The sequence below is a fragment of the Lycium barbarum genome, chromosome 3 (assembly GCF_019175385.1).
Source record: "Lycium barbarum isolate Lr01 chromosome 3, ASM1917538v2, whole genome shotgun sequence".
In the NCBI taxonomy this organism is placed as follows: Eukaryota; Viridiplantae; Streptophyta; class Magnoliopsida; order Solanales; family Solanaceae; genus Lycium; species Lycium barbarum.
Genome location: NC_083339.1, coordinates 112,075,179 through 112,219,357, shown reverse-complemented (window position 1 = coordinate 112,219,357; position 144,179 = coordinate 112,075,179). Strand labels below are relative to the sequence as shown.

General features: G+C 38.5%; 1 protein-coding gene and 3 long non-coding RNA genes across 32 annotated transcripts; 2 read left to right on the top strand and 2 right to left on the bottom strand.

Moving 5' to 3' along the window:
* Window positions 1-20,907: 20,907 nt before the first annotated feature.
* Window positions 20,908-24,862, bottom strand: LOC132631833 (uncharacterized). Of its 24 annotated transcripts, none has more exons than XR_009579095.1 (5): window positions 23,740-24,854; window positions 23,184-23,359; window positions 22,599-22,627; window positions 21,419-21,575; window positions 20,908-21,326 (listed from the first exon to the last, which is right to left on the bottom strand). XR_009579095.1 is itself a non-coding variant. In XM_060347529.1 (4 exons), the coding sequence occupies exons 2-4, from the start codon at window positions 23,745-23,747 to the stop codon at window positions 21,454-21,456; spliced, it is 306 nt and encodes a 101-aa protein (XP_060203512.1). In that variant the 5' UTR covers window positions 23,748-23,866; window positions 24,577-24,859; the 3' UTR covers window positions 20,908-21,453. The 24 variants fall into 24 exon arrangements, 4 of the variants coding, with proteins under 4 accessions (XP_060203512.1, XP_060203513.1, XP_060203511.1 ...); XR_009579096.1 differs by having other exon boundaries at window positions 20,908-21,193; XR_009579110.1 differs by adding an exon at window positions 22,902-22,985 and having other exon boundaries at window positions 20,908-21,575; window positions 23,184-24,852.
* A 52,647-nt stretch (window positions 24,863-77,509) lies between these two features.
* On the bottom strand, window positions 77,510-124,974 carry LOC132631831 (uncharacterized). Of its 5 annotated transcripts, XR_009579093.1 has the most exons (6): window positions 124,801-124,974; window positions 124,312-124,380; window positions 104,393-104,445; window positions 82,084-82,135; window positions 80,653-80,737; window positions 77,510-77,784 (listed from the first exon to the last, which is right to left on the bottom strand). It is a non-coding gene; the product is annotated as an uncharacterized LOC132631831 (long non-coding RNA). The 5 variants fall into 5 exon arrangements; XR_009579092.1 differs by lacking the exon at window positions 77,510-77,784 and having other exon boundaries at window positions 77,795-80,737; XR_009579090.1 differs by lacking the exons at window positions 80,653-80,737; window positions 82,084-82,135.
* On the top strand, window positions 86,205-92,457 carry LOC132631830 (uncharacterized). The gene is made up of 5 exons (XR_009579089.1): window positions 86,205-86,588; window positions 86,999-87,047; window positions 88,078-90,634; window positions 91,045-91,093; window positions 92,124-92,457. It is a non-coding gene; the product is annotated as an uncharacterized LOC132631830 (long non-coding RNA).
* Window positions 124,975-129,074: 4,100 nt separating the features above from the next.
* LOC132631829 (uncharacterized) lies at window positions 129,075-135,816 on the top strand. 2 transcript variants are annotated; one of them, XR_009579088.1, is made up of 5 exons: window positions 129,075-129,215; window positions 129,291-129,398; window positions 131,387-131,675; window positions 132,824-133,093; window positions 135,546-135,816. It is a non-coding gene; the product is annotated as an uncharacterized LOC132631829 (long non-coding RNA). The 2 variants fall into 2 exon arrangements; XR_009579087.1 differs by lacking the exon at window positions 132,824-133,093.
* Window positions 135,817-144,179: the final 8,363 nt, after the last annotated feature.

The following is a 144,179-nucleotide window of genomic DNA, read 5'->3' as shown; positions in this document are numbered from 1 at the left end:
TTGTTGTTCAAATGGTTGCTGTGAATTCAGTTCCTCCTCGTGTGCCGGACTGTCCATCATGTCTTGCAACAGTTCTACTTGATGTTGAGGATTAGTTCCAACCTCATTCTCATCGTCACTTTGCTCATCGTCACTTTCCTCCGCATTAGGTATTTCCTCACTATCGCTAGATGATGTCACTATATAATTCGGATAATCCGGACCATCCATAGTAGGCCTTTGCCTATAATTTGGTGCAACCACCACATTCTCCCTACATAAGAAATTAGGGTGTTTTAACTACTACACATCAAATAACACTATTGATGTTAAAAAAATAGACATACCGATAGTAATCAACTGCACCGAAACTTGAGGAAGGACCATCGCTTTGAGTTGTTGGATAGGCTGAGGATGTTCCAACCTGATTCCTCCATCCCGATTGAGGAGACCGTCCGATATGATCCATATCAGGTGTATAACCCCTAAATAATATAATCAACATCATTAGTAGCATTCAAGTGTCACTACACATAATAATAATAATAATAATAATAATAATAATAATAATAATAATAATAATAATAATAATAATGTAAAAAATGAATATTTACCACTGCCCGTCAAATTGCTGACTTAAACTATCCAGAGGAATTTGGCTAGTCAAAATGCTTTCATAGGTACTCATGTCAGGGTAATTGTGTTGATAAGTAGGTCCCGCTTAAGTGACTTCGGCCTGAATTATAAACGGGGCTTCCCGACGAGGTCTATTTCGGGCTTCCTAAGGAGCCCTAGCCATGAATTCAAGTCAATTAATGAGCACTTTTTCTCTATATACATTTCAAGGACGTTTAAGGTTATGCATTGCCTATAATCATAAGGCGCCTTCAAATAATCAGTCAAAGAATCATCGTCTTGAATGTACCACTGTCCATAACTAGTTACACCTTGCGGCGTAAATGACATTGGATATTTTCCAATTATATTTAGATCAAAATCACTTCTACTAACTTGTAGTCTATTATACAAGGCTTGGAGTAGTTTTGAGAATTTTAAGTAAAGTGGAAACTTAACATGGTATTTTGGGGGAGAATCATAGCGCAAATTATTTTCCTCGAATATAATTTGTCCGTCCCAGAATAAAGAAACTCTAATTCTTGGAACATCTGCCATATTTTGAATAATTGAGGAGGAATACAAAATGCTAAAACTAGTTGAAACTTAGAATTTTATGCTTTTTTTTGCCTTATACGAACTCGGTATTAATAGGATTTGAAGTTTGAATATAGAACCAACGCATGCATGCAATTACAGTGTCTTGCAGTGTTACATCAAATCAAATTAAGTTTGGAGTGTTGCATAACGCATGAAATAATTGCGTTATGTCAGAATAGCGCAGTAAATTACTGCGTTATTCTGTCACAACGCCTCACAACGCAGTAAAATAATGCGTTATGTCAGAATAACACACTAATTTAATGCGTTATACCGGTATAACGCAGTATTTTACTGCGCTATGCCGCTGCATCCTATTGTCACCTCAACTATCAAACAAAAAAACGTCATGATTCGAATCAAACTTTATATAACGTAATTTGACGAATAACTGTTACCAACACAACATTCCACACAAAATTGAGTTACGATGTCATTTTTTGACCAATTTAGAGATATTAATCGTGTTATATTGTTCACTCCAGCAAACATCTTTGAAGCAATGGTAGGACCTGGGAACTAGGTGATGATAATTTTCATTACTCAAATAACCCTAACGACAGATTCAATCGAGAATACAATAATAAAATGAGAGAGGAGTGGGATTGGCGTATTAGGGAAGCTGAAGCACTGGAGCACAAGTTAGCGTCAGTAGGGCTTAAACGCCCAAAAAAACGTGCTATGTCAATGCCTCGCGGAACTCCACAAGAGTTTAATTTGGCTCTTAATCGTTTTCACGAAGAGAACAATCGGATGCAAATACGTTACCATAGGGTAGAATGGTATACATGATAGCACAAGATTTAGATCCAAGTGGGATTCGGACTGTGAAATGTCCGATGAAGATTAATATTTTTCTTACAAGGTAAGTAGGTAGGGTCATAAAGACCCTCCCCCCCCCCCCCCCCCCCGAGGGTACTTGGGGGTTTGCAACTATATAAGTAGCCCTTTATTTTGTTATTAGACTACACCATATTCAATGTCGAGTAGTAGAAACTCAACTTGGTCTTTACTCCTTCCAAAAGAACCAAATAGCAGTGATGATGAGAGTTCAAATCATAGCAGTTTTTCAAGCGATACCAGTGATTTCAAACTAGATGAGCTAAATCCCCACCTTCTTATAGAGCGTAATGATGATTTCTGCAATGTGAAATATTCAGATCCGCGGGAATATTATTGCGGTTTACGCCAAGAATGGTCACATCGGCTTGCCGAATCAGAACGTCTTGTTCGTGACTTGGAAAATCTCAACGCTCCAATCCCAACAAGGTACTCCTTAACCATGCCTCAAGTAGGTCCAGAAACTTGCGAGCCTCCCGTGCAAAGGATTAGAAAAGAAAACAACAGAATGCTAGCAAGACGATGTAGATTTTACATGCTAAAGTTGGCCGAAGAACAAGCATCATCAACCGGTAGAGAACTAACTGCTACTGAAAAAAGATGTGTCTTAAGAAACCGCCAATATTTTTCTGAGGACGATATTGAGGACTTGTACTCTGATGATGATTAAGAATGTTGTGATTTTAGTTTTAAGTTTAATTTATGATTATGCTGTTATTTTGAAGAATATTAGTATGTTAAGTATTTTCATCTACTCAAGGTTATGAATGAATGATGCAATTTAATTAAGTTTTTTTTTTTTGTATGAATGCTGTCATTTTGACTAACTTTTGATTAATTATTAATGAACAAGTTTAAGTATTCGTAAAGAACTTCAAGCTAATGTCACCGAGCCTTCAAACGAAAATAGCGTTCGAGCACTTTTCAACCACTAAAACGGCCATCCGAACGTTTGTGTGTCCTTGATGTATTGATCCTACCTTATTAATCGCATAAAAATAAGTAGGGTTCTATATAAAATATTGAAGTTTCGGGGTCCCGAAGCATGATTAATCTATGGTCAAAGTACGTTAAAAAGTGTAATGGAAGAAGAGTTAATCAAAAGGGCCGAAAAAAAAGGGAGGGACTATAGCGCAGTTATTTACTGCGCTATAGCAGTTAACGGAGTCGTCCCCGTTAACTGCTTTAGCGCAGTAAATTACTGTGTTAAAGGCATTTTGGTAACATTTTTTTTTGTTGGGATATTTTGGTTCAAAATGTTTTTTTGGGGGCATTTTGGTTCCGGACCCTTTCACTCCGCACTATCTTTCATGATGCTTTTATTTATTTTCTTGAAAGCTAAACAAGTTGCTAATTGCTATTACTTAAACATATCATATTTTAGAGGTATCTTTTCAGTAGCATATAAATATTTTATGTCCAAAAGAAAAGTTATTAGTCATTTATTTTAAGTAAATACAGTTTAATACATGAAAAAAAATATTGTCGGGTACATATGTTCAGACAATATTACTAGTTATAATAAGGGGGAATTTAAAGATTTTGTAATCACTTAGATAGATTCTAACTAATGATTAGGCTTTCCTTTTGACTTTCTTAGCCTATTCTCATTTTCCACTCTATTTTCTTGGCCATTTCTATGTGAATCCCTAAAATTGGTGTATATTAATATTTATAGTATTTTTTGTGAATCTTTTTTATATGGTACTTTTAGCTTTTATATTTAGTCCAAATAAATATTCTTTATATATAATTAAGAAGATATTAATAGTTTTATATATCAAATTTATCATTATTTAGATAAGTGAATTTTTATACAACCAAAAAATCATATTAAATGGGCACTCTTTAATTAAGGTGATTTAGTAAAAATGCTTCTTACTTTCTAAGGATAAGTGATTTCTTAAGGGGTGCGCTCAAGTTAATATGGACCGAGTCGACTATTAGATTACCCTTTATATTATTTGTCATTGTACATTTTGACAAATTTTAAGCAACTTTGGAAAGTGCATGCATTTGTTTGAAAATAAAAAGGAAGTCTAGATATACTCTAAGAAAAATATTGTTTTCTAACTTACAAAAACTTCTATATGATTCAATATATTATAAACATTGAGAAAGTGTCGAACTACTTTTACAACTAATATAATGTTACAAAAACAAAATAAGGGCAAGAGTAGCCCAAAAATAATAAAAAAAAAAACACAAAAAAAGGTTGTAAATATAAATTTTAATGTAGTTTAGCCCGGGCCAAATAACACTAGTACTTTTTATATGTGAACATGATTTATTTTTTATTCTTAAGTCCAAAAACTTTATCAAACTAAAAATATATTGTTTCATGTTAGATGGAAGAAGTAATTTTACAAAGTACATTTCTGAACACATGTAGCATTTTCTATCCAGAAAAGAGACTTACGCATGGATTTATACTTATAATTAATTTGAAATATAATTTATTATTTTCATAGGTTGCTTCGTCTTGTGAATCCAAATTAAGGCTTAAAATCAAACATGGTATTAGAAACTTAGAATGAAGTTTTCGCTTCAATTTACGTGATACATTTCGCTTCTCGATAATTAAACAGTATGAACTTTGACCAACATTTTAAGATTTTTTTTCACCAAATTGATATGACAAAAGTTGTAACTTATAGCAGTTTTCATGTAGTTTTCAAATATAGAAATTTTTCGTTTAGTACTTCAGGTGCTTATGTTGATTAATCTTAAAATATTGATTTAATATAATACAATTTAACTTCAAAGTTTAGTCAAACTGACTCTAAAAAACCGAAAAGTATCATATAAATTGGAACGAAAGATATTTGTTTTCTAATTAGTTTCTAAGTATTATTATAATTCTAACTCATGATATGTTTTTTGGGCAATGGAGTGATAGTAATGCTGTTATCTTTTTTCATGGTGCTCATGACATGCAGCATATTTTTTCATTTTATGTGGTTCGGTAGAATTATAGCAATTCTTTGACAGGTGTGTAATTCAATAAACATGTTCTTTTGCCATGGTAGTGTGTGTTTGATTCAAATGCTTATCATCAGGGCCGTCTCAACAAGATTGGGGGCCTCAGGCCAAACTTCATAGAGAGGCTCTAATTTTCTTTAAGAAAAATAAAAGAAAGATCGTCATATATATTTTTATTTAAAGTCTACTTTTCTAGCTTTTTTAGATGCAAACTCATTAATTATTGTTTTATAATCTATTTGTTCTAACAATTCTTTTTCAATTGATAATATAGCTAATCCATTCAATCTCTCTTTTTGCATAACCAGATTCATATTTTCTAGATGACATATTTAAATTGAATAAGTTCTAATAATAACTAAAACAAAAATATTTACTTATGAAATAAGAATATCAACAATGACAAATTTTCAATGAAATATAAGATAAAGTTAGAACAATAAAATCTCGTTCAAGAATTTGATAAGTTGATATAATGATATCGAAATAGTGTTGCGCTGCTTCAATATAATGATTGCTTGTTGCAATGCTTGATAATTTAAAGAAGACGACAAAAAGTAAATCTTGATCTTTCGTGAGCACTAAGTTTTGCAGCAGAATGTTTAAGTGTTTAGCAGAACTGAGAATTTTCAATAATAATAAGAGCACAAGATTGATGAAAGGAAGAAGAAAATAGGTAAATATAAACAATAAAATACTTACCCAAATAAATAAGGATACTACAAATATACAATTACCAAGAAGAAGTTACCATTCTCTCCCCAAAAAAATTTCCAGTGCCTCCCCCCCCCCCCCCCCCCCCCCCACACACACAATAAAAGGAAGAAATAACTGTTGTATTTCTTCCCAATATTTCTTAAAACTTCCAATTTAACGTACACTTGTTTTTTTTTTTTAAAGTAGTAAATATATCCATATAGGGTGTTAAAAAAAAAGTGCCCCCCCCCCCCAAATGTGGGGCCCTGGGCCATTGCCTTACCTACCTACCCTTTCAGCCGCCACTGCTTATCATATTTGTCAATTTCATTTATCTCAACTGAAAACCGAATCGATAGTCTAATAAAAAAAGTTACAAAATCGTTTAAAAATCATTAACCTAATAATCCAATGCAGATACACCAATTACCAATAGCATTTTTTTCCGGTTCGATTTATAGGTTAAATCGAAACACGCACATCCCTAGTTGAATATGTAGTGGCTTAATAAAAAGTATAGTTTGATTCCTTTGTCGCTTTTTAACCGGGTTTAAAATCGGGTATAAGACATGAGTTAAGTTGGGTTGGATTAAATTGGTCTGATGAGTTAAATAAGTTTATTATTTAAAAAAAAAATAGAGTTTTAATGTTACATAGCATGCCAACTAGGGGGGAGAGAGACTTGTGGTGTTAGTTATTTTTTTTTTGAAAAAAATAGTGATAGCTGGATGACTTTATAGTCCTAAAAGAAATAAAAGTGATTTTAATTGACAATTCTCAAAACATGAATAACCATTCGGGAATTAACTCTAGCTCATCTTCCTCATAAGGATGAAAAGACTTGGCCAAGATACTTTATCAATGTATTGGCCTTATCTAACTTCAAAACCACATTTTCTCTGTCATTTGGTTTTGCAATGCTCTTAGTAATTCTCTGGGCAAGAAAAATATTTTTTTTGTATAAATCTTCCTTTAATAAAGTCATTTTTAATTCCCACTTATCAAGTTAGGAAGGTTTTTGGTCAGTCTTGAGTTGAGATTAACAAAAATTTTGATAATCACATTTAGGGGTGTACATGGATCGGGTTGGTTCGAATTTTTCAAATATCAAATTAAATCATTTGTATCGGGTTTTTAAATCTATAAACCAAACCAATAAAAATTGGGGTTTTCAACCTCAGGTTTTCTCGATTTTTTCGGTTTTCTGGGTTTTTCGGGGGTTTTTTCTGGAAAAGTCTTCATACCCAAACAAATAATTTTTACTTCAAATATTTTTTAGTCCTATTAAGATACAAATATATAATTAATTGGTTAAAATAACACAAAATGTGAGATGAGTGATGACATTATAATAAAATATTCTACAAAAAGATAATGAAATTGGTTAAAATAAATATTGCTAATTCACAAGCCATAATGTAGAAATACTAAATCATGCTAAAATAAGTATGACTAATAAGCATTAATTACATGACAAAGAGGAAAATAAAACTAAGTTATGAATTTTCACTCTCTAAATCAATGCAAAACTAAATAATATATATCCAACATTATTACTATTCCTAGTATTAGAAATGAATTTCTTTTGTTAGCATTAGTGTTGAGTTTGTTTTGGTTTGGACTTTATTTGAGTTACTAACATTTATGGGATATAAAACTTATTGAACCATTCAAAATTATAAGTCCAAACTTGAAATAATGTGTTAAAGACAAAAACTAGGAAAAATTTAAGAATATTTATAATTACATTACAAATAATTATGTTATGTATAAAATATTTTTAAAAATTATATATATGTAATAGTTCGGTTTGATTTTTTTTAGTTAAAACCAAACCAAACTAATTGTGGTCAGGATTTTTTTCTCAATACCAAACTAGTCAAACCAAACCACTAGTCAAGTGTTTTTTTCAGTTTGACTCGGATTATTGATTTGATGCGATTTGTCGGTTTTCTTTGTACACCCCTAATCACATTACATAGGTTAATTGGTGTTATATCCATAAACTGTTAAGGGACGGAAATTTTAGGAACCATTACTACACAAGTGTAAATGAAACATTTAAGTAAACTAACACTACAGAAAAAACTCTCATAGCCAGAATAACATCTTGCCAATATATTATGGTCGCTCCTCAATGCTCCATTTTCCAAGTGATATAGTGATTGCTCCTTAATGCACAATTTGCTTGAAAGTTGTTGTAGATAATAATGGAGGTCAATTGTCAAATTGCCGTGCGGTCACATTTTTCATACGGGTGTAGTGCTATGATATATTTTGTATACTTCATTCTTGTATGGATTAATAGATTCGTGTTTGATTACTGGGATGAAATTCAAAATCAACAGAAGTCAAGCAAAATCATTTTTAATTAATGTGACCTTGAAACACTTCTTTTTTCTCAGATCAGAACGACACTTCCAAAATCAACTATTAAAACATGGATTGGAGTACTTTTTCTAAAGAAAATTTTCCCAAAAAAATCTTTCAAACTTGAAAAGGGCTAAATCTTAAAGATTTGAGAGAAAGAGAGAGAGATTTCATAAGTTCAAATTTTTTCCTCATAAGTACAGTTCATAAAAAAAAAAAATAGGCGAACAAATACCTAAAATAGTTCATAACACCACCAGTATTAACAAGTCTAAAAAAGTGATGAACTTGGATATTTTTTTAAAAAAGAAAATCTTTAAAATAGCAGCAGGTCTAGTAGCCTATACATGAAGAAATATACAAAATATGTCCAAGCTACTATATATCTGATAAAATTAAAATTTGTATTACATACCCATAGGGAAAATTGACCACACTGAAATTTGAAATTGACCTTCTTCCATAGTTATCTAAAACAACTTTCAAACAAATTGAGATTAATGAGTAGTCATGAAGTCACTTGGGAAAGAATTATTGAATACACACATTGAAGGTTGAGAATCATCATCATGGTGACTTAAGAGTTTACAAGCTCAGTTAAACAAACTAACCCTTATAAATTAAAAAAAAATGTAAAAGAATAGTCAAGACCGAGGCGAGGTATGCAGGGGCTAATCACAAACCCTTATATAGGAAAATTTTAGCCACATCCTTTTGTAGAGAATGCACATATTGGATCACCTATAGCAGAAAATTTGTTATATTAAATTATGATAATTTAATGAGGTGTTGTGATTTTGTTCTTATCTCGTTCCTAACTAAACTCATAATAGGTAATCTGAAATTGATTGACGTTAAGTGCTTAATCTTGTGGTATTAAAATTTTGTCACGTAATATTAAGGCCAAATAGCCTAAAAGACGCCTCTACTTGTCCCATTTGACGTCCCGCTGCTCCAACTTCACGGGATTTCTTTCAAACACCTCAAACCGTATAGATTTAATATTTTAGATGCCTTTACCATTGACCAAGCACATGTAGCACTTGACTATCGAGCTAGAATAAACTGGGTATATTTCATACATATAATTAAATAAGAATCACAAGCGGAGTAGACTATGTATTTTTCAAAGTCAAAAGAATTTTACATAATTACTTCGGTGACATTTTACCATTTCATTTGACAAAATATCATCAAGTATATCATATGCATATTTTTCACATAAATTATAATTTTAAAACATATTTATCAGAATTTAAATTCAAAATAGTGAAAATAATTATTTAACTAATTGTTTAAACTAAGTTGTGATTAATTGATAAACATTTTGCTCCGTTAAATCAAGAAATTTAATTAATTAAATAGATAATAAATTGCATCTCAACTTTGATTACAACTATTTGTAAAATCAGTTACAATTGGAATGTTTTAATTAAACTTTCGCATAATTAAGGTTACAATTGAAACAATTTTGACTATGTTTTTAATTTAATTTGTAGCCACCTTTGTAGAATTGACCAATTTCCTTTAAAATCTTTAATGTCTTCGAAGTTGGGCCAAAGACCTATTTTATTTAGCCGAGCCCGATCCATTGGACAGGACCCGGTTAGAGCTAGAAAAGTCTCAAGGTCGCGAGTCGGGTTAAAATAGACAATCGGGTAATTTTAATTGAAATCGGTAATTTAATAGGATTTGGGGGTTTCCATCCAAATAGGGTATGGGTGTAAAGTTTGAAGACGGCAGGGGTTTATTTATGGGAAATCTACATGACATAACTAACTCTAGTACATATTAGATTTAGTAGTTATAGTTTAGATTAATTACATCCTATAGCTAAGAGTAATATGTTAATACAATTAATAGGTATATATATATATATATATATATATATATATATATATATATATATATATATATATATATATATATATATATATATATATATATATATATATTTTAAAGTAGAATACTTAATTATTATTGCCATCATCACTGCCAACCCAACCACCATCGCCACTGCCCTCCCATCTCTCTCTCTCTCCCCTCTTCTCCCCACTGCTTCGGCGAGGAGCTCTAGCTCAGGTGAACTGGAGCAGTCGTGCCCACGATGACCCAAACCACGAACACCACCACTGAACAACCCCCACGAACTCCACACCACCGCCACTGCCAACCCCTTCCCCTTTTCCCTTTCTTCTCCGGCGTCTTCTTCTCAAGTGTCTGCTTCTCAGGTCTGAGTATTTGTCATCTTCTCCGGCGTCTTCTCCGTTTTGCTATTCATCATTGACACTATAGTGCTCGTCCTTTTGTTATTTGCTTTCTCGACCAAGTGTATTTTCCAGATCTGACCGAAAAATACACAGATCTGATCGGAAGTGTATTTTTCAGATCTTGCCAGAAAATACACTGTATTTTCCATATTTGATTGGAAAATACATTGTATTTGTTGTATACATACAGTGTATACAATGTTTTTCGCCTTTATTTCGAAGAATAACGTTTTGTATACAAATGAATACAGTGAATTTGAAGTGTATACAAATGCATACAGTGAATTTTATTTCTTGTATTCAGTATTTGAGTGTATCTATTAATTTTTTTAGTGCAAAATTCAGTGTTTGGGGGGTGTATTTTGAAGGATATGTTTTTGTATACAACCGATTTTAAATATAATAAAGTGTAAAAGTAGCTACAAATGAATACAGTTGAGTTGAATACATTTGACTTGAATACAACTTAGTTGAATACAGCGAAATCTGACTCAGCCAAATTTTGAATACAATCTACTGTAGCGCGTAAATACAATCTACTGTAGCTACGAAATGTAATTAGCTAAAGTGTAGCTATGCCTAAAAAAACCCTCAAAATGTAGTCATTTATGGAAGTTGCCATATATTTATGGAAAATTTACCTGCCATAACTATCTCTAAAATTTATTTATGAATAATAATTATCTTATTTTTTATTTAATTTTTGTAGCTTTATTTTTTCAAAATTACATTTCATAACTGATTCAGTAACTTTTGAAATTCATGTACCTCTCTATTCTCCCTCACTACACATTTAAGATTTATCATCTTCTTCAAACCCTAAAAAAAATTCTCTCTCCTCTCTCCCCTTTCCCTCACGTACGCCTCTCTCCCTCCCTTTCTCTATCTCCAGCCTCTCTTCTCCTTCTCCTCACGCACCCCTCCCTCCTTTCTCTATCTACACCACCCACGCCGCTGTCAACACCACCACCACTATACTACCATCTCCATCTCCAAACTCGAAAAAAAGCTTAAGCTTCTAGTTCTTCAGATTTGAACTCCGACGCAGATAATATATCAGATTTATACAACAAAATTGCTGAATCTTAGAAGTATTTTAATTGTGGAAAAAGAGGAAGCAGTGGGTTTCACCGGAGCCGCCACCACCACCATCACTATTACTATCATCTCCATCTCCAAACTCGAAAAAAAACCTTAAGGTTCTAGCTCTTCAGATCTGAACTCCATATACTTCATGTATTAATGGTTTTTGGTGGTGGTTTAGTATTGTTTTTGGAGTGAAGGAGGATAGTGGTGGATCGAAGAAAGGCGGTGGAGGAAGGAGGAGGTTTTTTTCAATTTGTTGTGGTGGTTCGGTAGGTTTTTTGGAGTGAAGCAGAATGGTGGATCGGAAGAAAGGCGGCGGAGGAAGGAGGAGGGGTTTTCCAATTATTGTGGGGGTTCGGTAGAGTTTGTGGTTGTGGTGTTTCAGTATATTTCTGTATATTTCAGTATATTTCGCTATATTTCAATGTACTGTTTTAGTATATTTCAGTGTACTGTTTCAGTTTATTTCGCTATATTTCAATGTATTTCTAATTTACGACACACTTTCTGATACATTTCATTGTATTCCATTGTATATACGCATACTACAATTTTATATTTCTTAAACAATCAACCATATTTCATTGTATTCGAGTGTATATTTTTCTGTATTTGGAAGTACTTCTAAAAGTTTGGAATTGAGCAATTTGGAGAGAGAAACGTGAGTTGTTATGGAACTTCAACCGTTGCGTGATACATGATTGATTTAATTTGACTTACCATTTAAAATGAAAGAAGATAATATGTTCCATAAATACAGCCTATGTTTACTCTGCCAAATTTTGTATTTTCGTGTATTTCAAAAACACGAAATACAACCGAATGCAACAAAAACCAGCAAAAAACTTTTGAATAGAGTGATTTTTGATAGAGAGACGTTAGCTGTAATGAAACCTCATGGGGTTTGCATGAATCATGGAACCATTAATACAAATTACCATATAATTTAAAAAAGATTTTTATTGCCATAAATATAGCCTTTTTTTATTCAACAGTCACGCTGTATTGCATGAATCATGGAACCATTAATACAAATTACCATATAATTTGAAAAATATTTTTATTGCCATAAATATAGCCTTTTTTTATTCAACAGTCACACTGTATTTCACCGTATTTCGCTATATTTCACTGTATTTCAAAAACGCGAGATACAACTGACATACAGCCAAAAGCAGCTACGAATTGTAAATCTTCAACTTATAGCTATAGCTTGTTAGAAGCTGTTAAAAGGTAGTTATTTGTGTAAGTTTTACTATATTTATCCACAATCACTAGCGGAGGTTAAAGTTAGCTAATAAAACAAAGTAGAGGGGTATATTTGTCTTTTTCCCTTTATTTATTTTCTTGAAAACTAAACAACTTGCTAATTGCTACTACTTAAACATATTAAATTTTTGAGTTATTTTTCCAGGTATATAGTAATATTTTAAGTCTAAAGAAATACTAGTGTTTTATTAAAACTAAATATAGTTTAATATGGAAAAAATAAAATAGTGTCTGGTACATATGTTCAAACCATATAATTTTTATATTTGAACATTATTTAGTTTTTATTCTTAAGTCCAAAAACTTTATCAAACTAAAAATATAAATAATTTCCTGTTAGATGGAAAAAGTAAATTTTATATTTATATAAATATTTATAGGGCAAATACAAAAGTACATTTTTTTAACACAAGTATCATTTTCTATCCAGAAAAGAGATTTACCCACCGGTTTATCATTTCTTGCTTCTTTTTTTTTTTTTTTTTGTTTTTGTTTTTTTTTGAGATTTTGAAATATAATAATTTAATTTTTTTCATTGGCTGATTCGTTTTGTGAATCCAACTTAAAGCTTAAAAAAAAATCAAACATCGTATTAGAAACTTGAGTGAAGTATTGCTCGAGTTACTCGTCTCATAGGAGTATTAAATAATTATATTAATGCCACCAAAAGGGTTTTTGAAATGTTGTTGACAGATTACTATTTAAATAAGTTTGGTTACGAAAAATTCAAAATAGGGTAGGTGAATGTAATATTTGAAATCACTAGGAAAACAAGTGTTATAAGACTAAACTTGGGGGGAGGTCTCTAAAATTATCCCTTAGAAATATGAAAAGAGGGACATCGTCATGTAGTTTTATTAATAATAGATTTATAAGAAGAAGGATTAAATTCATTATCACCCGGGTTATAAAGATTTATCTTTCGAGAAGGAGTTGTATTCCCTTTTTTTCCTCAGACAAAAAGATTATTTTCTTTTTAGCGCTAATGGTCGAAAGATTTTTCAGACAGTACTACGTGAAAAGTTTAGATATTGAGCATGTGCCCTATATACGCAAAACTCATAAATGATGAATGTAGAAACTACAAAGTGTGTTTTAAAAAATACTCCAATTGATTTGTGTTATAATAGAACGGTTAATAACAATTTGCAATTGAAAAGGTGAAAACAAATTCAGGCTTACAGCTCGTCTGACCAAGTTTCTAGAAAGTTAATGCATATTTTAGGGATATTTACAGAAACTACCAAAACATAATATATTTTTGGTCACGCCTATCCATAGAATACCATATATCATTTTTTGGCCAACAAATATTACCAAAGGTATACACCAAAAGACCTATGGAAAAAAAATCTAGCGGGTGTGGTTGAAATTCAATGAAAATACATGAAGAGTCTATATAAATAATTTGAGGAATACTGGAGGTAATTTGAACTGGTTTGGAGTCAAAATTTGTAGCTGAAATCGAGTTGGAAAATGTCTTGTGACACATGTATACATGGATAGACACAAATATACATGGGATACACGTGTATACATAGATATACACGGAAGATATATGTAGTTATATATGAGACAAACTTTATCTTCTTCCCTCGAACCTACATCAAAATTTCAACTCAAACCATCTCAAGTCTCCACCAAATAGTCCAAAAATAGAGATTCAAACTGGTTAGCATGTATCCAGCATAATTTAGTAACACCCAATTGAAACACTTCACAATTACGCAGAACCAAAATTTCTAACCCGAAATCTGAATTTCTTTGATGGCTTGCAATAAGGTTTTAGCTCATCTTCTTCACTTTCCAAACAATCAAATAATGTATGATGCGCGAAAGTAACTTTAGAAAGCAATAACATTTCAGATTCCATATGAATCAACAACATTACTCCACAATTATCACAAATTTTCAATTCAAATTTTTTCTTAAACGAAATTGGAAGCTTAGATCTCTGATTGAGCTCGGTGAAGAAAGTTTGATCACTTTTACCGCCAAAAAAAAGGCCGGTCAAAAGCCTAATCTCTGGTAAGATGAGCAGAGAGAGAGAGAAAGAGAACCCAAAAAATATAGAGGACAAAACTCTTTAGGATATGGAGCGAAATTGTTGATTTATCATGACCTGATGATATAGTGTATATAAATTGAACTCATCTGAATTATAGTCTATGCTAATATAACACAAAGGACTAATCAACGTGGTCAACCGCCGGTCAACATTTTCACCAATTGTGAGTCTTGTCATCAAATTGAAGATGGAGACAAAAAGGAAACTCATAGATGCCTAAAAAGCATATTACTACTATATCGACTGTGAAAAAGAGAATTCAAGTTCGACGTGTGTGCTTTTGGAGTCTGTTTGGATGGACTTAAAAAAAGTCAAAAAAATAAATAAAATTGGGGTACCCAATTTTTTTGTTTGTTTTGTATTAGCTAATATATTTATTTAACATGTAATTATACGTGGCTTTCATGCTAACAACCGGCACATATACATCATGTAGATTTCCTCCATCTACTTTTCCGATTATATTCCTAAAAAAGATGTACTCTTATATTGGTTGGCTCTTTTGCTGATATACAGATATTATTTATTAAACTCATGAAATTCTGTTAAGGAACTTGTTGATCATATCTGAGAAGATCAATATATTTTTCCTCCCTACATATAAAGGTCACCAAAAGTATTTCATAAGAAGCTCTTTGTGTTCATGATGCTTGTAACGACCCGGTCGGTCTTTTTGAGAGCCGGTGCTCTAGTTTACGTGTCGTCTATTCCAGAAGCTCCGTTATAATTATTTTCATTTGCTAGCCAAATTTGAAGTCAAACGGATATCATTTGGTTCACTTTGGGAGAAGGTTTCACTTTTTAAATTCCGGCATTCAATTATTTGGATAAGTTATTTATTGTGGGAAAACGTGCTCTGATTGGCCATCTGAAGATTCCGTTAGATTTGGAATATAATTTATGACCTTTAAAAATTGACGTGAGCTAATTTTAGAGTTTTTTGATTGGTTTTTGACAATTAAGTCGGTTTTAATATTTAATATGCATATTTATGGTGAAAAGATGGTCACGGGAAGAAATAAGACCTAGATCCAAGATTTGTTGTTTCTGTTAACTTCGTTTGATGTTTGTGGCTTCTGGGGCTGGGTGGCTCCATTCCCGAGGTGATCGGATGAGAATCGGAGAAGAAAATCTAAGTTTTGAAATTTTGAAGGCTTAAGTTTGACCAAAAGTTGACTTTTGGATAAACGTGCCCGTAATCGAATTCCGATGGTTTTTTAGGTCTGGAATGTGATTTATGACTTAGTTGAGTCGTTGGTTCGATTCCTGAGAGGTTCAGGTGTGATTTAGGTGGTTGGTTGAGAAACTAGCTTTTGAGATGATTTAGAGTTGGCCACGATCAAAATCGGGTCAAGACGGTCCCGTTTGGATGTTTTGAGAGTTCGAGCAAGTTCATATGATGATTTTGGACTTGTCCAGCAATTTTGGTTAGATTCCAATGAGTTTCGGATGTGTTTGGGTTGGATGATGTTTGTTTTTTGTTTCGATGTCGTTTTGAGCAAAAAGGGTATCATAATGAGCAAACGACCTTTGTTTTGTGTTTCGATTGAACCGTTAGATCCATATCGTAATTTCGGAACTATAGCAACAAGACTCGTCGTGTTTCTCCATCGTATGAGGCAGATATGACCATTTTACTAAAAAAATTAACTTGGCGGTTTTCTAGTGTAATTTTGCCCCAAAGTTCGCCCTTAAAAATTCTGTATTCTTTCCAAAACTTGAAAACAACATATGTATCTCATTTTAAGGCTAAATTGGGTCATTCAAAAGGCTATCTTGGGTGGAATTTTGCTAGGATTTTATTGGACTAGTCGAAAGTGAGCTTCATGATCAATTAGCACCTGATTTGGACCAAAACAGCTGCTGCGTTTTCTTTTCTCCACTTGTTCGGGATTTAGTTATTTTTCTTACAAGTTTGGGAGCTTAGATTGAGGTGATTTTTGCGGTGTTGTTGTCGTCTCAACGAAGAAGTAAGTATCTAAACTTTATTTTGGCGTTTTCCCATGATTATTTTCGTTGGTTATCGATTTTATCCGAGTTTGATTGGGAAAAATTGGGTTTTTGAGCCCAAAAGTTGAAAAGTGAAAAATCATGGTTTTGAAGATCAAGATGATGGCTTTTTTGAATGTGTTTTTTGGATCTTAATAATTAATCTATGGGTAAACTAATTTTGAAATAATTTTTTCAGTTTTGCCCTTGCAGGATCGGGGTTACCTTTTGGGTTCGTTTTGGGGTTTCGAATTAAAGTATAGCAATATGGGTATCGTTTGACTCTTTTAGACTCGTAGGGTACTATTTGGACTACATTGAACCCTTTTTTTTATTTATTAAAATTACAGTTTTTCCCTTGTGGCTAGGGTTTGACTATTTTGGGTCCATTTTTGGATTTTGGGTAAAACTATGGCAATATGGGTATCCTTAGATTCGTATTCTAACGTAGAATTCATATTTGATAGACGTTAATCGTTCCGAGGCTCTCTGAAGAGGAAAGGCAAGGCTCAACTGGATTTGTTTGTGGCTCCAGCTCGGTAGCGAGGTAGGTTATGGCTTACCTTTCGGTTAGACTCTAATTAGTGAAGCATATGTGGGAGTTAGATATTGACAGGGAAAGCATGCTAGGCCTTCGGGTATGGAGTTGGGATGGAATTCGATTAGGTTAGTTGTTGCTGATTGTGGCTTGTTGCCCTGTTATTGTGATTAGGCTTGTTGCTTTAATTACTGTGTTGTGATGCGTGTTGCTCTCATTTCTCTCTTGTTGTGTCGTTTATCATCCGATAAAGGAAGGATAATGAGATTAGGCCTGAATGGTGTTGTATAATTATGATAATACACGATTGAAATCTTTTTTTGATTTATTATTGATAATGGTATCATGCATGACATACATTCTTATTTCACATGTATATTGATATCGAATTATGACTTGGTACAGATGATGATAAATGAGAAAATGGAGCACCTTGGTGACACAAGACTTAGTTGTGAGGTGTACTTGCTATATTTGGAGGTAAAGGGTGTCATAGACTCTCGATGCTGATTGAACTGATTCGTTGATTTATTCCATGGTTGAGTATTATATATATATATAACAAGGGGTGAGGATGCGGCCTATCTTGTGATATGTATAAGGCATATTTGACAGGGGGTGAGGATGTGGCCTATTTGTGAACTCGTGATTCGAGGTCTTTTCTGGAGCGAGTGGACTCTTGATCCGAGGCTATCATAGAGCGAGTGATACATGGAAACCATGGGTCCCCCGCGGGTCATGCCTATCGTACGAGGCCTTTAGCATGTGTGTACAAGTTTGAGATATTTGACCAGTGCAATGCATTGTATCTCATTGCACATCATTACATTTCATCCTGCATCATCATATGACTCTTTATTTTTGATTTGGTATGGGTTGTTTGTACCATTGTTGTGGCATAGATCGAACTTCGAACTGGAGCAGATTGCAGCTTAGTAACTCTGCCTAGGTTCAGAACTTAAATTCGTGATTATCGATTTGAGATTATTGAGACTCGACAGACTTGTGGTTTAGAAGCTTCACCTAGGCTTATGACTTGGAAAGTGAGTATCTGTATGACGTATGTGCCGATGGAAGTCCTTGATTATTATGATAATGTGATTTGCGAGTATGCTTGATTGCCTAACTGCCTACTTGTTGCTTTCTTTCTTTATATATGTGAACTAATTGTTGTCGACCTATGATACTTACCAGTACTTGTTGTTTGTACTGATGCTACTCTTGCTGTACTCTTCCTTTCGGTGCAGAGTCTGTCACTAGTTCCAGTTCCCGTCCTCGAGGGTGATCGGGGTCTACTTGACAGAGATTCCAGGGTGAGCTTTTGGGCTAGATCCGCAATCCGGAGACTCTTTTTTGTATTTAACTGTCTACTTTGTATTCCTGAGACGGTATTGATAGTTGAGATTTTTACTTTCTATCATACTTGTATCTATGTAATAGTGACTCTTGCACTAGTTCAGATCAGATTTTGGGGTTATTATTACTTCCGCACTTATTATTTATACAATTTGAATCTGTTAGCTAAATCATTGTTTATTTCCCCACAGTTATTATAAATGACTAAAATGATTTGGTAATGGTTCCCCTACCTGGGGGACAGTGTAGGTGCCATCACGATTCGCGAATTGGGTCGTGACAATGCTTCTCACTTTTCATTTCATTTGTTTGTGCATTGTAGGTGTTTGTTGACTTTCTTACATGGTAACTTCTCATATTCTTCAAGAGTCTTCATTAGCATTCCAAAGAGTTTCTGCAACCACTAGAGGATAAAATAATATCATCAACGAAATTAAGGTGATTAATTTAAAGGTTCCCCATTACTCATATGAAACCCAGTGAATTCTTCCATATTTATTAGATATATGTCATTAAATTTTGAGAGGTATTCATCACTTAGAACAATGGGGGGGGGGGGGGGGAGAGATATGGGGTCCCTTATCTTAAGTCCTTTTCAAACTTCAAAAAGGTTATCTAGTACCATTAACTAGAAGAAAATATCAACTACTAGATACATGTCAATATATCATGTCAATTCATATCTACTGACCCATCTTCCTCATAAGGACGCAAAGACATGACCAAGATACTTTATCAACGTCTTGGTCATATCTAACTTCAAAATCATATTTCCGCTATCATTTGATTTTGCAATGTCCTTAATAATTTTCTGGGCAAGCAGAATATTTTTTATATAAATCTTCCTTTAATAAAGTCACTTTGATTCCCACTAATCAAGTTAGGAAGAATTTTGGTCAGTCTTGAGTTGAGAATTTAACAAAGATTTTGCTAATCACATTGTATAGGCCAATTGGTGTTATATTAATAAACTGTTAAGGGAAGAAAACTTTAGCAATCATTACTATACAAGTATAAATGAAACATTTAGGTAGACTAGCAGTACAGGAAGAAACTCTTATAGACGGAGTAACATCTGACCAACATATCATGATTGCTTCTCAATGCTCCATTTTCCAAGTGATATCATGATTGCTCCTTAATATGCAATTTGTCTGAAAGACGTTGTAGTAGATAACAATGGAGGTCAATTGTCAAATTACAGTGTGGCCACATTTTTCATATGGGTATGTAACTTGAATTTTAATTTTTGCTGATATCTAGTAGTTATGATATATTTTGTACACTTCATTCTTGTATAGATTTCTAGATTCGTGTTTGATCTACTGTGATGAAATCCAAGACCAAAAATACGTCAAGCAAAATCTCTTTTAATTAACGCGACCTTCAAATAGTCTTTTTCTTCTTCTGAGATCAGAACTACACTTCCAAAATCAACTATTAAAACATGGATCAGAGCACTTTTTCTAAAGAATTTTTTTATAAACTTGAAAGGGGCTAAATCTAAAAGAATTGAGAAAGACAGAAAGAGAGATTTCATAAGTTTAATTTTTTCCTCATAACTACAACTCATAAAAATACAAAAGAAGAAGAAGAAGAAGAAAAAACTGGGCGAACAAATACCTAAAATAGCTTATAACACCACCAACTCCGCCTGTGTGAGCTTGATCACATTGCCGGTCCCAAACCCGGATAAAGGAGGAGGGTTGCCGAGGGTCAATCGGAAACAGCCTCCCTACCCAGGTAGGGGTAAGGCTGCGTACATCTTACCCTTCCCAGACCCCACTATTGTGGGATTACACTGGGTAGTGACCAGGACCAGCTTATAACACCACCAATATTAACAAGTCCAAAAAGTGATTAACTTGGAATTTTTTTTAATAATAAAACAATAGACACTACAAGAAAATAGGCTTTTAGCGAAGGGAAATTTGGTCGTTGAAAGTGTTTTTCCGGTCGCTATTACTCATTTACGACGGGAAAAAATCCAGTCGCCGCCGGTCACTAAAAGCTCCGTCGTTAAAAGTGGACGACCGGATTTGTAACCCTGTCGTAAATATCCTTTAGTGACGGCAACAAATCCAGTCGTTAATAACCTTTCCTAACGACAGGTACTCCGGTCGTTGCAACACTTTTTAGCAACAAAATATACTCTTTCAACGACAATTAAAGATCTGGTCATTACTAGCTTCATTTTGTGACTAGAATTTCCTTTCCTCTACAACAACATAAATATACAAGCCAACATGTAATCCGAAAATAATCAATTATTATATAGAATTTCATAGTTAATTACAAAAGAAATAAAGTGTCCCAATGCTAAAAAACATATATCTTCCGATTATGTGAAATTATTTCTTCGGCTACTAACTCCACTGTAGCATTTACAAATTTGAACTTCAAACAGCTCCTAAAAAGAACGAGCAAGATGAACATGCATTTGCCTGTAGCTTTACACTAACTTCAATCGCCTCCATTTTAGCAGGCAAGTGACAAACAAGCTACACCCAGTAACTGCATCTTCCATGCTTCTCCCTTTTATCAAAACAAGAACATATGCAGCTATGTGAGTAAATGAAACTAAAAACATAGTATTACCAAAAGCAATGATCAAAGAACTTACAGGTAAATCCTATGTAGATAGGCAGTGGCGGAACCAGAATTTTCACTAAGTGGTGTCAAAATATAAAGAAGTAAATTCACGAAAAAGCCAAGAAGTGTCAATATGTAATATATATACATAAAAATAATTTTTTTTACCTAGCTACACAGTGTAATTTTCCGACAAAGCTCAATTATATCCGCCAGTGTAGATAGGAACCATAAAGGTAATTGACAGTCAAATATGCATACATTAGTCCAATCACAAACAGTAGCGCAAACTCCAGGAACACATAGAGGGTGTGCTTATAAGATCCTACAGAAAAAAATAGAACATTAATAGAAAGTGAGGAAAATATATTCAACCAACCCCAATCCTTTTACCCATTAACATCTTAGAAGATTTCACAAAACCTTTATCACTTAGTTTTCGACTTTTCGGGAATAGAAAGTGAATCAAGAGACACGAGGAGCAAATGATTACTATAATTTAGACAAAGCTAGATCGAATTTAGCTTTTAACAGTTTTAAGTTGTATAGGGAAATGGAATAGTAAAAAGTTAATTATGTTGTATTTCACATCATTGACACCAAGAAGATGCTAACAGAAAAGAGTCGGGACCTAAATGATCTCTTAATTCCTCACATTATACTTTTAACCTATATGTTTGGAAAAAATAAAGCAAGGAATTCCTCAAGCTAAAGGACATGATAAACAAACTAATACAGGTATTATTTGCAAGTTTAACAATGAATACAAATGATAGAAAATCTCAACGAATCTCTTGAAGTTTAGAAACTCAGAAACTGATGGTAAATTGGTGTTGGAGAAATGGACTTTTCTACTAGCTTTTTCAAGGTAGGATTAATTCATTATCAGCTAGTCTCTGCATTGTTTGACTAGTCTAAAACTAATGTTAGGCAAATAAAATTGTTTGCTTAGACAAACAAAAAGAAACAGGTCCTAAACAAGGCTAAGCTTCCAGCAGCCCCAAGTACAATAGAACCAAACCACAACAAATGTTTCAGTTTTGAAAAAATATAAATGATTGCTCTGTTATTTAAGAGGTGCTGCCCAAAACTGACTGCTTTTAGCAAGGAGACTGACTTAAAAAAAGGTACATTTAATTGTGGCAAGGAGACTGACTTAATAATGGGCCATTAAGCTAGTTTAGCACCAATGTGAATGAAGAATGAGCTATTCCAGTTTTGCTTTTGATAAAGCTTGATTTAAGAAAGATTATACTAAGTCATTTGACAGTTTTTTCTTACTTGATAGGTTATGTGGGAGACAAGTACCATTGTCATTTAGTTACATATTCTTCACATAATTGAATACCTTGTATATGCCAAACCCCCTCTCCAAAACTGCAGAAAGAATAAATAAATAATTAAATAACTGTCCCTCTAAACCCAAATCTAAGCCAACTAGCAAGATATTTCGGAGATCAAGAAATACAGAAGTTGAATCCTAAGAAATTCACGGTAAACGCAAAGCAAAAAAACTCCACTAAAATTTCTTGATGTTCATTATTAGCTTTTAATTCAGCTAAATGTCATTGGAAAAATAGAGAATTAACATGATATACAACCAGAAAGTATATATCCAAGAGCATAAAGACTTTGTGAAGAAGTAACTCACAGGAGTGGTGTTAGCTTCCTCAAGTTCATCGTCAAAATTATCAATGTCAACAACGTGGGACTCTGAGTCATAAGGTGAGAGCGACTAGATGTACCAAAAGAAAACAGAAAAGCACGACATGAACCCGCTTTTGGTTAGAATAAACCCAAACACTAGAATCTCACAAAACATTTTAGAAATGGAAATTCCAATACTCTAAGATGAGCCATTACCGAAGCAACAGACCTCAGAAAAGGTCCTGCATAGACAAGAATAATAAGATCCATTCTCAGCAAAAAGTACCTTTGGTTGACAAACTTGATCTCCCCTCTTTGTCATGAATCCTGTCCAATATTGAAATGCAGACCTTCAAGAGAATCCTGTTGCTCGTAGGTGGCAAGATTTTCTGAATGCTACCACCAACTGATAAAACGTGTCGGCGCCCAATCAAAGTTAACATTTTCCACGTATAAGCATTTCTATGTTAACAAATGATGATATCTTAGTGTACTGCATATATAGTGAAAATTGAAAATGCCTTATTTTACCACGATAAGGGAATAGCAAACTTGAGTATTGTCTAATTGAAAAGAAAATGCACCAAACCATTGTTATCCAAAAACTTAAAGAAAACTCTTCAAAGTAAAAACGTATGGTTCCACCATTAGATTATAAATTGACGTAGACAACTCTGATATTAATAGAAATAAAGGAGGTGCATTTGTGGGGATTAAACATTTTTACATTTTCGTGGATCATCTGAACCACAATTCTAGTGTCAAAAATTAAATGGCGAGCACAGATGAAAAACAATTAGGAGTTCAATCACGGAAGATAAACCACATTAACACTCACATACCTGTTCATACTTTATCAATCAAAGGATTTTCCTTTACAGCAAGGTTGACTGATTACCTAGCGAAGGTGCTATGACTTTCCAGAATGCAACTTGCTGACGAGGCCAGCAAAACATCTTAATCGATTACCTGCAATTGGGGATTTGGCAAAGGGAAGGGACTTTTTGGCATTAAATATAAGAGATCAAATTTCGCAATTAAAGTTGGATCGTAGCTTCTCCTTTTCTATCTAATAATCCTTTCATCTTTTACCAAGTAGGGATCACATACCTCTCCTTTCAGATACCTCCATCAGTACAACTATTTATTGGGCACATAATAGCCACCTTGCTAATAACATTAAGTATCAAGAGACACACCTTAAAAGTCACAGATATTTAAGCAAATTTATATTATACTGAGTAGCGTCTTTACTAACAATATGAACCTCTATGTATTAGGAAGGTGTTAGTATCCCCAAACTCCATAACGATTTGTCCCATTTAAGGGATAAATATAGTGAAATTATTAGTGAAACTGCGAGCAAAAACATCTTTGGTAAACCCCAATTATTAAGTTTAATTAACTAAAAATATTAATCAAATAATACCATTAACTCTTTCCATAGTTATATCATCAAAAAAGGCGCACAATAAGTCAGAGGAAAAAAATAAGCGACTGCTGCACATTAATCGTAATGCTCTAAAAAGCTGGATGTAATTATATAAGCAAATATGCAATTCTAAGAAAAAAACCAATATATTTGATAAATACCAAGAGAAATAACTGGAACAATAAAGGAATTCTCAATTCTACAACAGTTACAACTAGAAGTTTAGATACTTGGCAGAAAACTTAACTTGATGAGAAGGAGAACGAAACCATAAGACCACTTCAATGGAAACGGAAGATTAGTCGCAGTGAGGATTCCAGAATCGTTTGCGGTTCTTCGTGGAGTTGCTCCGTGCTCAGTAACTGTAAATTTTGTATAGAAAATAAGGGTGTTTCTTTCTTTTATTTGAGGGTTGCGGATGGTCGGTTGGGGAAAGCACAACAGAGATAACATGAGGGATTTTGCTTTTATTTGCGGTTGGGGTTGGGGGTGTGGGTGGTCTTAGTGGAGTGTTGGGAAAAACTAAGAGGGAAAGGTTAGCGCCCTTTTTCTTATTAATTAAGTGTTAACGACCGGATGTTATGCTTTTAATGGCCAAATATTATTCCCTCGTTAATATTGAAATAAAAATTGACTTTAACGATCGGAAAAAAAGTATGTCGTTATAAATATGCTTCTAATGACCGGATTCGTATCCCTCCGTTAAGAACTGGTCATTAAAAGTCTATTTTCTTGTAGTGAGATCTAATAACCTATAGACGAATAAAGTATATGAAATATGTTCAAGCTACTATAGATCTAGTAAAATTAATGTTATATTACATATCCATATGAAAAAGTGACCACACTGAAGTTTGACATTGACCTTCATCCATTGTTATCTAAAACAACTTTCAAACAAATTGAGATTGATGAGTAGTCATGAGATCATTTGGGAAAGGATTATTGAATACACACATTGAAGGGTAAGAAGAATCACCACGGTGAATTAAGAGTTTACAAGCTTGATGAATGCCGAATTTAACAAACTAAGCCTTGTAAATTAAAAAAAAGCAAAAGAATCGTTAAGACCGAGATGAGATATACAACAGAGTCGTTAAGACCGAGGTGAGATATAGCAGAAAATCTATTATATTATATTATGATAATTTAATGACTTGTCGTGATTTCCTTCTTATCTCGTTCCTAACTAGACTCATAAGTCAAGTTATAGGTAATATGAGATTTATTGACCTTAAGTCTTAATCTCGTGGTAGATTCTCTATTTTAATTTTTTCCCACAAGTTTCTTCATCAAGATTAAAATTTCATCGCATAATATTAAGGCCGAATAGCCTAATAGACACCTCTACTTGTCCTTTTTTGACATCCCGCCGCTCCAACTTCATGGAGTTTCTTTCGAACACCTCAACTCATTTAGAATTAATATTTTGGAGGCCTTTCACCGTTGACCAAGCGCATGTAGCACTTGACTACCAAGCTAGACAAAACGAATATATTTCACACGCATAACGAGTATGGATATAATATTTAGAACAATAAATAATTAAATAACAATAAAAAATAGAAAGATCAAATAAAAAAAGATATGTCAATTTCTCATCCTTCCTCATATCGCATACCTCATTGCTCTTTCTCTTTCTCCCTATTCCCTCTTCACGTTCTTCCCACATCAACACTCCCATAACTTTTCCTCACCCCTGGCCATGGTAAAGAAACAGGGTTTTCCACCTGTTGCCTTTGCGCCTTGAACATCCTATGCACCCTGCTTAGCTGCCCCACGACCTCCCTGACACACTGTTTTAACTGAGGCTGCCATCGTTGGGGGGGCCACAATACACGTGCTAAGATGCTAGTTTCCTTATGCCTGCTACCCTGGGACATGACCTAGCATAGTGACCCTGCTCTTCACAAGTGAAACAACTCGTAGTACCACTTCTTCCATGATGAAGAGATAAGGAAGAACCACCACACTTTTTCAGAAACTGTTGTTGCCCTTGACGGGTTGGCTGAGAACCAAGGGTGTACTGTTCTGCTACGGCGGGGATGACTGAGGCGACCTCGATGACCCCTTTCCCTGAACATTCTTACTCCTTAATGGAGCTGCACCAAATAACCCTATCAAACGAGACTTCTTTGCTCTCTTGCTCAACCCTGTCCTTTAAATGGTATGTCTCTCGGTGCATAACAATATCGAGGATATCAGAATAAGAAGATCTTCGCACCTTAGTAGCTAGTTCCATATGGTGAGATGCTATTAAACCATACATAAGCCTCATGACTCTTTCTTCATCAGTGGAGAGTATCTTTACTCCATAACAGTGATGGTCTAGTAAACTCAACATCATATTGTGCCACGGTCATGTCTCCCTAGTGGAGCTGCTCTAATTACCGGTGCATAGCATCACGTTGGGTAGGAGGATAACCTAATCCAGGAATAGTGTCACAAATTATAGGTGAATCTACCCATTGTAAGTGCTCCACCAAAACTCTGCAAACCCTAAAAGCTGGAAAACTGTGAACTCAATCCCATAAGTATGAAACAAACCCTGAGTAGTCAGAATCTTATCGCACTATGAATGAACTTCTGTGGAACCAGAGAAGTTGGAGTAGCATCAAAATCTAGTGGCCCGAAACTCAAGAAGGCCTTAAGTTCCTTAGTTTCACTTGCTCTCCTACTTGTAGCTTGAACTGCACCCACTGGCTGTACTATGGGCTGGGATATGTTACTGAGCTAATACCAGTGGTGGTGGTATTTAAAGGCTGGGTGCGACTTGATGCACTAGTTTATGGGTCACTGGAGGTTGAGCACCCACCGTCTCTTTTGTCTGAAAAGTAGCTGGAGGTATCATCCCGTCCAAACGAGGAACAATAGCCTCTAACATAGATACCATCCTTACTAATAGCCCTGGCAGTACTTCAACCGTGACTCTCCTAGCTAGGGTTGTTTCTCATTTTCCCTAAACCCCTCTCTCTCTCTCTCTCTCTCTCTCTTTTGATCAGCAGCTTGGGTAGGTCTGTCTAGCGGCTGGGTCAACCTACAGCCCTGGCGGCTGGTCATGTTGAATATCATCCTTGTGACCTAGCTCTCCCCCTCGTTTTGGCTCTAAAACCTTTTGTCTGGAAACATTTACATGATTCAGATTTTAAAATTAAATATCTAATAAAAACCATAAATCATCTAAATTGGCTTATGACTTTAATTTTTCTATGAAGCCTCTGATGAATTCAACATACTTCTTGGGACATAGTTTCTCGATTAAGCCTTAACTAAAAGTAAATACAATGCAAAAGACTGAAAACAAGGAAAAACTAATGAATTCTATCGTCCGAAACAGAGCTCACCAAAATCAGTTGGAACGGGAGAAGATCCTAATTCAGTCTGCTTGTCTATATAAGATATGTCTATATTGATATAAATCAATGTAGGTCCTAGGGAATTGTGGATGATGTGTTGGTTAGTATTGGGAAGTTTATCTTTCCCACAAACCTTGTGATTCTGGATTGTGTTGTAGATAGGGAGGTCCCTATCATTCTCGGTAGGCCATTTTTAGCGACTAATAGAGTCTCCGTGTGATGTTGAAGTCGGGGAATTGACATTCTGGCTTGGTGATGAATAAGAAACATTCAATGTGTGCAACTTGATGAAGAGATCCCCTAATAATTGAGAGTGTCACTATCTCAATATGATAGATGTAATTCTGGATGATGAAGTGATCAAGGGGCCAGATGCTGAAAAGTTGGTAGAGGTATAGGTGCAAGTATGGGAAATGCAATCCCATGCTGAGTCATGTCGCGCCGTTAAATCAGGTGCCACTTGGAGGCAACCCATGATTTGTATGTATTATTTTAGTTATCTTTTAGTTTTTCTTTTTAGGACTAACGTTTTTGCAGGTGTTTGAGAACGAAACTTTGGAAGAATAATGTTACACCTTCCGTTTTGTTGCAAGGAGATTTTGGCTTATTGGCGGTGTGTACCTCTGGTTCGATAACCCGCACCAAAGTTTTGGACATGAGATATTTTACCTTGTATGTGTACAGGAGTATAAGTATTCATTCTTGACATTACAAGGGAATTAGAAGTGAAACGAATCGAATCGGAGCAAAATGGAGCAGTTCAGAAAAATTGCTGAAAGCAGTACGCGTCGACGGCCCAAAGAACGATCATCGACGAGCCGTCGACAGGGTTCTGTAATCAGGCTTCTCAGGCAGCAGTTCGACGGGGCATGTCGACGGACCGTCGACACGTCGACGACCGTCGACCCTGCTCGTCGACCCGCGGATCTGGAATTTTCCAGCCCTGATTATAAATATAAGATCCCACGTTTTATTCCATTATTCTCCCAAACAGATCCTACATCTTTCTAGAACACTCCAAAACCCTCCCTTTATTTCTACAACAAATCTATACCAAAAAACTAAGATAAAAAACAAAGATTAAGAGATTCATGTACTAGGAAGCCTATTAGGGTTTGTGAAGAGTAAGAATTTCTTTGGTATTCAAGTGGGGGATTTCATTCTAATGGAGTAGATTGACTCAAGGCTTGTTCCTAAATGATCAAGGTGGGTTTTATGTTTATTTCATGTTATTGAGAATATTGAGGGGTTAAAAGACTTGGATTATGGAAGAAAGTGGAATATGAGCTTAAATATGGAAATAATGGCATGTTGGGTAGTAAGTTAGTGTGACTCATGATTCTTAGTATGAGATGAATATAATCTCTTTATAGATGATGCTAATGACGCTGAGGAAATGTTATGTGAGGAATAAATATGATGTTGTATTATAATTATGGTTATGGATATCCTTGAAGGGGAATTGTGAGAATGGAATAATGCTTAGCTTAAAGAGGTTATTGATTAGGATATTGTGGGTGTTATCGTTGATGGTTGGGCGTTTTTCATTATATGGAAGAAGTTGTTGAAACCAAGAAAATGTCGCCAAATATTCACTAGCTCTTAGTTGTTTTAGCTTAAGCTCAAGTATGTTTCCGGTTGTCTAATTTAGTACAAATTCTCGTGAAGGTAGCATCGTGAGCTCGAAAGGCAAGCAAGTAGGTGATAGAGTTAAAAAGATATAAAGGTATGTGAGGCTAGTCTCTTCTTTTTCTAAGGCATGACTCCTATAATATGGTATTCCTAAAAAGCTAATGATTCCCTGATGTTATTCATTATTACTAGCCTCACCTCATAATGCTAGTTCCTTCAAGGTGAGACATAATGATCGTGACTACTCTATTGTCACACCCCAACCTTACTAGGGTGTGATGGGCACCCGACCCTTACTTAGGGCCGAGCGAACCCTCAGACTCTTGCTGCACATAAAATCACATCAAACTTTTTAAATCAAATAAGATAAAATACATAGTAAATTTTGTTTTTGAAATATTCTTTCTCGTAGCTTCCAAGCCGAACAAATCTATGATCATACAAAATCCAGTACATAACACAAACCGACATATCGGCTGACGGAGCCGCTTACAGACTGACAACCAATACCCACGACGCTGTCTGCAAAGTCTCTAACATAAGTCCAGAAAGCATAACATACAAACTCTGACTCGGCAGCACTCCGGGAGGAAATGGAGCTCGCCATCTGCACTGAAACATCTTCTATACTGTCTTCGACTCACCTCTGAGTACCCGCGCGGCATGAAACGCAGCCCCCGAAGAAGAGGGGGTCAGTACGGAAAATGTACTGAGTATGTAAAGCGGAAATATAACGAATATAATCATAGTCCGAACCAGAAGTACAGAGGTATAGCGAGCAGAATCACCATACGGATCGGGGCACAGAATATGGCTGACATAATCGTAATCAGAGTCAGAGGTACAGAAGCATAACAGGCTGAATCATAGTCTGAATCAGACATACGGGGGTGAGGCAGACAGGATCATTATCCGAATCAGACTTCCAGAAGTGTAACAGACAGAGTTATAATCCAGATCAGACATACAGAAGCGTAACAGAAAGAATCTTGTATGCAGAGTCATAAGCATATACAGATACAGATATCATATATATCAGATCCCGGACAACAAATACGGCAATCAGAATGCCAAACTGCTTTACCTTTGTTTTTTTGAAAAACATTCCCGTCTCATACACATAGAAAATCAAACACACAATTGCCGCGGCCAAAAGTCCAGCGGTCACTATCACACATACCGCGACCAAGTATACGGCGGTTAACATCCCAAACCCGACATACCGCGGTCAGGGGTCCAGCGGTCACTGTCGCAGATACCGCGGTCAGGAGTCCAGCGGTCAATATCACAAATGCGGCATACCACGGTCAAGAATCCAGCGGTCAATGTCGCACACACCGCGGTCAAGAATCCAGCGGTCAATATCACAAATGCGGCATACCGCGGTCAAGAATCCAGCGGTCAATGTCGCACACACCGCGGTCAAGAATCCAGCGGTCAATATCACAAATGCGACATACCGCGGTCAAGAATCCAGCGGTTAATGTCGCACACACCGCGGTCAAGAATCCAGCGGTCAATATCACAAATACGGCATACCGCGGTCAAGAATCCAGCGGTCAATGTCGCACACACCGCGGTCAAGAATCCAGCGGTCAATATCACACAGTGCGCACAATACTATAACCGGCTCGGGACTTGGCAAAGGAGGTAATAACAGAATGCCAAATTTATTACTTTCCGAACATAAATCACACATGCCAGGATCATGCATCACACAAGATTCATGTATGCCAAAATCGTATATTCGAAAAATACAGAAGGTACTTAACTTATCCAGAATATCAGAATAAGATTTCCAAAAACGTTCCAGATGTCAAAAATATTTTATAAGACTCATAAAGGTAGTCATAACACTTATCGCATAGTAAACAGAATAATAACCAAAAGCTACCCGTGAATTCCGGACAGAATTGAGTTAGCTAAAGCCATACAGAAAGTATCAGGATTTGTGGGTCCACCTTGGGCCGAACCGAGGTGCGTACGTAAATTTATGGATCATAGGTCATATGGAGTCATCCGTGAGAGTTTTAGGGCATTCTGACTTCATTTGTGAAGGCTGCATACATATAGGTCATTTTGCCGACGAAATATTAAGAGACCAATTCAATCTCATTGAATGAAATGGAGCCAATTTCAATCTCGGATTTCTAGGAATAGGGTCGTGTCTAAGGCTCGCGGCCGAGCCTATTATGTTTAGAACATGCCAAAGAATGAAGGGCAAGACTTTACATACCTTAGTTGCGCATTACGCTCGTCCAGATTCAATTCCCGTTTCGCCCAAAATCTACAATTGGTCATAGTTGCCAAATGTAAGTTTCAAGCTTAAATTCATATTGTCTACCGAAATTTCGGCAGCATTTCCCCTGTAAATTCAACGTCCCCGAGAATTATCTCGGCCCAAAATATCAACAACAACAACCCAACATTACCAACAATCATGATTCCAACTCCAACAATTAATTCGAAATGCATTCTAATATTAGTAGCTCTTTCCTACATAATTTGACAACATTCCCCTTTTCATTCAAATCAACCTCATACGATCAAGCTAGCACCAATGCTCACACATTTAGGTAATAATCCAAACTCACTCAAACAAGACTTAAAAACATTTCGTACAATCCACACAATGTTCAAAATAGCCCACTAATATACCATTCCACCCAAAATCTTCCCAACTCCATAAGAATAACAATAACAATACCAACATCAATAAAATCATTTCCCATATCAAATTATTCCATAAAATATCCCACATGGTGTTTGTTCCATACTTCCACCAACGGACTTAATTTTCACAATTTACAGCAGCTTTTCCATAAATAAACCAATATTAACGTTAATGGCAAGAGATTCATACCTTTATCTTGATAATAATACTATATCTTCACTCCTTCACCTTGAATCCAAGCCAATTCCGCCGCAAGACAATACTACAATCGCCACCACACGTTGCTTGGACCTCGATTAATACTCCGTAGCTTTAATTTAACTCAAAATCCTCACTTTTGGTGATATGAGAACCCTTTTTCCTTTGCTGAAATTTCTGGAAGGTTTGGGAGTTTTTCTATGCTGAAAAATGGGATTTTAATCCCTTTTATAAGTGGCCAAGTCGGCATCACTGTAGCTACAGTACTGTAGCAGTGCTGTTTCTGCGCGACAGTTCAGTTTGTAACGTCTATAATTCTCTACTCCGACTTCCTATCGATGAGCGGTTTGTTGCATTACAAACTAGACTCGACGAACTTCATTTTAGGCTTTTGAAACACCTTAAAAATCCACATATACTATGAGATATACGCCTCCAAAGTTGACTAAAAATTTGCCAAGCATTTCTCAAATTTTCGTTGAACTAATTTTCTTCAATTTGCTCGATCTCGAAATATTCCGAAACTCTCCATACATGATATTTATCACTTATTATACTAATAATGACCATGTTCTCGTGTTTCAAAATACTCTTTCCCGATTACGACTTACGAGATCGTAATTCACCCTTTTTCTTCGTTGTTACGTACTTTCCATGGCTTGTGCCTTCCAAAATATCATGGGACGTCTCTGACACTCCATTACTACGGTGAGGTACGTGTCATGATCATGCTCTGAAAATACGGGGTGTAACATCTATAATGGAATCGGGGGTTCTCGACCTTACATCGCCCCGATAGAGTTATAGTTTGTACTTGAGTTGTAATGCATACTTTACGATGAGTATATGATAATAAGATTACACCGTGCCTAGATGGCCGGACATGACACCGCTAAGGCGGGCTGTTTTTGACTACACCGTGCCTAGATGGCCGGATATGACACCGCTAAGACGGGCTGCTTATGATTATACCGTGCCTAGAGGGCCGGACATGACACCACTAGTTGGCGGCGTGTGATGGTAACCCAGGCGCGGGTTAATGATGAGGTATATTTGATATGCATAACATGCGTTTTCCATTAAAAGCTAAGCAGGTTATATCTTCGCCTCATGTTTCATTATTTCTTTACTATGTTAGTATTATTCATGCCTTACATACTCAGTACACTTTTTGTATTGACGCCCTTTTCTTTTGGACGCTGTGTTCATGCCCACAGGTAGACAGGGAGACGGTGCAGACCCGTAGGAGCTTATCTTATCAGCGGATTTATAGGAGCACTCCACTACTCCGGAGGTGCTACTTCTAGTCATATTATTTTGGGTATATATTTGGGTATGACGGGGTCCTTTCCCGTCCTTATGTCATCGTACTCTAGTAGAGGCTCGTAGATACGAATACGTGGGTTGTTGATGTCTTATGGACATATCAGTGTATATTTGGTATATCATTTTGGTAGCCATGAGGGCTTATATATATATATATATATATATATATATATATGCATATGTTGTCTTCGAGATTGTGTATGTTCAGGTTGGGTATGACGACTAGCCTAATGAGTGGTGCTCGGTAGTCAGCTTCGGGTACCCGTCATGGCTCCCTAGTCGGGTCGTGACAAAAATGGTGTCAGAGCAGTTCCATCCTAGGGTGTGTCTATGAGCCGTGTCTAGCAGAGTCTCGTTTATGGGTGTGAAGCGCGCCACACTTATAAACGAGAGGCTACGGGGCATTTAGGAAAAATAACCATTCTTTTTCTTATTAGATCGTGCCATGGAGCCTTGTTATAAGATTTTCTCTTCCCTATTTGTGCGCTACGATTTCAGCGATGCCGGTAACGAGAAAAGCCACAGCCGCCCAGAAGGGCAGGGCTACGACAGAGGGGCGGATGGAAAGGGAGCCACCAACGAATGTAGAAGAAGGTAAATCTTATAATGAGGCTCCATCCAATACCTCCCCCACCCCGCCTATTCTAGAAGAACAAGAGAAGGCTTCAGTTCCGGCTCCTATGCCTCCAATTCCTCCACCAGGTACTTCGGGTCAACAAATGACCGAAGCTATTCAGTTATTGACGCAGCTAGTTGCCGCTCAGGCTCACAGTGGCAGAGTACGGATCCAAATAACAGGGAGATTAGTGCTAGAGCCTGTGATTTCATGAGTTTAAATTCCCCATAATTTTTTGGGTCAAAACCGGATGAAGAGCCGCAAGGTTTTATTAATGATATGCTGATAACGTTGAGGATCATCCATGCCTCCGATACTGAATCTGTGGAGTTGACGTCTTATAGACTCCAGGATGTGGCGGTTCTTTGGTATAATAACTGGATATCCTCAAGAAAGGAAAATGCACCTCCCCCAGTTTGGCAAGAATTTGTAGATGCTTTCATCCGCCACTATTTGCCACCCGAGGTTCGAAGGGCCTGAGCTGACAGGCTTCTGAATCTAAAGCGTGGGAATGTGAGTGCTCGAGAGTATAGTCTCCGTTTCAATTCGTTGGCCCAATATGCTCCCATTATGGTAGTCGATATGGCAGATAGAGTACACAGATTTGTGAGTGGCTTAGGATCACATTTGTTCAAAGATTGTTTGACAACTTCACTCCAGGAGGGAATGGACATTTCCCGTATTCAGGCCCATGCCCAGAATTTAGAAGAGCAGCAACATCTGCAAAAGGGTGAGCGCAATATTGATAGAGGGTAGAGTAAGAGAGCCTGATCTGTTAGTAATGAGTATAGAGGGGGTCAGCAACAGTACTGCAGGTATTCGGGCCAGTCCGTGACTAGTGCACCTCCTCGGTTAGCGGGTAGGAGATTTGACCGTCTCATTCATTCAGGACAGGGTCAGAGCTCGAAAGCTTCGGGTTCCCAGTTTGGAGGCGATTATAGTCAGAGGAGACCACCGATCCCACAATCTAGTTAGTGTAGAAAGTTACATTCGGGCCCGTGTCACTAAGGTTCAGATGCTTGTTATGTTTGTGGACAGACTGGGCATGTGATGCGTGATTATCCCTCGAGGTACGGTAGAGGTGGGGTTCAACCCACAGGATCCGCAGCCGGTTCTTCCTCGTCTGTGCGTCCGATAGGGCAGACTCCCCAGATTTTCACAGGCCGCGGTAGGGGCAGAGGGGGAGCGTCCAGTTCAGTTGTCACCCAGCCTCGTATTTATGTTTTAGCCAGACGTCAGGATCTTGAGTCCTCCCCAGATATGGTTACAGCTATACTATCCATATTCTCTCATGACGTTTATGCATTGATAGATTCGAATTCTACGTTTTCTTATATTACTCCCTATATTGCTGACCGTATTGGGGTGAAACCCGAGCCAATTAAACCTTTCAAAGTATCTACTCCGGTTGGTGATCCCGTAGTAGCTAGGCAAGCGTATAAAAATTGTGTGCTTGTGGTATGTGATCGCCAGACTACAGTTGATTTGATTGAATTAGAAATGTTAGATTTTGATGTGATTATAGGCATGAATTGGTTGGCCTCTTGTTATGCTAATGTGGATTGTAGAACGAAGATAGTCCGATTCCAATTCTCGGGAGAACCCGTACTTGAATGGAAAGGTAATACAGCGTCTCCCAGAGGTAGGTTTATTTCCTACCTTAAGGCGAGGAAGATGATAGCAAAAGGCTATATTTATCACCTAGTCCGAGTTCATGACACCGAAACAAAGCCGCCGACTTTTCGATCCGTCCCGGTAGTGAATGAATTTCTGGATCTATTTTCGGATGAACTCCGAGGCCTTCCTCCGGAAAGAGAGATTGATTTTGCTATTGATGTGTTACTGGACACCAAGCCTATATCTATTCCTCCTTACCGAGTGGCTCCTGCAGAGTTGAAAGAGCTGAAGGCGCAATTGAAAGATTTGCTTGAGAAAGGATTTATCAGGCCCAGTTCATCATCGTGGGGAGCACCCGTCCTATTTATGAGAAAGAAAGATGATTCCCTACGAATGTGCATTGATTATATACAACTAAATAAGGTGACGATAAAGAATAAATATCCGCTTCCAAGAATCGATGATTTGTTCGACCAATTACAGGGTGCCAAATGGTTTTCCAAAATTGATCTAAGATTGGGGTATCACCAAGTGAGAGTTAGAGAAGAGGATATTCCCAAAACGGCTTTCAGAACAAGATACAACCATTATGAGTTTCGGGTGATGTCATTTGGGTTGACTAATGCTCCGGCGGTGTTTATGAACCTGATGAATAATGTATTCAGGCCTCTCTTAGATCTGTTCGTGAGCGTGTTCATTGATGATATTCTAGTATACTCTCGGGCAGAAGCAGAGCATGCAGACCATTTGCGTATTGTCTTTGGGATTCTTCGGGCTGGTGAGTTGTATGCTAAATTTTAAAAATGTGAGTTCTGGTTGAAATCTGTAACTTTTCTGGGCCATATCATTTCAGATGACGGCATTCGAGGCGATACTCAGAAAATAGAGGCTGTGAAGACTTGGCCGAGGCCTACAACACCCACAGAGGTTCGAAGCTTTCTAGGATTAGCGGGTTATTGTATAAGGTTTGTGGAAGGATTTTCTTCCATTTCAGCATCATTAACTAAGCTAACACATAAATCAGCAAAATTCTAGTGGGCCGATGCTTGTGAACGCAGTTTCTAGGAATTGAAGGATAGATTAACTTTAGCCCCAGTCCTGACACTCCCACAAGGACCCTATGGTTATGTTGTGTATTGTGACGCCTCTGGTGTTAGGTTAGGATGCGTGTTGATACAACACGATAAAGTCAATGCCTATGCTTCCGGCAGTTGTGGAAACATGAAATGAACTATCCGACCCATAATCTTGAATTGTCCGCGGTTATTCATGCGTTGACAATGTGGAGGGTACGGCGTACATGTTGATATTTATATAGATCACAAGAGTCTTCAATATATTTTCAAGTAGAAGGACTTAAATCTACGACAGAGGCGATAGTTAGAATTATTAAAGGATTCCGATGTGAGTATCTTGTACCATCCCGGAAAGGCGAATGTAGTAGCTGATGCACTTAGCCGCAAATCAATGGGTAGTCTATGTGATGTCTCTCCGGAGAGGAAAGAATTAATCCGTGAGCTTCACTAGCTAGCTAGTCTCGGAGTTCGTCTAGTTGATTCAGGCGATGCGAGATTGGTATTCATAACCCGGATATTTCGTCCTTAGATGTGGAGGTGAAAGAGCGCCAATATGAAGACCCTCAGTTGAGTTACTATAGAGATACACTTCTTGAAAAAGAGAAGTCGCCATTTGAAATTTCTGCAGATGGAGTTCTTAGATATCGAAATAGGCTATGTGTTCCAAATGTTGCAGGACTACGTCGTCGGATTTTAGAAGAAGCTTATCATTCTCAGTATTCTATTCACCCAGGGGCGACAAAGATGTATCACGATCTCAAGTTAATGTACTGGTGGGATGGGATAAAGAAAGACATAGCAGAATTTGTAGCTCAATGTCCAAATTGCCAACAAGTGAAAATTGAGCATTAAAAGCCAGGAGGATTATTGCAAGCGATGGAAATTCCATCCTGAAAATGGGAAGTGATTAACATAGATTTCATTGTGGGTTTACCTCGTTCTCGGCGAAAATATTACTCCATATGGGTGATCGTGGACAGACTGACGAAACCAGCTCATTTTGTTCTAGTCAGAGCCACATATTTGGCAGAAGATTATGCAAGGTTGTCTTTTAAAGAGATAGTGCGACTTAATGGTGTTCCAGTGTCTATTATCACAGATAGAGGAGCGCAATTTACTGCTAAATTCTGGAAGTCCTTTCAAGAAGGTTTGGGAACTCAAGTGAGGTTCAGCACGACATTTCATCAACAGACTGATGGACAGGCTGAACGCAATATTCAGACTTTGGAAGATATGTTGCGGACATGTATACTAGATTTCGGGGGTAGTTGGGATGATCATTTACCGCTTGTCGAATTCTCTTATAATAACAGTTATCATTCCAACATCCAAATGGATCCATATGAAGCTCTCTATGGAAGAAAGTGTAGATCCCTAATTGGATGGTTTGAAGTAGGAGAGGTACAGCTAATAGGTCCGGAGCTGATTCAACAAGAGTTGGAAAAGATTAAAGTTATCCGAGATCGATTATTGACAGCCCAAAGTCGCCAGAAATCTTATGCGGACAACCATCGGCGAGACTTGAAATTTTAAGTTAATGATTGGGTATTTCGAAAGGTGTCACCGATGAAAGTTGTGATGAGATTTGGCAAGAAGGACAATTTAATCCCCGGTACATTGGGCCTTATAAAATTATACATAAGGTGGGCAAGTAGCTTATGAACTGGATTTACCTCCAGTGCTTGAATCAATCCACCAGTCTTTCATGTGTCAATGCTCCGTAAATGTGTTTGAGATCTAGCTAGAATCGTGCCAGTTAATGATATTCAAGTTACAGAAAAGTTGGCTTATGAAGAGGTGCCTATAGCCGCATTAGATCAGCAAGTACGAAAGCTTAGAAATAAAGAGGTAGCCTCAGTTAAGGTCTTGTGGAGAAACAGTAATCTAGAGGAAATGACTTGGGAAACAGAAGAAAAGATGAAATTCAAATATCCACAACTATTTCCACCTCCGGAAGAAGTTCAAGATAAGACGGCGTTATTGTAAGGTATGTAATGCTTCTTTTAATGTTTTTGGTCGTGTGTGGCCCTATTTTCTTACCATTGTGGTGTAGCCCTGTGAGGCGTTGTTATTGTGGGTTGTTTCGACAGGATGGTAGTGCCATATTACACAGGAAACTCTGGCGAAAATTTTGTAGAACCCCCGAGAATTTAACATTCGGGGACGATTGTCCATAAGGGGGAAAGAATGTTACACCTTCCATTTTGTTGCAAGGTGATTTTGGCTTATTGGCGGTGTGTACCTCTGGTTCGGGAATCTGCACCAGAGTTTTAGACATGAGATATTTTACCTTGTAAGTGTACATGAATATAAGTATGCATTCTTGACATTACGATGGAATTAGAAGTGAAACGAATCGAATCGGAGGAAAACAGAGCAGTTCAGAAAAACTGCTGAAACCAGTCAGCGTCGACGGGCCAAAGGATGACCGTTGCCACGTCGACGAGCCGTCGGCAGGGTTTTGCAATCAGGCATCTCAAGCGGCAGTTCGACAGGGCATGTCGACGGACCGTCGACACGTCGACGACCGTCGACCCGCGGATCTGGAATTTTCCAGCCCTGATTATAAATATAAGGTCCCACGTTTTTATTCCATTATTCTCCCAAAAACAGATCCTACATCTCTCTATAACTCTCCAAAACCTTCCCTTTATTTCTACAACAAATCTATACCAATAAACTAAGATCAAAAACAAAGATTAGGAGATTCATGTACTAGGAAGCCTATTAGGGTTTGTGAAGAGTAAGAATTTCTTTGGTGTTCAAGTGGGGGATTTCATTATAATGGAGTAGATTGACTCAAGGCTTGTTCCTAAGTGATCAAGGTGAGTTTTATATTTATTTCATGTTATTGAGAATATTGAGGGGTTAAAAGACTTGGATTATGGAAGAAAGTGGAATATGAGCTTAAATATCGAAATAATGGGATGTTGGGTAGTAAGTTAGTGTGAATCATGATTCTTGGTATGAGATGAATATAGTCTCATTATAGATGATGCTAATGACGTTGAGGAAATGTTATGTGAGGAATAAATATGATGTTGTATTATACTTATGGTTATGGATATCCTTGAAGGGGAATTGTGAGAATGGAATAATGCTTAGCTTAAAGAGGTTATTGATTAGGATATTGTGGGTGTTATTGTTGATGGTTGGGAGTTGTTCATTATATGGAAGAAGTTGTTGAAACAAAGAAAATGTCGCCAAATATTCATTAGCTCTTAGTTGTTTTAGTGTAAGATCAAGTATGTCTCCGGTTGTCTAATTTAGTACAAATTCTAGTGAAGGTAGCATCGTGAGCTCGAAAGGCAAGCAAGTAGGTGATAGAGTTAAAAAGATATAAAGGTATGTGAGGCTAGTCTCTTCTTTTTCTAAGGCATGACTCCTATAATATGGTATTCCTAAAAAGCTAATGATTCCCTGATGTTATTCATTATTACTAGCCTCACCTCATAATGCTAGTTCCTTCAAGGTGAGACATAATGATCGTGACTACTCTATAATGGAATCGGGGGTTCTCGACCTTACGTCGCCCCGATAGAATTATAGTTTGTACTTGAGTTCTAATGCATGCTTTACGATGAGTATATGATAATGAGATTACACCGTGCCTAGATGGATGGACATGACACCGCTAAGGCGAGCTGCTTATGATTACACCGTGCCTAGAGGGCCGGACATGACACCACTAGTGGGCGGCGTGTGATTGTAACCCGGACGCGGGTTAACGATGAGGATATATATGATATGCATAACATGTGTTTTCCATTAAAAGCTAAGCAGGTTATATCTTCGCCTCATGTTTCATCATTTCTTTACTATGTTAGTATTATTCATGCCTTACATACTCAGTACACTTTTCGTTCTGACGCCCTTTTCTTTTGGACGCTATGTTCATGCCCACAGGTAGACAGGGAGACGGTGCAGACCCGTAGGAGCTTATCTTATCAGCTGATTTACAGGAGCACTCCACTACTCCGGAGGTGCTACTTCTAGTCATATTATTTTGTGTATATGTTTGGGTATGACGGGGTCCTGTCCTGTCCTTATGTCACAGTCTCTAGTAGAGGCTCGTAGATACGGATACGTAGGTAGTTGATGTCTTATGGACATATCGGTGTATATTTGGTATATCATTTTTGTAGTCATGAGGGCTTATATATATATATGCATATGTTGTCTTCGAGATTGTGTATGTTCAAGTTGGGTATGACGACTAGCATAATGAGTGGTGCTCGGTAGTCAGCTCCGGATACCCGTCATTTCCCCTTAGTCGGGTTGTGACAAATAAAAGGTCCAGGCCTTAGTCCAGACAATAAATTGAAGGCAAAATTTTCTGCATTGGTTGCAGGAATTTCTGTGGCTTGCAGTTTGACCAGTGTCATTTCGCAAATGACCTCATTCCATCCAGGGAGCCCCTTTAAGACTATTTTTTATGCACTGGGGACAATATATGTGCTTAAGCTGGGGGGGGGGGGGTGAGGAAAATACTTGGCAGCATTCTATCTTTCTTTTTAGTTTATTTAGTGCTTTTTAGGCTGTAATAAGCCTGGGGTTTTGTTGTCATAGTCCTTTCCCGAGGTATTGTTTTTTGGATTTTTTTGTAATTGACTTGTTTGGGCCTAACATATTTAGTATCATGCATAGAAAGTTAACATGATTTGTGTGATGAGGGCTAGCCCATACTATGAACCATAAGCTCAATTTTAACCTTCTTGTGCGTTGAATGTTAGATGAGTCTTACTTGCTTGTCTCTATGCCAGTGGGGTGAGTTAGTGATTGATTCATGTCTACTATGTAATCTAGAACCTGGCCAGTATGTCAGTTTTGAAATCATATGACTGCACTGTTTAGCCGACGATGAATACGTTTTCTTTGACCCATTTGTTTTGTCTTTCAAGCCTACCGAATGACATTATCCCTAGTTATCCCCTATTGAGCCTTATAGCCTGTTTTGTTAAAATAATCACATCATAGACCGATACATTTTAGGTGCTTAATTGTACTAAACCGCTCTTTGACCTACATCCTTGTGTACTTACTAGTCGAGATGAAGCTAAAAGCCTAAGTTGGGGTGGTGGGAGAAGTATTGGTATATGTTGGGGAAAATTTTGAAGAATAGTGCATGAAAACTGCAAAAAAAAAAAAAAAAAAAAGCATTGCGAATAAAAAAAGTTAAGTTTAGAAGGAAAAGCTGCAATTATTATTGAATAAATGGGGATACAAAGGGGAAAAAGCATTGGAAGGTGAAAAGGTGATGAAATTGATGAAGTTGGATTATAAATCAAGAAGTGTAGTTCTCAAGGAGGGCACTTACACTCTAAATGAATATCCTATCCGTTCTTAGGCCTACATTACAACATGAGATAAAGTCCTAATTTGATCTTAGAAGTTGTAGTCTTGTGTGAGTAAATGCTGAAATTATGACCAAGCCTATGATACTGCACATGTCAGTCATGAATATCATTCTGAGTGAGAGTGCTTGAATCTTGTGATTGTATGTCCTGCATTTTAGCTCCTTGATGTATGATTTGGATATTTTTCCTTTCTTGTGAGGGAATTAGAAACATGATGGATTAGATTAGTCAAGGATCATTATAAAGCGTATTGAGTTAGGTGAGCCTTGAGGTTATTGGAGTTACATCTCGATTAGTGTTAGCTTATGGATTGATCTTGTCACGACCCCAAACCGATGGGCCATGACTAGTGCCCGGACTAGACACTCGTATAGGAACCTGCTAAATATAATCAGACCGAAACTGGAAACAGTATGACAATCTGTAAAAGCACGCTGTAAACTCATCATGTCATACAACAAAAATAACCTGTCTCTTGAGAAGCCACAGCTAACCAAACATAACAAAAGACGCAAGCTGACAAGGCTGCCACTATACACGGGAATATCCAAAACGAACTACATCGATATAGCTGACCAAAACATGAATACACAACCCACATATGTCTACAGACCTCTAGAGTATAACAAAGCCTCTACCAAAGGGTCTGCACCAAATGACTCAAGCTCCAAAACAATGGAGCTCCCCAAGCAGCTGAGTAGCAGTCCTAAGCTGAAGGATCACCGAACTGAGTATCTGTACCTGCGGGCATGAAACGTAGCCCCCGAAGAAAGGGGGTCAGTACGGAAAATGTACTGAGTATGTAAAGCATGAAGTACAATAAAAAAGATCATGGCTGAGCAAAAAGTCGATAGGACACGAGTATGATAATCAAATATACCAATGCATCTGCCTTATAAGATGAGTCATGCATACATATATAATATATCGTACCCGATCCTCTAGTGAGTGACTCGGTGAAAGAATCATACATATACCGTACCCGACCCTCTAGTGAGGGACTTGGTGAAATATAATGCGTACCCGGCCCTCTAGTGATGGACTCAGTGAAATGTAATACGTACCCGACCCTCTAGTAAGGGACTCGGTGAAATGTAATACGTACCCGGCCCTCTAGTGAGGGACTCAGTGAAATGTAATACGTACCCGGCCCTCTAGTGAGGGATTCGGTGAAACATATAATTTACATACTCGTCCCTCTAGTGAGGGACTCGGTGAACAATGCAACGAAACTGTGCACGATTTCGTACCCGACCCGGGACTCAGTGAATGATATATTAACGGTATGCACGAGTAGAATATCATGAGAAACCATATGCAAGCTAAATCATCATCTGAGACTTAATAGAATAATTAGAATAAACCAACACTGGAGAATCAAAGACAGTTATCATGTCAAGTACCACTGAGAATTAGAGTTCATTGGAGTCATGTATGTTCGTCGTTCGCTCACTTTACGTAGTTCATGCCAAAAAGAAAGAAGGGGTAACTTTACATACACCTTGGAGCCTTTAGAGGTAGAGTCATCATCAATGAATAAAATTGAGAACATCTAGAAGTAGCTCCACATTTTCATATTCGCTTTGAAATCATAAACACAAAAATCATCATTATCGTTGTCACCATCATAAAATCATTCTTATCCTAGATATCATGAGAAGCTTTAAGAACTATGGACTTTTGTCTTTTGAAGACAAGAAGGTTACAGAAACATTTATGAAATCATACCATAGGAATCATGCCTTTGAAAGAAAGGGACGAGCCTTAACATACCTTCCGGTAGCCTTATGTTACACCTCGGAAATTTTTTCCGTACTTGTGTGATGAGTAGAACAATGAAGGACTTGTGTGTATGGTGTTTTACTGAGTCGGGAATGGCTAATTTTGCATTTTTGGAAATAATAAAGTTGCAGAAAAAATTTCACCCAGTGGTCGTATATGGCACTATACGGCCCGTAAAGTGATTTACGGACCGTATAGTGCAATCGTCTTTCATTTCGTCAAAAAATCTCAAGTTTTTGTTAAGTGTTGAAATGGTTAAAAACGACCCAGAATACGGCCCGTAAACTGGTTTACGGACCGTAAACCAGGTCGTAAACCACCAGGTCCCTCAGCCAAGACTTTCTGTAAATGTTGAATATGGTTAAATACGACCCAGTTTACGGACCGTAAACCAGGTCGTAAACTGCCATGTCCACCAGCCAAATTCTCTGTTTTTGGAATGCTTAAATACGACCACAGTGGACGACCCGTAAATCAAAATACGGTCCGTAAACTGCAGTTTACGACCACTGTTCATCCCGACAAAAATTCATGAAACATCAGCTTTTGAGTTATTAAAAAGGAACTTAGGCCTCATTTTATTTCATTCTTCATTCATACAACTCAAGAACACTCTAGAACTCTCCAAATACTTCCTCCATAAGAATCCAAGAGAATCAAGGGAAAGCTAAAGATCAACAACACAAAACCTATGAAATCAAGTGCAAGAACACATCAAGGGATCATCTAAGTCAAGTAATTCCCAAGAAGGTGAAACTAGGGTTTTGTCCAAAGTGAAGTATTGCAACACAAGACTTGTTCAACCAACATCCAAGGTAAGTTCCATGATATATTCATGTTGTTCAAGGCATTGAAAGGCTTAGACACTTGAAATGTAGAAGAACATAGAAATAGGTCATTATTGAATGAATAGTGACATAAATGAATGATAGTGGAATTGAACTATGATATTGAAGTGTTGTGAGTACTAACACGTTATAAATGATGTTTACATCATGAAACAAGCATTGAATGCATGAAAACGCAAAGATGAGCTAGAAGTACAAATAATAGAAAATTGGAGGAAAATGGTGGATTTTGCCAAATGTACGCAAACGACGATTGTTGATTGCGATATTGTGAGTAATGCTATGAATGTTGGGAGTTAACATAAAACATGGGAAAAATAGTATAAACAAGAGAAGTGCTGCCCAATTCTTCCTAAACTTGACGACGCGTTCTTGCGGTTAGTTTACTAATGTAGACCCGAATTTTCTTATGAAGGTAACGACGTGTCATTGAACAAGAGCAAGCGAGCGATAGCCTAACTAAGCGGCCAAGGTATGTGAGGCTAGTCCCTTCTTTCTGATGGCATGAATCTTGTGGCACGAAATTCCTATTCTCTTCATGAGTTCCTATAGTTCGAAAGGCTAAGAGTCTAACTCCTTAATGTCTATATAAGATGAGGAATACGATATGATGATGCTAGTATAATGATGACGTTAATTATCGCTTATACTCACCTTATGTACTAGTTCCTTCAAGGTGAGGCAGAGTATCAATAGTTGTTCCATAATGGAATCGGGGGATCACGACCTTACGTCACCCCGATAGAGTAAAATTGATCTTGAGCCCTATGCATGTATTACAATGAGATAAGTATTTCATGGTGAGTATATTATTATTATGAGAATTTTATGATAAGCATGACATGAGCATTTCACACCGTGCCTAGTTGGCCGGGCAGTCGCCGCCAAGGCGGGCAGCTATACGGATACACCATGACCTTCGGGCATGGGCAGACACCACTAGTGGGCGGCATGAGATGGTACCCCGGACGCGGGAGGCCTGGACGCGGGCTAATATTATTGATTATCACACCGTTCCGACATGGACGGGCAGCTTGCATATGATGCATATATGTTATGAGGATGAGTATGAGTAAGATGGCACGCATGATTTCCTTTATGATTATCAGACAGATCCAGATATTTCATGTTGATGTTATCACTATATTGTTGAAGTTTTCTTTCATTGTTTATGCTTCTCATACTCAGTACAACATTCGTACTGACGTCCTTTCTTCGGACGCTGTGTTCATGCCCACAGGTAGACAGAGAGGAGAGCTTGGCCCAGATCCTCAGTAGCAGTCAGCTGGTTGAAAGCACTCCATCGTCCGGAGGTGCTTAGGATTATCCTTTTGGTATATATGCATATTTTGGGCACGACGGAGTCTTGTTCCGTCCATGTATATACAGTATGTTAGTAGAGGCTCGTAGATACGCAGTGTGGATTAGATGGTCTCACAAGACGTTTTCATATGCGTGTATATTATTTTGATGGCCGAAAGGCAATTGTATATAAAGTATTTATGTTTGTTAAATTATGATTTTCCTACAACTGGTATGTAAATTGATAAAAGAATATTAAATGAGCAAGATAAGTAGTAGAGTGAGCGGTGCTCGGTAACTAGCTCCGGGTACCCGTCGCGGCCCCTAGCTGGGTCGTGACAGAAGTGGTATCAGAGCAGTTCGTCCTAGGAAGTGTCTGCGAGCCGTGTCTAGTAGAGTCTTGTTTATGGTGTGTTGCGCGCCGCGCTAATAAAGAAGAGGCTACAGGGCATTTAGGAAAATGACCATCCTTCTTCTCATGAAATCGTGCGATAGAGCCATGCTTTGGATTATGTTATTCCTAAAAGTGCGTTATGGTTTCAGAAAATGCCGCCAAAAGGAAAAGCTACAGCTGCCCAGTGGGGCAAAGCTACGACAAAGAGGCACGCGGAAAGAGAGACTCCGGTAAATGTAGAGGAAAGCGAATCGCAAAGTGAGGCCGCGCCCAATGTAGAAGAGCAGGGAGGAGCCTCAGCTCCGATTCCTCCACCGGGTGCTTCAGGTCAACAAATGTCCGAGGCCATCCATTTATTGACACAATTGGTTGCCGCTCAGGCACAACGCCAGGATGCGGGTCCAAGGGATCGTTCAGCTAGTACGAGAGCCCGTGACTTTATGGCCTTAAATCCTCCGGAATTCTTTGGGTCAAAGCCAGATGAAGATCCGCAAAATTTTATTGATGAGATGTTGAGGACTTTAGAGATTATCCATGCTTGCGAGACCGAATCCGTGGAGTTGGCTTCTTATAGACTCCGCGATGTGGTGGTGTTATGGTATAAGAATTGGGTGATAACAAGAGGAGAAAATGTTCCACCTCCCGTGTGGCAAGAGTTTGTAGATGCCTTTATTCGTCACTACTTGCCACCCGAAGTCCGCCGAGCTAGAGCGGACAAGTTCCTGAATTTAAAGCAAAGGGGTATGAGTGCCCGAGAGTATAGCATGCAATTCAACTCATTGGCCTGATATGCTCCGACTATGGTGGCCGACATGGGAGACAGAATCTATAGATTTGTGAGTGGTTTGGGGCCACATTTGTACAGAGATTGTTTTACGGCCTCCTTGCAAGACGGGATGGATATTTCCCGGATACAGGCCCATGCTCAGAATCTCGAGGAACGACAACGACAGCAAAGAAGTGATCGTGATGGTGACAGAAGACAAGGTAAGAGGGCTAGATCTATGGGAGAGAGCAGTGAGTATAGAGAGGGACCGAGACAGACACATCCCAGGCACTCAGGTCAGTCCGCGACTAGTGCGCCTCCCAGATTCTCAGACAAGAGGTTCGATCGATCTTTCCAGTCAGGGCAGGGTCAGAGTTTGAGGGCCCCAAGTTCTCAGTATCAGGGAGATTTTAGTCAAAGGAGACCTCCAGTACCGCGGTGTAGCTAGTGTGGAAAATTACATTCCGGGCGGTGTCGTCAGGGTTCGGATGCTTGTTATGCTTGCGGCCAAGTTGGTCACATGATGAGAGATTGCCCCTCAGCGAGAGATAGAGCTGGGACTCAGCCTACAGGTTCAGTAGCGGGTTCTTCTTCAGCACGCCCGACAACACAGACTCCTCAGACTACAGCAGGTAGAGGCAGAGGTAGAGGGGGAGCATCTACTTCAGGTGCTGTTCAGCCCCGTGTGTATGCTTTAGCTGGGCGACAGGATCTAGAGTCTTCCCCAGATGTTGTCACAGGTACCCTGACTATATTTTCCCGTGACGTATATGCTCTGATTGATCCAGGTTCTACCTTCTCATATTTTACTCCGTATATCGCTGATTGTGTTGGGGTGAGACCCGAGCCAATTAAACCTTTCGAAGTATTCACTCCGGTTGGTGATCCTGTAATAGCGAGGCAAGTATATAGGAACTGTGTAGACAAAGGCTGATTTGATTGAACTTGAGATGATAGATTTTGACGTAATTATGGGTATGGACTGGTTGGCGTCATGCTATGCTAATGTTTGTTGCCGGACAAAGGTAGTTCGATTCAAATTTCCGGGAGAGCCCATACTCGAGTGGAAGGGTAATACAGTTTCCCCAAAGGGTAGGTTTATTTCCTACCTTAAGGCGAGAAAGATGATAGCCAAGGGTTATATTTGTCATCTAGTTCGGGTTCATGACACGGAAGTGGAAGTGCCAACTTTCCAGTCTGTTCCGGTAGTGAATGAATTCCCAGATGTGTTTCCCGACAAGTTACCAGGCCTTCCACCAGAAAGGGAAATCGATTTTGCTATTGATGTAGTACCCAACACCGAGCCTATTTCTATTCCTCCCTATCGAATGGCTCCAGCAGAGTTGAAAGAGCTAAAGGCACAGCTGAAAGACTTACTCGAGAAGGGTTTTATTAGACCCAGTTCATCACCATGGGGAGCACCGGTCTTGTTCGTGCGAAAGAAAGATGGGTCGCTACGAATGTGTATCGATTATAGACAGTTGAACAGGGTGACTGTGAAGAACAGATATCCCCTTCCCAGAATCGATGACTTGTTCGACCAATTACAAGGTGCTAAGTGGTTTTCTAAGATAGACCTAAGATCGGGTTATCATCAAGTGAGGATCAGAGAGGAAGACATTCCCAAGACAGCCTTCAGAACGAGGTACGGCCATTACGAGTTCCGAGTGATGTCGTTTGGGTTGACAAACGCCCCGGCGGTGTTCATGAATTTAATGAATAATGTGTTCAGGCCGTTCTTGGATCTTTTTGTGATAGTGTTTATCGACGATATACTGGTATATTCTCGCACAAAGTCAGAACATGCAGATCATCTAAGAATTGTTCTTGGCGTTCTTCGAGATCGGGAATTGTATGCAAAGTTTTCGAAGTGCGCGTTTTTGCTAAAATCCGTGGCATTTCTAGGTCATGTTATTTCAGATGATGGTATCCGAGTCGACACTCAGAAAATAGAAGCTGTGAAGACTTGGCCAAGGCCTACGACACCTACGGAAGTTCGTAGTTTTCTTGGGTTAGCAGGATATTACAGGAGATTTGTAGAGGGCTTCTCATCTATTTCAGCCCCATTGACGAAGTTAACTCAGAAGTTGGCTAAATTCCAGTGGGATGATGCCTGTGAGCGTAGTTTCCAAGAGTTGAAAAACAGGTTGACCTCAGCGCCAGTGCTAACACTTCCAGAAGGGTCCGATGGCTATGTCGTATATTGTGATGCCTCCGGTGTGGGAATAGGATGCGTATTGATGCAGCATGGGAGAGTCATTGCATATGCCTCGAGACAGTTGCGAAGGCATGAACAGAATTATCCGACTCATGATCTCGAATTGGCCGCGGTTATCCATGCCTTAAAAATATGGAGGCACTACCTGTATGGTGTACGTGTTGACATCTATACGGATCACAAAAGCCTCCAATATATTTTCAAACAGAAGGAGTTGAACCTGCGGCAAAGGCGATGGTTAGAATTACTAAAGGATTACGATGTGAACATTCTATATCATCCAGGGAAGGCGAATGTAGTGGCAGATGCACTTAGCCGCCGATCGATGGGTAGTTTATGTGGAGTTCCTTCGGAAAAGAAGGAAATGGTTCGTGAGCTCCATCAACTAGCAAGTCTCGGCGTACGTGCGGCTGATTCAGGAGATGCAAGTATTAGCATCAATGACCCTACAGTTTCATCATTGAATCTAGAAGTGAGGGAACGACAATATGAGGATTCCCAGCTAAGCCATTATCGAGATCTAGCTCACAAAAAAGAAAAGTCTCCATAGAAGGGGTCCTTAGATATCGGGGCAGGTTATGTGTACCGGATGTGGCAAACTTGCGCCAACGGATTTTAGAGGAAGCACATTATTCCCGGTATTCTATTCATCCAGGTGCAACCAAGAAGTACCACGACCTTAAGTTGCTATATTGGTGGGATGGAATGAAGCGAGACATAGCAGGGTTTGTAGCCCAATGTACAAATTGTCAGCAAGTGAAAGCCGAACATCAAAAGCCAGGAGGTTTATTGCAAGCAATGGAAATTCCTACGTGGAAATGGGAAGAAATTAATATGGATTTTGTGGTAGGATTACCCCGTACGCGAGGGAAGTATGATTCTATATGGGCAATCGTGGACAGGCTCACAAAAGCAGCTCATTTTCTCCCCGTCAGGACTACATATTCAGCGGAGGATTATGCTAAATTGTATCTCAAGGAGATTGTACGACTTCATGGTATTCCTTGGGCCATTATCACGGATAGAGGGGCGCAGTTCACAGCCAAGTTCTGGAAGTCCTTTGAAGAAGGTCTAGGTACTCAAGTTAAGCTCAGCACGGCGTTCCACCCACAGACCAACGGGCAAGTCGAGCGCACTATTCAGACCTTAGAAGATATGCTACGAGCATGTGTGCTGGACTTCGGTGGTAGTTGGGATGAGCATTTGCCTCTTATTGAATTTGCCTATAATAACAGCTATCATTCCAGTATCCAAATGGCTCCATATAAAGCTTTGTACGGAAGAAAATGTAGATCTCCAGTTGGATGGTTCGAGAAGGGAGAAGCACAGTTGATAGGTCCCGACTTGGTTCAACAGGCAGTTGAAAAGGTTAAAGTGATTCGAGACCGACTGTTAACAGCTCAAAGTCGCCAAAAGTCTTATGCGGACAACCGCTGACGGGACTTGGAATTTCAAGCTAACGATTGGGTATTCCTGAATGTTTCACCAATGAAGGGAGTAATGAGGTTCGGCAAAAAGGGGAAATTGAGTCCAAGATACATTGGACCTTATAAAATTATCCGCAAGGTGGGTCGAGCAGCCTACGAATTGGACTTGCCTTCAGAGCTCGAATCTGTACACCCAGTATTCCATGTTTCGATGCTCCGCAAGTGTATGGGAGACCCAACAAGAATAGTTCCGGTTGATGATGTGCAAGTGACAGAGAAGTTGACATACGAAGAAGTGCCCATTGCTATTGTGGATAGACAAGTGCGAAAGCTTCGGAATAAAAAGGTTGCTTCAGTCAAAGTGCTATGGCGGAACAATAATCGGGAAGAAATGACTTGGGAAGCGGAGAGGTCATAGTATTTATCATTTGGTAACGAAATCGAGATCAAAGGTTCCCTTTGGATTCACTTCAAGTAAGTCAAGCAAGACTGTAAGGAAATATCCGAGAGTAGCGGGCCCACCTAGGGCCGGATGAGGTAGCGTATACGATTTACGTATGTTACGTGTCATAGCGTTACTTGTGAGGGTCTTAGGGTAATCGGGTCCCATTTATACAAGTTCTAAGGGTGTAGGAGGTTTTTCCAACAATTGGCACACTTTCTAGTTCAATTCTATTGAACAAAAAGTGGAAAACTTTAGGTGCGGATTCCGGGGAACCGAGTTGTCCCCGAGGCTCGTACCCAACTTATTTCAACTAAGACATGCCATAGAAAGAAGGGTGAAAGCCTTACATACCTCTTTCCGCTTCTTTTTCTATTCCGAATTCACGTTGCAATCTCGTCAAAATCTGCAAATTGGTCACATTTACCCAAACTTTCATTAGGGTACTTAGAGTTAGAATCTTAAGGAACCACTTGGCTACCGAAATTTCGGCAGCACTTCCTCTGTAAATATACCATCCTCAACATTCAACATAGCCAAATTCTCATCAATCACAATCCGGGAATTCAAACCCGGCCAACCTATTAACATAATTCAACAATCACACTAAAAATTCACATATTCCATTCAAGGTGCATTCCAACACTTCAATTAACATTCTACCTCCTTCAATACTCTCCAATTCCAATGAAACAACAATAACCTTATAATACATATATTCCAAAAACATCATAGTAATACCATTACATGTCTTCCATACAAAAACATTATTTTCAATTTACACAAACTTCCAATTGCCAATACTTCACCAAACTTGTCAAGTCTTTATTTGCGATATAACATCTACAACACAACGATTAAGATATTAATTACAACTCGCTCATTATTCTTTCACAACTCACCAATATACACGACTATACATCAAGTATACACGGCCACATATACCATGCACACTCACACGGCTCCAACATGTATACACCACTACAATCTCTCCAAACTCATTCAACTTCCATTTTCCACATATCATTCACAACAATAACAACTAAACACTAATTAAAATAATTGAAGCATGACTCCCACACACATATATATATACACGGCCATATAATATATTTCTCTCCTTGATGAATTTCATCCATTTTAGCATACTACAACACATATAAACCATATATAACACATAAAACAAGATCAAAACTCACCTTTCTTCTTCAACTTCTCACTTGACTACAACTTGACAACTTGTATGATTTTGAATTTTTCTTGCTCCAACAACAACTCCACCTTGTTAATCACCCTTTACTTGGTAGAAAATGATTTTTGGCGAATTTTTGCAAATTTTTCTTATGAAAATTGCTCTTGGCCGAAATGGCCTTAAGTTTTTCTCCTCTCTCTTGTTCTTGCTTTTCTTGAAATTTCTAGAACTTTATGTGGAATAAGATGACTTAGTCATCTTATTTATTGACCAAAGTTTATTTAATATGGGCTTGGGCCATAACCATGGCCGGTTGGGCCTCACAAATTTGGGCCTTATTATTTGTTTTGATTTTTTTGGGCCAACTCGGTTTGGTCCCGAGTTGGGCCTAGCCCACTGACCTTTCGACCTTAAAACGTTCATATCTCCTTGTACCGACGTCACCTGGGCACCCACGACCTATGGTTGGAAAGCTAATTCCATTATCTACAACTTCTAGTTCTTGGTACTTTTCCAAATTCCAAACCTATAATACCGTTTTTTCCCCTTGAAGTCAGATCACCCGAAAACGTTTTCTTAAAATATTCGTTTGGAGGACTTCCACTTTGATTTGGCCCAAGGGTCCTTCTTGAGTTGTGTTTAACTTCTCATATGTGATTCATATGAGTTTTCAGATGTCCTAAAAAAAAATCTCGATGTGTGGGTCCCATCTCAGCAAATAATCTGACATTCAAAAATACGGGATACAACATTCTCCCCCCCCCCCCCCCCCCCCCTTTAGAACATTCGTCCTCGAATGTTAAACTGGCCTCATAGTGTATCATAATACTTCGGGGAGGTCTCCTTCGTAGACATCTCACATGTCGCTTAGGTCGCTTTTATGTCGTAAGTCCATTGAGTAAGCTCTGAACGTTGGCCCTACGTTAATAAGTCCCCTTTCTGTCACGCTTTCTTCTCTTCCGTTAGTCTTGTCCGTCTCAGCCTACATGACTTTTATAGGGTTTGTAACCACTCCACACACTCTAATTTACATTGGACTACCTAGCTTCACATTCGTCTCTTGTTCCCACATTTGTGAAAATTTCAGCATATTTCCCAGGGGGTCACCCATCATGAAATTACTCTCACCCTAGCACGCTTAACCTTGAAACTTTAGTGCATTTCAGCGTCTTAGCGTTAGTATTTTCGCCCGCACTCCCTCGCACTACTTATATCACATATTATGGAACGAGTTGGGGTCTTAGCAGTTTTCGAAACGCCGCGTAACACATCTCTTCTTTTATTTACGGTTCTAACCTCCGCAATCTCTAGTATTCGTCTTTTTACCTGTGCGTATGGCTACCTTTCGTCCTAATTTCTGAATTCTTAATATGATCAGCAATATAAAGGCAACGTAGGATAGGATAGAATCCGAATCAATTAACATACACATCATAGAAGGTGCCGAAAAAGTACCTGTGGCCGCGTCTGCGGAAGGCTCAGGGTCCTGTCGTCCTGTCAATGCATATAGGTGGTGCGGAGGACCAGCTGAACTAGGTGTCCCTCCTCTACCTCGGCCGCGGCCCGCTGGAGCTTGGGAGGTCTGTCCAAGAGGGCGTACGGTCGACGATGAACCAACCGCGGACCCGACGGGCTGGGCTTGGTCTCCCTCATACCTCAGTGGGCAATCACGCATCAAATGGCCAACCCGCCCACAAGTATAACATGCACCTGTACCTGCGCGACACTCTCCAGAATATGGTCTACCACATCGCGCACACCGTGGCGGGGGTGGCATCATCCTGCTAGAATCAGCTCTATACTGGGATCCTGACGCCTTAGTACCCTGATCTGGTCGTGAGTGAGTAGAACGGTCAAGTCCCCTATCCGTAAATCGAGGCGGTGCACTGGCCGCCGGTTGTTCTGAATGCCTGAATAGCTCTTGTGCCTGTCCCCCTCTGTACTCGCTTCTAGTCCTGGAAAACCTGCCCCTTTTTCTGGAACCCTTATCTGGGTAACGCTCCTCTCGCCGTGGCTGATATTGTTCCTCCAGATTTTGGGCGTGGGCCTGGATTCGAGTAATAGTCATCCCGTCCTAGAGTGAAGCTGTCAAACATTCCTTAACCAAATGTGGCCCTAGCCCACTCACAAATCGGTGTACATGATCTCCCTTATCCGCTATCATGGCTGGGGCATACCTGGCAAATGAATTAAAACGGAGGTTGTATTCTCGAACGATCATATTTCCCTGTCTCAGGTTCAAGAACATATCGGCTCGAGCCCGTCGAACCTCTGGCGGTAGGAAATGTCGCAGGAACGCCTCAGTGAACTCCTGCCAAACCGGAGGGGGGTGTATTTGCTCCCCTCGATGATATCCAGCTACTGTACCACAGAACTGCCACATCCCGCAGCCTGTATGAAGCCAACTCTACGGACTCCGTATCCGAAGCATGTATGATCCCCAGAGTCCTCAGCATCTCATCTATAAAACTCTGTGGGTCCTCCTCTGGTTTTGATCCATAAAACTCTGGAGGCTTCAGGGTGATAAAGTCGCGGGCCCTTGCACTTACCGCTCTGCCTCCCAGGTCTACATCTTGCCGCTGAGCCTGTGCGGCAACGAGCTGGGTTAATAACTGGATGGCCTCTACCATCTGCTGGCCCGGAACTGCTGGCGGTGGAACTGGAGGTGCGGGGGCTGGAGCTGGAACTCTTTCCTGCTCTGCTGGTGCAGGGGGAGCAGGAACAGTCTGAGGGGGAGCCTCATTATGAGATTCTTCTTCTTCTAGCTCCCGTTCAACTCTGCTGGCCGCCACCCCCTTGGCTTTCTCGGCCATCGTAGCCTTTTTCTTCGGCGGCATTACTGAAACCATAACACAGGTTTAGGAAAAGGAATATGGAAGCCTGGCAACTTAGCTCTATCGCACGATTTCAGAATGCAAAGAAGGTCACATTTCCTAAATGCCCTGTAGCCTCCTGTTTATAAGTGTGGCGCGCTACACACCCATAAACAAGACTCTACTGGACACGGCTCGTAGACAAACCCCTAGGACCGAACTGCTCTGATACCACTTCTGTCACGACCCGTCTAGGGGCCGTGGCGAGTACCCGATACTTGTACCGAGCACCCCTTATCTATCGTTTTACCTTTACCTCTTAGCAAGCCATGTAAACAGAGCCATTTGTTTTTTTGAACATTAACATTAGCGGCGTCATTCTGAACATAGACTAATAAACTTCGTTATCACTTATACATCAACATTAGCATGCCAAAACACCATATACCTAACTATACTTAACTGACTGTACATATCTGTCTACGAGCCTCTAGACGTAGTACACTTATACATAGAAAGGGCTGAGTACTGCCATGCCCGAATATATATACACAAAATAGTACCAAGGAAGTGAGGCTCCGGAATAACTGGAGCACTGTCAACACTGCTGGTAGAGCTTCTAAGGATCAAATCCGCCTGTCTGCTGACCTGCGCGGCATGAAACGCAGCGTCCAGAAGAAGGGACGTCAGTACGAATAGTGTACCGAGTATGTAAGGCATGAATAGTAATATACAGAAAATATGAATCATGTATAATGACATAAGAGAGTTGCAACACATGTCCTGGGATAGAAACATAACCTGTATATATATATACCCTTGGCAGGTGCTATGCGTACTTAGCTTTCCTTTAAGAATCTTTCCTTGTTCAAATACATATACATATAAAATAGGACATCTCATATTGCCGAGGCGTCGGCAGCCGATCCATTTAACCATAAATATACACATCCCGCGTCCGGGCATCCCGCGTCCGGGACGATATCATATCATGTAATGCCAACTGATCAGGTGGATATGCGTTCATAACGCTCTGCCCTTACCTCCATTTTCCCCGTATACACATGCATATATCATGTACATATATCAGCGTCTATAGCGCTCTAGCTCTTTTATCATATACATATACGTGTGTCGTGTAGGTACATCAGCGTCTATAGCGCTCTAGCTCTTTCGTCATGTGCATGTTTTAAAAAAATATATACACATATCTTACATACATTTACATGTCTTATATGCATTTACGTATCCTATATACATATGTCTCATAGGCACGCAGGAAAGCCCAAAGAAGAATCATGTAGTCATCGGAGTGACGTAAGGTCGGTGACCTCCAATTATATTATAGAATACTCGTGATCGCTTTGTCTCACCTTGAAGGAACGAGTATTTTAAGGTGAGACTACCAACGGGGAATAATATTAAAGTAAACGTAGAATGAAATCGGGGCATCATAGATGAAAGTTCATAGACTTTGAAATCTTTTAGAAAATAAAGTCATAGCTAGGAAATATAAATAAGATTCAAAAATTAGTTTATCATTTTCATGTTTACATAAGATACTTAGCTTAGTCATCTTAGTCATAGAGTCGTTCCGGTAGTACGTATCATAGGCATATTCTCTTATCTAACATCATTGTTATCATTATCGTCATGGAAGTTCCCTCGTTAGAGGGGTCATAGTATTTATCATTTGGTAACGAAATCGGGATCAAAGGTTCCCTTTGGATTCACTTCAAGTAAGTCAAGCAAGACTGTAAGGAAAAATCCGAGAGTAGCGGGCCCACCTCGGGCCGGATGAGGTAGCGTATACGATTTACGTATGTTACGTGTCATAGCGTTACTTGTGAGGGTCTTAGGGTAATCGGGTCCCATTTATACAAGTTCTAAGGGTGTAGGAGGTTTTTCCAACAATTGCCACACTTTCTAGTTCAATTCTATTGAACAAAAAGTGGAAAACTTTAGGTGAGGATTCCGGGGAACCGAGTTGTCCCCGAGGCTCGTACCCAACTTATTTCAACTAAGACATGCCATAGAAAGAAGGGTGAAGCCTTACATACCTCTTTCCGCTTCTTTTTCTATTCCGAATTCACGTTGCAATCTCGTCAAAATCTGCAAATTGGTCACATTTACTCAAACTTTCATTAGGGTACTTAGAGTTAGAATCTTAAGGAACCACTTGGCTACCGAAATTTCGGCAGCACTTCCTCTGTAAATATACCATCCTCAACATTCAACATAGCCAAATTCTCATCAATCACAATCCGGGAATTCAAACCCGGCCAAACTATTAACATAATTCAACAATCACACTAAAAATTCACATATTTCATTCAAGGTGCATTCCAACACTTCAATTAACATTCTACCTCCTTCAATACTCTCCAATTCCAATGAAACAACAATAACCTTATAATACATATATTCCAACAACATCATAGTAATACCATTACATGTCTTCCATACAAAAACATTATTTTCAATTTACACAAACTTCCAATTGCCAATACTTCACCAAACTTGTCAAGTCTTTATTTGCGATATAACATCTACAACACAACGATTAAGATATTAATTACAACTCGCTCATTATTCTTTCACAACTCACCAATATACACGACTATACATCAAGTATACACGGCCACATATACCATGCACACTCACACGGCTCCAACATGTATACACCACTACAATCTCTCCAAACTCATTCAACTTCCATTTTCCACATATCATTCACAACAATAACAACTAAACACTAATTAAAATAATTGAAGCATGACTCCCACACACATATATATATACACGGCCATATAATATATTTCTCTCCTTGATGAATTTCATCCATTTTAGCATACTACAACACATATAAACCATATATAACACATAAAACAAGATCAAAACTCACCTTTCTTCTTCAACTTCTCACTTGACTACAACTTGACAACTTGTATGATTTTGAATTTTTCTTGCTCCAACAACAACTCCACCTTGTTAATCACCCTTTACTTGGTAGAAAATGATTTTTGGCGAATTTTTGCAAATTTTTCTTGTGAAAATTGCTCTTGGCCGAAATGGCTTTAAGTTTTTCTCCTCTCTCTTGTTCTTGCTTTTCTTGAAATTTCTAGAACATTATGTGGAATAAGATGACTTAGTCATCTTATTTATTGACCAAATTTTATTTAATATGGGCTTGGGCCATAACCATGGCCGGTTGGGCCTCACAAATTTGGGCCTTATTATTTGTTTTTATTTTTTTGGGCCAACTCGGTTTGGTCCCGAGTTGGGCCTAGCCCACTGACCTTTCGACCTTAAAACGTTCATATCTCCTTGTACCGACGTCACCTGGGCACCCACGACCTATGGTTGGAAAGCTAATTCAATTATCTACAACTTCTAGTTCTTGGTACTTTTCCAAATTCCAAACTTATAATACCGTATTTGCCCCTTGAAGTCAGATCACCCGAAAACGTTTTCTTAAAATATTCGTTTGGAGGACTTCCACTTTGATTTGGCCCAAGGGTCCTTCTTGAGTTGTGTTTAACTTCTCATATGTGATTCATATGAGTTTTCAGATGTCCCAAAAAAAAATCTCGATGTGTGGGTCCCATCTCAGCAAATAATCTGACGTTCAAAAATACGGGATACAACAAAAGAGAAGGTTGGAAACGTTAAAAAAAAAAAGGTTTTTGGAGATAAAGTTTGAGTTTCAAAGTCAAAAAATTTAAAAGAGTTTTTCAGAGGTTAGAAAGTTGGAGAAATTAAAAGAAAGGCTAAAAAACTTCGAATTTTAAGCCTCTATTAGTGAAATTTTAGTGAAGTCTTTCTGAGTCTAAAATTATTTATTCTTGTCTTTTGTTTGAGTCTGTGTGGTTGAGTAGTGGGTTTTGGAAGCACTTAAGGCTTTCAAATCCATTTTTGGCTAGGGCTGCACCATAAAAGGTAATATTCTATCCTATTTATTCCTTTTTATTTACTGCTTAGTAGTTAATCTGTATGATGATAGTTTTTGGCTAGGGCTGCACCATAAAAACGCCTTTTCCAGTTGAGTTTCAGTCTTTTCAAAAGTCCAACTTTTAGACCAGGCGAAAAAATTTTCAAAACTGTGTGAATAATATGCTTTATGTGAATATGTTGGCCCTGTGAGGCATTGTTGGTATTTCCTGCGTGCAGGTTCTGGCATAGTAAGAAGTACAGAGGAAACTCTGCCCAAATTTTCCCAGAAATAAGAAAAAGGGAGAGAATGAGACATAAGTCCATAATATGTTTTGAAGGTTGATACCGACAAGGTAAATTTATTATGTTGGACTAAAGCTTTAAGAAATACCCCTACGTCATCTATAAGAGGCATCATTCTTGTTTGGGAGACCTCGTTCTGAAGAAGCGTATATGAGCAGCAGAATTTGGAATTCAATTGAATGGACGAAAATACCTCCCAGCCACAGCAATTAAGTTTCACTTTATTGGAAGAGTACAAAGCGTATAACAAGTAGTTTGTGGACTAAATGGTTCGCTCACGACCCCAGGACAAATATGGAGGTAAATTATGCGAATCAAGCACTAAGAAGTCCTGTGGTTCTAGTTTTCTTCTGCTGGTGGTTGGAGAATGTTTCATAGTAACCTTTTATTAGTTCATTAATCAACTAATTGGAGATGGAATCTGTGGAAGGAAAACTTATACTTGTGGGCTGTGTAGGACCATGTATTTTATATGTTGTTGGTAAAATGCTAGGGTGATTAGGAAGGGCTTGTGATACTAAGGGATGATTTAGAAAAAGGTGGCAACTCGTAACAGAACATTTTATTCAGGTATCGAGTGAACCATTAAGTAGGGGTAGATTACGACGAGTTTACAGTTAAAGGAGTAGTAGTATGATTGAGACAAAAGTACAGAGGAGGAAAAGTTATAACAAATTATAAAGGTATTGACAAGACCGCTTGTGAGATACTAAGGATAAGACTGATCAGAAAGGGTGACGGGTTAAGTACGCTTAGTCCATAGAGTGTAATTAAAACAGAGTAAGAATCGTGAATGAGGTTAAGAAGTGTTACATTATAGGATAGATTACGAACAGGATGTAATGTGAATACTATAAGGATTGCTATAGAAATGAGTAGAGCCTAGAAAGGAAGTAACTAAAGGATATGATGCGATTGGTGTGAAACGGAAAAGCAAATGTAGAACGAACAAGAAAGACTTACAAAGTTCAATAGGGAAAGTTCAGAATAAAAGTCAAGTGGTAACAAAAGTGAAAGCGAGCAGAGGAAGATAAGAAGGAAGCAAGTGGGATTAAAGTATAGCGATACGTTCTGACATATATAGCTTGGACAATGAGTAATACCGGTGACAGAACTATGAAAGACCAACCTAAGGGAAGGTGAGAAAAAAGACAAAATGAATGCCAAAAATGACTGGTATGATAAGAACAAATAGGGACGAACAGAATATGTTCTAAAAACGAGAAAGGGGTTATGCAGAAGTAGTGCTTTCTGAAGGATACAGGAGTAGCATGAGATTCCTCGTGCACAAAGTAAAAGATGGGCACAGATTGGTGAAATGAAAGGAATACTAAAGGAAGCACTCAAGACAGATGTAATTAATTGAGTATGAGTATGGGACGAAAAGGAAATGTATAGCTACAAACTTAAGGTGTAGTACGACGAAAAGGTGATAAGACAAGACCATTATTAAGATGAATTTGATATGATTTTGAGTAAGTTAGAAGTTAGCGTTTGGTATACAACAAGGATGAAAGAGTATGAGGCATAAAGAAGTACTACGTGTATGGGACCTCACCTCGGAAATAGTGAAATCCTTAAAGGACAAGGATTGTGAATTTGCAAAACAACTGATGTATTGTATCCGTTGGGGTAAAAAAATGGTGTTAAAGAAAAGTTTGGGACACTTATCATCAGAATATAAGTGCTACCGAATGGAGAATTTGAAACGACTATAAGCACTAGCTAATCACTGATCGGAATAAATGGAATGTGGCTTCGGATAAATTGCTACATTAATTACATTACTCGAGTACCAACTATCAGATAAGATCTTGTACTATATATCGAGAGTTCTCATCGCCTCGTAATTGTATTGGGATTTCATACATGGGTAATCTAAGTTATAGATGATATAAAGGGAGACATGGATATGGTGCAGTATACCAAATGTATTGGAAAAAGAATCATAGGAATTAGAAAATTTGAAGTGGGGACATAGAGTAGAATATAAATAGATAGTGATGTGGGTACACCCTAAAGGGGGGAAGCGGATGAGAGGAATGCAACTATAAGATGAAATCAACTGATATGCAACATGTTTAATGTGAATACTTAAACTTTAAGTGAGACCCCTTGCTGAAACAAGTTAGTAAGATTTGAAAGCCAGCAATAAACGGGTAGACTCCAAGATGGTATTTGAGACAGTGCTGAGAATTATTGGTGAAGATCTTGGATAATATGACATCAGAAGGTGGATGCTTATAAAAGGGAAGAATACGACAAGAGAATGATAACGAATAACTTAAGAGATGTTATGAAGTATAGCAATGTATACTGGATTAGAGGTTAAGATGTCGGCAATGGGGTTGCTTACTAATGACACTACAACCTAGAAGTATTATAGGAAAAGGCCAGGAAATCTCCTATAGTAGGATATGAGGAAATCAAATGGTGAATAAAGGAAAGGAAAGAAGCATGACAAGATATACCGCAACTGAGTTTTAGTACAATGAGATATGTAGAGCAGAATAAGCTAGGAGAAGGAAAGACTATGACTAAGATTGGATATACCTTGTACAAACTGTACAAGAATAGCTATGCAACCTACGAATAATTGTATGTTAAGGATAAGACCAAGTGAGTACTTGATAAGGAGAATAAGGATTCAGTACTAACAACGTGATTGTGATATTTTGGATACATTAAAGGAAGGTGTAAGGTGGTTTGAGGCAAAACTACGGAGATATAATTAGCACTGAGGGCAAAAGCCATAGTTGAGCTTTGATATCAACTAAAAGAGATAAGAGAAGAATATAGGATCTGCATAAAGACAAGAAAGGCAACGCTAAGGTATTTACCAGGCTGATTTGAGCACCTACAGATACCCGTGTAAAGATTGCAATAAGATGCGTGATAGGAGGACTAAGAGAAAATTAGAGTAAAGGGGCAATAACAAAGTTTGAGTAAAAAATAGAGAAAAGACACGAGATAATACGCCTAAAGTATTGCCAATTAGGGTAAAAGGAATTACGAAATTATTTAACTGAGACAATCAGAATAAGCGGGTTACTGGTTACTAGATGACAGTAAGTTGTAATATGAGGGAACCCTAGCGCTATTTGATAGCCAACCCTAAAGATCGAGATCAAGAAGTAAAAGCAAGTAATAGTTAGAGACCTTTAAAAGAAAGTCAGAAAGTGACCTATGATGCTGAAGATTTTAGAATACGGACAGTCACAGCGGAGTAAAGCAAGGATAATGGGATACAAAAATGTTACCCTCTGGGAAATTTCGTTTTACTCGTAGAACCTGCGAAGGGTCCATAGGATACCAGAGATATGCGATACTCCAGGGATGTTAAAGTCTAACGAATCAATGGAGGATGTCCGCCCGTCACGAAATCTTATTTAAATATAAGAAGTTTAAGTGGAGTGAACGATACGTTATCTTAAGGGGATAACAATAGAAGAAGAAAGAGTCGAATCATGACTACATGCACCATGAGTACAAGTCCGAGTCAATCAATGACGGTACAACTGAGCAGCATACAGATAAGAAAGACAGTAACACTTCAGCAGAACAGCTCGAAATACAGCTGATAACCAACTACAAAATAACGGGAAAAATAAAGATAAAGGCATGGACTTACTACCTCGGGAAGCAGCAGGAAGAGGGAATATTATAGGAATGATTACGTAAGGACCTGGAGTGCATTATAATGGATTAAAGCAAGTCAACAAACAGAGGAAGTATGTCAAGGACATAATTAACTAAGAGGACATTGAGGAAGTATTGGAAGTTCAGAAATAGTTCAACATTCGAGGACGAATGTTCTAAAGGGGGTATAAATTGAAGATAATTTAGACTTGTAAAACTTGATAAATATGTGTCGGATATAGAAGATTATGTATGTAGATGTTGGGGTATAAATTGAGCCGTGCAATGAGGCTATTTTGATTAAAGGTGGTGAGTTGATTTTTAAGTAACAATATGGTTGTTGTTATCATGAACGATATGGCAAAAAAGTGAAGGAATGAGATAGTTGAAATTAAAGTAGTGTTGTTTCATGGACATGTTGTCATTCTTGTTGAATTGAAAAGATTGAAAATATAATTGTATCCATATGTTGTCGTTGGTATTTCTGTGTCAACAGGAGAGAAATTGGAAATTTGGGATAGGTGAACATATAGGGGAAGTGCTGCCAAATTTTCGCTAAATTTTTAGATAATAGAAAACACTAAACGAGAATATATAAGCTGAAATATAGGTTCTATAAGAAATGGGCTATAGATTTGTGAACTAGAAAATATAGTTACTAACAATAACGTTACTCTTATATTAAATGGGCTAAAAGAGTGACGAGGCGAACGGATTTACGAATAGTCGCTAACAGGTATGTAAAGCCTACCCCTTCTTTCTTTTGGCATGTCCTAGATGTAAGTAAGATATGATATGAGCTTTGGGGTAATTCCATTCACAAGTTCCGAGTATGATTTATGATTCTTATTCACTTCTTGGTGTTAGAACTCTCAGGATAGTCGAGCTATTTCCCTCGAGTCTTTTATATGATTGAATAGTAAATGATGCATAAAAATTCCTATTCCTAAAGGATTCTATAATGAATAATGTCCTTAACTTTCATAAGTTGTCTCGTATTGATTTGATACATGTCTATGATCCATGAGACTTTCCTTTATATAGTTCGTAATGACATTTAGAGAGAACTTAAGATGGCTATCATCCTGACACTCGGGAATTAATTAGTCTACTTATCTATTGAGTCTCAAAAGATGATTTGGGTGCATATGGTTATTTACTACTCTGCTCGTGCATACTGTTACATCTTTCACTGAGTCCCGGGCCAGGACATGTCTTCGTGCACAGATCCACTGCATTATTCACTGAGTCCCTCACTAGAAGGCCGGGACACGTTATATGTATATGTATATGATGATATGATGATATGGAGATGGCGGCCAGGATGGCATATGATGACTTTGTTCACCGAGTCCCTCACTAGAGGGCCGGGAGACGTTATATGTACACGTATATGATGATTTTATTTACCGAGTCCCTCACTAGAGGGCCGGGACACGTTATATATGCATATGTACAGGATGACTATCTAGTTATGTCACTAAGTCCTATAACGGGCTGGGTATGATATTGACACGTATGATTTATGTTCAAAGGTAAGCCTTGTGATTTTCTAGTTATTGTACTAGTTTTCTACACTCCTTGTTTCAGTATGATCCTATTTACTATATTTCATGCTTCACATGCTCAGTACATATTTCGTACTGACCCCCTTTCCTCGGGGGGCTGCGTTTCATGCCCGCAGGTATAGACGCTCGTTTTGGTGATCCACCAGCTTAGGATATCTATTCAACTATCTTGGAGTGCTCCCTCGTTCCAGAGCCTAGATCTTTGGTACAGATCCTTTTGTTGCATATATGTATTTTGTCCAGGGGTACGGCGTGGCCCTGTCCCGTCATATGTTACTGTTGTTACCCTTAGAGGTCTGTAGACATGTATGTGGGTTGTATTCAGATGTGATCAGTATGTGTGTTTTATCATTGTAGCAGCCTTGCCGGCTTGCATATATATTGTCGTGTTGTGGTAGCAGCCTTGTCGGCTCGCTTGTGTTATCATTTCGTAGAGTAGCCTTGTCGGCTTGCGTATATATATAGTTGGGACGTTCCCACATGTTATGACAGCCTTGTCGGCTTATGTACTGTGTTATTTGGTTGATAGTTGTGACTCCTCGGGAGACAGGTTGTTGGACATATATATATACCTTATGCGACAACTCCGAGACTATGTTTTGGTCTTTATAACTCCATGTTATATTTTGTTGTGGATTGATTATATAGCTAACAGGTGTGTATACGAGTGTCCAGCTCGGGCACTAGTCACGACCTATGGGGTTAGGTCGTGACACATATCATATGAGTCATGCCTTAGAAAGAAAGGACTAGCCTTACATACCTCTTTCGTTTAACAATTCCATCGCTTGATTGTTCTCCTTCAATGCTCACGTTTACACCTTCAAGAGAATTCACATTCACATTAGCTAATCGATCACATGAACGTGCTTACTAAAGCTAGAGAAAATTGGGTAGCATTTCCTTTGTTTGTACAACCTTCCCCATATTGTATATCAACTCCCAAACATTCATAATAATGTTCACAATATCATAACCAACAATCTTCATTCATCTACATTACCCTCATTTCACAATTCCACTTCAATTCATCCATCATCATGGTCATAGTATACTAGTACGTTTTCTTGCATATAATACCTATCCCATGTTCTCAATATCATTTATAAGATACTTATAATCACAACATATCAATATTCACAACTCATTCCAAACTACTACTCAAAATCTCATTATTCTCATGTTTATGACCTATTTCCTATATCCTTCTACAATCCAAGTGTTTCAACTTGAAAATACCTTAAACAACATGGAGATACCATAAATCTTACCTTAGATGGTGTAGGAATGAACCTTGGGTGCAAACACTTCACTTGAGCAAAACCCTAGTTTCACCTTCTCTTGGATTCTTTGCCTTGGATGAACTTTAATGGGTTTCTTACACTTGATTTCCTTGGTTTGATGTAGTTGATCACAAATATCCCTTGAATTCTTATGGTAGAAGTGTAGGGAGATGTTTTAGAGAGAAGGGGAGTGAAGGGAAAATGAAATGAAATGAACTTGGATCTCTTATTAATACACAAAATCTGACCCATCACGGATATACGGACCAACATACGGTCCGTATCTTTTATACGGGCCGTATGTCTGGCCGTATGTTTGGTCCAGCGAGGGTTTCCCATCTTGGCTAAATATACGGCCTAACATACGGCCAGTATAATTTATACAGCTAGTATGTTGGGTCGTATAATGCCAGCTGTTCCGATTTCGTTCTCGTCGACTCATTTGATCTCCAATCCTTATGGAACCTTCTTAACACTTGTTTATCACTTCATTAACAATCTAAGGGACGTTATAACTCTTCTCCAAAGCATCATTTAATCATCATACATTGTTACTCGTGAATCCTTTCCGATACATCTCGTATGTCTTGCCTCCTCTTGGCAAACTCTCTTCTCTTACTTCAAATGTCTTTGAAATCTCATTTAGAATCATCAAATGCTATTTCTTACTTATCAAAACATTGAATACGTCGCGCCCTTCGTCAGTCTATTCACTGTGCATGAACGGAAAAATTTCCAAGGTGTAACATGTTGTACCTATTTGCATATTCTGTTAATTTTATGAACGGATGCATGATACTAATCTTAGTCGGCCTATGATACCTACCACTACTTAGTATTTGTACTGATACTACCCTGCTGCACCCTTTTGAGTGCAGATTGTATGCCGGAGGCATCTTCTGGGCCTTATATCTCTTCCAGACCTTATATCTAGCGTGAGGCCGATTCTCGATCAGATCCGAGGGTGAGTTCCTATCCATGCCATGCCGTCTGAAGATATTTTTTTTATTTGGAAGTCTACTTTCATTCCAGACATTTCTGATTATGTTGGACATTTAATTCATTCATTAGAAAACTTTATGTTTTAGAGTCCTTGTACGATGACCTTCGGATCTTTGGGGTTGTAATAGTTAGGACTTCCGCAGTTATTTTATTTATGGCAATGATTTAGACTTATTCATTATTTATTTCTGGTCATTATTTTATAATTGTTCAAATGATTAAGTAAAAGGGATAAAGGGATAGTTTGCCTGCAAAGGAATTGTGTGGGTGCCACTCATGGCTACTTGGGTCATGATAAAGTTGGTATCATAGCCCTAATTTCATCCATTTCATTGTATAAGGACATGTCTAATACAGTCTTGCGGGTCGGTAAGGAGATGTCTGTACTTATCTTCAAGAGGCTATGGGACACTAGAAAAATTCAACTTCTTTATATATTTCATGCTACTTGATTCCAATTAGTATCTAGATTATTCCAATTGGTATCTAACTTTTCTTTCTATTCTCTCACAGATGGTGAGAACTCGTGCAGCAGCAGTAGCAGCAAATGGGTACCTGCGCTGGCCGTTGCGGCCACAGCTCACCGTGGAGGGCAGGCCGCTGGGGCCGCAGTTCGTGGTGGAGGCCGGGCCAGGGGCTGTAGCCATGGAAAAGGTAAGGAAGCGGTATCACCAGCCAGGGGTGGGGCTCCTACGACTGGTCAGGCTCGCACTGAGTCCCTCACGCCTCAGGTAGTTCCAGATAAGGCAGCAGAGTTCACAGCAGTGCCAGAGCAACCAGATATTATAACTCCTCCAGTGCTGTCAGACATCATAGTTTGAGTACTGAACCTACTGAACGGGTTGGCAGAGGCAGGTGTGTTACCCGCTGCTCCAGGTGCTCAGGGTGTAAGAGTAGGTAATACGGCTTCGGGTGAAGTTCGCACTCTGGGGTTACAGCATGCTGCAGTTATGGCTCCTCATTTAGATGAGGCTCCAGGACCAGAGGTATTTCCTAGACCAATGGGAGGTCCGGGGATGAGCATGATTTGTTTTTGAGGCTCGTTAAGATGAAGCCTCCTGAGTTCTATGGCACTGAGGTTGAGGATGCTTATGAGTTCATCATGGACTGTCATGAGAGGCTCCATAAGATGGGGGGCAGTGGAGAAATCTGGTGTTCAGTTTGTGACCTTTCAGCTCTTAGGTGATGCCAAGTTATGGCGAAAGACTTTTGTGGAGTGCAGGCCAGCAGGATTGCCTCCGTTGACATGGACTCTGTTTTATCAGGTGTTCTTAGACAAGTATGTTCCTCATACTTTGAGGGACCGGAGACATGATTATTTTAGTAATATTGAGTAGGGTAATTTTTCGTTAGCTGCTTATGAGGCTCGGTTCCATTTGTTGTCTCGCTATGCTCTCCAGTTTGTGCCTACTGAGGAGGAAAGAATTGGGTGATTTGTTAAAGGGTTGAACACTGCTCTTCAGCTTGTAGACATACGTGCTTCCTTCCAGGAAGTGGAAGATCATGTCCGGACTGTTGAGGGTGTTAAACAGGATGGGTATGTTAAGTATGCAGAGACGAAGGCCCGAAAGGGTGGTAATTTCAGTGGCTCTTTCTCTAAGGGCCAGAGTTCTTAGGTTTATTCAGGACGTCCGATTCAGTCAGCGATGCAGGTTTCTGCTGGAGGTCCATCCGGGGCCAGTCATTACTCTTTCGGGCAGCCAGGGGGTGCACCGCCCAGATTTTCAGACTATGGGGTTATTCTGCTTCATCTGTTTATGTTCAGCGACCTATGCTGGACCGTGGGTGTTTTAAGTATGGTGAGCAGAGGGGATTTCAAGAGAAACTATCCCAGACTTAGGCAAGGTGGCTAGGGTGCTCAGGTTTAGGCTCTCAGAGCTCCAATTGTCACGACCCAACCCCGTAGGCCGAGACAAGTGTCCGAGATGGACACTCGTACGTATTTACCGACCCAAAGTCTATTTGCGTTTAGCTTATTAATGACTTTCATACACACAGGACAATACACCATTTAAATCGTTACTTATAATATCGCACACAAACCGGTTAGGCTATCGTAGTGTAGGAGAATGCCACACGCAAAGCATATTACATAACCGGACAATAACGACCCATGACCCACATATATGTCTACAGGCCTCTAAGAGCAACAACAGAATCACATGGCGGGACAGGGCCCCACCGTACCCTAATTAGACATATATACATACATACATATTCACAACAGAAGGATCTGTACCAAAAGTATAGGCTCCGGAACAAGGGAGCACTACAAAACAGCAGAATGGATGTCCTAGGTTGGCGGGTCACCGCAACGAACGTCTGTACCTGCGGGCATGAAACACAGCCCCCGAAGGAAAGGGGGGTCAGTACGGAATATGTATTGAGTATGTAAGGCATGGAGTACAACAAACAGAACCATAATCGGAACAGAAATACAGAGAGTAAGTACATTATCCAAAATGTCAAAATGCTTACTTTTAAAAACACAAATCGTGCATGTCACATCATATATCATATATGCATATAACAGATCCCGGCCCTCTAGTGAGGGACGCGGTGAACAGAATCATCATATGCCATCCTGGCTGCCACCCCCGTATCATCATATCATCATATACATATATACATATAACAAATCCCGGCCCTCTAATGTGGGACGCGGTGAACAATGCAGTGGAAGGCTCACGATGACAGATCCTGGCCCGGGACGCAGTGAAGGACATATTGAGGCATGCACGAGCAGAGTAGTGAGAAACCATATGCACATAAATAAATTTTTAAGACTCGACGGTTAAGTACATAACCCGACACTTGAAGGATCGTAAACACGTTTCGAGTCAATCCGAGTTTGCATAAGAAAGTTATGGCCATCATTTACTACAGAACTTTCTACGAACGTTTTAAAGCAATCTGAGGCCGTCTATAAAAGTTAGGGACATCGGTACTTACAGAACTCTTTATACTTTTCTTGCTATTCCATCATGCAATAAGCTCGACTATGCTAAGTATACTTATATCAAGAAGTGAATAAGAATCATTAACAAGCTCGGAATCCAGAATAGAGTTACCCCAAGATACATATCATACCTTACTTAGCTCTAGGACATGCCAAAAGAAAGAAAGGATAAGCCTTACATACCTTGCCCGCTTCCTATGCTAATCCAACTTAAATCTAGGCTTTCGCAAGATCTACAACAACGTTAGGAGATACCAAACATTAGCTATGGATACTTAAGAGTTCAATTCTAAACTAACACTTCATCTACAGAAATTTCGGCAGCATTTCCCCTGTAAATACAACCAACCCCGAGAATTCAACTCAGCCAAATCATCAACAACAATCCCAACAATCATGCCAACAACATCAACAATCAATTCAAAACGCATTCTAACGTTAGTAACTCTTTTCTACATAACTCGACAACTTCCCATTTTCATTCAAATCGACCATATACAGTCAAGCTAACACCAATGATCTCACATTCAAGTGCTAATCCAAAATCATTCTAACATGATTCAAGAACACTTCAAACAATTCACACAATATTCAAAACAACCCAACCAACATACCACTTCACCCGAAACCTTCCAAATTCAACAAGAACAATAACAACACATTTCCTTCTTTCAAATTCATGAACTACACCAACAATTCACACACTAACAACATTATCTTCCATAAATACAAGAAGACTACATTCAAATCACATTGGCTTCTAAAACATCCCACAACAATTTCAACTTCAATTTGAATCATTACACTCTCATTTTCATCATAGAATCCATGACGACAACAACCAAAATACTAGATAAAATTAGTTCATTCTTGCCATACAAAGTAGCCCATATTCGGCCACCACCCCAACACACAAATTTCATGGTTTTCATCCATTTCCACATACTACAACATGTACAAAACATTCATAACATATGAAGAAGAGGATTAAACCTTACCTTTCTTCACTACACTTCTCAACTTGGCTAGGGTGGTAAAGTGCACAAATAAGTGTTTTTCTTGCCCCAACAACTACTTCACATTAAAGAGGACCTTCCAATTGGTTGAATTGCTAGAAGAAAATAATTTTTTGATCAATCTTTCAAGGGGTCAATTTTGGCTTGCCATGGCCGAATAGCCTTCTTCTATTTCTTTCTCCAAGTCTCTCCAAGCTTCTAAGGTGAAGGATGATAAATATGACTAATTGGTCATCCTCAAGGTAAATATATTAAGCTTCCATGTGGGCCTTGGCCCACACCACCTTGGACGGCCACTTGGCCCTTTTACTTCATGAATATAAGTTTCCATAAATCACTTTTAACCCCAAATTTTCCTTAATATTTCCATGAGCCCCCTTGTGAATTTCCCTTTTTACCCCTAGCCTTTCTTAATATTTCCAGATCAATAATTTTCATAAACAACTTGTGTATTAAACAAGATAAAAAATATAGCCTTGCCCTTAACTTATCGTAATTATCTTGAAGTATCTGAATGTACAAGATACGGGATATAACACCAGCATCAGGTAGGAGAGGAGAATCTTATTGTGGAAATCGTGCTCAGACTGGGCGTGGAGGTCGCACAGCGAGTAGAGGTGGCACCCAGCCTAACAGAGGCGGGTTTTAGTCAGGCAGAGGTGGGCATCATCCCATCAGGGGCAGAGCTCAGGCAGGATAGGTTAATCGTAGTGGTCCGTAGGCTACTGGTGGACGGGTTTGTTGTTATGCCTTTCCTGATAGATCAGAGGCTGAGGGTTCAGATGCTATCATTACAGGTAACATCTCAGTGTGTCACCGGATGGCTTTTGTACTGTTTGATCCGGGTTCTACATTCTCTTATGTATCTGCATATTACTCTATAGGTTTTGATACGGTCTGTGATTTGCTTGACGCTCCTATTCATGTATCTACTCCAGTTGGAGACTTTGTAGTTGTAGGTAGAGTTTATCGATCTTGTACTATCACATTTATGGGGCATGGCACCTGGGTTGACGTAGTGATTCTAGACATGGTAGATTTTAATGTAATTCTGGGTATGAGCTGGCTAGCTTCTTACCATGTGATTCTAGACTGTCATGCCAAGACAGTCACCTTAGCTATGCCTGGGCTCTCTAGACTTAAGTGGAAGGGTAACCTTAGTCCCTCACCAAAGAAAATTATTTCCTTTATTCATGCCAAGAAACTAGTGGAAAGGGGGGTGTTTGGCTTATCTGGAACATATTCGTAATACTAGTGTAGAGGGTCCATCTATTGAGTCAGTCCCAGTGGTGTGCGAGTTTACAGAGAAGTTTCCCGTTGACTTGCCAGGCATGCCTCCAGATCGTGAAATCGATTTTTGCATTTACTTAGAGCCAGGGACCGGCCATATCAGATGGCGCCTGCTGAGTTGAGAGAATTGAAAGAACAGATTCAGGATCTTAATAAGGGTTTTATTCGTCCGAATGTCTCCTCGTGGGGCGCTCCTGTGCTTTTCGTGAAAAATAAAAGTGGGACCATGCGGATGTGCATTGATTACTACCAGTTGAATAAAGTCACCATCCTAAATAAATACCCCATCCCTCTTATTGATGATTTGTTTGATCAGCTTCAGGGGGCTTCTGTGTTTTGGAAAATCGATTTGAGATCGGGTTATCATCAGTTGAAAATTCGGACAGAGGATATTCCTAAGACAGCTTTCCGAACTAGGAATGGGCATTATGAATTTCTTGTTATGTCTTTTAGGCTTACTAATGCCCCAGATGCTTTCATGGATTTGATGAACCATATTTTTAAGCCATACTTAGATTCCTTTGTGATTGTGTTCATTGATGGTAATCATAAAGAAGATCATGAAAAACACTTGAGGATTGTTCTAGGGTGTCTGAGAGATAGGCAATTTTATACTAAGTTCTTTAAGTGTGAGTTTTGGCTTGTGTATGTGTCCTTCTTGGGGCATGTGGTTTCGAAAGAGGGGATTATGGTGGATCCGAAGAAAGATTAACGCAGTGAGAGATTGGGCCAGGCCAACTTTCGTGACAGAGATCTGCAGTTTCTTGGGTTTGGCTAGTTACTACCGTCAGTTCGGGAAAGAGTTTGCTTCTATTGCCCATTTGACTCAGAAAGAGGTAGCCTTTCAGTGGTCTGACGAGTCTGAGGAGAGATTCCAAAATCTTAAGACGTTATTGACTGGAACTCCTATTCTATCTTTTCCTGTGGAGGGCAAGGACTTTGTGGTTTGTTGTGATGTTTCTCATTCTGGTTTGGGTGCGGTTTTGATGTAGGAAAAGAAGGTGATTGCTTATGCTTCTAGATAGTTGAAGGTTCATGAAAAAAAATATCTTACTCATCACTTGGAGTTGGCAACTTGGATTTTACGTTAAAGATTTGGAGGCATTATCTCTATGGTGCCCGTTGTGAGGTATTTACTGATCATCACAATCTTCAGCATGTCTTTACTCAGATGGATCTTAATTCTAGGAAGCGGAGATGGGTAGAGTTGCTTAAGGATTATGATATTACTATCTTGTATCATCCTGGAAAGGAAAATGTAGTAGCAGATGCCTTGAGCAGGAAATCAGCTAGTATGGGTAGTTTGGCTCGTTTGATTGCATCAGAGCGTCCGTTGGTCAGGGAGGTTTAGACTCTGGCTAACAGTTTCATGAGGCTTGATGTGTCTAATTCACGAAGAGTGTTGGCTTGTTTTGAGGTGGGATCATAATTTCTGGAGCAGATTAAGGCAAGGCAATTTAAGGACGCGAACTTAGGCAAGATTCGTGACAAGGTTTTGAGTGGTGAGGCCAAGGAGGCCATAATTGACAGCGAGGGCATTTTAAGGATTAAGGGGCGCGTCTATGTCTCTCGTGTTGATGACTTGATTCGGACAATTTTAGAAGAGGCTCACAGTTCTAGATACTTTATTCATCCTGGTGCTACCAAGATGTATCGTGACTTGAGGCAACACTATTTATGGGCTAGGATGAGGCGTGATATTATTGAGTTTTTTCGCAGTGTCTAAACTGCTAACAGGTTAAGTATGAGCATCAGAGACCCGGGGGTACGCTCCAAAGGATGCTCATTCCCGAGTGGAAGTGGGAGAGGATAGCTATGGACTTTGTTATTGGTCTTCCGAAGACCTTGGGCAAGTTTAATTCGATTTGGGTCATTGTTGATAGATTGACTAAGTCTGCCCATTTCATTTCAGTTCAGATCACCTATACCGCTCACAAGATAGCCCAAATTTATATCCGGGAGATTGTGCGATTGCATGGGGTCCCTATTTCCATAATTTCTGATAGAGGCACGCAGTTTACGTCCCGATTTTGGAGGACTTTGCAGTCTGAGTTGGGCACTAGATTGGACCTTAGTATAGCTTTCTACCTCAGATAGATAGTCAGTCTGAGCGGACGATTTAGGTCCTAGGGGATATACTCCGAGCCTGTGTGATTGATTTTGGTGGTCATTGGGACTAGTTCTTACCATTGGCAGAGTTTTCCTATAATAATAGTTACCACTCGAGCATTGATATGGCCCCGTTTGAGGATCTTTATGGGAGGAGATGTAGATCTCCTATTGGGTGGTTTGATACATTTTAGGTAAGGCCATGGGTACTGACCTTTTGATAGAGTCCTTAGATAAAGTTAAGGTGATTTAGGAAAAGCTCTTAGCGGCTCAAAGTAGACAGAAGGAATATACGTATCGAAAGGTCCGAGATCTTGAGTTCACGGTTGTGGAGAAATTTTTGTTGAAAGTCTCACCCATCAAGGGTGTGATGAGGTTTGGGAAGAAAGATAAGCTTAGTCCTAGATTCATTAGTCCGTTTGAGATCCTCAATCAAGTAGGGGAAGTAGCCTATGAGTTGGCTTTACCTCCAGGTTTGTCTGGCGTTCATCCGGTGTTTCATGTCTCTATGTTGAAGAGATATCATGGTGATGGTTCTTTTATCATTCGTTGGGATTCAGTCCCGTTGGATGAAAATCTGTCTTATGAGGAAGAGCCGATTGCAATTCCAAATAGGGAGGTTCGCAAGTTGAGGTTGAAAGAGATAGCGCCCGTGAAGGTTCAGTGGAAGAATCGTCTCATTGAGGAAGCTACTTGGGAGACGGAATCCGATATGGGTAATAAGTAACCCCAGCTTTTCGTTGAGTCGGGTACCTTTCCCCTTGTTTCTTTCTCTCTGTCCGTTCGGGGATGAATGGTTGTTTAATTGGTATCTGATGTAACAACCCGATAGGTCGTTATGGGGGCTTTGACCATTTTTACCCTTGCTAGTACCCACCTGAGAATAGAAATGAGCTTAATGTGAACTCAAGGAGTTAGAAGTCTGAAAAGCTTAAACTTGTGTTATTTGTTGTTATGCATTGTCTGAAACTTATCTTCATTTTCGTTGAGGGGATGACTTAGTAAATTTGTCCTCCATTGGGAATTTCGAGGCCTCGGGGTGAGCCGTAACACATTTTTACATTAATCTGCATGTTTAGTTTGTGTTTGTAGGGTCTCAGATTGATATTGGGGTGTTGGGTGAAAATCTGGTGAAAACACCGGAGCTCACAGGTTGATTTGGACCGCTGCAGCGGTGGTAATACCACTCTAGCGTGTCCGCCATAGCGGTGCGTGGTTCGCCGTTGCGGGAAATGGGGAATTAAATGAGGTCAGCCATAGCAGGACGAATCCCGCTATAGCGAGACCGCCGTAGCGAACCTCGACAGCTGCAGCAGTTAACGGGAGGCAGAAACTATGTTTTATATTTCATATTTTGAACTCATTCACCACGTAACACCAAAAACAGTTCCCAAGAAATATTGAGGCAATTATTCTAAGTCTAAGGCACCACTCTTCATCAAAGTAAGTCTCAACCTTGATCTTCATACATTCCATAATCGTCTTAAGTTCCTACATCCGCTAATGGTTCTTTAATGGTGAATTGAAAGGTTAGAACCCTAGAACTTATGAAACCCTTAAGTAATGAATGGATTATTGATTTTATTGTTGCTTTATTATCTAGGAGTGTAGAATATCACTTCCTAGAATGAGATTTCGACTATTAATGGTGGAATTGATTAATTGAGACTTAGGGTTCAAGTAAAAATGGAAGCGTTAGCCTGAAAACTGATTGAAAGGGGTTGAATTGATTAGAAAACCCATGAATTGGTATAATATTCTTGTTGGGATTGATTTTAGGATGAATTCACACCTAATGATAGTTCACCCTTTGAAAAAGGGTAGAAGTAGTGGGGTTTTCTTCCCCAAATTGTTGTTGTTGAGTAAATGATTCCTTACTCACTTAGAGTTACTATTTCTAGTCTTTGAACGTTCCGAAGCTTTAAGAAAGGGGAAAGTTGTTGCAAAATAATTGCATTGACCCAGTTCGGCTTTGAGGTACGTTATGGTTTACTTGAGTTAGACTTTGATTAGTTGATTGTATGTGTAGTAAAATTAAAGGAAGAAAGTATGTGTAGGTTTTCAGACATGGCGTTTGGAGGGACACTACTTAGGTTGGTAGTATCTCTTATTATGTGGGCTCGTCGCCATTGTTGTTATATACCGAAACCTGAGTGGAATTTGTCATGCTACGTTATGTTATTTGAAGGAAGGAGTTCATATATACTTTTCTTGTGATTGAGATGATTTCATATTCATGTTGTTGATGAGTTGAATTGATTGAGTCTTGATATGACTTTTGGCATTATGTCTTGTGTTCTTGATATTCATTTTGTTGACTGATCATACACCACATTTACTGATGAACTGGAAATACGTTGAGAAACACATCGTGACGAGAAACAAAATGTTTATATATATATATATATAAAGACATATTTGACAGGGGGCGAGGATGTGGCCTAGTTATGGGCTCGTGATCCGAGATCAGTTCCGGAGCGAGTGGTACATGGACATCATGGGTCCCCTGCAGGTCATGGATATTTGGGGAAATAATACCATTTAGCATGTGTGTACACGATTGAAATTCTGTCATTATTACATTGCATTGCATTAGACTTACTTTATTCTTGTGGTTGGTTGATGACTGAACTTGTGATGGCTGAACTTATTTGATTTTCGAGACTGATTGATGACTGGACTTATCATATGCCTGTGTTGGCTGAATTTTGTTATGACAATATTTGTTTATGTGTTGTTGTGCCTATCTGCCTATTTTGTTAATTTTATGAACGTATGCTTGATACTATTCTTAGTCCACCTATGATACCTACTAGTACTTAGTGTTTGTACTGATACTATTTTGCTGCATCCTTTTGAGTGCAGATTGTGTGCCGGAGACATCTTTCAGACCTCATATGTAGCTGAGGCCAGTTCCCTGTCAAGCCCCAGCTCGGGGAACGTGCGGGCACCTACTATTTCCTACCTCAGTAGGCGAACTCGTCCTTTATGCAACCAATCATCAGTAAATAATAAATGAATAAATGAATGAAAACCCAAGAATAATACAATAAGTCTGACATAATATAGAAATACTAAGTGCGAAAGATAAACCAATCCCAATCGTGGTCTGATCAGTACAAGAGCTACTAAATACTACTACAAGTCTGAATAGTCAAATACATCATCTGAAATACATATTGTCTCGAAATAGAAATGGGACAATAAAGCAGATAGAGTCTCAATCTACATGGATCATCAGTAGCTCACCCTTAGCACTCTCGAAGCGCCGCCTCGGGATCAGTTGTGAGGTGTGGAAGTCTCCCTAACAACAAACTCTGCACTCATAAAAAGAGTACAGCAAGGTAGCATCAGTGCAAAACACGGTACTGAGTAAGCATCATAGGCTGACATCAGTTAGACCACCCATGCAAACAAGGAAACAGGAAGATAATCATGCTCACAGACACATACAAGTCAACAAGTACAAATAGTGTAATAAATTACCAAACCATGTCTCAAATATTTCACAAGTCCAAACATAACCAAATACTCAACCAGTAACTCAAATATAACCAAAGATCAATATCAATCCAAATGACAATAAGAACATATACTATGAATGCATATAAAATGCAATTCAATGATATATACATGCTCCGGGGGGACGATGTCCACCTCTCGACAGTCATGACCCATGGGGAACCGCTAAGTCCATGTACCGTCATTCCATATCACACAGCCTAGAATGACTTCGCCATCCAAATCGTTGCTAACCACTCTGTATCACATAGCATAGAGATGGCTCCGCAAATATAGCATGTCGCTTGAATCATACTTACCTCCGTCATCACAATTTTCCAATATCAAGACCAAGACAGATGTATTATGGATATGGGAAAGTATATCATGCAATGAGAATATCAAAAATAACAGATGGATTCCAGTCAATTCATATAAGTACAACCATCATAGTACATCACATAAATCCGTTCCTTCCAACCAGTCTTCCATAATACATAGAAACCACCAATTCTCATAAAAAGGCTAAGCATAAACCTAAGGATTCTACGACCGACGTGCCCGAACACACAAGTCACACAACAGTACCAACCTAAGAATTCCATCCAAAACTTCATATCCAACGGTTCACATGATGTCTCCAACAATTCCCAAGTACTACATACGAGTCGCTAACCGAAGTCTAACCAAAAGGTAAGCCATAACCTACCTAGAATGCCGAACAGAAATCCCAAACAATCATGCGAGCGCGTTGCCCTTCCTCAATGACTCCAAATACTCAGGATCTATTTATAACGTAATCTAGATTAGAAATAATGAAGAACAGTACCCATATTTCTAGGCTTCTAATTTGGTCAACTTAAGCCTATGGGATTTGGGGAAACGGGAAATTCGAAAGTGAAACATGCAATTCAAGTCTAAGTGATCAAAACCCACTAATCAATTCTAAAAAAAAACTCAATATTAAGCTAAATTCGTATTTATAGAGAAACCCCCAATTTGGGTATGAACCCTAATTCTCAAATTCACAAATTGGTTACTAATAATGAAGGAATCATGTTTACAAAGCTATTATCCATCAATTCCATACTAGTATAAGCTTATTCCATCAAAAAATAAAGGTTTGATAACCAAAAAATCATTTAAGAAAGAAACCCCAAGAACCCTCTTTATTCCATAAGTTATTGGAAGACTCCAGCATGAATCAGGGAGTTTCTAAGGTGGATTATGAATTATAAATGATGAATAGGGTTAGATGAACTTACCCCAATGAAGAATTTCCTTAGGATCTCTTGTTTTGCTCCCAAAGTCGCACTAAAACCGAGAGTAATGAATGAGGAGTGATAGGGTTTGAAAGATGATTTTACGTCATTTAACTCCCCGTCGACCGCTACAGCGGTCTGTAGTCTGCTACAGCGGTGCCGCTGCAGCGGTGACTTGGCCGCCCTAGTGGTCAATCACAATTTCTATAGGCCGAAATAGCGGCAGGGCCATCACAGTAGGGATACTGCTGCCGCGGTCTTGGTGTCGCCGTGGCGATGCACCAGACACTAGAATTTCCCAAAATTCCACAAGTCTCAACCTGAAATTCGACTATCACCCGAGTCCCCACAGATACAACATAAATATGCAAACACACATGAAAACGCGCTACGAACTTACTTGTGGCCTTGGATTTCCCAACGGGAGGCTCGTTGACCAAGTCATCCCCCCAATACTCCAAAAACCAACTTTCTAATCCAAGTCCCAAAACGCATTCTAATGCATTGGGAACCGAACCGCACATACCCACAAGTCACAAACGACCATCCGGACCTCTCGGAATTGACGAATTTTTGAAAAAGGTCTGTTTACCCCAAAGTCAACTCTGGGTCAAACATCTTTCGCTTTAAGGCTTATTATCATAAAAACCAATCTCATATTCATCCGATGACCTCGAAAATCGTACTATCCATTCCCGCAAGTCTAATATAAGCTAATGAAACTCGAAAAGGGTCAACAAGGTCAAAAGTACCGTAACGGCCAAACGGGTCGTTACATTCTCGATCAGATCTGAGGGTGAGCTCCTATCCATGCCATGCCGCCTGAAGATCTTTCCTTATTTGGATGTCTACTTTCATTCCAGATATTTATGATTATGTTAGATATTTAATTCATTCATTAGACAACTTTATGTTTTAGAGTCCTTATACGATGACTTTCGGATCTTTGGGGTTGTAATAGTTAGGACTTCCGTAGTTATTTTATTTATGGCAATAATTAGATTTATTTATGATTTATTTCTGGTCATGATTTTATAATTGTTGAAATGATTAAGTAAAAGGGATAAGGGGATGGTTCGCCCACTAGGGGATTGTGTGTGTCACGACCCGTCTAGGGGCCGTGACGAGTACCCGATACTTGTACCGAGCACCCCTTGTCTATCGTTTTACCTTTACCTCTTAGCAAGCCATGTAAACAGAGCCATTTTTTTTTTGAACATTAACATTAGCGGCATCATTCTGAACATAGACTAATAAACTTCGTTATCACTTATACATCAACATTAGCATGCCAAAACACCATATACCTAACTATACTTAACTGACTGTACATATCTGTCTACGAGCCTCTAGACATAGTACGTTTATACATAGAAAGGGCTGAGTACTGCCGTGCCCGAATATATATACACAAAATAGTACCAAGGAAGTGAGGCTCCGGAATAACTGGAGCACTGTCAACACTGCTGGTAGAGCTTCTAAGGATCAAATCCGCCTGTCTGCTGACCTGCGCGGCATGAAAGGCAGCGTCCACAAGAAGGGACGTCAGTACGAATAGTGTACTGAGTATGTAAGGCATGAATAGTACCATACGGAAAGTATAAAACGGAAATAACGACATAAGAGATTAATAGCACATGTCCTGAGGTAGAAACATAACCTGTATATATATACCCTTGGCAGGTGCTATGCGTACTTAGCTTTCCTTTAAGAATCTTTCCTTATTCATATACATATACATATAAAATAGGACATCTCATATTGCCGAGGCGTCAGCAGCCGATCCATTTAACCATAAATATACACATCCCGCGTCCGGGCATCCCGCGTCCGGGACGATATCATATCATGTAATGCCAACTGATCAGGTGGATATGCGTTCATAACACTCTGCCCTTACCTCCATTTTCCCCGTATACACATGCATATATCATGTACATATATCAGCGTCTATAGCGCTCTAGCTCTTTCGTCATGTGCATGTTTTAAAAATATATACACATATCTTACATACATTTACATGTCTTATATGCATTTACGTATCCTATATACATATGTCTCATAGGCACGCAGGAAAGCCCAAAGAAGAATCATGTAGTCATCGGAGTGACGTAAGGTCGGTGACCTCCAATTATATTATAGAATACTCGTGATCGCTTTGTCTCACCTTGAAGGAACGAGTATTTTAAGGTGAGACTACCAACGGGGAATAATATTAAAGTAAACGTAGAATGAAATCGGGGCATCATAGATGACAGTTCATAGACTTTGAAATCTTTTAGAAAATAAAGTCATAGCTAGGAAATATAAATAAGATTCAAAAATTAGTTTATCATTTTCATGTTTACATAAGATACTTAGCTTAGTCATCTTAGTCATAGAGTCGTTCCGGTAGTACGTATCATAGGCATATTCTCTTATCTAACATCATTGTTATCATTATCGTCATGGAAGTGCCCTCGTTAGAGGAGTCATAGTATTTATCATTTGGTAACGAAATCGGGATCAAAGGTTCCCTTTGGATTCACTTCAAGTAAGTCAAGCAAGACTGTAAGGACAAATCCGAGAGTAGCGGGCCCACCTCGGGCCGGATGGGGTGACGTATATGATTTACATATATTACGTGTCATGTCATTACTTGTGAGGGTCCTAGGGTAATCGGGTCCCACTTATGCAAGTTCTAGGGGTTTAAGAGGCCTTTCCATCATTTGCACACTTTCTAGTTCAATTCTATTGAACAAAAAGTGGAAAACTTTGGATGCGGATTCCGGGGAAGAGAGTTGTCCCCGAGGCGCGTACCCAACTTATTCCGTCTAAGACATGCCATAGAAAGAAGGGTGAAGCCTTACATACCTCTTTCCGCTTCTTTTGCTATTCCGAATTGACGTTGCAATCTCGTCAAAATCTGCAAATTGGTCATGTTTACCAAAACTCTTATTAGGATACTTAGAGTTGAATTCTTAAGGAAACATTTGGCTACCGAAATTTCGGCAGCACTTCCCCTATAAATACTCCATCCCACCAAGTTCAACTTGGCTAATTTCAATCAACAACAATCCCGGGAATTCAAACCCGGCCAAAATATCAACCACAATTCCAACAACAACAATACTAACAACTTCCATATTCAATCAACTTACTACTTCTTCCAAATACATTATAACTTTAATGAAAACAATCACAACCTCATGATCTATATTCCAACAACATCATACTAACCACATTACCTTCCATGCATGCAAGAACATTACATTCAATTCACATAACTTCTAAAACAAACCTCCACCTACTTCAACTTCACAAGATTATTATGCATTCATTACCAATCTAGCATCCACAATTCAACAATAACCAAAACATTAAATAGAATTGACTCCTTTTCTTCCATATTACTCTACAACTACACGGCCAACATCAAGCATACACACTACAACCTCTCCAAATTTATTCAACTTCCATTTTCCACATATCATTCACAACAATAACAACCAAACACTAGATAAATTAATTAAAACACAATTTCTACACACATATACATGTTCCATACCTCACGGCCACACCCCTATTTTTATCTCTTTCATGAATTTCATCCATTTTAACATACTACAACACATATAAACCATTCATAACACATAAAGAAAGATCAAAACTCACCTTTCTTCTTCAACTTCTCACTAGACTACAACTTGGCAACTTGTATGATTTTGAATCTTTCTTGCTCCAACAACAACTCCACCTTGTTAAGCACCCTTTACTTGGTAGGGATTGATTTTTGAAGAATTTTTATCAATTTTTCTCATGGACTTTCTCTATGGCCGAAATGGCCTTAAGCTTTTCTCTCTTCTTTCTCTTTTTCTTCTTTTCTTGAAACCTCTAGAACTTATTGTGATAAGGATGACTTAGTCATCCTTTTATTGACCAAAGTTTATTTAATATTGGCTTGGGCCATAACCATGGCCTGTTGGGCCTCACAAATTTGGGCCTTATTATTTTTTTTTGATATTTTTGGGCCAACTCGGTTTAGTCCCGAGTTGGGCCTAGCTCACTGACCTTTCGACCTTAAAACGTTCATATCTCCTTATACTGACGTCACCTGGGGACCCACGACCTATGGTTGGAAAGCTAATTCAATTATCTACAACTTCTATTGCTTGGTACTTTTCCAAATTCCAAACTTATAATACCGTTTTTGCCCCTTGAAGTCAGATCACCCAAAAACGTTTTCTTAAAAATATTAGTTTGGAAGACTTCGACTTTGATTTGGCCCAAGGGTCCTTCTTGAGTCGTGTTTAACTTCTCATATGTGATTCATATGAATTTTTAGATGTCCCAAAAAAAAATCTCGATGTGTGGGTCCCACCTCAGCAAATAATCTGACGTTCAAAAATACGGGATATAACAGTGTGGGTGCCACTCATGGCTACTTGGGTCGTGACAACACTACAACACAGCGTATCTATGGCTACAAAATCTAAGCTATGATTTTAAAATCATAGCTATTACTTAATAATAGCCACAAAAATTTGAATTCCATAGCTATCTATAAATTCGTAAAATTTCTTAGCCACGAAAATCAAACTGACAAAGCTAATTCTTTATTTTTGTATAATTGTAAACAATCGTGGCGATAATTACCTAAATAGCTACAACTTTATTGCTACTATAAAATTTTGTAGCTGATCGTAAGTTTTTGCCACCCGGTAGAAGTTACTGCAGCTATAGTAACCTTTTAGCCACAATAAATTTTATGAAATAAAATGTTGTAGCTAAATAAATATTTTTGCTTCAAGCTATAAAAAATTGTAGCAACAGTTAAATGATATGCTCACATGTTTTTTGCTACAACAAAATTTCATAGCTAATAATTAATTTTTTCCACAAGTTGACACTTACCATAGCAATAGTAACCTTTTAGTTACAATAAATCATTTGAAACAAAATACTGTAGCTAAATGAATATTTTTGCTTCGAGTACTAAAAATCGTGGCAATAGTTTCCTTAATAGCTACAAATTATTTATCATGATGAAATGATATAACCACAGATTTATTGTTGTGCTAAAATTTTGTAGCTAATCATTATGTTTTACCATGGTTGAAATTTGTTGTCGTAAATTATTTGATACAGTAGCTAAATGAATATTTCTGAATCAAGTAATACATTTGGGAAAAAGTGAAAATAGTTTGCTTAATAAGTATAATTATATGTCATGACAAAATAAATAACTAGTAAATTAGAGAACAACAAATTTCCATAGTTAACTATAATTTTTGTTATATAGTAGCATTTAACCACAATAAATTAACTATAAGAAAATGAATATTATTTCATCGATTATGAAAATCGTGATAAGAGTTGGTCTAACAAGTTAAGTTATGAAATCAAATTAAATATAAAAAAAAAAGCCATATATCTCCTAAAAGATAGAAAAATAATTATTGTATGTAAATTAAAGAATTAGTTCACATTCAAACAAAAGGAATAAAATCAAAAAGTAATCTTCAACACTAGATCATTTGTATACTCACTCTCAAAACAAATCAAGCTCATCATTTGTTTATTGCAACTTGTTATTTTTGAATGTTAATTATATAATTAGTGTGTAAAATCAAATATTTATCGATGGTTGTAACGATATTTGTATGTCTAATGCTTTATTATTTTCAAACAAGTTCTCAGAGTAATTTCTTGTAATCACCTATTTTTTTAAAAAAAAATATTCATATTGATGACTTAAATGGTTGTAGAGATATTATGTTTTTGGTCCTTAATTATTTCTAATAAGTACATAAAAGTATTTCATATGTCTAAGAATTTAATTTTAAATAATGCTCATATTAAAATTTTGTGGTGCTATTGGTGTATTTAGTTTTCATAAATTAATAATAATAATTTTTAATGATCTTTCATAGCTACATAGCCACAGAATAATGATATATTTATGACTGCAACACTAAATAAATAGAGAAAAGGAAATTTTAAAATTATGACGAATTTGTATTGGTAGAAATGTGTCGGAAACAATCATTTGCCATGTGGAAAGAGGAATAAAGACACGCTTTGATATTCACTCGTCGGAAACAATAATTTGCCACGTGGAAAGAGGGATATAGACACGCTTTGATATTCACTCGCCTGCTGATCGAAGTCTCGGAAACAAACTGGAGATCATCATTAGGTGTCGCTCTCCGCACCCGAACCTTTGCATGCCAATATGCGGTGTTTGGGAATATTTGAGAAAAGATAGATGTGTGTAGCAATGATACTCCGAGATTCAAGGATCACGCTATATCCTATCAAGGATGTTAGATCCCATATTCTCATGCGTTGGAAAGTGTGCGAATTAAATGATATTAGTAATGGACACGAGGTTATCCCCCAAGCTTATAGGTGGTTAAAGTAATGGTACACATGTATCGTAAGGAATTGAAGTTAAACTAATCGAAGAAAATAAATTTTGTCGAGTTTCAACATTTATTTGAGTGAAATACGGTCCAAGCTATAATACCCCGTATTTTTGGACTAGAACATTTAATCGTCCAACATGAGTAAATTTACCGAACCCGGAGAATTCGATCATACTCAAGGATGAAAATCGAGAGCTCGGTCTACAAAGAGTTTGAGGTCCCGAAATAATTTAGAGCTTAACAAGTGTGATCACGGTGATTGAGAATAACATTTTATGTGTACCAAAAGGGACTATGGACTAGTGCTATATCACATAATCATGGCAATGAGTATATGAAGTGTATTAAAAATAATTGCTATTAAAGTGAATTGAAATCAAGAAATTAATTATGTGTATAATTGATTAGATGTTGGATTTTAAGTGGAGGTATAAAATTAAAAAAAAATGAACAAATGCCACCTCTCCAATACGTGGCAGTAGCTAAACAATATGATAGCACTACGTTCTTATAGTGTGATGAGTCAAGTGCACTTGAAAGTGCATAGTGCCACGTGGAAACAAGGAGACAAATGAGTTAAATGAGGATTTGTAGATAATTGCAAGGTGACAAGAATGTCCCCACGTGGCTTTACAGCAAGGAGCAGCAAGTGGGTAGTACAAATTGTCATGTTGGTGGCATCTTTATAGCCGATTTCTTAGTGATAAAGTCATGCCTTTAATTGTGTGGAGCCATGGCCATAAATAGAGAAATTCTTCACTTAAGCTCTCATTTTTAGTGATATGGAATTTAATAAAATAGGCCTGCTCTCTGCGGAGCCATGACAAACAAAAACGAACAGAAGATTGGTCATGACTTTGGTCTCGTTGGTCCATTTTCATCACGACAAATATACATTCGTTTAGTTGCTTCAAACACACGGTGCTATCGTTAATCTGGAAATATTTCAAGGTATGTAAAGCTTTTCCTTCCCTTCGTATATAAGACTTATGAATATTCCACATATAATCTACGGATAAAACGGTGATTGGAAGTCGTAAGTGTATTTGAGTATATTCAAGTCTTGATTTGGTTGTTGAATTAGCATTTTTCAAATTGGCGGTCGGAAGTTGAAGATAGATTGTTCTAGTTGTTGGGATGTTTTAGAGGTGATTTAAGAAAGGATTTGATTCTATTTGGATATGTGTTTGTTGATATCATTATTGGTATTGCGATTTATATTTTGGATAAATTGGAATCATAAGGATTATTAAGTTTTTAAGGAAGATACTACCCGAATATCGTTAGATTTCTAAGTAATTAAGGATTTGTTTGAAAAAGTATCCTAACTGGATTATTGGCATATTTGGTATTGTTTGTAGATTGGTGAAACCCGAGACCTAAGTTATGGTTAACTTGGGAAGCGACAAGGTATGTAAGGCAAACCTTTCTTCCTTTGGCATGATTCTTGTTGTTATTCGTTCTATATGTACTCCATATGGTTCCATTCTTAGACGAGTAAGGTCTAAATGTTTCTTGTGATGGCTTATTGATATTGTACTCCTATTCTGTTCCAAAAGGAACACCCATAAGGTGCCAAGTTGAGTTGTGTATATGGTTTTACTAATGATTTCGGGGAAATGAGTTTTATACTAAATGAAACATAAAGTTTGATTTTCAAAACCATTCCGAAGGGGGTGCGGGATTTTACTACTTCATTTCATTTACGATTTATGTTTACATTCCATAGTATTATCATCCCTTTGTATTGATATGATCATTTATTCTTTGGATAGGGAAATAAGATGAAATTGAGTAAAATATAAGTAGTAAGAATTTTATAACAATTCTACCCTCAAACCTGGAAGTATGTTCTCCTAAGTCTAGTGAGATACAAATTTGATAACTTCTTATGAAAGACTAAGGCTAATAACTGGATTGTGATGACTTGATTAGTGACTTATGATATGAATTAAAATTGATGTTTGTGTATTGAGTTTGAGTTGATATTAAGTCGGAAGCGGCTGCCCGAAGGGGCCATCGTTATTAAGCCAGAAGCGGCTGCCCTAAGGGGCCATCGTTATTAAGCCGGAAGCGGCTGCCCGAAGGGGCCATCGTTATTAAGCCAGAAGCGTCTGCCCCAGGGGGCCATCATTATTATGCTGGAAGCGGCCGTCCGAAGGGACTAATGTGATACTAGCCGGAAGCGGCTGTCCGAAGGGACCATTCTTTTAACATGTCGGAAGCGACATGTTTGTTGGATGGCATTATTTACTTAAAGATTGTTTTGAGACTTTGTGTGCACATTTATGTTTCTTCCAGCGAAGGCTGCAGGTATTGAGTTAGATTATGATTTCTTCTGTAGTCAAATTATGATTATGATTTGTTACCACCTTACATACTCAGTACATTGTCCGTACTGACGTCCTTTTGCCTGGGGACGCTGCGTTCATGCCCGCAGCCCCAGATTGTTTGGCAGGTTAACTGTATAGTTAGGATGCTTGGACGTCAGCTGGGATTGACAAGTTCCACCTCATTCTGGAGCTGTGCTGAGTCATGTATAGATATGCATGATTATGGGTATGTCAGGGCCCTGCCCTCACTCATAATGTTCAGTTTACTTCTTAGAGACTTTTGCAGACAATGTCCTGTGGTATGTTTGTCGAGATGTCGACAAAGTGATGTCAGTTGAGTCATTTGTGGATTTTAAAAGAGTATGTATTTTAGATGATTTTAATTGGTTTAAAGTACTTATTTGATTAAAATTTTTCATAATCGTTATAAAGATAATGATTTCTATTTGGAAAAGTTTTATATTCTTAAAAGTTTTTGAAATGATATGATTTGATAGAGCGAATGTCTAAGGGTTCGCTCGACTCTGATTAGAGTCGGGTGCCCGTCATGCCCTAACACTGTTAGGGTGTGACAAAGTGGTATCAGAGCAGTTCGTTCTAGGGGTTGTCTGCAAAGTCGTGTCAGGTAGAGTCTTGTTCATCATGGGTGTGTTGTCGACCACACTTATGAACAGGAGGCTACAGGGAATCTAGGATGGTTTCCCTTCATTCAGGCCATAAATTGTGCTATAGAATTGTGTTATAGGCCTTGAATCCTTGCTGCTAATTTTAAGATTTGAATTTTGATTAAGAGATTGTAAAGTGCAGCCATGATTGCGAAATTGGAATTGTTCGTAAGAAAGATAAGTTCTCTGATGATTAATGATTGCTATTTGAGGTAAGTGATGCAGGTTAAGGATTGCAGTAAGAAAGGTATGCTTCTTAGCGAATTGAGAATGCCATTGTGAAGAGCATTTGTACAGGTATATATAGGGTGTTGTAATATGATTGTGGCCCTGTGAGGCAAGTTGATATATTTTGATTGTTGCCCTGTGAGGCTTGTTGGTTAGCTGTGTACAGGTGGGTAGTACAAATTACAAAGGAGGTTCTGCCAAAATTTGGTTAAAAATTGATTGTGATCAGTATATATATGTGTGCTATGAGCAGTAAGATACACAAGTGTAAACTGAAGAATGAAAGATTAATAATAGTTGTAAATCGACTGAAAGGAGGGTTATGAGATGGGTTCAGAATGAGTTTGAGAGTTAGGTTGAAATTACTCGAGGATATAGACGTGAGTCGAGGGTTAAGTTAAGTTCTCTCGGGGATTAGAAGTAAGGTTGATGAACTAAGATTAATGTTATTCGAATAATGTGATAAGATTACTGGAAGAGACAAAAGAGGGGAAGCAATGATAAGCAAGGAGTCATTCGAGAAGTGAGTTAGTATAAAAAAAAAAAAAAAAAAAAAGTAAGCTTTAACGAGTAAAGAATGAAACAAGGAAGAGAAAGAAACATGATTATATGTGTTTGAGGAAAGGGAGTAACGTGATATTAGTAAGTGTTGGAATTGGATATGAGTATTAGTCTTCATTTAACATTCGAGGACGAATGTTTCTAAGAGGGGAAGGATGTTACATCCCGTATTCTCATGCGTTGGAAAGTGTGCGAGTTAAATGATATTAGTAATGGATACGAGGTTATCCCCCAAGCTTATAGGAGGTTAAAGTGATGGTACACATGTATCGTAAGGATTTGAAGTTAAACCAATCGAAGAAAATAAATTTTGTCGAGTTTCAACATTTATTTGAGTGAAATACGGTCCAAGCTATAATACCCCGTATTTTTGGACTAGAACATTTAATCGTCCAACATGAGCAAATTTACCAAGCCCGGAGAATTCGATCATACTCAAGGATGAAAATCGAGAGCTCAGTGTACAAAGAGTTTGAGGTCCCAAAATAATTTAGGGCTTAACAAGTGTGATCACGGTGATTGAGAATAATATTTTATGTGTATCAAAAGAGACTATGGACTAGTGCTATATCACATAATCATGGCAATGAATATATGAAGTGCATTAAAAATAATTGCTATTAAAGTGAATTGAGATCAAGAAATTAATTATGTGTATAATTGGTTAGATGTTGGATTTTACGTGGAGGTATAAAATTAAATAAATTGAACAAATGCCACCTCTCCAATACGTGGCAGTAGCTAAACAATATGATAGCACTACGTTCTTATAGTGTGATGAGTCAAGTGCACTTGAAAGTGCATAGTGCCACGTGGAAACAAGGAGACAAATGAGTTAAATGAGGATTTGTAGATAATTGCAAGGTGACAAGGATGTCCCCACGTGGCTTTACAGCAAGAAGCAGCAAGTGAGTAGTACAAATTGTCATGTTGGTGGCATCTTTATAGCCGATTTCTTAGTGATAAAGTCATGTCTTTAATTGTGTGGAGCCATGGCCATAAATAGAGATATTCTTCACTTAAGCTCTCATTTTTAGTGATATGGAATTTAATAAAATAGGCCTGCTCTCTGCGGAGCCATGACAAACAAAAACGAACAGAAGATTGGTCACGACTTTGGTCTCGTTGGTCCATTTTCAGCACGACAAATAGACATTCGTTTAGTTGCTTCAAACACGCGGTGCTATCGTTAATCTGGAAATATTTCAAGGTATGTAAAGTTTTTCCTTCCCTTTGTATATAAAACTTATGAATATTCCACATATATTCTACGGATAAAACGGTGATTGGAAGTCGTAAGTGTATTTGAGTATATTCAAGTCTTGATTTGGTTGTTGAATTAGTATTTTTCAAATTGGCGGTCGGAAGTTGAAGATAGATTGTTCTAGTTGTTGGGCTGTTTTAGAGGTGATTTAAGAAAGGATTTGATTCTATTTGGATATGTGTTTGTTGATATCGTTATTGGTATTGCAATTGATATTTTGGATAAATTGGAATCATAAGGATTATTAAATTTTTAAGGAAGATGCTACCCGAATATCGTTAGATTTCTAAGTAATTAAGGATTTGTTTGAAAAAGTATCCTAACTGGATTATTTGCATATTTGGTATTGTTTGTAGATTGGTGAAACCGGAGACCTAAGTTATGGTTAACTTGGGAAGCGACAAGGTATGTAAGGCAAACCTTTCTTCCTTTGGCATGATTCTTGTTGTTATTCGTTCTATATGTATTCCATATGATTCCATTCTTAGACGAGTAAGGTCTAAATGTTTCTTGTGATGGCTTATTGATATTGTACTCCTATTCTGTTCCAAAAGGAACACCCATAAGTTGCCAAGTTGAGTTGTGTATATGGTTTTACTAATGATTTCGAGGAAATGAGTTTTATAATAAAGGAAACATAAAGTTTGATTTTCAAAACCATTCCGAAGGGGGTGTGAGATTTTACTACTTCATTTCATTTACGATTTATATTTACATTCCATAGTATAATCATCCCTTTGTATTGATATGATCATTTATTCTTTGGATAGGTAAATAAGATGAAATTGAGTAAAATATAAGTAGTAAGAATTACATAACAATTCTACCCTCAAACCTGGAAGTATGTTCTCCTAAGTATAGTGAGATACAAATTTGATAACTTCTTATGAAAGACTAAGGCTAATAACTGGATTGTGATGACTTGATTAGTGACTTATGATATGAATTAAAATTGATATTTGTGTATTGAGTTTGAGTTGATATTAAGCCGGAAGCGGCTGTCCGAAGGGGCCATCGCTATTAAGACGAAAGCGGTTGCCCGAAGGGGCCATCGTTATTAAGCCAGAAGCGGCTGCCCGAAGGGGCCATCGTTATTAAGCCGGAAACGGCTGCCCCAAGGGGCCATCATTATTATGCCGGAAGCGGCCGCCCGAAGGGACTAATCTGATACTTGCCGGAAGCGGCTGTCTGAAGGGACCATTCTTTTAACATATCGGAAGCGACATGTGTGTTAGATGGCATTATTTACTTAAAGATTGTTTTGAGACTTTGTGTGCACATTTATGTTTCTTCCAGCGCAGGCTGCAGGTATTCAGTTAGATTATGATTTCTTCTCTAGTCAAATTATGATTATGATTTGTTACCACCTTACATACTCAGTACATTGTCCGTACTGACGTCCTTTTGCCTGGGGACGCTGCGTTCATGCCCGCAGCCCCAGATTGTTTGGCAGGTTAAGTGTATGGCTAGGATGCTTGGACGTCAGCTGAGATTGACATGTTCCACCTCATTCTGGAGTTGTGCTGAGTCATGTATAGATATGCATGATTATGGGTATGTCAGGGCCCTGTCCTCACTCATAATGTTCAGTTTACTTCTTAGAGACTTTTGCAGACAGTGTCCTGTGGTATGTTTGTCGAGATGTCGACAAAGTGATGTCAATTAAGTCATTTGTGGATTTTAAAAGAGTATGTATTTTAGATGATTTCAATTGGTTTAAAGTACTTATTTGATTGAAAGTTTTCATAATCGTTATAAAGATACCTCGAAATTTCCGAACGTATAAAATGCGGGCTATAATAATGGGTTAATTAAACAAATTCTAAAACTAGATAAGGTTGTATATTCATATATTAACATCAATGCCCAAATTCCAACACTTTCTCATGACTGTAGGTTCCATTTAGACATGCGGGTAATCTCACAAACTAACCAATATTTCACACAACACAATGAATCATCCAATGGAAAGTTCTAAAGAACCAGTAATAGGTTCAGGAAATGAGGCATACAATACATGGCATCCATGGTATAAACAAACAAGCATTATAGATACAGAACCAAAGCTTTTCTTGTGTATATAACATCATATGCAAGGCATAGCAATTTGTGGAGAAAGCAGTTGCAGTTCAGGCATGCATATATGACTTAGATAAAACCAATTACAGGTCTGGTCACATAAAGATGAGACAGGATGACTCACATATTGGCAATAGTATAGAGGAAATGTGTATGACTTATGCATAATCAAGCAAACATACACACAGGCTGAATCATGGTTTTCCTTGGGTTTGGATGACTTTATGCAGAATTTTATGGTATGTAGAAAAACATTTTACTTAAGTAGACATGGCATAGGTAGACCTAAGCAGACAGGATCAAGATTTTCTAGTTTAAGTAACCATATACAGAATATGTAGCACACAGAGAAGGGTAAATATAATTTAAACAACCATGACACAAGCATAAACAGAGTGCAAACAAGTCTAAGTGTATAAGGAGGGTGCAAGATTGCTCTTCAAATTGCAATCAATTTGTTAAATGATTATAATATGTGACAAGGATATGGAAGATCTATATACAGATGCAAATTCAAAGTGATAAAAGGATACAAAGGAAACAGAAACATGCATTTTTTTAAAAGAGCTTTAAGGGGAAAAGAATCATGAAACTCTATGTTCTGTGCTTCTCTTGAGTTGTTTCCAATATAATGTCTAATTTAAACATATATACACCTAGATCCTTCACTTAATTATAGCAGTTGTTCATTACTGATAGCTTGTTTCCAATTTAAGTCCCTTGGGTCTAATGATTGTGTTTATACGGTCTCAAGGTCCTTATATGGTGAGCATACATCCCATAAGCCATAGAAGTTCCATGGTGCTCTTTATATAGAGGTAAGGTGCTATGAACCCACACATTGCTTGATTCTTCCTTAACCCTCTCCTCAGAGCACCTTTTAAAAGACTCTTCTAAGCCATGTGACTTTTAGTTCACCTTTAGTCCCCTAGAACCATATGAGGTTCTATCACTTAAGTTGTTCACAACTAGGTGTCCATTAAATGCAGATACAAGTATTCACAAGCAAACAAGGTCATTTAGGTGCAAGTGAGGATCATTATTTGTTATCAGGGCCTAATTAAGTTGACACTGAGATATGGGATGAATCAAAGGGTCATTATATTATCCCTTAGGTCATTTTTAGCTTCACAAAACCATCACAGACTGGTCTAAGTACTCAACAAATAATCATATCATAAATTCCATCCAACTGAATCATAGAGATACAGATAAACTAAATGATCAGGTAATGATAGCTAGGCATGCAATCATAGTGTTCTATGATATGCAAACAAGAAAAGACATTGAATCATACAGATTAGTCATCGTTATAGTGTTTTTGACATTTTCGCCTCGTTTCGAGCTTGGTTAGCTCATTGAATCATACAGGTTGATGTTGATTCGAGGATAGAGTTCTATATGACTTTTGTAGTTTTTCATAATATTGTTGGCATAATCATGTTGGTACTTATGACACTGGTATATTATTGGCGTAACCATGTTGATACTTGTGGCATTGATATGTTGTTGGCCTACCCTTGTTAGTACTTGTGATATTGATCTGATTATTGATGTTGACACATATATTGCACACATTCTCATGATATACTGTTGATACATTGTTGGTACTTGATGAAACACTGTGATGAGCTGGGCTCGATTTGTAAATGAGAGTGATGTGATAGTCCGATATCCGATGTTAGTCCCGAACTTGTGGATTGAGTGAGTGCATGGACTCTGTGGGTCCCTCAGGATGGTGCCGGTGAGAACCCTCCGTGGGCAAAGATTTGGAGTCTCGTCTGTCTGTTGGGCAAAGATCCGGGACGAGTGGCACTTAGACTTCGCGAGTCATCTTGGGTTGTGCTACTGAGACGTGAGGGTATTCCGTCTGGAGTACATGTGTACACAGAATTGCATGGCATTGCATTTGCATTCATATATTATTGTGTTGCATTGCATCATGGCTTATATTGAGATAATTGGGTGTCTTACTTGTGATATTGGTTTCGGATTGGACATATTGAGACTTGGCACATTTGGGTTTAGATGCTCTACTTAGGCGATGACGTGTACTTGATTCCAATTATGTTTGACTTACACTATTGATTTATATGCCTATCTTGCTTTATTGTCTAGATTATGTTAGCTATACTTAGTCGGCCTATGATACCTACCACTACTATGGTTTTGTACTGATCTGCACTCGCTGCTTTTTTTTATGAATGCAAAGTACCAAGTTGGGTCTTCCTCCGTCTCCCATGGCGGATAGTCGCTATCAGGACTACTTTGAGTCGACAGGGTGAGCACGAGACGTTCGCTGCCTTTAAGGCTCCTCTTATTATGTCTTACTTTTCCTTATATTCCGCACTATTTCTATTATATATTATTGTAAGACTTACATGATTATTCTCTTCCACCTGACTGATTTATTTATTTATCTTAATTCCGTTAGGTTGAGGGTTCGCTTACCGAGGTGAGAAAGGTAAGTGCCCGCACGACTTAGCTAAATTGGGTCTTGACAAGTTGGTATCAGAGCCTAGGTTGCCCGATTTATAATACAAGAGCGTGTCTAGTAGAGTCTCGTGGAGCAGTATGATGAGCTCAGTATTTATCTGCGAGTGGCTACAGGGCATTTAGGAAATCTCACCTTGTTTCATTTTTTCGTGCTACTTCATTCTAATTGGTATCTGGAACGATCAAATTGGTATCTGACTCTTATCTTTTCCCTCACAGATGGTGAGGTCTCGAGCTACTACAGCCCGAGGTCAGTTACCAAAGCCCGTAGCCACTACTGGTACCCGAGGGCAAGCAACGGCCAGAGGATGCGGTAGAGCTAGCGGTCACGGGGTTGCCCTAGCTAGGGGCAGGGCTCCTGCGATGGGACAACGACGCTAGATATCTCCATCTCAAGAGCTTGAGTATCAGCAGGATCGAGATCAGGCTATAGAGAATGGTGTGGTCCCAGCACGGACACAGCCTGAGGTTACTTCTGATCAGGCCATGCAGGATACTATGGCTAGGGTCTTACTTCATCTAGATGCCCAGTAGGCTGCCGCTAGTGTTATTACTCCTGGTGGAGGTTCACAGGCCAGCTTTGGGGTGCAGACTCCTGAGTAGAGACCTACTCAGGTAGCACACTCCGCCACAGCTATGGCTCCTCATATCGATGCGGTACCCGCTCCTGGTGATGATCTTAGGCCTATGGAAGGCATCGTTATGACCTTGTCTGATCAGTATCTTGTGGGAGGTTCAAGAAATTAGCACCGCCGAAGTTTTCGGGTACTTCTTCTGAGGACGCTTATGAGTTCATCCTAAATATGCATGAGCTATTACATAGGATGGGGATCGTGGAGACCCATAGAGTTGACTATGTGTCCTATCAATTTCGCGGCGATGTGAAGACATGGTGGAGGTATTTTATTGCTTGCAAACCTGAGGGTTCCCTTCCCCTGACTTGGACTCAGTTCTACCGAGCCTTCCTTGAGAAGTATGTGCCCCGGTCTTTGAGAGAGGCGCGTAGGCAGGAGTTTCTACATCTACAATAGAGGGGTATGACTGTGGAGGCCTATGTGACTCGTTATATATATCTGTCCCGTTATTCCACCACTTTAATCCTTACTGAGCCTGATAGAATTAGGCATTTTGTTAGTGGGTTGGTCAGTCCTCTTCAGATTCCTTATCTTTAGATGGAGGCCATAGAGGCTTCCTTCCGGTCCATCATCGAGCATTCTTCTTTGGTTGAGGCCGCTAAGGCCCGTACATTTGTAGGTGGTCGTGACAAGAGACCCCGTCAGACTGGAAGTTATGGTGGTTCTAGTTCGAGGGGCGCCAATTAGTCTTCTGGGCCGTATTAGCCATATTCTGGCCGCCTTCTGCACTCAGCCTTGCAGGTTTCCTCCAATGAGCCAGCTAGACAGAGAGCTCATGAGATTTTATTTTCTCGACCAGTAGACAGGGTTATTTCATTTGGGTCCTCATCTTCAGTTTATTAGCCTTCATCCCCTCTGATCTATTTTTCTTGTGGAGAGGTTGGACATGATACTAGGAGGTGTTCCCGGCTCAGACGGGATTATTATCCACAGAGAACTCCAACATCATCTGGTGGTCCAAGTGGTGCTTCTCATAGGGGCGGCGCTCAGTCAGGCCGCGGTGGTTCTCAGGCTCCAGAGATGGATCCCATGAAGCTAGAGGTGGGTTCCATAGTGCTAGAGGGGGATTTCAGACTGGACGTGGTAGGGCCCATTATTACTCATTTTTGGGTAGGCCCGAGGCAGCGGCCTCAGATGCTGTTATTGCAGGTACCATTTCTGTCCGTCATAGAGCAGCATCTGTGTTATTTGATCCTAGATCCACCTATTTGTACGTATCTGCATATCATGCTGTTGGTTGGGATTTTCCTTGTCATATCATAGATACACCTATTCATGTGTCTACTCTGGTTGGAGATTCTGTGATTGTTGATCGAGTTTACCGGTCTTGTTTGGTTACTTTTATGGGGTATGACACTTGGGTAGATTTGATGACTCTCGATATGGTGGACTTCGATGTTATATTGGGGATGTCCTGGATTTCTCCTTATCACGCGGTCTTAGACTATCACGCCAAGACAGTTACCTTACCCATGCCGGACATTTCTAGGCTTGAGTGGAAGGGTACTCCTAGTCCCGCTCTAAAGAAAATCATTTCCTTCCTTCAGGCGAAGAAGTTAGTCTATTTGGCTCATGTGCGAGACACGACTGTTGCATCTCCACCCCTAGAGTCTATTTCTATCGAGAGCAAATTCGCGGAGGTATCTCATCTGATCTGCCGGGTATGCCACCTGATCGTGACATTAATTTCTGTGTTGAATTGGCTCCGGGCACTCGCCTTATCTCTATTCTGTTATATTAGATGACACCTGCTGAGTTGAGAGAGTTTAAGGAGAAGTTACAGGATTTTGTTGAGCAAAGGGTTCATTAGATTGAGTGTCTGCCCTAGGGGTGCTCCTGTGTTATTTGTGAAGAAGAAAGTTGGGATCATGAGGATGTGTATTGATTATCGCCAGCTGAACAAGTTTACTATTCGACACAAGTGCCCTATGCCTAGTATTGATGATCCATTTGACTAGTTTCAGGCCATTCAATGCCCCGGCAGCATTTATGATTTTGGTGAATAGCATCTTTAGGCCATTCCTTGATTCCTTTATGATTGTGTTTATTGACGATATCTTGGTGCCAAAAGTAGAGAGGAGCATGAGAGCCATCTTCATACTGTTCTTGGGTTGTTGAAGAAGCATAGCATGTTTGCTAAGTTTTCTAAGTGTGAGTTCTGGTTGGAGTCTATTGCATTCTTGGGCCACGTTATGTCCAAAGATGGGATTATGGTTAACCAGCAGAAGATTGAGGTTGTGAGGGGTTGGGCGAGGCCCACTACTGTTACTGAGGTTCGTAGTTTTATGGGTTTGGCCAGCTATTATCGTCGCTTTGTGAAGGGTTTTGCTGCCATTGCTTCATCTTTGACTAGATTGACTCAGAAGGATGTTTCCTTCCAGTGGTCAAATGATTGTGAGGAGATCTTTTAAAATCTCAAGCTTCTTTTGACTTCAGCTCCGATCTTAGCATTAACCGTGGAGGGTAAGGATTTTGCGGTCTATTGTGATGCCTCCCGTATGGGTTTGAGTGTATTGATATAGGAAGGTAGAGTGATAGTTTATGTTTCCCGTCAGTTGAAGATCCATGAGAAGAATTACCCTACCCATGATATGGAGTTGTTGGACATGGTCTCCGCCTTAAAGATTTGGAGGCATTATCTGTACGGTATCCATTGTGAGGTTTTCACCGATCACCGTAGTCTTCAACATGTGTTCACCCAGAGAGATCTTAATTTCATGCAGCGCCGATGGATGGAACTCCTGAAGAACTGTAAAATCTCTATTTTTATCATCTCGGAAAAGCCAATGTTGTGGCTGATGCATTGAGCCACAAGGCAGTGAGTATGGGGAGTTTAGCTCGTTTGATTATTTTCGAGCATCCGTTGGCCATGGAGGTTCAGACTCTGGCCAATAGTTTCATTCGCCTTGATATTTTAGCCCCAGGTAGGATTTTGGCTTGTGTAGAGGCGAGGTCATCTTTATTGGATTGGATAACTCATCAGTTTGAGGATGCTCAGTTGGGAAAGATTCGAGATAGAGTTTTGAGGGATGAGGCCAATCAGGATGTGATTGATTCTGAGGGAATTTTGAGGATTAAGGGACGCGTGTGCATTCTTCACGTCAGTGATTTGATTCAGTTGATCTTGTCTGAGGCTCATAGCTCTTGATATTCCATTCATTCGGGGGCGATTAAGATGTATTGTGATTGGAGGCAGAACTATTGGTAGTATCGGATAAAGAGGGCTATAGTTGATTTCGTGGCTAAGTGTGGGAATTGTCAGCTGGTAAAGTATGAGTACCAGCGACCCGGCAGTGTACTTCAGAGAATGCCCATTCCCAAGTGAAAGTCGGAAAGGATTGCCATGGATTTTGTTGTGGGTCTTTCGAAGGCCCTAGGCAAGTTTGCCTCTATTTGGGTGATAGGTGATCGGTTGACTAAGTCCGCTAACTTTGTTCCGGTTCAGATTTCTTATACTGCAGAGAATTTAGCCAAGTTTTGCATTTAGGATATTGTGAGATTTCATGGGGTCCATATTTTTGTTGTATCTGATCGGGGTACTAACTTCACTTCTCGATTCTGGAGGGCTTAACTAGAGAAGTTGGGTACCCGATTGGATCTCAGTACAACTTTTCATCCCCATGCCAATAGTCAGTCCGAGCGGACCATTCAGGTGCTCGAGGACATGTTGAGAGCATGTGTTATTGATTTTGGATGTCACTGAGATCAGCACTTACCATTAGGAGAGTTTGCGTGCAACAACAGTTATCATTCGAGTATTGGCATGACGCCTTTTGAGGCTTTATATGGTATGAGGTGTAGATCTTCGGTTGGCTGGTTTGATGGGTTTGGGGTTCGACCTTGGGGTATGGATCTGTTGAGAGAGTCCCTTGATAGAGTGAGAGTTATTCAGGCCAAGCTTTTGGCAGTTCAGAGTCGACAGAAGATGTATGTGGACCGAAAGGTCCGACATTTAGAGTTTGTTGTTGATGACCAGGTTCTATTGAAAGTTTCACCCATGAAGGGTGTTATGAGGTTCGGGAAGAGGGGCAAGTTGAGCCCCAGGCATATTGGCCCATTTGAGGTTGCTGACCGTATAGGCGATATTGCTTATGAGTTAGCCTTGCCGCCAGGCTTGGCGGAAGTTCATCGAGTTTTTCATGTTTCTATGCTGAAGAAGTACCACGCCGACGGTACTTACATTGTTCGTTGGGATTCGATAATACTTGATGAGAATTTGACCTATAAGGAGGATTCTATTGCGATCTTGGATAGGCAGGTTCGAAAGTTAAGGTCGAAGGAGATTACTTCTGTGAAGGTGCAATGGAAGCACTGTCCTGTTGAGGAGGCTATTGGGAGACCGAGTTCGACAAGCATAGCTGGTATCCAGTTGTTCTCATATTCAGGTATTTTTCCCGCTCCTTTCTCTACTTCACTCGAGGACGAGCGATGGTTCAATTGATATCTGATGCAACGACTCGTTTGGTCGTTATAGTCTTTTTGGCATTTCCGCCCCGTTTCGAGCTTGGTTAGCTCATTTTTGACCTGAGGGGACTCTTTACATGCTTCTTGAGGTGTCTAGGTGTGATTCGAGCGACTTGTTGTGAAATTGGGCTTTAAGCCAAAAAGAGTTGACTCAAAGTTGACTTTTAGGTAAATAGACTTTTTTTGACTTAGCGAGGACATTTAGGACTTCTGTGTATATCTAGTTCGGTTCCCAATGCACTTGGACGCATTTTGGGACTTGGGTTGGGAAATTGAAAATGAGGTATCGAGGGTTGACTCGGTCAACGAGATCTCCGTTGGAAATTATGGGGCTACGAGTCCATTCATAGCGTGTTTTTATATGGGTCTATGGATGTGATTTGTGAGCATATGGCCTCGGGAGTGGGTCGGGACTTCAGTTGAGACTTAGAAAATTATTTGGGATTCTGGTACTTGGTGTCCGCCAGTGCCCAGCGGCCAAGTGAGTTTTGCCCGCCCGACAGTCTTAGGAGGTGCTGGGGCAGTGACGCCGTGGCATTATCAGGCCTGGTATTTCATTAAGTGTGTATTAAAAAGCCTTTAGTCTATCATTTATCACTATTCTGAAATTTGAGCTCTTGGGAACTATTCTTGGGGATTATTGGTGAAGATTCTTGGTGGTAAGTTCTCCTAACCCTGTTGCTAATTCATTACTCCTAATCATCTTAGGATTCATCTTTCCTTATTAGTTCCTTAGTCATGGAAGATAAAAAGTGGGTTTTAATGGATATTCTACTTACTCTTGTTAATGATGAAATTGCTAGGGTTTATACTAGGTTATGATATGTCTAAGGTTATTAATCATGTATCTTCCATTATTAGTGTTGAATTCTTGAATCTAAGAGTTAGGGTTTATACCCAAAATTGGGGTTTTGCTTGAATTTCAAAATTAGGTGAATCCTTGAGTTAATTTAGCAGTTAATTGATGGGTTTTCATCACCTAGTGTTTAATTTGATATTTACTCCCAAGATTCCCGTTTTGCCCTTGTAGGCCCCGTTTTCTCAAATTCTAGGGTTCGTTTTGACCTAATTTGAATGATGGCAATATAAGTATCATTCTTCATGATTTCTAATCTAGATTTCGAATATTCCTAGACTTCTTTGATCTTGAGGTTAGCGGAAGGGCAAGGCTAAAGAGTGATTGTTGGAGTTTGTTGTTCGGCCATCCAGGTAGCTTATGGCTTACCCTTTGTGAGACTTCGTGTAGTGAAGCATATATTTAGATGATATTGTCAGACAACATGTGAACCTTCGGGTATGAAGTTGGGATGGATATTGCCTTAGGTTGGACCTTATTTCATAATTGGGGCTAGCCACCCTGTTATGTTGTGACTTGATTGTTCTATTGTGTTGGCTTGATGCCACGCGTTGTTAGTAGATATTAAAATTTGTTGTTTTATCTTGATCGGGATATCATAGTATTTTACGGGTTGATGTTGATTCGAGGACAGAGTTCTATATGACTTGTGTAGTCTTTCATGATATTTTTGGCATACCTATGTTGGTACTTATGAAATTGATATATTATTGGCGTACCCACGTTGGTACTTGTGGCATTGATATTTTGTTGGTGTAGCCATGTTGGTACCTGTGATATTGATCATATTATTGATGTTGACACATGCATTGCACACATTCTCATGATATACTGTTGATACATTGTTGGTACTTGATGAAACACTGTGATGAGTTGGGCTCGATTTTTAAATGAGAGTGATGTGAGAGTCCGTATCTTATGTTAGTCCCGAAAACGTGGATTGAGTGAGTGCATGGACTCCGCGGGTCCCCCAGGATGGTGCTGGTGATAACCCTTCATGGGTGAAGATCCGGAGTCTCGTATGTCTGTTGGGCAAAGATCCGGGAAGAGTGGCACTTAGACTTCGCGAGTCACCTTGGGTTGTGCTGCCGAGACGTGGTGATATTCCATCCGAAGTACATATGTACACAACATTGCATTTACATTCATACGTTATTGGGTTGCATTGCATCATGGCTTATATTGAGATGATTGGGTGTCTTACTTGTGATATTGGTTTCTGATTGGACATATTGATACTTGGCACATTTGAGTTTAGATGCTCTACTTAGGCGATGACGTGTACTTGATTCTGATTATGATTGACTTATACTGTTGATTTATATGCCTATCTTGCTTTATTGTCTAGATTATGTTACCTACCAGTACTGTGGTTTTGTACTGATCTGCACTCGCTGCATTCTTTTATGAATGCAGAGTACTTGGTTGGGTCTTCCTCCGTCTGTCATGGCTAATAGTCGCTATAAGGACTGCTTCGAGTCTACAGGGTGAGCACGAGACGTTTGCTTCCTTGAAGGCTCCTCTTATTATGTCTTACTTTTCTATTCTGAGACATTGACAGATTTATGTATATTTATATTCCAGAGTTGTATATTTTCATTTAAATGCTTTTGTATGGCTTAGACCAAACCCTGGAGGTGTTTCCTTATATTCTGCACTATTTCTATTATATATTATTGTAAGACTTACGTGATTATTCTCTTCTGCTTGATTGATTTTTTTATTCATGTCTTAATTTGACAGATTGATGTATATTTATATTCCAGACTTGTATATTTTCATTTAGATGCTCTTGTATGGCATAGACCAGACCCTGGGGGTGTTTCCTTATATTCTGCACTATTTCTATCATATATTATTGTAAGACTTACGTGATTATTCTCTTCTACTTGATTGATTTTTTTTTATTTATGTCTTAATTTCGTTAGGTTGAGGGTTCGCTTACCGAGGTAGGAAAGGTAAGTGCCCTCACGACTTAGCCAAATTTGGTCGTGATAGGTTTCAGGTCAAAGGGCTCAGAGCAATTTCAAAAAATGGACACAACAAGCAGATTTCCATTGGCCCAATTCACCTTCAAATAAGATCATGAAAAGCACTTTGTGGTTTACAACATGAATTCAGGTTTAATGTTCTAGTTTAGGCTCTTCTACAGACTTCAATCATGGAGCATACACATAGATGGATGGGAACTAATGCTATTCAAGAAAAGAGAAAGGAAAACATGTAAACAAGTAACTAGGCAGACTGGAACCTAATTTTTAAACTTTCAGTGCTGGTCTCTCAAACTTTCAATTTAGATAAACTTTAGAGGTTCTTAGTACTATTAAGTTCTCTGGATCAGAATATTGACCCCAGACAAGTCTTAAGAGATAGGTACACGTATACAGGCCACAAGAAACAAGGTGTTCATATTTTTAGCAAATCACATAGTAAACATTCAAGTTCTCCCTTCCCTGAGTACTGACTCAGCCTTTTAAAAGTGATTTAAGCTATCAAAAGCTTGGTCCTTAGATAGAATCATTCATATCATCAAAACAGTGCATATGCCAAGGTCATATAAATCAAGATGGCTCCATTTTTTTTCCCTCTCTTATTTTATCCCTGATATTAAAGAGACCAAACTTATAAAGCTATTTGCCATCATAATTCATTATTAGTCAGTTAATGATCCATCAAGAGTCTACACCTTCCATTCTGGCAACCTTCCAATTGATTCCTATCCTTTTTAAACCTATTTTATTATGGTCATGACTTCATTAATGTCTAATGCTAGCTTAACAATGGTTAGTTTGTCCAAAGTGTTCAAGGAACTACATAGCACTTAGGATTCAATTAAAGGTTCAAATAGGCCTTAATACCTCACACATCAGCCTACTGAGTTTACTATTTAATTGATGGGAGCACTCCATACCATTATTCTAACAGAGCACCTCATTAGACTGGCTTAACCTTACAAAAATATGAATTAATAGTTTTATACTATTACCTTAGTAAATACCAGATTAATTGTTAACTAGTTATCATATTTAAACATATGCTAACCATTTTTACACTAGAATCCCAACAACCATTATATCAACAACTAACTAAACAGTCTACTAATCTAGAGCTAATCATACATTTAAATAGGGATTAAACATAAACTAGAAGGGGAAGAAAATGATAAAGGCTTACCTTTTTTATGTGCAGCCTCTATCAAGATTTTTTTAAAACCTTGTGCTTCCAATCTCAAGACGCAGCCCCACAAGGAAAGAAAAACAAGTAAATAAATATTTGGACTAGTAAGAATCTTCTTTTACAGTTAAGTCTTGAGAATTTTAAAACTGAGAGCTCAAATTTCCGAGTTATTTATTCAAAATTCAAGCAATGAGGGTTTCAAACTTGTTTTTCTCGTATAGAACCCCTAAAGTTGCATTCAAAGACTTCAACAACCGATGTGGGACAACAAAATTTCTCAGGAACAAACACTCAATATAGGAAATTAACGCTTAGGATTTAAAGGTAACAAGCATATACGGTCAGATCTGATCCACTATGAGTCGATCTGAGCCAATCCTTGTCGAACCAATGAAAACAAATTCATATAATCAATAATATGACAACAAGATGTAGAAACTCTCTTTGCTTTACTTGAAAATTAAAGGAAAGGAACTAATACAGTGTTTGGAGCAATTTTGAGTGAAAAACATTGAAGCATTAATTGTTGTATGCATTTGAAAGCGTAAAATCTGGTTGAGGTCTGAGACCTCTGAGCACTTGCCATTTTTGGCTATGAGAGAGAGGAGAGAATATAGGCGGCGCCTACGGTTTGTGATGGAAGAGGAAAGAGAGAAGGGGTAGGGGAATTGGGTGTTTGGTGTGAATGAATGTGGGGAGGGGTTTTTCCCCTATTGATTTGATTATTTTGGGCCGGGTAGATCCATTTTTGGTTGGACCTGGTCCAAAATTAAAAGAAGAGAGAAGGGGCCCTTTTGTATATTACCTAAATATACTCGCATATACTAGGCGTATAAACGTATGTAAGGGTCAGACGGGTATTTTAATAAAACAGACAAACATTTAAAAAACCAATTATTAATTGTAGTACTTAGTTATAATCAAATTATGACGTAATTAATTTAAAACATGGCTAAAAGGTTCAATTTGCAAATACATTCTTAATGGGTTTTAAATCCAAATTGGCTATTGCAACTATAACTCTACTTAACCTAATCAGCCAATTAAGATTAAATTACTCTAATAGCCTTAATTAATTTGAACCAATGGATTTGGTCATTTTAATTAAAGTCACTAGGAAGCCAAATTTGCAAAAATGACACCAATTGCCTCAATCATGAATTGATTGGTTCAATAGTGGCCATAATGTGAACAATTAAATAATTAAAACCAATTTGCAATAACGACCCTCTAATTGATTAATTAACCCAATTAAGTACTAAAAACAGTTTATTAATTTCAACAAATTATGCAAACACACCGAATTAGAGATTGAGGGGCAAAATGGTTAATTCTCTTAATTAGTCAAATTCCTTGGATTAAAAGGGAATAAATCATTTGTTAATTTGACTTTTTGACAATCTAACAATTAAGTAAATAATTATTCAAAATTGTTTTGCTTTTGATTAAGTCTAAAAAAATACCAATTAATTCCTGAATAATGTATAATGTCATAAAAATCACTTTATCAATTTAAAAAAGTAAGATATTGACCTAAACAATTTCTTACAAAATCATTTAAACCCTTTAAGATGCATGGATAATTTTATCTGTCATCCAAAGACTCTGAGTAATTAAAATAAATTCAGGGAGGTTAAAAATTATGTGTCAACAACTGCCCCTTCAGTGTTCGGGGTCGGCGGGACCATCCCTGAGCAACAAAATTTAACTAACCCTAATTTTTTACTGAGCTGACTCATTCTACCTTTGATTTTCATGCAATTTTCACATATGTGGCCGGACCCTAGTTTTTGGGTTTCCTACATATCTCGAGCTGTACGAGAATTCAAGCCATTTGTAGTTTGACTCAACAAAGGACTTTTAAGTAATTCAGTAAAAAAGTCCAAGAAACCAGTGTTATGACCGTGGTTTCTCTGGATAGCTGTTAGAGTGTGACCGACTCTCTGGTCTTGAGCCTGCCTATATATCCCTAGTCTCTGGGAATCAGGTCACGTGTAGTTCGACTCGCTGGAGAAGAGGATGTCCCTTATGTGGGAATATATTCAGATTTCCCTATGTGTATCTGACCAGTTGCGATTTTTTAGTAAAGAAAAAAAAACAAGATAAAGTGTGGCTGATTTTGAGATCGGATGGCTTCCGAATCCTGGCCGGAGATCTTGACTCTCATGGGCCCCCTATTTTGACCGGTTGCGTAAGAAAAAGTTCAATGTTTGCTCCGTAATTTGTCCGGATCTAGTTAAGCAAGCTAGCCTCTTTCTAGCGACTGCATGCTCATATCTTGGATTTGACAATGTCGGAGATATTCTTTGTTGTATTTAAGTGAATGGCCTTCTCGGTTTGTTTGTATGAATGACCCTCTTGGCTTGTTTGTATGAATGGCCCTCTCGACTATTTGTATGAATGATCCTTTCGACAGTTTGATGTGAATGGCCCTCTCGACTATTTGTATGAATGATCCTTTCGACAGTTTGATGTGAATGGCCCTCTCGGCTATTTGTATGAATAGCCCTCTCGGCAGTTTGAAATGAATGGCCCTCTCGGCTTGTTTGTATGAATGGCCCTCTCGGCAGTTTGATATGAATGGTCCTCTCCACTATTTGTATGAATGACCCTCTCAGCAGTTTGATATGAATAGCTCTTTCAGCATGCAGATGACAAATATGGCCCTTGTGGCTGGATATTCTTTCTTTTGTCCATTGTATTTGGTTGTTGACCCTTGTGGTCGGATATGCCCTTTCATCCTTTTCATGACCCTTTTGGTCGCATGTACCTTTATGCTCATTCATTGTGACCCCTTTTGGCTTGATATGTCCTTGTCATTCACTCTTTGTGTGACCCTTTTAGTCAGATATATCTTTTTGTCCTTGTCATGACCCTTTTGGATGGATTTGTCTTTATCCTTTTGTTTTTGTGACTCTTGTGGTCGAGTGTGTCTTTGTCACTCATTTCTTGCTGTGATCTCCCGGTACTTTGCCTCTCGGCTGAGTTTACTCTTTGCCTTTACTGTGAGTAAGCCAGTTGATGATGTACGTGTATCGTATTAAAAACCTGCATTCACAAAAAAGTAGCGAGTTTCATAAGAAGCCGATTAGCATCATCGTCTTCCCGTCCAATGTCTCCTTCTTGATGCTCCTTTGAGCCCTCTTTGGACTCGGTATTTCGAAAGATGGTTTTGGGACACACTTATGCCAATTTTGAAAATCTAAAGTAAAATTTTTTATAAAACGCGCATTGTTTTTCCTCAAAGAAATGTTTATTTTGTTTTTATGTGTCATGACGTGTATTTTCTTCGAACGAGGTCTTTTGGCTCTCCCGGGAGGTATGATTGCTGACTTCTGAACTAGTAGAATTTTTGAGATCTTTCTAAAAAATTCTTTCCCAGTTTCAGGATTTGCTCTGAGCGACCCTTGCTTTGTCTTGTTATGCAATTTTTTTTGAGGTTCCATCAAAAATTCTGCCCCGGTGTAGGGTTGACGTTTAGCCATCTCACGTGTCGATCCTTGTATTCTGAACTCGTTGACTTTTGTCTCTGAGGTTCCCTAAGGGTTTCTTGGGCTTTTCCTTTATGACGACTGAGCTCGAAAGAGCCCACGTATCCTGTCGCAGCAGGAATTTAGGTCGTAGTTCAAAAAATAACACAACTGAGTTTTGGTTTTTACTAATAATGTGACCGGTCCGATATGTACTGCCTACATATCCCACTGTGGGGAAGTCAGGTCATCGCATAGTTCATTACGTAGATGATCTATTTTTTCCTGTTTCTATTACAAGGCATGATTACAAGCAAAAGTACGATTGCAAGGAAATGATAATGTGATTACAAGCAAATTAATCCTAAACATAATATCTCTTGAGTGCATCGGTGTTGATAGCATTGGGCCACTCTTGTCCGTCCATCCCGGCTAGGACTACAACTCCTTCTGATAGAACTTTTCTGACCATGTATGGTCCTTACCAGTTTGGCGCAAACTTTCGTTTGTATTCTTCTTGGTGGGGAAAGACTCGCTTGAGCATGAGTTGTCTAATTTGGAAAAATCAGGCTCTGACCCCCTTGTTGAAGGCTCGAGACATTCATTGTCTGTACAGCTGTCCGTGGCATACAACCGCCATTCTCTTTTCATCTATCATGACCAGTTGCTGGTAGCGATTTCTGACCTATTTTGCATCATTTAGATCGCCTCTTGGATGATCTTGAGTGAAGGGATCTCCACTTCTGCGGGTTTGACCGCTTTGGTACCTTGGACAAGGAGATATAGGGTTGCCCCGATAGAATTTCGTGTCGTCGTTTTGTACCCCAACAAAGCATAAGGCAACTGCAAGTTCCAATTCTTGTGATTGTTGATCATTTTTCCTCAGGATCCTTTCTATATTCTTGTTGGTAGCCTCTATGGCTCCGTTCATCTGTGGTCAGTAGGCGGTAGAGTTTCTGTGAGTTATCTTGAACTGCTCACAAATGTCTTTCATCAAATGGCTGTTCAGGTTAGCACCGTTATCTGTGATGATGGATTCGGGTATGGCAAAGCTACATATCAGATTGTTCTTGACAAAGTCGGCCACGATTTTCTTAGTTACCAATTTGTGAGAAGTTGCTTCCATCCATTTGGTAAAGTAGTCGATGGCTACTGAGATGAAATGGTGTCCATTGGAAGTTGGTGGCTCAACGGGTCCTATGACGTCCATTCCTGATGCCACAAACGGCCAAGGTGAGCTCATTGCATGTAACTCTGCGGGAGGTACCTTGATCAGGTCTCCATGTATCTGGCACTGATGACACTTTTGTACGAATTTGCATGAGTCATATTCCATGGTCATCCAGTAATATCCTATCCTCAGGATTTTCTTAGCAAGGATGAATCCATTCATGTGGTGTTCGCATGCCCCTGCGTGCACTTCTTTTAATAATTTCGTGGCCTCTTCGGCGTCCACACATCTGAGTAACCCTAGGTCGAGTTTCTTTTTGTACAACACTTCCTTGTTCAGGAAGAATCCATTGGCCAACCTTATGATAGTCTTCTTTTGATTTGATTTACTTTTTGGTGGGTATTCTTTCTTCTCCAGGTATGCCTTAATGTCGACATAACATGGACTTCCGGTTTGGCCTCGACATTGGCGCAGTGAGCCTGATCTTCTTTCATTGTGATCTGTACTTGATCGATGTGTGTACTCTCGGGATGCTGAATCATGGAGGCTATCGTAGCCAATGCGCCCGTAAACTCATTTTGGGCCCTTGGAGAATGCTTGAAGTCGATACTCTTGAATCTCCCGCACAACCTTTGCACTGTAATTACATATGGGAGTATTTTGTCATTCTTGGTTGCCCAATTTCCTTTCACTTGATTTATGCGCAAATCAGAGTCCCCGATAACCAACAACTCTTATATGTTCATGTCCAATGCCATCCTGAGGTCAAGGATACATACCTCATAACCTCCATGTTGTTAGTATATCTGAAGTTGAGCTTTGAGGCCATCAGATAGTGTTGTCCTGTTTCTGATATTATCACTGCCTCGATGCCTAATCCTTTGTGATTGACTGCTCCATCGAAGAACAGCCTCCAGTCTGAGTATGGTTCTTCCACCCTTTCTTCCATAACCATCACTTTCTCACCTGGGAAGAAAGTCTATAATGGTTCAAGTTTGTTATCGAAGGACTTTTTGCCAGCAGGTCAGCTAGGGCTTGTCCTTTGATTGACTTTCGTGCTATGTATACAATGTCTAATTTGCTTAGTAGCATCTGCCATTTAACCAATTTTCCTACGAGCATCGGTTGCAGTAAAATGTATCTCAAGGGATCCATTCTGGATATGAGGTGAGTGGTGAACACCGACAGGTAGTGCCTCAGCTTTTGGGTAATCTAGGTCAGAGCACAACAGGTTTTCTCTATAAGCGTATACCGTGCCTCGCAGGATGTGAACTTCTTGCTCAAATAGTAAATGGCATGTTCCTTTTTTCCCTCTTCATCATGTTGGGCGAGCATGCACCCAAAAGCATTTTTTGATGCTGACAGGTACAGTAACAGAGGACTCCCTTGCCTAGGTGGCACCGGGACGGAAGGATTTGAAAAATATCTCTTGATTTTGTCAAATGCCTCTTCGCATTCTTCATTTCAATTTGTGGTAGCGTCTTTCTTGAGCAATTTAAGGATTGGCTGCATAATCACAGTTAACTGGGTTATGAACCACCTAATGTAGTTTAACCTTCCCAAGAAGTTTATCACTTCTTTCTTAGTCTTGGGAGGCGGCAACTCCTTAATTGCTTTGATTTTGGTAGGATCCAGTTCAATACCCCTGCGGCTGACTATAAATCCTATCAACTTACCTGCAGGCACTCCAAATACGCACTTTGTAGGGTTCAACCTCAGATTGAACTTGTGAAGTTTGTCAAAGAACTTACGCAAGTGCATGGTATGTTCTGAGCTTTCCCTTGATTTTATGATGACCTCGTCCACATAGACTTCAATCTCTCAATGCATCATATCATGGGAATATGGTAGTCATAGCTCTCATGTATGTGGCGTCGGCGTTCTTGAGGCCGAACAGCATTGCCCTATAATGGTAGACTCCCTAAGGGGTGATGAAGGCTGTTTTTTGTGCATCATCTTCGCTCATGAGTATCTGATGGTACCTGACGAAACAATCCATGAATGATTGCAGCTCGTATTTGGCGCAGTTGGCCCAATTGAGATCTCGGTAGTCCATACAAATTTGAAATCTTTTCGTCCTTCTTGGGTACTGGCACTATGTTGGCCACCCAATTGGGGTAGGACGTCACCTCCACTATTCCGGACTTGATCTGTTTCTCTATTTCGTCCTTTATCTTGATACTCATGTTTGGCTTACATGTTCGCGTCTTTTGTTTGACCGTGACAAAACCCTCCTTGATGGGTAATATGTGGGCCACTATTTTAGTGGTCAACCTTGGAATATCTGCATATGACTAGGCGAAGACGTCCACATATTCCTTCAATAGAACCATAAGCTCTTCTTTCTGTGGAGCCCTCAGATGAACACTGATTCACATTTCTTTAACATCTTCCTCGTCACCGAGATTAATTACCTCGGTTTCGTCCATATTCGGCTTCTTCTTATCTTCTAATTCTTCCAACTCTTCTACCAGTCCCTCTAGCATCATTGTCACTTCATCATATTCCTCGTAATCCTGTTGACTATTTTCCTCGTTCGTTTCACGACATGTCATGACATTTTCGATTGTTTTATTATGGTTACTACTGAAAAGGCGAGGCAAAGTAGGGTTAGGTTTATTATTGTTCATTATTCGTGGTTAGTTAGTTTATTATTATCTGATAATGATAGCAGTTTTATGTATATCGAGGCTTTTCATTAATTCAAGAGTAATTGGTTACAAACTATGGTCCTGGTTCAGAACAACGTAGGACCATTTGCATTTTTAAACATCAAGAATTAATTTAGAAAAGGAGATCGTTCAGGCCTCGGTCGATGTCGCTGCTTTTTTAGCAAAAGATTTTAAGGAAAACCCATCTCTCTATCGAGGAGCCAAGAGGGGAGTAGATGTCCAATTATTCAAGCAATCTCCTAGCCTCAGACTGTGTATGGTGAGTGTCTCCTGGATTTACTCAATGATCGCATGTCATTCCTCTTCTTGAAACAACGACTCGAGACTCCCATCAACTTCTTCTCTATTCTGCATCGGCATTTTCTTAGGAAATAATTGATACAATTCTGGGAGAGGCTGAGGTAAATTCCTCGTACTTTGTTTCCTTTGGATGGCTTTCGTAAGCTTGTCCTCACTAGGGATATAGCCAAGGCTAAAATGATAGTTTTCCTTTGGGATTGGCACTGGCTCTGTTATTCCTTCGGGGTCTCTTCCCAGGACTCTTCCTATTTCAAAACCATTTCTCAACATAGTGGAGGCAATCATTCTGTAGACTGCTAGTATTGGCTTGTCCAACCCCCCCCCCCCCCCCCTTCTGACTGGGTGGCCCCAACGTATTCCACCACCTAGAAGTTTGATTGGTAGGGGCTTCCCTCAATCACATGTACGATGTTGTAAGGATATTTCTAGGTACCCTTCTCAGCTGTGACCATAATTTCCTGTCCATGCCATTCAAATTTTATGGCTTGGTAGAGAGTTGATGGTACTGCGTCAGTAGAATGTATCCAGGGCCTACCCAAGAGCATGTTGTAGTTGGCCGTGATCTCCATTACTTTGAATTCTGCTGTGAAAGATGCAGGTCCAACTTGGATCTGTAGGTCTACTTCTCCCAGGGAATCACTTCGGGATCCATCAAATCCCCTGACGTTTGTCTCCGCCGTGGCGGATTTTTCCCATGTCATAGTCGAGTTGTGTTAATGTAGTGATGGGGCAGATGTTGAGGCCCGATCCATTATCCAGAAGTACTCTCCCTATTGCCTTTCCACGGCATTGTACGGTGATATTAATGGCTCTATTGTGGGAGGTTCCTTCTGTTGGCAATCCTTCTTTGGAGAAGTAAATTTATGTTCTCCGATGATGTGGGCTACCAACCCAGCTAAGTCTTCGCTGCTCGTACCAACTGGCACGTGTGCATCATCTAACACTTTCATGAGGGCTTGCCTGTGTGATGGGGAGCTAACCAGTAATGGTATCACCGATATTTTTGTCGGTGTCTTCTTCAAATGCTCAACGATGGAGTAGTCTTTTGGTTGCATACGCTGCTAGAAATCTTCAACTTCTCCTTCGGTTATCGCTCTCTTTTAGGTGTTTTCTTTCCTTGTGGCATTCTGAGCTAGTTCTTTACGAGTGTAACATCTCCCTGAGCGGGTCATGCTTTTAGCCATGGCTGCTTGCACAATGATTGGCTCTTTGGGAGAAAGCATAATTTGTTGTGCCGACTGGCTACTACGGGCGCTGGGACCAAAGTCCTAAACCCTGGTGTAGCCTTCAGAGGTGTTGGTGCCGGGACCAAAACTTTGAAGTTAGGGTGCCCTTGGAGTGTGAGGGAGGCTATTGTTTGTTCCATAGATCCAACCTCTTTGGGGACCAAAGCTCTGCAACCTTCCCAGTCCTCGTCCCTCTCAATCATGTGGACCCCGTAATTTTCATGATTGGATAGCTGGTTCATGTTCATTTTGGGTGCTGCGGTTTCCAAAATGATTTCTCTTTTGTCGATCAGATAATGAATTTTGTGCTTGAGATTTATGCAGTCTTCTGTGTTGTGCTCATTTCCTCCCGAATGGTAGGCACAAGTCTAATCAGTCCTGTAGAATCTATTCTCCAGCTGTGCTGGTTTTGGAGGGACCTTCTAGATTAGTCCTGCAACTAATTGCCTTTCAAAGAGTCGAGCTCTAGGCTCGAGGAGTGTTGTAAACTCTCTCGTTGGCTTTCTCTTAAAAGTAGGATGTAGAGCATTATGTATTAGAAGCGGTGGTTGATTTTGATAATGTGGAGGTGGATAAGCTTGTGGTGGGTTGTTTTGCAGTGGACAATAGTTTTGTTGTGGTGGTGGTTGATATGTTTATTGTGGTGGTGTTTGGTAAGCTAGAACGGACACTAGGTTGAGCTGTGTAAGCAGGTATAGTAGTGGTGAAGCTTAGTTATGTGTAATGTACAGGTGTTGGGTTGTAAGCAGGTGTGGAGTAATTTATGAAAGGTGGAGTTATATGGGAGGATTGTGGTTCTTTTGGGCTTGGGTTTGGAATGTGGGATATGCTTGCCACGCCATCTTTCTTTTTTGCGGAAGATTCTCGCAGTAGCCTATCTAGATGCTTTGTTGAAGACATTGACTATTTTCCCAGATTTGGGACAATCATCTATGGCTTTTCCCATTTTGACCAACTCAACAAATGGCCTTCCAGCCATGGACAACATTCTGTCGTAGAAATTAGGCTCCTGGGACCTAATGAACACGGTGAGTAGCTCTCTCTAACACATTGATGGCTGCATACAGGTTGCTTCGGCCCTCCACCTAGTGGAAAACTCTCTATAGTTTTCTATTGACTTCTGTTTGACCTTTTTGCGGTAGTAGCGGTTGGGTACCGTTTCGACATTAAGCGAAATCTCTCCATGAAGGATTCTGTCATGTCCTCCCAAGTGAGCCATTGGCGCATGTCTTGAGTTGCGAACCACTCAGCGGTTTCTCCAGTTAGAATACGACTGAATAGTCGTATAATCAGAGGTTTATTTTTCTTAACCCCGACCAATTGCTCACAGTAGGACTGGAGATGTGCCTTGGGATTCCCTGTCCCGTTAAACATTTTGAATTTTGGAATTTTAAACCTTTTTGGTAGGTCCAAATTCGAATGCATGCGCAGATCATCATATCTCAGGCCCGTAGCCTTCCCTGCGGACCTGTTGGATATTTTTGGTAACTCCTCCATCTTTTTTTCCATATCTCTCTCACATTTATCCTATTCGGCCCTTCAGGCCTTCTCTGTTTCTTCGTAATGGTCTAGCTCTTTATGCCCTGGGGAGGATTCATTTGGGATGTTGGGAGTGAAGAAAGATACTTGATGAGTGGGATGGTTGAGCGGGGCAGTAGTGGTTTGCCCAGTTAGTGGGGCTGGAACACATACTTGTTTTGCCGGGTTGATGAATACCAGCTGGGGAACCTGATAAGAAGGAGCCGGGTGAGTGGTTCCTGGGATTTAGGTATGTTTAGTTAGTGATGGGATACAATAGGAAGGACCCTCGTGGTTTAGGTTGGTGGAGTTTAGTGGAGGTGTGATAGTTCCTGGTGAATACATAGGAAAATGATCGGGTATTGGGGAGCTTAATGAAGGAAAATGAGGAGGACGCCTTCTTTCTTCAGTCGAGGAGTCCTTGTCAGCATTGGCTGCCTCATTCCTAGCCAGTTATCTCCCTTGCAGAGAACGAGCTCATTCCTTACCTCTTCCGAGGTACCGGTTATTTTTTCTTTTCCTTTGTCTAAATGGGATGCTAATGTGTCTTTAGATCTTGTTAAGTATGTCAGCTCGCAGTACTACACTAATCGGCCTCATTCTATAAAATAAGAATAACTCAATGGTAGATAAAGTTGGTTTCTTGGATATAAATATAAACCAAGATATCACATATTGGTATTTAAAGCGCACGTAGCCCATAAAGTCATATATTAAAGCTTGAATATTTTTTTATCCTTTGTTCTAAAGGTTCAGCGTTATGGGCCCGTTTTGGATCTGGGTGGATCTTGGTCCAATGAGCTTTGAGATTGACTTACTTTGGTAAACCCTTTTCCCGTTACAAAAATTAAACAAATGGGGAGGATTATAATTTATATTATATAGGGGTCGAGTCTTACGTAGACTGCCTACGTATCCAACCAGGGGAAATCAGGCCCTATCGTAGTTCATTTACAAAGAAGGATATACATTTTCTCTAAATATCCTTTGGGCTAACACTAACTAAAGACATCCCCAGACTAGGCCCGACTAGGGCTTCCCGCGTATTCCTCCATAGGGACGTCAGGTCGGCGCGGTTCTTTACAACATTTATAAGGGAGGGAATAATTTTTTGTATGCAAAAGTGAGGGACACCTAATAGCTACCCAAAAATATAACTCTGCAAGTTTCTGTCCTTACGAACTCCATCTCTCATCTTTCCTTTCTTCTTAGTGTTGTGGCTAGAGGATGACCAAAATCTCCCCCGTACTGATCTTGTGCCCGAGCTCGAGTTTGAACGCGTGACATTCTTCTATGTCATGTCCCATAGCTCCAGTATGGTACAAGGAAAAAATTTCCTGTTGGCCTTAATGGTGGGGGTTCGTGGATAGGCTCCATGGTTCTGATCTTCCTTAAAGTAGCCAGAGTTGAGAAGATGCGGGCGTATGATTTCTCGAAGATCATGAAATCATATCGTCAAATTTAAGTTCCGGCGGTGACCCCTTCTCCGGGGATAATAGGGTCATGGACTAGTATGGTGTGTGGTCCCCACAAAATCCTGATGATCCTATCATCGATCAAGCTGCAAATTCTCTTCCTTAATCCCAGGCAATCATTCAAGGTATGACCCGCCTAATTGCGGTGAAATGGGCACCTTTTATAGGCATACACCAACTTGGGCGGTGGAAACCTGGCCCTAGTAATGCAAGACACTCCCGTGACGATCATCCTTTCGAATACCTCCTTACAGGTGACGGGCCGTGGGGCCACTCTGAATGGAGAAGAATAGGCTTTGAAGGCTATGCCCCACCAAGTAGGTTCGGGAAGGCTTGCTCTCTCAAAATTCTCTGACGCCATAGTAGAGGCCGCAGGTACTAGTACGGGTGAGGGTGCATAGAAGTCAGATCCATCGTTGGTTGGGGCATAATAGCCGGATTCATTATTCACATCTTTCGCTACCTGAAATTTGAGAAACATCTCAAATGGTTCCCCTTCTTTCTTGACCTCTATGTCAGTAGGCTCCAATTTTTCTTCCTCTATATCTTGAGGCTCTTCTTTTTTCCTTTTCTGGCTCTTCCTCCTCAATGGGTTCGGAGGCTTCCTGTTGAGGCTCCGACTCTTCTTGTGGGTCTAATTCCATTACCCACGGGTCTAACCTAGCTCTTCGTTCTTCATTCACTCCTTCTGGAGTACCTTCTCTATGCATCACAGGCTTTCTTTGTAAGGTATATAATTTAGCACCAATTCTCTCACTTCTTCCGAGACATTCCTATAGGACTGCTCTTAGGGTATTCCTTCTAACGAATTCCCAACCATATCCAACAACCTGTCTACCTCCTCAATTTTCTTTCCTATTTCCTGGAGATGCTTTTCCATTTGTAGCACCTTATCCTGCAACATCTCAGCTGTCTCTCCTAAAGTCCGCGCTTCCTGCTCTCCTTGATTCGCCATTGTAAATCAACTTTTAGTGGAGATAAATTTGGGTAAGTTCTAAGTCTTATGGTTTTTCTTTTCGGTATGTAGTTTAGATCATCGGACCAATTGTACTCAAGCTTTAATAGATGACAACACAAATAGCAAGTAAGCATGTGAAGCACGTAGCAAGCAATCATGTAATTTGCAAATATTTATACTACTCGTGTTCCTAAGGCCTTTTTGAGCTAAAGCTTTCTTAATCGTTTGAAACATGCAACTGCCATTTGTGAAGATGAACCATTGCCCCGAAAATCATCATTAGTTAATAAATAATAATAAAAATATTTTCCCCGAATGGATTACAAAGTTGATGAAGCCGACATGGGGCTTATAATAAAACAATAAATCAGCAGGGTCCTCCTCCAGCGGCTGATGTTGAAGCTTGGTTCGTCTTAGCTTTCTTGACCTTTCGAAGGGTGATCTGAAGCTGAAGTCCTGCTTGACACATCTCCATTCTGACTATCACCGGGTCTGTTTCTTCCAAGATCTTGGCCAAGTGCTCATCTGTGCTTTCCAAACATTCTTTCAAATGTTCCTCTTCTCGGGCATGAAGTGTGGACCCTGGGACGGATGCACTAGCCAAGTGTCCCTGTAACCACTCATAATACCCTGGGTCACACCCTGCTTCGAACATGTCAGGAGCTAAAGTATCTAGACCCAACTCACATGACCATTCCACTCCCTGAGGATTGTACCATCATTCTTAATTTCTGTGTGGTCTGCTCGATAATAAATTGCTTGGGGTTCCCCATCTAGGGTATCACTTGCCTTCTACCAAATTGCTTTAAAACCCGAGATGGATAATAAGGACGGATTCCTTGAACCCCGACTAATGACACAAATGGGCTATTTTTTCCTCGAACCACTATGCTCTCAGAAATAAAGTCAGGGAACATCCACTGGATCCTATCTTCAGTCAACTCTACAAAGAAGCGAGCCCACACCCCTTTGGACATGTAATCGAGGTTAGGATAGTAACTTGTGAGGCGGTCTATCCTGTTGTTGTTGCTCAGATACTGGACCCTTTCAGCCATGTTGATGTGTTTGATAATCCACTATTATAGCAACATGTTACACCCTTGGAAGTATCGAAAATTATTCTGGCATTTGTTTAAAGCCCAGAAAATGTCTGCCAGGATGATGGGTGCCAGGTCGAAATACTTGATTTGATGATCCTTGGTTATACCATAGAAGATAGCATAGGCCAAGTAGATCATTCGAGTGTCTATGGCCAGTGACTCATTTTTCGGGAATATCATAGTGCCTAGTAGGGCTATGGCAAGCGCCAAAGGTCTAACAGCTTCCCATTCTTCTCTACTCTTGAACTCCCTCTGATATAGATTATACCCGGTGACATCCCCCGAACCTCCGGTGCAGATCTCTAAATGCTACCATGGGTCCTTGTGCCCAGGGCGCCTCAATTAAGGCAAGAAACTTTATGATTTGGTCGATGATGGGCCTTTGTAGGAATAACAAATTGTGGTCTGTCTTGTGTCGCCTCCTTAGACAGGTTCCATTGATGTCTGTGGCATCCCTAATTTCCTCTAGAGTCGGATTCATCTCTATATTACCAAAACGGAACAATATTTCCTTGTCATCCCAATACCCGTGTAATACCTCTATTAGCTCCGAGTGACCCCTCATTGTCATGATAGAGGTAGATGACCTTGAGTGCAGCTAATTATCCTTCTATGAGCATTACCCAACCATTCCCACCAAGCTCTCAATTAGTCTGGAGCCTTGGTAACTATGTCAAAATCGGATTCTGCATTCCATCTACAAAACAAAACACGATTAAAATTCCCCCATCCCCATAGGATCAATGGTTCATCACATAGGCATAAACATGCTTCCACATAGCACATAAATGAAATGCGGTGTTTTTTTGGTCATAGACTGTCCGAACACGAGGTAGTCTCTCTTAATGAGCCTTAGGTAGGTCTGAGATACCCAAAGCTTGTCTAAGTATGAATGCTCTAGTTCAATAGGGATTTGGCTAAGCTCTATCCTAGTTTTCACTAGAGTAGGCTTTTCACAAAAAACTGGAACCCGAGCGGACGACTGGGGCTAAACCGTTAGGGGTGTTGGACGACCGTGAACCAATCCCGCCTCATAACGGTTCCAAAAGAAATATTTTGATTTTATACTGAAGGAACGACCGCGTGCTCCGCGAAGTCCCCTTTGGAACAAAGTGTAAAAATAAATGCTAGGAGTGGCGGATTTATGATATGCATGCAATGACAGTTAATAATTGCAGGAAAATAAACACATAAACAGTTAAAACAAATATAGTCATATTATATTGGAATCCTTATGGTTAGAACCTTTAGGTCCCCAGCAAAGTTGTCATCTGTTACGGTTCGCATTTCGCGGGCAGGGTTAGTGCTCGGAAATCTACTTCGAACTTGTTGGTGCTCTTTCAGACTTTGTTTTAAAAGAGTCGCCACCTACTTTTTAGAAAATTAGGAAAAACCAGGTTCAAAGGATTTATTCAAACACTATAAAAAAGACTTTGTAACCAAAGTTCTAGGTAAGGATTCTGGTGATCCCCTAGGGAAGGTGTTAGACACCCTAGTATTAAGTATCCATACTATGGTTGACCTTCGAATTCCAATATATGAGTATTTGCATGAACTATTTATTTAGTGTTACTTTCCTGCATTTATAAAGTTTGTCATTTTTTACATATCATTTTTTTAAGAAAAAGAAGTTGAATATATCCCCTTTATATATAGTGTATTTAGGTTTGAATTTATAATATCCGAATATAAATATTTTTCTTTTACATATAAGGATAGTATTCGTTATTTATAAAAGATGCAAAAGTTTATTATATTTTAGTAAAAAAAAAAAGTACAAGTGTTTTTGTTCATGCTTAAATTATATTCGGCTTCAGAATGCCTTATAAGACTTGTTTTACAAATGCGTAATTAAACATTTGTGATTTAGGAGGGGGTTATTTATTATCCTATTTCAGGGCCACACGGACTTAAAAAATTTAAAACGAAGTCATACCACTGAAAACTTCCGTTTTACCGGGCTCAGCCCAGTTTCTGTTTTGAAATTTAGTTGGGCTTGGCCCAAAAACATTTTCCTTTTACTCTTAAATGTGGTCCGCAGTTTCCAGCGAAATATTCTCTAGTTTTCTTCTATCACTTGGGGGCCTTGGCCCAAAACCTTTCCCTTTTAGAAATCCATATTTGGTACATTTTACAAAAACTAGCTGATCTTGTTTTATATATTTCTCTAAAGATATGTCAAAGTTTTGAAAGGTTTTTGCTTGTTTGTACTTGATTGTTTCCGGATTGTATTAAAGAAAAGGTTTTCTTTATTTTTTAGTTTTGAAAATCAACTTATACGAAACGATTTTTTTTTTTTTTTTAAAAAGAGAACTCGTGTTGGGGACCTAAAGTCGACTAGACGACATACATACCGTTGTCCTAAGACGGCTAGTTCAAACAATAAAGATTCCACTATAATATATGAGTTTTACAGTTTCGTAAAAATACAAAACACAACAAAATTATACATGGGAAGAAAACGTAAATAAATAGAATAGGAGAAGGGAAGGCTAGGGGCAAACCAAGCCCCTAGTTGGCTATTTTCACCCATGGCTAGGCCTTCTTTGCGTTTATATTAGCTTCCATTTCTCTTCGGACTCGATATGTATTTGAAGGAATTTTACCTATTGGGCCTTTGGCCCAACAGGTTGGTTGGACTTGGCTCGAGTGGCCATGCAGTGAGGAGGAGGAAAAAAGAGGGACTCGGCTAGTTTATAATTTTCTGAACTTATCACATATGTAAATACACATATTGTATACGCATATATATAATTTACAAGTAGAGCAGTCTAGGCATGTATACATACCATTGGGCTTTAATGACCCAATGCCAATATAAAGGAAAAAGTGCCTAAATCCCTTTGCACCTATTTAATCAGTTAGACTAAGCCCATCTTGTTTCTAACAGAGGCCATTGGGGAATTAAGGGCTTAGAGAGGTTCTTTTTTAGCCCTATTAAGGTGTATACCTTATGTATACTTAACCCATTTATAACATACTAAGAACCTGTACATAACTTGTATATCGCATGTGTATCTAATGTTTGCTAAGTGTATACCTATCACTTTTGAGGACTTAGTGTATATCCTATACATATTCAGCTTTTAGGCAGGTCCTGGAGCTCACTTTTCAATCCAATGCAAGCCCTTTCCCTTTTTACTTTAACTAATTCCTAACTTGCATAGGGACTAAATTTAGATATGGGTTAATTAAACAAATTCTAAAACCAGATAAGGTTGTATAGTCATATATTAGCATCAATGCTCGGATTCCAACACTTTCTCATGACTGCAGGTTCCATTTAGACATGGGGATAATGTCACAAATTCTAAGTAATGTCAATGCGGACAGAACCAATAGTTCACACAACACAACGAATCATCCAATAGAAAGTTCTAAAGAAATAGTAATAGCCTAGTCTGGAAATGAGGCATACAAGACATGGCACCAATGGTATAAACAAACAAGCATTATAGATACATAACCAAAGCTTTTCTTGAGTATATAACATCATATGCAAGACATACTAATTTGTGGAGAAAGCAGTTGCAGTTCAGGAATGCATATATGAATTAGATAAAACTAATTACAGGTCTGGTCACATAAAACTAAGACATGATGACTCGCATATGGCAACAGTATAGAGGAAAGGTGTATGACTTATGCACAATCAAGAAAACATACACACAGGCTGAACCATGGTTTTCCTTGTGTTTGGATGACCTTATGCAGGATTTAATGGTATGTCGAAAGACATTAGACTTAAGTAGACATGGCATAGATAGAAATAAGCAAACAGGATCAGGCTTTTCTAGTTTAAGTACCATATATAGATGTATCACACTAAGAGGGGTAACTATAATTTAAACAACCATTACACAAGCATAAACAGAGTGCAAACAAGTCTAATTGTATAAGGAGGGCGCAAGATTGCTCTTCAAATTGCAATCAAGTTGTTGAATGATGAAAATATGTGACAAGGATATGCAAGATCTATATCATATGCAAATTCAGAGTGATGAAGAGGATGCAAAGGGAACACAAACATGCATTTTTTTTAACTGAGCTTTAAGGGGAAAAGAATCATGTAACTCTAAGTTCTGTGCTTCTCTTGAGTTCTTTCCCATCTAATTTCTAATTTAAACATATATACATCCAGATACTTCACTTAAGTATAGCCAGTTGTTCATTAGTGATAGTTTGTTTCCAATCTAAGTCCTTTGGGTCTAATGACAGTGTTTATATGGTCTCTAGGTCCTTATATGGTGAACATGCATCCCATAAGCCATAGAAGTTCCATGGTGCTCTTTATATGGAGGGAAGGTGTCATGAACCAAGCATTGCTTGATTCTCCCTTAACCCTCTCCTCAGAGCACCTTTTAAAAAGACTCTTCTAAGCCATGTGACTTTTAGTTCACTATATGAGGTTCTATCACTTAAGTTATTCACATCTAGGTGTTCATTAAATGCAGATACAAGTATTCACAAGCAGACAAGGTCATTTAGTTACAAGTGAGGATCATTCTTTGTTATCAGGGCCTAATTAAGATCACACTGAGACATAGGATGAATCAAAGGGTCATTATACTATCCCTTAGGCCATTTTTAGCTTCACAAAACCATTACAGACTAGTCTAAGTACTCTACAAATCCAATTATATCATAAATTCCATCCAACTGTATCATAGAGATACACATGAACTGAATGATCAAGTGATGATAGCTAGGCATTTCATCATAGTGTTCTCAGATATTTAGACAAGACATTGAATCATACTGATAAGTCATTAGGTTTCAGGTCAAAGGAATGAGCAGTTTCAAAATATGGACATATCAAGCAGATTTCCATTGGCTCAATTCACCTTCAAATAAGATCATGAAAAATACTGTGGTTTACAACATGAATTCAGGTTTAATGTTCTAGTTTATTCTCTTCTACATACTTCAAACTGGGAACATACACACACATGGATGGGAACCAATGCTATTCAAGAAAAGAGAAGGAAAAACTTGTAAACAAGTAACCAGGCAGACTGGAACCTAATTTTTAAACTTTCAGTGCTGGTCTCTCAAACTTTCAATTTAGATAAACTCTAGAGGTTCTTAGTACCATTAGGTTCTCTGGATCAGAATACTGACCCCAGACAAGTCTTAAGAGATAGGTACAAGTATACAGGCTACAAGAAACAAGGTGTTCAAGTTTTAAGCAAATCACATAGTAAATATTCAAGTTCTCCCTTCCCTGAGTACTGACTCAGGCTTTTAAAAGTGATTTAAGCTATCAATAGCTTGGTCCTTAGATAGAATCATTCATATCACCAAAACAGTGCATATGCCAAGGTCATATAAATCTAGGTGGCTCCATTTTTTCTTTCCCCTCTCTTATTTTATCCCTGATATTAAATAGACCAAACTTATAAAGCTATTTGCCTTCATAATTCATTATTAGTCAGTTAATGGTCCATCAAGGGTCTACACCTTCCATTCTAGCAACCTCTTAATTGATTCCTATCCTTTTTAAACCCATTTTATTATGGTCATGACTTCATTAATGTCTAATGTTATTTTAACATTGGTTAGTCTGTCTAAAACAGGACTGAACCCATTCAATTTTCCTCAGTTCAGACTTAACTCTGCCATATTCATAACTATAAGTGAAGGTCTAAAGTGTTCAATGAACTACATAGCACTTAGGATTCAATTAAAGGTTCAAATAAGCCTTAATACCTCACACAGTAGCCTACTGAGTTTACTATTCGATTGATGGGAGAATTTCGTACCATTATTCTAACAAAACACCTCATTAGACTAGCTGAACCTTATACCAAAAATGAATTAATAGTTTTATACTATTACGTTAGTAAATACCAGATTAATTATTAACTAGTTATCATGTTTAAACGTATGCGAACCATTTTTACACTAGCATCCCAACAACCATTATATCAACAACTAACTAAACATTCTATTAATCTAGAGCTAATCACACATTTAAATAGGGATTAAACATAAACTAGAAAGGGAAGAAAATGATAGAGGCTTACCTTTTTTATGTGCAGCCTCTGTCAAGAATGAATTTGGAAACCTTGTGCTTCCCATCTCAAGACCTAGCCCTACAAGGAAAGAAAAACAAGTAAATAAATATTTGGACTAGTAAGACTCTACTTTTATAGTTAAGTCTTGAAAATTTTAAAACTGAGAGCTCAAATTTCTGAGTTATTTACTCAAAATTCAAGCTATGAGGGTTTCAATCTTGTTTTCCTGGTAAGTGTTGGGGTTCAAAGACTTCAACAACCGATGTGGGACAACAAAATTTCTTAGGACTAAACACTCAATATAGGAAGTTAATGCTTAGGATTTAAAGATAACAAGCATATATGGTTAGATCTGATCCACTATGAGTCGATCCGAGCCTATCTTTGTCGAACCAATGAAAACAAATTCGTACAATAAATAATATGACAACAAGATGCAGAAAATCTCTTTGTTTGTCTTGAAAATTAAAGGAAAACGAAAAGGAAAGGAACTAATACCGTGTTTGGAGCAATTTCGGGTGAAAATATGTTAAAGCATTAATTGTTGTATGCATTTAGACGCATAAAACCTGGCTGAGGTCTGAGCATTTGCCATTTTTGGCGATGAGAGAGGAGAGAGAATGCAGGAGGCGCCTAGGGTTTGTGATGAAAGAGGAAAGAAAGTGGGGGGGGGGGGGGGGGGGAGGTAGGGGAAAGGGGTGTTTGGTGTGAAATGAACGTGAGGAGGGGTTTTTCCCTTCTTGATCTAATTATTTTGGACCCGGTCGGTTTGTTTTGGGCTGGACCTGGTCCAACATTAAAAGAAGAGGGAAGGGGCCCTTTTGTATATTACCTATATATACTCATGTATAGTAGGCTTATATACATATGTAAGGGTAGGACGGGTATTTTAATAAAATGGACAAACATTTAAACAACCAATTATTAATCGTAGTACTTAGTTATAATCAAATTATGACGTAATTAATTTAAAACACGGCTAAAAGGTTCAATTTGCAAATATATCCTTAATGGGTTTTAAAATGCAAATTGATTGTTGCAATTATAACCCTACTTAACCTAATCAACCAATTAAGATTAAATTGGTATATTACCTATATATATTCACGTATACTAGGTGTATATACGTATGTAAGGGTAGGAGGGTTATTTTAATAAAACGGACAAACATTTAAACAATCAATTGTTAATCGTAGTACTTAGTTATAATCAAAATATGACGTATTTAATTTAAAACATGGCTAAAAGGTTCAATTTGCAAATACATCCTTAATGGGCTTTAAAATCCAAATTGACTATTGCAATTATAACCCTACTTAACCTAATCAACCAATTAAGATTAAATTACACTAATCGCTTTAATTAATTCAATGGATTTGGTCATTTTAATTAAAGTCACTAGGAAGCCAAATTTGCAAAAATGACCCCTATTGCCTCAATCATGAATTGATTGGTTCAATTGTGGCCATAATGTAAACAATTAAATAATTAAAACCAATTTGCAATAATGACCCTCTAATTGATTAATTAACCCAATTAAGTACTAAAAATAATTTATTAATTTCAACAAATTATACAAACACACAGAATTAAAGATTGAGGGGCAAAATGGTCAATTATCATAATTACTAAAATTCCTTGAATTAAAAGGGAATAAATCATTTGTTAATTTGACTTTTTGATAATCTAACAATTAAGTAAATAATTATTTAATTGTTTTTTGCTTTTGATTAATTCTAACAAAATACCAATTAATTCCTAAATAATGTATAATGTCATAAAAATCACTTTATCAATTTAAAGAAGTAAAATATTGACCTAAACAATTTCTTACAAAATCATTTAAACCCTTTAAGATGCATAGCTCATTTTATATGTCATCCAAGAACTCTGAGTAATTAAAATAAATTATGAGAGCTCAAAAATTAGGTATCAACATCATCCAAGGTGTAAAAAGCTGGGGGTGATGCATATCTGCTTTGCTGATGTTTTGAAAAGCAGATATTCAGTACTTAAAGCTACTCCAAGCAGCTTTCCACAGATTTTCAGCAGCCTCTAGGTTACAAGCACATGTGAACAAGAGCTCAATTTATATGTCTGGGGTCAAAGACACTCTGAAGCACGAAATTCTATCTACTTTGGGCTTTTGTGAAAGTTCCATGCCTTTCAAATATCTAGGGGTGCCACTCTAATCCCTCAATGCTTTCCTTTGGTAGAGAAAATCAATGTTAGAATAACTTGTTGGTCGGCAAAACTATTATCCTATGCTGGGAAATTGAAACTGATTAAATCAATAATCTTTGGCCTCCGAACCTATTGGGCACATATCTTTATCCTGCCTAAGAGAATTATGAAGATGATTGATAGTTTGTGTAGATCTTTTCTGTAGATTGGTAGTGCTGCTACATCCAAAAAAGCTCTAGTCTCATGGGCTAAAACTTGCTGACCAAAGGCAACAGGGGGGCAAAATGTCATGAACTTATGCCTCTAGAACAAAGCTGCAATCCAAAGGTAGTTGTGGGCTATCTCTAAGAAGAATGACTGCCTTTGGATTAGATGGGTTCATATATACTACATGAAGAACAACTAAGTAGAAGACTCCACCATTCCAAGTAATGCTACTTGGGTGGTTAGGAACATACTGGAAGCTAGGCAATTCATAATGCAAGCACCAAACTTGCAAGGTGATCTGCAAAGCAGGTCTGACTCAGTGCTCCATCATTCAAACTTCTCTATAAAAAAAGATGTATGAGTCTATAATCTCCCTTCCCAAGATGCCCTGGAAGAGTATAAGTATGCATCCTGATAATTATCCTAGACACAGCTTCATAGTTTGGTTAGCACTGTGAGGGAGGCTGGCTGCAGTGGATAGGCTGCTCAAGTTTGGTATACAAGTGCCCCCAACATGTGTACTATGCGATGATGCTGATGAAATAATCCAACACTTGTTTTTTACTGTTGCATTATTAAAACATTGTGGCAAAGGCTTCTTACTTTGATTGGGGTTCAAAGATCTATTGGCAACTGATATGGAGAGACAAAATGGGTAGCAAACTGGGCAAAAAGGAAATCTGGATTGGGAGCCGGTATAAATTACACATTTGTCATATTTGTTTCTGTAGTGTGAAGAGAAATAAACCATATCAGATTCCAGAATGGTCACTACATGGATGACAAGATATGCAGGGAAATTGCTGTCTTTCTCCGCATCAGAGGCAAGAATTTGAAGAAATGGCAAGACTGGCTATCCCAGCACAATACTATCCCTTGAAGTTGTTGTGAGATGCTGCTTTCGCTGTCGATTTTGCTCTTTTCTCTGTTTTGTACTGCACATGTAATAGCATAGTCTAGCAGTAGCAGGTTTATTTGTATGTGGTTCAGTTAGTGTTGTGGTATTGTCTAGAAATGTAATGGTCATAGCTAGGCTCCATAAGAAGGTTGAGTCATGGTCCTTTGTATTTACTGAGAAATAGGAGGTCAGGCCTGTTTGGTTTTGTAATTTGTACTTTGGTTTAAATAAAATCATTTATTTTCCAAAAAAAAAAAGAAGTCCCGAATAAACCCAGAGAAACTCTTCTGGACTAGTTGGTTCGGCTCATTTATGGAAGACGAACGTTAAATGATCGGTCTAGATTCGTAGAAAACATTACGCTTTAGAATTAAAGTAGCATTTATTATCCATCATTACCCATTGTTAGGCTAGATTTACAGCTCAAAGCTAATGATGATTAACTATAAAAGGAGCCTAATAGCTCACTATAAAGATCATCCAATCACAATTACTAACCCACGTTCATACAATTCAGTCCTTTAAAATTAGCATATTTTGTCATTCTTTTGTACCGGATTAGTATTTATCCTTCAAGGCTAGAACGTATAATTGTTCCACCGGAGGAAAACCCATCAGAGGATTGACTCCAAGGATCAATAAAGCCTAGGGTTAATTATTTAATTATCGCTTTATAATTTCAGACTGATTTATTCATTTGATTTCTCTAGTTGTTATCGTCTTTTATTCATTATTTATAACAGATCAATTCACGTATCCTTTAAACCACAAACAAATTTAACTGTTCTCTTTTTAGGGTAAACAGTTTTGCACCTCCATGGGGCTAAGGGTAATAGTGATATTGTTTTGTTGCTCTAATTACTTTACTTATCACTTTCAAATCTCTGTCACTAGGTAGTTTTTGGCAATGACAAACAATGAAAATCAAGCTGATGGAGTGTTGAACAACCTGAATGATCAAGAGAGAGATCCGACAGCAGGAGAAGTTAGGGCGAGGAATGATCAAAACTTGATTTCCTCTCATGGATCCAAGCACATGGGAGACAATTTGATTCCTAATGATTACCATACAGGAGAAGTGGTTACGAAAGCAGACCCAAGGATACCAAAGATCACTACAAGAAACATGACTTATTGTGGAAACATTTAGTGGCGACCTTATTTATTGCTACAGAAGTGACATATCCAGTGGCGACACACATTGTTGCTACAGAAACTAATTTTTTAGTGGCGACTTTTCTTAGGTCGCCACTAATATGTGTCAATAATTCTGAAATTTTTGTTCCCGCTACCGCTAAAAATTTGGCTCCAAATATTTAGTGGCGACTTGTAAATAGTCGCCATTAAATACCAATTTGTGGCAACCTGGTTGCATCTAATAATCCAATTAATTTAATTTTAAAATAAAAAGAAAATAGAAGCAAATTATTCATTAAAATAACAGAGAAAGCTTATACACATTCAGTCCTCCATTTCTGTAGAAAAAAAAAATCCTTTTCTCCATTTCTCTCTGCTCATATCACAAAATTTCATCAAATCTTCCAATTCTCTATGCTCATTCCATAAAATGTGAGCCACATTTTGGAAACCCAAAAACTCTAACAAGAAATTGTGACTCCATCAGGTATGTTTTTCGTTTTGGTCATATAATTTTTTAGATTTCATCTCCAATTTGTTTAACCCATTTGATAATTTATAGGAATTTGAGTTATCTGAAGTTGAAGAAGGAAAGGAGAGAGTTCAAAGTCTGAATATTCACTGTAAGGTTAACCCGTTTGAAGGTTTGAAGCTTGAAATCACTTTGAGGGTAAGTTGTTCATGTTTATCGACTCTCATCGCTAATTTTTGCTTTTCGTATTTTGTCGATTCTTGGTCTTGATAGTATTTTTTGTGTTATCCCCTAACTGAAAGTTTCTTTTTAAAATTTTAGACCTTTTGATGTTGTTATTGTGATTTTATGTTCATATTACATTGGGTAGCTTGAATTGGGTGATTTATGCAGAGAAAAGAGGTTAATTTAGGTTAAATTTACTTGATTTTGAAGTATTGAGTACATTTTTTCCTGAAAGAGAGATGAGTAAAGCTAATTCAGTGATTTATGCAGAGAAAAGAGTTTAATTAGGTTAAATTTACATGGGTTTTGAAGTATTTAGTACTTTTTTTCTTGAAAGAGAGATGGGTAAAGCTAATTCAGTGATTTAAAGGCGAATCTTGAAGCAAAGAATCAAACACCTGATGTGAGTATGTGAATTCTTGATTGTTGTTTATTAAAATTATGATTTTGGTTCAAATAATACCACTTGATGTGAGCCTTGTTATGAATAATGATTTTTCTTGAGTATGGTTGTTAAAAATGCTCTCTTTCCCTTTATTTGGTCATGCTAAAAATTTCAAGATTCCAGCTTTGTTTCCTTTAGAAAAAATGCAAGGTGAGTTAAACGTAGAATCTTGGATGAAATTTGGATTTTTTTTGCTTCACTTTTAGCTTGGGTTTTTTGTTGGTTGGATGATTGATTGAGTTTGGTTAGTAAAGTTTATGTCATTTGTGGTTTCTGACCTTTTTGTGGCCATTTCTGTTTTGTGAGGAATATGAAAATATTCTCATCTGAGATTGAATTTGCTTTTCCAGTTGAGGGATTGAAGAATTTGACGAGGATGTCGATAGAAATCCATGAAAACTGTTAGACTTTAGTAAATAAAACTAGAAAAGGAAGAATTTTTGGCTAACAGTAAACTCGGAAATAAATTTGGCGACCAGTAAAACTATAAAATAATTTAGGTAACCAGGACAGTGCACAAAACTTAAACTCATTCTAAAATGTGTTAAAGTTCTGGGACATCACTTTTAGTTTGTTGTTTTGTCATAAAATAACTACTTTTCTGGTGCTTTATTTGTATAACTGGAAAGTTCATCCTTTATGTATGTAGCTACTAAATTCTTCTGCTGATAATGATAATGCACTCACTAAATATGAAGGGCTTCTGGGATTCTTATAAATCCCTTTGGTGGGATGTGGCTCGCCTAGGAAGAGGATATATGATTGAAAAAGATGGTTTTACAAGTGTGAATACTCATTGTGCCTTGAATACAAATGAGCCATTTGTGTTGGCAACTCAGTCTGAGCAAGTCTTCTACTTGAATTACATGGTCGATAAAGATTGGCTTGTTGCTATAAAAACAAATCCTCGCGACCTTTTAAACATTCTTGAAGTTGAAGATGAAACATTATTAAATGAAGAATTTTATCAACAAGAGGAAGTTGAATGTAATATTTTGCGTACCAATGACCAAGAAACTGACTTTATAGAGGGATGATGTTGAACCGCAAACTGTTTTCCTTACCAATGATCAAGAAAATGAGTAAGATGATTTCATTAATGACAATCATATAGATGTATCAGACAAGGAATATGATGAAGAAGAGTTACTTCATGATAGTGATGGAGAGGATAGTGATTACTCTTGAAATTGAGAAGCAAAGACTGATGATTTAGATGTCATCTTGTTTTGAGAAGATCTCTCTATTTTTGTACTTATTAGGCTGACATGAAATTAATTCAAGATTCTTGTAGCTTTATTTTATAAATAGAATCAGTAGTTAAGTCGAATCAGGGGCTTACTCTAACATTTCCATCAATGAAGCAATAGTTGTTAGCAAAGTGTCCCCCATTTTTGTTATTGCTTGATTTAATACTTTGCTTTATGTATTGATATTTTTCTTGGACAGATAGCTATATATTTTATCATCTTTAATTCTTATTCTGATACTTATCCTTTTTTATTTGATGTTGCAGGAAATGAAAGGAATTGGACGAGGTAAAAGTGTGAGAGGCGGGACGAGCCGTGGACATGGCAATTTTCGAGGACATGGAAGTTCAGGAACGATGTCTCAACCACAAATACAACCAACAGAGATTAACGAGGCATCTTTGGAGATAGGACAATCAAGTAACCCAACTCAAGGACCTATACAGACCGAACAAACATCAAGTAGCCCTCTCCAAAGAACATCTCTAGAGACACAATCATCAAGGAATCTAGAAGAAAGTGTACTTCCCTCTCCATAGGCTTCAAATGGTGTAGGTTAGTTTTAAAAAAATATTCTCTTTTTTTTTTAATAACTAATTTCATTATATTAATCGCCAAAGTGAAGCATTATATGCTATTGGTCCGAATCATATATTTATATTAATTTTTTTTCAAATATTTACAAATTATTAATTTAGAACCAGTACCTTTAAAAAATTAAAACTCCGAACCCACAAGCTTTAAATTCTGGCTCCGCCTTTGTTTTTATGGTGCCACATAATTTGCACTATGACAAAATAAAGGACATTGTTGGTAGCAACTTTCCTGGGGTCAGAAAAGCAAGAAAAAAGGATGTTGGGTACCCCAGGAATTATTCGATATTGAATTATTGATTAGGCTTCAAATGATTTTGCTTTATCTATCATGATTATGCTTGTGCTCTTTAATCTCTTTTACTTTAATTATAAGTTTTTCAATAAGAAACACATTTAGCCTATCAGTACATTTGAAAAGTGGTCCTGACCCACCAGCCATTTGGTGAAAAGTACTACCAAAAATTAGGCCACCCCAAAAACTTAGTGCCCCTGTTATGATGTTTGTATCAGTACAAAGAGGGAAAAAATGTAGTGCTGGTAGTTAAAAGTATCTTCTTGTATTCACACATGGTTCTATTGATAAAATGGACCATGCCTAATGCAAGAACATGATATACTTCTTGAAATTCATATGTAAATGTTCCCAAGGAAGGAGACAGTGGTTTCTGTAGTATCACAATTCGAATTCCAGTGACTCTGTTAAGTTGAACGTAAATCAAAGTCAATCGTAATTGGTGCATTTCTGTGATACTTACGCAAAGTTGAGTTGAGTGACTCTTTCGTTACAAAAACTATCCATCCAGAAAGAAAAATGCATTTAAGTGGCACCAATAAAATGACTGTCACAAACATAGAAAGAACCCATGAATTCAATACACAACTGAGTATGCAGTTCAATTAGTTGTCTTAATTTTCTGTTCAGAATATGAGAAGCAATTTGCTTATTAAATCCAAACCAAGAACATCATAAAAGGTTCTTGGTACAAAGTCTTTTGCAGAAGTAGAGGAATATACGATAAGAATACAATTGTTCTCCTATTATTACATAGACTGTTTTGTTATTTATCTTTATCTGCTTATACATTTTCCTATTGAACTATATTGAAGAGAGATCCAATATCTTCTGCAATGGAAATTATGCGGCAAGAGATGCAAGCCGATATGGATCGAAAGTTGCAAGAAGAACTTAACCGGAAGTTGCAAGAAGAACTTAACCGGAAGTTGCAAGAAGAACATGAACAAATGGCTATCGACTTAAAAAGGGATATGGAACAAGATTTGCAAAACAAATTGAAAGAGGAGTGTGCACACATGAAAGGAGAATTTGACAAGATGTTCCAAGAACAAATAGCTGCTTTCATGACTAGAATGCAACAGGTACTTTTTCTTGTTCTTGCTCTTGCTATTGAGGAGTATTTTTATTAATAACCAACTTTGATTTGCTCATCTATGGTATTTTAGTGTGATTTGCTGAGCAGTATTGATTCAAATATGCAGTTTTTTTTACGTCTATGTTGTTGTTGGAGATAGCATCAGTCTTTCGCTGATGTTTGGAACTCTTCTTTTTTCTTTACTGCTTTGAAATTCATAACACAATGAAATAGTAAAAAATAGGCCAAATACCTATATAGCCCCCTAAACTTGACATGAATTTCCATTTAGGCAGCTTAACAAAGGATGTTTTCTATTAGACACTCAAACTACCATCAAAATGTGTCTATTGAACGCTAAAAACTGAGTCCCAAACAAAAGATCAGTGCGTGAAGCTCAAATGCTGCTTATGTGGCTGACTAACCAATTAGAAAAAGACATATCAATTAAAAATAATCCACCTTGGATTGACTAATTCCACACAATTAGACTCACTATCTTCCTCTCTCCTTGCCCCTTTTCTTCTTCTCTTGTTATCACATTCTTCAAGGAAGGGAATAAGATTGTTTTACTCCTCTTTTTTTTTTCTCCTGATATGCTCCTTAAGTCAAGGATTCTAGATGTAACTTTGGATTTGACATTTATTCGTAATATGTACTCAGATTAATTCGATTTTCGAAAAAATTACTGGTTTATTATTATTAACTATAAATGGCTTCTTTGCTTCCGAAAACCTTATTTTTTTTATAATTATGATATTTTTTCCCACTTTATGTTATTCAACAAGATTAGAGAAAGGAAAATTAAAATCTGTTGATTTAGTTCTTTCAAAAGAGTAGAAATATTTCTTCAGTCCTCATTGTCTAGTGAGGATACCGAAAGAATGAAAAAAAGTATTTTGATTTTATCTTTTTTTGAGGAAAAATTATTTGTTGTGTAGTGATAAACTTTTCAAATTCATGAATTTGGGTCTTTCAAGTGAGGAACAGAGAAAAATACATAACAAATGAGAAAAGACAAAGGAAAACAAATTCTCTGCTGTGATGAAACACATTGGTTTGACAAAATGGTAGTAACTTGCTGGACAGAAAAGGGGCATCAAATTGGAGAGGATTGAGTGTCTAATAGGAAACATCCTCAGTTGAGGTGTCAAAATGGAAATTCATGACAAGTTTAGGGGGTTGTGCATGTATTTAGCCTAAAAATTAGCATGAAAATAAAAGTAGCTCTGAAATTCACACCCATAGAAGTTAGACCATTTAAAAAAAAAAAAATAGATTTTTGATTTGAAGTTTAAAATCACTTTGTACCAAAACTTATAGTCTTGTGATATCAATACCTTCTTCCCTACTTTGTTTGTAAGCTAAAAATGTAGAAATGTTGTATCTATGATTGATGATGGCTAGCTAAAAATACTACAGTGCTGAAGTTCTGATATGTAGCTAGAAATATAGCTCAATTTAGTGATTTATGAAGTTTGCATATGTTAATTGAATTAGTAGTTTTCAGTGGTGTTAAAAGCTTGTGTAGTTGGTACTAAGATTACTGGCTGCTAGCAAGTAGTATAAGTGGCATCGTTATGTTATCATTGTAAAAAAAAAAGTATTAGTTTTATCGTTACGTTACCATTGTCAAAAAAAAAAAAGTATCAGTGGTATCATGTTCAACTATGATTGGTGGTTGTAGCTTCACTGTTAGGAATTTTTTTTTGGTAACTATCAGTATATTTATCAAAGTGAGAATTTTGTATAGCTCAAAATTGCAGTTTGGATAAGAGCCCCAAACTTGCATTCAAAATAGCAAAACGACTAGTTGCATCTGCAGAAACCTCATGAAAAGCTTCAGCTTGAACAAAAGCAACTACCCTCATTTCTTCTCCAGTTTCAATCATTCTTCTCACTTTCCATCCATTCTCATCATTCACAAAACACTCCACTTCATATTTTCCTCTTTGTTTTCCCAACTTGATTAACTCCACTTCTTCTTCCCTTGTTATTAATGAAACTGGAAAAGAATTACTACAACATTGTGGAATTTGCAATCTCTTTTTACAAGTTCCTCTACTTCTATTAATGGAAACTGTGTATGGTTCAAAGCCTCTACATTTTCAAGAAATATCTTTCTTTAATGTTGTTGAAATACGCTGAAAGTTTGGTTTCCATTGACATTATTGCACCATTTTTTTCTTCTTCTCAATATTTCATAACAATGAAAAGAGAAAGAGAAATTTTTTTTTATCCTTGTGGGGTTTGGTTATTTCAGTTGGGATTTCTCTATGGTTTTGTAAATTGTGATTTTTTGGTTGATTGGTGGTTCTCTTTTTTTTTTCTTTTGACACACTTCCTGGAACTATTATGTCATTGACTTTTAAATCTTATGTGCTCTATGTGACCCTTTTTATTATTAGCATTGGATTATGATAATTTTCAAACTGGTCCTATATGTTTTTTAATAACAGGGACGAGGTTCTTAAACAATGGAGCAAACCAAAGAAAAGTTTGAAGGCGTGCAATAGAAGTTTTTGGTCATATATAATATGCATAAAATGAAAGTTTTTATGTAATATGCATACAATGGAAGTGTTTGATGATATGTAATATATATACGTTGGAAGTTTTTGCTTTTTTGGGTCATATGTATATGCATATAATGAACCGTAGTACTATGTCCATAGTATTTCTGTAGTTGACTTTTAAGTAATGAAAGTATTTATGATATTCGGCTTGGAAGTACTTTTGGAATTTGTTATGCTACTGGTTGTTTTTAGTAGCTATATATTAGTTTCAGAGAATTCAATTCTCAATAGTAAATCTAATTATTTAATAGTTTTTGTAGCCAATTTATTGTTGCTAAAATTTGTTATTCAGTAGCAAGATAAATGTTGCCACAAATGTTATAGTAGTTTTTGTGGCGATTTTTGTCGCTACTAAACATAGCTTTAGTAGCAAGATGAAAGTTGCGACAGATAGTATATTGCTTTTGTGAAGACAAGAATCGCTACTAATAGAAACATGTAGCAGCGAGAAAAAACTTGCCAGTAATAGTCTAATAGGTTTGTGGCGACAAAAGTCGCTACTAATATCACTTTTGTAGTGGTGAGGTAAAAGTTGCTGCTGATAGTTAATTTGCTTTTGTGGCAACAATGTCGCCACTAAAGATCTTATTTCAGTAGCGACTAGGCTAATATCTATGTTGTAAAATATTTTTTTGTGGCATACTTGTTTACTTTTAGTGGCGATATATGTCGCTACAAATGCCTACTTATTGTGGCGACTTCTGGTTGTCGTCACAAATAACCTTTAGTTATGGAAGTACTACCAACGATGGGAAAGTCGCTGCTATAAGTCTTTAGAGGCGACTTTTGAGGTTTTTGTGGCGACGGAAGTCGCCACAATAAGACAGATTTCTTGTAGTGGATATTGGAACTACTAGAAAAGTAGCAGAAAGCTATTATTCACTTACAAGGGAGGAGTCGCAATGTTGGAGCAAATCCACCAAATATGGAGGCAGAACATAGAGAAGGCAGTGGTGGACCTCGTAGTGGCGGAACGGTACCCGAAGTTATGCAGTACTTGGAGGCTCTTTCCAATTGGTTAGAAAATAATGAGAAAGAATTAAACAGTCAATTGGATCATAATGAAAAATAATTTAAGGCGTTCAATTCCCGAATAGATCAGATTCCAGGATCCCCACCAGTACTGAAGGGACCGGATTCGAAGAGATGTGTAGTTGCTATTCCCACCAAGTGCAGCGCCTAAACTGAACCCGAAGAGGTTTAAAATGATGGATCCACCCAAATATGATGGGACCACAGATCCTCAGGAGCATGTTGCCTCATAAATATGTGTCGTTAAAGGGAATTAGATGCAACCATATGAGATTGAATTCGTTTTACTCATGAAGTTTGGTGAAATATTGTCCAAAGGGAAATGACTTGGTATTCATTGCTTCCGGAGCATTCGATTCATTCTTTCGAAATGCTTGCGGATGCTTTTATCAAAGCACATACAGGAGCAAAGAAGGTGTCAACAAGAAAAGCGGATATTTTTAAGATTTCGCAAGGCAATGCTGAGTTGTTTCGTGAGTTTGCTATAAGGTTCCAAAAGGAACGGATGCTGTTGCCGGCAGTCCCGGATGAATAGGCAGCAGAGGCATTTACCAAGGGGTTAAACCCTAAAAGTTCATGCGCCTCGTTAAAACTGAAAGAAAACCTATTGGAATTTCCTGCTAAGTATCATAGTTTCAAGTGCATTCGTGTTTTGATGATTGTCAAACAATTTCAAAACCAGATAGAGACTTGGTCTGTAATCTGCTCTTTGTGCACCTTGCACTATCGGTAGACAAAGCTATAAATCCCAGCCACTTGTTGCACACAAGTACAACAGTGAGTTGGCCCATGCTTTAGGTTAAAATTGAAGAGTGATCTCTTTTCACCCCACATGCTCTTACTATATATACAACATGATGACAACATATTGAGTAGACTTGAAAACCTAATCTAAATCGTGCAAAGCTGCTGACACAAGTTCTCAAGATCTCTCAAGAACAAAGTCACCTACAAGTGGAAGAACCTGATCCAGACACAGTTTTAGTCTAAGTTCTTTACATAGTTGTGAGTATTTGATCGTTTGTGCTTAAAATATAAACCTACTCTTCTTGTTTAGAAGTTGTTTGTAGGTGATTTAAATTCTCAAAGTGTGCTTGTTAGAAGTGTGTTTCCACAAGCTTTTGAATGGTACACTAGGCTAGATTTAGTCTAGGTGTATTAGTTTCTTTGGCTAGAGGTAGTCAAGTGGAAGTGTTTGCAATCGCGGTATTGCAAAGGTTGAGGGACTATGGGAGTTAGTTCCTAGGTTGATACTATTGTAAGGGTTGAGGGATTATGGGAGTTAGTTCCTAGCTTGTAATAGGTTGTAATCTGAAGTTACTCATGATTTTTAATCCCTTGCGCAAGGAGTTTTCCACGGTAATATCCTGTGTCATTTACATGCTGCATTGCATAAAGGAACTGGTGCATAACCAGGTCCCTCATACATTATTTGGTGAGAGCACAATCTCTATCAATTGTTATCAGAGCGGGTGCTTTCTAAAAGGTTAACACCTAGAAAGAATCTGTAAAATGGCAGCCCAACCAAATATGGAAGAAGGACAGTCTTTCACTAGGCCACCCAGATTTAACGAAAAAATATTATGGGTGGTGGAAGACAAGAATGCACGACTTCATCATGGCCGAAGATTCAGAGCTTTGGGATATCATCTGTGATGGTCCCTATATTCCAGTTCACACAAGTAAATACGGTAAAAAGACCACTGTCAAAACAAGAAAAAAAATACATTGAAGCTAAAAAGATGAAAGCGGAGAAGAACTATAAAGCCAAGAAGATTCCTGTGTGTGGAATAGGACTGGATGAGTACAATCAAGTCTCAGCTTGTTCATCAGCAAAAGAGATCTGGGAAGCTCTTCAAACTGCTCATGAAGGAACAACTCGGTTAAAAAACTCTAAGATCAACATGCTCACCACTGAGTATGAGACGTTCAAAGTGAAAGATAGTAAATCTATTCATGAGCTGCACACCAGATTCACCTCCATAATCAATAAGCTCCACTCTCTCAGAGAAATCATCTCAACTACCAAACTAGTAAGGAAGATACTTGCTGTATTACCTGACTTCTGGGATAGTAAGGTAAATGCTATCTCTGAAGCCAAAGATCTAGATACACTGACTGTCGATGAGCTTATTGGAAACCTCAAGACGTATGAGATAGATATGACCATGAAGAAGGCAGAAAAGAATGAGGTGAAGAAGGAGAAGAGCCTAGTTCTCAAAGCTACAAAGGGAGATTCCAGTGATGATCACTTCGAAATGGCTTATCTCACACAGAGGTTTCACAAGATGATAAATAAAAATGGCATATTCCCTAAAACGGGAAACTCCAACAGAAACGACTACTCCTCTCACAAGTGTGGGAAACCTGGTCACTTCATGAAGGATTGTCCTCAAACTAGGCAGGACAATTATGACAGAACTTCCAAGAGGAACCAAGTCCCAGACAGGAGTTTCAGAAGGAAAAAGGCTACTGTTGAGATTGTGAACCAAGCACTTGTAGCATGGGGAGATTCCTCAAGTGAGTCTGAGGATGAAAATGACAAAAGGGACTTGTCCATGATGGCATTTGACGATGGAGCAACTGATCATAAGTCAGTCTTTGCACTCACGGCTGAATCTGACATAAGTGACGTTGATAGTGAGAACAAAGAAGTAAATTTCTTCGATGTAAAGAAAAACCTGAGAGATTGCTCTAAGAAAAAACTCATATCACTGTCAAGTATGTTAATTGATGCTTATCATGCTCTGGATGCTGAGAGAAAGAAGCTGAATCTTGCTCTTGATGAAATAAAACTAGATAAGGAGGACCTGTGCGTGATAACAAAAGAAATGAAGAAACAGGTGTTTGAGACAAACCAACAAAATATCCTGTTGGAATGTCAAGTAAGAAAAGAGATGGAAACCTCCTCGAAAAGAAGAATAGTGGAAAGTGAGACTTCCTTAGAGCTTGAAGCTAAAATAAAGGATGTAAAGTCAAGTCTTACTGCTAAAATTGAGAAAAGAGAACAGCTAAGAAAAGATCTGGAAAGGGATAAGTTATACCTTGACAAAACTCTTAAGTGGACCTGGTCTTCTGATGCAATCTCCTCCAGAAATGAGAAAAATGGAAATGGCAGAAGAGGACTTGGCTTTAAGAAGGAGAAGATGCCTTATGATCTCCACAGCAAATGTGTTCCCACAACTAAAGAGCAGCCATTTTATCCTTATGGGCAAACAAGTCGTCACTAAGAGCCCTACAAGATAAAGGCTGGCGTTGTTCAAAAGAATATGAGTGTTGTCAAGAAATGAACCAGAGTGAAAGGAGCAGGTCCTCAAAAGAAAAGACATTTGAAGAAGAGAAGGAATATGCTGCCAGTATGGGCTAAAAGGAGTATGATCCACCCTTTCTATAACTACAAAGGACCTAAGCTGGTTTGGGTTACCAAATCCAATCACTAGCATCGTTTAATAGGGTGGGAGAAAGATGGAGCGGTCAGCATAAACTAATGAACTGTGACAGCTCCAAGGTGCAACTATGGTTAAGAAGTCTCCCCTCAGTCCTTATTGCAGGATGTGTATGGTGTGATAAAGGAAGGATCTCTTATAAACAATACTGCAGAAAGGCATCACTCAAAATGGCTACAATAAGTGAAAAGGTACACTGCTGACAAGTGTTTTTTGGCTATGCCTAACTAACTTATGTACCTTTACAGGTATACATGCATGGAAGGATCAGGAGAAATCAAGCATAAGTAATTCTACACAGTTCGTAGCAATGGCCTGATACTTAAAAATTATGATCAGAGACCAGGTCTCTGTTTCTCAGGTCAGTAATTCTTGCAGTACTCATAAATGTATTTGAATTGCGAAAATTGCCAGATATGTCATGTGTCCTTTCCTCTTCCAAGAAATTTCAAAAGAATATCTGTACCAAATTGTCACTTCCTTCTTGAACAAATCAGTCGTTCCCTCTTGCGCCTATCCTAAAGTGCCACCTCTACCCCTTTAAAGGACATCTCTCCTCATCTTTCTCTCTCGTTATTTTCCCAAATCTTTGAATTCAGGACTTCATTTATACATATCTCTTGTACAATACTCGCCTAAACTCTTCACTTTTCTGTCTTGTTACCAAGTGCTTATGAAACTCACCAATCCTCATCAAGCCTAAGAAAATGGAGTCCAAATCTCACCCTCAAAGCACTCAACTTTCTCTGATCATGGCACAAATGAAGCAACTTCAGCCTTCCCTATACCCGTTCCTTGGTCAAAAGGGAACATATGATCGCATGGGTGGAAAGAATGGAAAATTCGATGACTCAAGGTCTTGCCGTACCGTAGAAATGCCAAGTGTTAAGGACTCTGAAGATGAAGAAGAGACACATTTGATATGAAAAAACTCAAAGAAAGAAATGGTGAGTGAAAATAAGCATTTGCCTGACCCAAAGTTGGAAGGTGATTTGAGTGAAAATGTGGGTCTTCAAAGCCGAGAAGAGAAAAGAGGAGAGTAATCAATTACCCTATCGTTACTCAAGAAAAGAAAGATGAGTACAAGTGAGAGACCAGGCTCCTCCAAGAGGAGAGGTAGTGAAGTAGAAGGAAGAACGAATAAAGAGAACCTACAAAACCAAAATGTTCTCTTTGGAAGAGTCTTTGATGTCAATCTGAAAGAGGAGCCTCACATGAAAGACTTGATGAAAATGGTGGAGTTCCAGGAGTGGAGCCATCTCTTTACTCAACTACCACCATATGTATATGAAGCCGAAATAGTTGAATTCTATGAGAATTTGATCTGTAGAGATGATAATACTCTGGCCCTAGCAGTGAATCTAACAGAGTTTGTGCTTACTAAGTCGATACTTAGGAAGATCTTGAGAGTAAAGACAGCAGGACTAAGAGCTGTAGTAGACAAGAGATCTCCATATTTCAAAAAGGTCATCGTCAAAGCTGCAAGGTCAGTAGGAAAAGATAGTCTCTGTAAGAATGAGCTTAAGCCTGAGCATCAACTAATCTTCGAGTTTTTCAGCAAAGTGCTTTTACCAAGGATAGAGGGACGATCTACCATTAAGGTGGCAGACCTGGTTCTAATGGAAGCTCTTATGTCTTTTAAACCAATCAACTTGCCTGCCATCATAATAGAGAGATGATTAAGATGGCCCAAATTGTGCAAAAAGGACATGGTCTCTCGTATGGATTTTTCTTTACGAAAGTCCTTGCGCACTTTAATGTAAGAACTGGTAGAATCTCCTTGGGAACTAAGGACCGTGTTTTCTCTCTGTCCACCCTAAAAAGGTGTGAGTTTGTGCCATAGGGACCAAGTGCCGGAAGTCCATCCACTCTCTCAGTTCTAATTGAAGCTCTAGAAGTGGCAAGTGTAGAGATCAAACAACTCAAGAAGGAAAATGCCCTTTTAAAAGCCCAACTGGCTGAACGACTGAAAGAACTAGGTTCTGGGAGAGAAACAAAAGAAGAAATTGAGAAGCTACGGATAGAGAGAGATCAGTTGAGAACTCAAGTGGACGCACTCAGAGATGAGATAAAAAGGGATCGTCCAACCCATAGAAATTGACCTATACTTGCTCAGCCCCTTCAAGTCTCTACACTGTCCAGAAAATCCCTTTTTCCTAAATTTTGGTAGATTTACAGTTTAACTATCATTTGTGTATGCTGAATTGATTACTCTCTGCATTTATGCTGATCTTTCTATTGGTATATTGTTGTGTTCTTGTGCATTATTGCTAGCTTTCTTTCCTCTATCTTACTCATGCTTATGTTACCACTGTGGCTATGAGTTAGTATATTTGAACTTCTTGTTGGCTGTGCTTTAATATTTTTGGTGATACCAAAAGGGGGAAGTAACAGTGAATTGTCACGACCCAACTGGAGGGCCATGACGGTCACCTAACCGTATTAGTCAAGTACCATCTGACGTACATCTGTGACATCAATAGGAATATGGTTGGGCCGATAGGGCCATCATATGATACTCAATAGACTTATAAAGAAAAAATACTTATATCAGATAATCTGAAAGATTTATCTATATGGATATGCTGGACATACTATGCGAGCCAACAAGGCTATCATAATCACCTGTGTGATAACATATGAAGCATCAAGTCTGGACATCATCTGACTATACATAATTGTCTACAAGCCTCTACTAGAAAACATATGTAACGTGGTTTGGTCAGGGCCCCGCCATACCCATGCATATGTGCATACGTGTATGTATGTATATATATATATATATATATATATATATATATATATAAGACCATGCTGATTCCTGGCATCTCTGGAACAAATAGAGTGCATCGACCTTATCCGCTGAGCTGACATCCTAATAGATGGATCACCAACCTATATATCGGGACCTGTGGGCATGAAACGCAGCCCCCAAACAATAGGGGAGTCAGTACGAATAATGTACCGGATATATACGGCATGAAAACAACTTATACATAAGAATCATGAAAGGAATATGACATGAGAGTCAATCTGTATATCTGAATATGTCTATATAACTCTGTACACCTGAAAGTTACTCTGATGGCGTATGATATGTATGCTTTCTTTCAAAATTTATATACATATATCATAATATCGTACCCAGCCATATAATATAGGCTCGGTGTTATCTATACCCGGCCATGAAAGGCTCGATGTTATCCGTACCCAACTGCAGTGGTGTGCACAGTAGGTGTCGTACCCGGCTGACTATAGCGCTGCTCGGTGTGATAAAATAAATGTGTGTGTATATATATATATATAATACATGAATGACTCATAGAAGTAACTTCTGGGCCTTTTAGAGTGACGTAGGGTCGGTAACCTCTGAACATCCTTATGGAACTAACATCGTCAATATGTCTTACTTCTACTGAATCAATTATCACAAGTTCAAATCAAGAATCATCAAAGGTAAGTAGTAACATTATTGAGAATCCGAAGAATATAAGCTTTCTAACATTCTAAGAGTGGAATCATTATGGATAACGTTCGTTCGTTCGTTTCGTTCTTTACATAAGATTCATGCCAAAGAGAAAGAAGGGATAGCATTAACATACCTGCTCCTTTCACAGTTAGTATCCAATTCTTCATCGTTCAATGCTTGTCAATCTAAACAAGAGAATTGAGAGCAAAGATTAATTCACCATGTTATTTATTGGTCAAGTTCAAGCTAGTAAGTGTCGTATGTAAATTTGGGAAGTATCTCCTTTATAAGATCAAATTTCGTCAGAACCAAGTTTAGCAAACAACAATATCATAACATCATCAACAATATCCATGTAACCAATCCATTAAAATAGTTCTCAAATGATTCTACAATCTTAACCCAAACAGCCCGCAAGCATTGTTCTTAGTTCTAATTTCTCAATTCATGTTTGACTTTCCCTCCAATAATCTATCCATGAAACCTACAACAATATCAAGAACATCTAACTTATATCATTAACCATGATTTTCATTCAAAACGATACCCATAATTACTTCAAAATAGCCC

Coding starts and splice junctions, on each gene's coding strand:
- LOC132631833 (XM_060347529.1), bottom strand. Junction 21,576..23,183: donor ATCAAGTTTGTCAACCAAAG/GTACTTTTTGCT, acceptor TTTTTTCTGTAG/GATCTTATAAGCACACCCTC.